We start from the raw sequence: 118158 nt of genomic DNA, 5'->3' as shown, positions 1-118158 counted from the left end.
TAGATTGCTCCAGTAAAAACCCAACTGTATAAATGGGTAATTGTAAGTAAAAAATAATGTGATATCTTGTAACAATTGTAAGTCGCCCTGGCTAAGGGCATCTGCTAAAAAACAAACAATAATAATAATGTTATGGATGAAACGGGAGCTGTGCATTGTTCTCATTCTTATATTATTGTATACTACCAATAATATTGCCTTGACAATAATCAAATGATTCATGAGTAATAACGTCACACTTTTAAGGGACAATTTCTGTTATCAACTAGCTTACTCTTTTTTTTTTGATAACGTTTTGTTTATCTATAGTAGCTTATTTATGAACCGCTAAAACAGTTCAAACAACATCAGCTAACTAATTAATGATTATTAACTCCAAGTCATATCAGTGAAAGTTGTTGAAAGACACTTAAAAATATCATAGTGGTAATGAGATCAGATTTTATGTTGTTATTCCATTTTTACTGGTTTATAAACAGGTTACAATACATTACACAGTTACAATATATTAAACTAACTAAACACAAAATTAACATTTGTAAATGTGTTAATAATCTACTTTTTTTCCAGCTGGCCCAATTTGTTCTGCTTTTTCCAGGGAAATACAGGAGAGGGTATGAGATGTTCTGTTAAAAACAGCAAAGTTAATTTTGGAAAGGATTTAGGCACTTTTCTGCATGGAAAGTGATTAATCTTTCAAGCTGCACAAATTAAGAGCTAGAGGAGCTCCCATGATGGTAATAATGTGCATTAGAAATCTGGAATCCACACATGTGCAGTAAGACCATAAACTGGAAAGGAATGCATTACTTTTCCAATGCCATCCAAGATCAACCCCAGCCAAAGATTAGGAGATAACTCCAGTGATCCTGAAAGGAAGCGAGTGTGAAGAATCCTGGTGGGCCGTCGGCCGAGTAGCGAGAAGGATGAATTTCAACCTTTGGAATGCAAACCTTCAAACCAAATCAATGCAGAGAAAAAGATCACAAGTTTTCCATAAAATGAAATACAATTGCAATAACTGGCACTCTCCTCACACCTGTAGACCCCTTAAACACTCCGAGAATAATGCCCAAGTCATCTGTCTATTATTACCCTAATGAGTTATATATTAACTAACAATGGTTTTGGTATCACAAGCACATCAGTACAGGGGGCCTATAAAGTGTAGGCACAGTTTTTCATTTATATGAATATGAACACTGTATAACCATATAGGAAAAATGACCCCACTATGCTTAATTGAAAATTAACATACCAAAATATTAACATCTATAGATCTATGATATGGTAATACCTCATACTGGACAGTATTCAGCATAGTATATACAATACGGTGGTAGGAAAAATGATACTCAAAAAATTAAAGCTTTGAAGGACAATCTAAGATCTTATGTTCTGTATTGCAGAATTACCAATCTGAAAAACATACATATCTGATATCTCATCATGATAATTGAAATAAAGTGAAACCTTGTACCGTCACTATGTTTAGTACACAAAATTTTACATTTCATATTCATGTTTAAAACATACTCCAAACTGAAAAAAAAAAATCAGAAAGTGGAATAATTTTGTTAGGATAGTGGAAGAGCTTTTAATAGTCTTTAGCATACCATCTTGCTCAGACTCCACTTTTAATCTGGTGAAACTCATTTATCCAATCAAAACACTCCTGTGCACCAGCTACAACATTAAAGTCACCTAAGCCTATTTTTTTTTTTCTTTTGCTGTACATACGACCTAATTTCTGCAGTACAGGAAGTGAACTTTGCCAGGACAAGACATAAAAGCCTAGGGCACTGTGACCTAGATTCAGATACCTGATTTAAAGAAAATATATATTTTTCAGTAGGCCAGTGTATACATTATAGAGTGCATTCCTGTTACCAAGGTGAAATTATTTTTTTATAAGGCGATATATTGAATGTTATTATGATTCATTCAGGAGCTTAAGTGCAGCTGAAATGTTCTGTTGCAAAATCCTCTTAATAGGACTTTTAAGGTTTAACGTTTCCGGGATTATCATGTAGGCAACCACATTGACTGTCAATGTGCTTTTTATGTATTTATTTATTTGGTTTTAAGGCACAATAAAATCAAAGGTTCCAAGTTAGATACTGGCAACTAAAACCAAGCAACCCTACCCTACCCCCCCCCCACCGCATTTATGAACATCCTCTGTTTTAATAAGAGCTCTTAAGCAAACATCAGACCTCACCACAGCTCAGACTGCATTTTCCATCCAAAACACATTTTTTTTTAATTCAGGGTTTCAGAAGCAAGCCGTCTGCAAGTTTGTGTTGGATAGGCCCATAACCCAGACAGCCAAGATCTATTAATCTAGCCATCGGAACAAATGGGTGAAAAGCATGCCTGCTTTCTTTAGATGTGATGGGATGGACAGGTAAATGTAGTAGTCACAGGGGATATAATAGTTGCAGACTGCCAGTCTAAACAAGAACAAATTGTTAATACAGCAGTGCCTTGTATTTTCGTTCTTACATAATAAAAGGAGGCTTTCTAAGGTTAATATGTAGAACTACGTTTGTTAGCTTTGACTTGGCCATCTGAAACTTGAAAGTTAGTGCTGGGATGAACATGGGTTTTGAATTTTTTAAATAAAAAAAACATTCAAATATTCTTTTAATTTTAATTAGCAAAAGTATAGGTTATATATATACACACACATATATATATATATATATATACAGCTCTGGAAAAAATTAAGAGACCACTGCAAAATTATCAGTTTCTCTGGTTTTACTATTTATAGGTATGTGTTTGGGTAAAATGAACATTTTTGTTTTATTCTATAAACTACTGACAACATTTCTCCCAAATTCCAAATAAAAATATTGTCATTTAGAGCATTTATTTGCAGAAAATGACAACTGGTCAAAATAACAATAAATGCAGTGTTGTCAGACCTCGAATAATGCAAAGAAAATAAGTTCATATTCATTTTTAAACAACACAATACTAATGTTTTAACTTAGGAAGAGTTCAGAAATCAATATTTGGTGGAATAACCCTGATTTTCAAGCACAGCTTTCATGCGTCTTGGCATGCTCTCCACCAGTCTTTCACATTGATGTTGGGTGACTTTATGCCACTCCTGGCGCAAAAATTCAAGCAGCTCGGCTTTGTTTGATGGCTTGTGACCATCCATCTTCCTCTTGATCACATTCCAGAGGTTTTCAATGGGGTTCAGGTCTGGAGATTTGGCTGGCCATGACAGGGTCTTGATCTGGTGGTCCTCCAGAAGGAAGCAAGTTTTCTTCCAGGACAAACCTGGAAGAAAACTTGCTTCCTTCTGCTCTGACAATGTTCCCCAACTCTGAGGATTGTTTTTTCCAGCAGGACAATGCTCCATGCCACACAGCCAGGTCAATCAAGGTGTGGATGGAGGACCACCAGATCAAGACCCTGTCATGGCCAGCCCAATCTCCAGACCTGAACCCCATTGAAAACCTCTGGAATGTGATCAAGAGGAAGATGGATGGTCACAAGCCATCAAACAAAGCCGAGCTGCTTGAATTTTTGTGAAATAACCCATTTTTGAAATCTCTTTTAAGCATCCTGTTGTATAAACCTCAATATATCAATCCACAGTAGCTGTGCATGGTAACTGAAGTTTTGGGGGTTTTTTTTATGTGTATAATCCATAAAGAAAGATCAGTACTTTACACACTCTAGGTACAAGCTTCCACTACTTCATTTGTTTCAAAATGCTCATACTAATCCAAAAGGTGGAGCTGTTTTCCAAGGTTTCACAAGAGTGCCACCTGGTGGCCCGAGTCAATGTTTACTTCTATTTTTGGCAGAATCATTCATGAATTAAGAACAGTAAAAACAGTTTACACTTCAGCATCCTTTTTTTATTTAATGTTTTTGTATTTCAGGTCTATCTTACATTAGAAGGCAGTTTTAAATTATAAAAAGTCATATAGATAGGAACCCACATATAAAGAAAAGTTGTTCACACAATTTGTAGGAGGTTAAGGATACAAAGTGTAGTTTTATTCAAGGAAGAGCTGACTCATAGTTCTATAGATCCGTCTATTGCTTGTTTTGGTAGACCTTTTTTCATTTAAATTAAATAAGATGCAAACAGAAACAAAAACAGTTAGGTGAGCCCTGATCAGTAAAACTGCACCATTTTGACTTTAAATCGTGTAATAAAAATACAACTTACAGTTTTCCCATTTGAGTGTCTGCTACAGGCAGGAAAAATTGTAGAAATGATTATTGTATTGGCCACTTAAATGCGTAAATTTACCTAGCAAGCAAATAATCACCATATCCCCTGCCAAGAACTGGTGATTTGCTGAATAAAAAAGCCCACTTCTACATTTTGAAACTGGTGTTAAAAGTTTACACTAAGTTCTTCCTTTTAGGATCAAAATAAGGTTATGGTTTTAGTATACTAGTAATGCCTGGGTCCACAATGCCCCCTTCCATACTGGGCTTCCAAAAGCAGATTGCTTGTAGATTATGGGGTGGGGCGTTCTTTTTTCTTTTCATTTTTAATTACATTTTTATTTGATGTTTTCCCTTTGAGAAAGAGCATCCCATTTGAGACAGCATAGAATGTTTTTCACAAAAGCAGGGCATTTTGGGGTAACTTGGCAGTAACAAACATGCTCCAATAATTCTGTTTTTCAGTGCAAATGCTGCATTTGTTAGAATGAAAGCTTTTCCTCAAAGAAACAAAATATGTTTCTTTTGTTCAAAAATTGTCATTGGAGATTACATTATTCCAAGGAGGGAGCACAAAACAGATTTCCAATACTTCCAGATTTCCAATGGTTATAAAACAGTATCTGTCCCGTCGAAGAGTCGAACAAAAGATCCTGCAGTATGTGCATGGATGGGCATCCCTTCAGGATGCTTGAAACTCCTTTGAAGATCTGTTATCAATGCATGTCCTTCTAACCTCCATCTACGGTGCACCAGCGCCATATTCCAACTGTCTACTAGTCCAGTATTCAATGACAATAAAAAAAAAAAAAAAAAACTAAATAGTTAGGGCAGCCACAGGCTGATGATCCTGGTAATAAGTGGTTCTCTTCACTTCAGAAGGCTGAAAGCTTTAAATTATTCTCCATACTCTTCATTGAAGGGAATGTTTTTTTTTTTTTTTGTAATCTGTTTCCAGACAGACATTGGTATTCTTATGCACCAGAGCACATTGGCTTTTTCTTATTATTTTCAGCCAATAGCAGAAATAACAGAAAGTCAGATAAGAAATGAAGCCGCCAAAAGGCTGGGCCACAGGGCAGTGTGACTAGCATGAGAGACAGAGAGGGAGAGCTTGAGGATTCCTAGCATTTTTAATGAAATTGCAACTGCCCCTTTTTTTAAGCTGCAGTGTTTCGCATGTAGAAGTTTAGAAGTTGAGCTTGGTAACTGGCCTCTCCCGGCTGTTCTCTGTTACTTGGCTGTTGATACGCTTGCGATTGCGTTTCATCTTGGAGAGGTCCTTGTCAAACACTTCGCCGGAGCGCAGGGCTGACACCAGGTCGTCAAACTCTCCGTCTTCCTCCCCATTCTCCTTGGCCTTGCGGGATTTCCGCTCCTTCTCTCGCTGCTCCTTCAGCTGCAAAACAAAGGCAGGTTTATTATCTTCCTACAAACCATAATTTGCTTCAAACAACAATTTGCTTCATTCAGTTGTTTTGTTGTTTCTGACCAGTTGAAGTGCAATCTTGGGGCAGAGACATCTAAGACGGTAAGGAGGCAAGCTGATATAACACCCACCTTGTTGGACTTTCACTTAATCACAAGGACATGTAAGAAGCCCCTCCAGGTCTGCTTTTGCAAAATTGTGCCAACAAGGAGGGACACAGAAGAAAATATAAATAATACTGTGTTACTGTGATACTGTAGTTCTGAACTTATTTAAGATAAATAAATAATTGAATAATTATATTTGAAAAAAGGGTTACATGTGATATATTTTCCATCCAACTGTCCTATTGTTTACTTGAAATTGTTCTGCCTGTTATCAAAATAAGGGCCTGATTTTCCAAAGCTGGTAAAGGATTTACTAATGAGTAAGGACAGAACATATGTTCAATAATTATATAGAAACTTAAGTCAATGTTTGCAAAATCAAATCAGTAAATTCGCTGGAAGCTATAATTACTCAAAAGACAAAATTTGATACATTTAATGAACATTTAATCAACACTGCTGGTCTTACTCATTAGTAAGTCTTTTACAAAGTTTTGAAAATCAGGCCCTAAGTGGCAAAACCTGACAACAGGTTTCAGAAAGTTTCAATGAAGAACCCAAGTCATTTAAAAAATACTTTACTCCAAAAGGCAATATGTTTTTTGTGCTCTCCTCAAAAATAAAACAAAGAACCCTAGTTTTAATACATGAGCAATTCTGAACCAAATAAAATGTTGCTCCACATTCGCTGTTAATTGAACTATAGTATCCTATTTTCCTCCCCAGTTAAAGTAAATGAGTTGCATATTGTATTCAAACTCTATATGCATATGAGGGCCATTGGTTTTAGAAATGATCGCATCATCCTGTTACCAATTTTGCCACCACTTAAAATTGATGGACATATTTAATACCCCCCCCCCCCCCCAAAAGCCCTCGCCTTTTTCTAACCGTGATAAAGTACAGTATTAATTCTTCATTTCCTAAATCCTCTGACCTGTGCCTCCATGCGCACTCTGCGCTCCTCCTCCTCTTTCCTGCGCCGCATGTTCTCGTTCTCCTGCTTGGCCTCGCTGAAGGACTGAAGGAACTGATCAAAGATTCCAAAGAACTCATCCGGCTGCATCTTGTTTGCATCCTCTCCAAAATGTTTCACAGCTCTATAGAACTGGAGCAACACAGAACAAGAGGGTTGAGAGTTTCATCGATCTACCTTCTCGCTTTGATAAAACCTTCAAGGTAAGGGCTTTTTGAAGCACGGTAAGAATTTCCATGAGATCCCAAGTAAGGAAATGAACCAGAGCTAAAGCTAAAGAATAAAGGCTCCCTGCTCATGAAACTGCATGAAAGAAAGAATGAATGGCTATTTACTCAGCGAAGTAAAGACAAATGTGCAGATACTGCACAGAATGCTGGTCCTAAGGAGAGGCAAAAACATATTTTCAAACTTTTCTTCTGTACATGTACTTACTCCACTTGTTATTGCTTTTTGGCACATGCTTTTTTTTGGTGAAATGTCAGTATTGCACTCAAACTAATGACATATAAATACTATTTAGAATGATCTTCAAAGCAATGTAGTAGTTGCAAGCAAGAAAATACAGAACTTCAAAGCAAGGTTAGGTGCACTTTTACTGGCATGTCAAAGTGCTGTTAACAATTAGACCCTTTCACGAAGACACGCAGTCAGCAGATGGCAGTTACAGGTTTAGTGTCATTCAGGCTGATATTAAAATGTTCAGCATCATCATCTATCACATAAATGAGACTTTAAAGAGGGTGAAAAACCCACTCGCACGCACACATGTTAGGCAATCCATGGGTAACCGCCCCATCTGGCTATTCTGACTGAATATCTAATGGCAGTAGATAAGATCACAGTAACATTGCCACCAGATTCTGCTCAGCATTCCCTAATAACAATATATTTTATTAGCCAAAGCAACAGTAAAACTTAAAAAAAAAAAAAAAAAAAAAAAGGAAGCAGTAAATGTGGTCTGGGGGCACCAAGAACGCAAAACCCATAGTAAACACTGCAGGGGATGAAGAACTCTTACTTTCAACATTGCTTTGATGTCATTTTAATTTATCATTGCCATGTGGGCCCGATATCAAAACCAAATGTGTTTTAGCAGGACCTTTTCACAGTTCTGTGCTTCGGAAATTTACTCAGTTTAGGTATTAAATGGTGCGTGATTAACAAGCACTGTGGTTTGTTGTCTTGGCTAGTTTCCACAATAAAACAGAACAGCTTACATGTTCATATGCACATGAGGTGAAGGTGGACACAGGTAGCCTAGCACAGTCTGACACATTACAAAATGCCAGTTTGGTTATTAAAAGGCATTATAGTCTCATGAACAGGAATGTCATAATTCCCCCCCCCCCCCCCCCCCCCCCAAAGTACAAATCAGGGCAGACAGGGCCTTTCTGTTCTAAACGAACTTTCGATTAGAGCTTAAGCAAGGCCATGTGTATTGCCTTGTAGATTACTTAACCACGTGTTTCCATTCATCTAAAGCACCAGATTTCTTCAAATCACAGTTGTAAGGGTTATCATAAATAGTGCTCAATAAACATGTTTTCAAACTTTACAGATTATTTCATTTTGAGATAAACTGATTTTTTTTTTTCACAGTTTTTTGTACTTTTTTAATTTAATCAAGTGGTGGGATTAGCTAGCCAGGAAAGGTATGTGGTGATTGAAGATTTGGGGCTGCCCTTATGGGTTAAAAAACTGTTGGGGGGAAAAAAAAATTGTTGACTACATCCATGGAAGAAACCTCCATTGTAGATTAAGGCAAAAGTCAGCGTAGCAATGTTCAGAAGCCTGGGTAATTAGAAACTGGCTTTTTACATGTAATGCAATGCAAGTAATGCTGATCTAGAGATTTTCTTCTACGGTGTTAGGACGTATTGTTGCATGGTGACGAATCAACACTTAAATATCTGCCTCTAGTTTAGTTTGTTATTTTGCCAACTTGTGGCATCACTACAAAACAAATGCATCAATGTGGTGCTTTTCCTTTTCCTTTTAAACAAAACCACTGCCACACACCAAGAGAGGAAACAGGAAAAATGACTTAATGTTCGAGGGAACCTCATGATGTTGTAGCACCTACACTAACACGGCTGCAGAACAATAATATATAATCCCATGGGTTCTTTGACAGGAGACATTGTACATGTAACAGAAACAGCTTCCTTTTTTTTGGCACTTTCCATTTAATCCTTACTTTAGAGTATTATATAATTAGCTATTCAAATTTAGCCTACACATTCTAACAACTGGGAAATCTATAACACTCACCAGCTCCTTCGCTTCTGTAAGTGAATCCTCCACATCGGAAAAGCTGAAACTAGCCACAGTGATGAACTGGCTAACCACAGAGACAAACTTGTCCCCGGACTGCGAAGACTTTGACTTTTGGAACTCCAGCTCCTGTTGGATGTAAACAGGGAGCACAAGATTACCAAGCAGGTAATGCTTTGTATTCCCTGACCTCACAGTTCTCAAACTAAGAGACTCCTCTTTACCTCGAGGAAGTCTCCCTTCTTCCACCGTAATACAAAAGAACCATTCTTTGGCTTAATTTTATCATCTTGCTCACAAAGTCTAGGACATAAACTTTTGTCATTGGAAGTAAATCTATAAGTAACTAGAAGAAAAGTCAAGTGGACAAAGTTTCAGTTCATGTATTAACAGTGAATAAGGCATTAGCTAAAACATCTTGTCACATTAACTTAGTTTCTTAAAGAATTTATTTAAGGAAGCTTGCTGACCCCAGGAACTGTTTAGATCAAATCCAGATTCCCCCAACTCAAAGATGTTAAATGTAACCACCAAGTCATCTTGGTTATAAAAATGTGACATGGCTCTTTCTGGTCTGCGATGGATAGCGACAGCAGACAGGAAGATAGCCACTCATGCAACTCAGGAAGGAAAGAGACCCGGGCCAGCTTGGATGAGGGGTCCCCCACCTTCACTTCCTTCGCACCACTCAGGAAAAGAAAAGCATGTTTGGAAATTAGAAACAGAGAAAGCACACTTACACTCTCCACATTTTTCAGGCCACTTCGCAGGTTGCTGATTTCTTTATCAAGCTCGGTCATGCTAAGAGAAGAAAGAATAACACAGAATTACTTCAGCTTCAGACAAACATCCACAGGTTCAAGTCACAGTTATATCAGCCCTATACTTCAATACAGGCAAAATCACTGTAAGTAAAAAATGTAAGTACTACAAGTCATTCATGCAGAGCCTAAGATCACACTATGTTATTTAATTTTATTTTAGTATGTACAAAAAGTCTACATGACTAACATAAAGAAGACTATAATGGGAAGTCACAGATTCATGAATTTAAACTGAAATCAGTAACATGTATAAAATATTAGCATACGCAAGTGAACTTCTCACATCTTAATACGTTGTGACATTAATTGCAATGTTATTCAAGGGAACAAAACAGAAGACAAATTAGGCAAATTACTGTTTTGCTGTTATTAGCGGGAACCATAGATCCAATGCTCTTGTTCTGCACAGAGAACCCTTTATGGTAAGACTCTAAATTAAGACACTGTACTATTGACCACCTGGGTCATCAAAAGTGTAGTTTGGCTTCATGACTGAAGTATAAAAAATTACTACTGGTAGAGATTAATGTTGCAAACCTGTAAATCCTCCCATCTACTCAGATCAGTTGGAAATAAAGCATATTGCCACCCATAAAGACTGTTAGTGGATATTTTACAATCAAACCCAAGCCAAATACAGTACAAATATAGTCCTATGTAACCTTTTTGGCAAAATAAAAAAGAATTCCCTCCAAGTCTAAGTTGGTGTTTCTTGTAATATTTCAGCTGTGAATCTCAGACAGCTGCCGAATGCCTAGTTCCTGTTCACTGACCCAGTTACTGAAGATTGATATTTATTATATTTCATGTTCTATGCCGGCGACACATCGTGTTCCAAGCAAATGACACACTTGCAGTTCTGGTTTTCCTTTTGGTTCCAAAGGGAAAATAAAATATTTCAAGTTTTCATGAAACAAAAATATTGGCTAAGCCTTGGAGATTGTTTAAAAAAAAGATTGTCTAGCCAACATCCAACTAGGAAAGCAAGCCCTTCAAAGTGATTAAACAGGTAGAGGAAATCTATTAATAATAAATAGAGAACATATTAAGCTTTCAGGTGAATTAAGCTCTCTATTGATCCACACACACATACATTTAATTTAATCCAGTTAGGGCATGTTGACAATTATATTATTATTTCACTATTACTACACTTATTTGTTTCTAAAGTTACTATATAACTACTTTACCAAAGGGCATATCAGGAACTGAACACTGTCCAGACTGTTCCATTGATCCTTCCCACTGCATACCTGACAACCTACAGGCTTGTAACCAGGAGGTCCCTGGTTCAAATCCCAGCTCACTCACTGACTCATTATGTGACCCTGAGCAAGTCACTTAACCTCCTTGTGCTGTTTTTCGGGTGAGACGTTGTTGTAAGTGACTCTGCAGCTGATGCATAGTGCACACACCCTAGTCTCTGTAAGGTCGCCTTGGATAAAGGCGTCTGCTAAATACACAAGTAATAATAATAATAATAAAAAATAAATAAATAAATCAAACCACTTGACTATGTCATTTGTGTGTTTTGACAGTGACACATTACACACTACTTAATGAAATCACTCTGGTACTGGCCAAGTCCTATTTGTAGGGCTCCTATCTCGGGTTACAAGTAGATGCCAAAAGCAAATTTGCCTTGGCTGAAATTCAGCACTTCTTTAATATTATCAGTCATGTTGCCCTGCCAATCTGCTTCAAAAGGTGGGTGGACAAGACTTTGGATTTAAGTAAAAAAAAAAAAAGTGACAGTTGTTTATCCAAGCTGGCTTTTTAAAGTTCATGAAGCACTATGGCTTTATCCCTTAAGCACTGCAAAATAAAGCATTCACATTTTGAAATACCAGAACTCATTCCAGGTGTACTGACAGTGGCAGTGTTTTAAACTGAACAGTACAAGTTGCCAAGTAAGTACTTACATGGACTATCCCTATCGTCAGCTCTCCAGATAAGAGTTTTGTGTCTGGGAGTAACTTACTCTCTAATTTGAACACTGAGAGAGTAAAATGTATTTTCAGGGGGTAAAATGCAACATTACCTTGAAGTCATTAAAAAAGAGCCTTCCATTTTAACTGCACTGTTACTTTGAACTACTGTACAGCCACGCGTGTGTTCTATGAGGTTCTTTATCGGGTCAGCGCATTTTCTTCAAGGTATCGCACTGACTGCAAATTAATTATGTTAATATTAAATACAATTCTTAAACTCAGTGAACATGTTACAACCTTAATATAAAGCCATACATTCGTTATAAAACAGTTTGTTTAATATTATAGGCACCTTTTTTTTTAGCGGTTGCCCCTGACGATGGTTTCAGTTGGATTTGTAGCTGGACTTGGGTGTTTACACTTCAACCAGTGTAGCTTCAAAATGTTCTTATTCTTACAGTGATTGGCTGCAAAGACAACAGGGCTAGCCAGAGATTGGATAATGTTTGTTGGTTGTTTTTTCTTGTGTACATTTTCTTAGTAACTGAAGACACTGTATTCTGGGAGATGTAGTTGTTAGTGGAATTTTTAGGGGAGGCAGACAAGCTGTACAGGAAAATTGCTATGCGTATTTTTACACATTCAATTTAAATTTAGTGTGTATTTTTAATGCATAAAAACGGCATGTACTGTTGTTTAATAGCAGATCATGGGGATTTCAACAGTCATATTTAACAGAGGAATGGGTGGAGCTGGTGTTATTATTGTATCACTATTTCGGACAACTTAGATTTTTTTTTGGTAAGCCCATTTTGACTAATGAAATGAAGTCTGCAGTTTCCGAAACCTTTTATTACCTGTTTCAGAGAGAGTGAACGCAAAACCAAGCTCATCAAGCACAATCCAAATGCAAATCAATACAAGCAGTGGACTGTGACATGGTCTGCGATTTTCTAAATAATGCAGGCAGATCCAGAAAGCACTGAGCTTGACCCAACCACCTTTCATTAAAGAACATCACTCATCAATACTCTTTCTACAGTACTCACTTCACTTTTGCAGCAATGGGTACATTTTGCAGATCCTCATGGAAAGCCACAACCTTGGGATACTTCTTCTCAAGAATGGTGATCAGATAGTGCAAGAGGGTAATATTCCTGAAAAATGTAAAATGTCAAATCTACAGTTTGTTTTCCTGCAGTATAGTCCATACACACAAATACCTATATACAATGGTACCTATAGTGGTCCTTTTAATAAGCATGCAAAGCTGCTTACTTGTCAATGCTTGACTTGGTGTCGGCAATCTTGTTTAGACTGGACACCTTAAACCCGTATGCATTGCCTCTCTGACCCTTGTTCATGTAGTTCCCAAAGGCCAGGACTACCTCCAGCAGCTGCTTAAAGTTCCTGCTCTGCAGCACCTCCTTAGAAGCAACACGGAGCGCTACAAATAGGTAAGAAAAACGTAGGAGGTCATTTGGAAACACAGTAGGAGATTAACATCTTGACAACAGCCCAGTTCTCAAGGTCTTTGCATTCAAGGATTAAGGGTCTCCCCGCTACCTCATTCCCCTTTTCAATTCTACACACAATAGAGTATTTAAAACCACATGGATGGGTGTGCACATGCAAGAATGTAAATCAGAAAATGCATACCTTCAACCTTGGGTTTCACTTCTCCTACTCTCTCTGCAAACTTCTTCTTGAAGTACAGCGACTGTAGCCTCTGTTGGTAGTGATTTATTCTGTAAAAAATAGGTCAGACAATGAATCTATCACAGGGAGTCTATAACTAATGTGCAAGATTATGTGCAGGCCTGTATAAATGCTTGCCACATGGTTGCACCACTTTATACTAATTGTGCACTGACCAAACTCTATATGTTACACCAATGTGACATTTAACAGATTTTACTTAAACACATAATTGAATCTTGTGGTAGGCCCACCCATCTACACATGTGACTTGATTTGCTGCAACATTTTCATCATATGTGCCAAAATCGGGGTGTTAGGGAAAATGTACCCTGCACAGACTGCAGCACCTAAAATGAGTTTTATTCAGTAATGAAGACAAGTAACCTACCACACTTACCAAATACTACATTGTCTCCCTTTAAAATGAAAGGCTGTGGGCTCAGTCCCCTTGCCAAAGTGGTCTCCCTGGGAGACCTATCTCCTTTAAAGCAGTAGCTGAAGGGTGGATTGCTGTGTATTTATAGATATCTTTGGATTAGACAGTGGTTGATCAGATGCCCAGTTGTTCTTGACTTAATTAAGCTACAAGTCTATATTAGGCTTGTCTGTCGGGAGGGAAAAATTAATCTAACGAATGGCAAGACCCCAATACGCAGTCAGGAAGTCGACCTATATAAAAATTCAACAGCACAATGAAGCTGTCATGTAGCATACCAATCTAAATACCGCCATCAGTAAACATTACTAAATACAATACAAATACAACATGTCTGTGTTTGGCTGGCTTAATGAATTTTTGGGTGGCACTCCTTAGAACCGTCATTGTTTATATTATTAAAACAAACTCTTGTCGGATGCCTCAAAAAAATATTTTTATATGGGACAAAAAACCTAGGGTCAAGCCAAGTATATATTATCCTTATCCACCATGTACAGAGAGTGATAACTTCTGGATTTCTGATTAGGCCAGGAAACAGCCTGGCTTTCCCACACAGGAGTGCATTTCCTTTAAGTCATACAAACATGTTCACTACACTTACAGGGTGTGTCATCCTGTATTGTTACAGCTGCCAACTTCTTCACCTGGGACTCATTCATAATAATAAAACTCCTGACTCAGCACTAAGACAATGGCATTTCAGAGCCGGGTCTTTCTCAGGGACATTGCTGGAGACTTATTAGGTTGCCCACTGCTGTAGTTAAAGACATTAGTCGGTGAACTGAAGAAAGTTTAATTGTCAGAATCAGTTTAGTTCGCTGCTCGCCTGCTTCAGTAACTACCTGCTCATTTCATAAAGGAATCGGTCAGCTTTGGCCATGCGATCAAGTTCATGTTTGTGTTCCTCCAGCAGGTCAATATCACTCTTCTCAGGAACAAACTTCAGGAGCTGAATGGAGACAAAATTATGCAAGGGGCTTTCAAAATTATTTGGTACATTAATTATCTTCGCCCCCTTCTAAATACATTTTATTTCTTTTGTTTTTTTCCAGTTAAAGTTTTTATTGTTTTTTGTCAATTAAAAAATATAAATGTATGTACTATTTAAAATTATATGCAGCAGATTAAGGTTCATATGAAAAAAAAAATAAATACATAAAAAACATTTTATAACGTCTGATATTAAATCACAAAGCTAATATTTTGTTGTCGCCAAAATCAAGTCTCATGTGTTTTCGGTTGACCTGCTTTGCATAGCGGGCAAGCATAGCTGAACACATTTTCCTCCCTTATGTTGTACAGATGATATACAGACAGGAAGGACTAGCAGCACCTCCTCCCAATAGTCATTGTGATTAATGGATATGGATTATAAAACAAATTGACTACAAAACAAGCCCTGTAAAACTGTGCAAGAACCTAATTAAAAGTACTTGACAAAGCATTCGAGGACACACCTTGACTTTTACAAAATAATTCTCAGCTACAACAAGTAGCAAGTAGTAAGGAGGACTGTTTCCTGTTTGCCTGAATTGAACCAAAAGCTACACTACCAAGGATAGACATCCAAATTGGAAAGCAAAACATGAAACAAAATAATGGATATTTTGTATATGAATAACCCATACTGAAGAAAGATTTCAATTCAGTTCTTACCGACAGTGGTAGCAACTCTATAAGCAGATTCAAAATGTATTTTTGCTTTATTTTTGGAATGCTCATAGCACAAACTTGAAAGATTGCCTGCTGGACTGGATTTCCAGCATAACTCGAACTCTGAAGTAGCTGTTATGTCACTAACAGTATTCAGATGTGCAACCCTACAATCAGAACAGGATCTCTGGATTTAATGGGTTTCAGTAACAAATAATAGTCCAGTGATTATGTCATCCCTAAGAAAAGCCTTGTCTTGCTTGTACTTAAATTTATGATAGCCCAGTATGATATAATAGGTATCAAGAGAACTATAAAAGTTACTAAGGCTTCTTCTTGTCTTGTCGAAACAAAACTAAAAGGAACCATTTTAAGTTGTCTTTCTTGAAGTGTGTAGAACCACCTTCTAGAATTCACTCGAGCACAGCATCACAACATACTGGCAGAAGGTGTTTGCACCAACTTATTTACTTTTTATTTTGATGTTTGGGTCTTTGAATACATTCAGGGGTATTACATGTGTGTGTTTCTGGAGTTTTCTTTTGTTGTTGTCCACAACAATAAAACCAAGCAAACTGCAAACATGAGGAACAAAAAAAGAATGTGCGTAGGAGTGCCGTGCTGAGTAACTTGGCTTCAATTAAGGCAGGGATTTTCTAGCCATATATGTAAAATATAACCTCCTTCTAAACTCTGAATGATTGACCATGTGTATCGGTATGCAATTATTGACTTGGGGACCAAATTTATTTAAAATTGCTAAACATCATAATGATAATAGTTAGGCTGATACTATAGTTGTAAATGTAACCTTTTTCCTGCTGAATGTACCTGATGGAGAGCTTCCCCAAATAAGGAAAAAGTTTGGATTTTTTTAGCCAACTGGTATTTTTCCCCTAGTGTCGACAGTACAGCTTGTTAAACATAACTAAAAAAAAAGAGATTTGCAGCACTTTGATCCAGTCCATTTAAAAAGTGAGACTAACTGATTGCTTGACTCTGTGATGTGGTTCTTGTTCCATCTTTTGATGACACCATAGCAAAATAGGTAATTTGCATTTATTTGTTAAAAAAAAAAAAGTCTGCTTCCTCTCTGACTGCTTTGAAATGGACACACCCCATGCTAAGAGTGCCTACACTCAAGTTAATGTTGAAGACTCAATGAGTACAATGCATGTGCATAATGAATGGTCACTTTTTTGTTTTTAATTCAAATTCCCTGTTGTCATAAAAGTAATTCATTATCTAAAACAGAATATTTTGCAAAAACTTGAACTTCCATTAGGTCATTTAATCCCATCACTTAGCCCCAACCTCCCACTGAAACTATATTAAGGCTGTTTAACTGAGCTATGTTTATAAAGGATGTGGTCACTGTAAGGGCAGATCTTGCACTTATTTTCAGCTTAATTGCCTCACCCATATAAACCCATGGCATGACAACCTTTCATCTTCCTGACCCCAGCTTTATCAACAATGCCACTCCCATCTGTAACTGCATAGCATGCTATTCCACTGGTATGCAATATCTAGATTGCTAGTGTGGCCTGGTAATTAAAGAACCCAGTCATGTCATCCAACATTTTCAAACTATCAGAAACATGTATACAAAGATTATATGTTAATGACAAGAGGCACCAACATGCAGGCTCTGTGTACTTAGAGCAACATCATTTGTTATGTTTATTTATTTATTTAAAAAAAAAATATTTATTTTTATTAAACTTGTTTTCCAGTGAAGCAGATTAGTATAATGCTGGATTGAAAGGATTTTGTCCCTCGTCTTCAGAAAATCCAATACAAATGCTGATCACATCACTTCTGTTTTCATCACATGTTGAACAGGCACACAGTTGGACACAAGGGCAGCGCGTCTATAATTTTTTCTTTTATCTGGAGAAGCAGGTCCACCAAAAATGCTTCAAAAAGGATTCCAATGATGAAAGTAATTTGCGATAACCGTCACCAAGACGACTGTCTAAAATGAGTGACTAAGGAGTGGAGGATAAAATATGCATCAGTATGGTTCAAATGAACAAATCCTGCGTTGGTAGTAAATGGATGCCACTGCACTTGTGTGACATTTTGTTTAATAAAATCTTTTCCCTGTTTTTGAAGAGAGGAGAACAATCTATCTGAATATATGTGAAGTGTGGAAGACATGGGTTTTGCAGTGGTTGTATACTGAACACAGATTCTGGTACTAATAACTTTATCAAATTTCTCAAGATATTTTACGGTAGACTCTGTACATATAAGAAAAGTGTAATACTTGTCTTACAATGACCATTGCAGTACATTTTATTTGTATTAGAAATAAAGGTTTGACAGCATAAAATGGAGTTTCATTCCAAATTAGAAAGGGTTAGAATCACTTAATGAATTTTGGAAACAAAAAAATCCACAACTTTCAGCTGGTATAAATCAAATTTAACATATAGCTGCAACAACACGATTTACTTTTAGGCCAGGAGTAATATTTGTAATGGAAGATGTTCATTGTCAGCCAACAAGCCAATGCTGTATGGTTAAACTGCTATGTGTGCATGACAGAAGCTGTGAAAGATAAATAAAGAGGACTGCTTATCAAAATTGGTGTTGTCCTGTAAATTGTTATTCTGCAAGTCTGTAAAGAGGTCTCAACACACCTGTTCAAGCATATCCTTTGGAAGATCTTCCTGCTCATCCATTGTTAAGATAGCACGCTTGATTTCTTCATTTGTCAGTTTCAGTCTGAAAGACAAAAAAACACCAGGAATCAAAAATTGGCACAAGAAAGATCCTCATTTTACTACAGTTCAAATCACTGTCTGTCTGTCTCAAACACTTTTTCTTAACTTGCTGGTAAAGGGATTGAAGTACTGTCGCTGTGGGTTTCGCCACTGCTATTTACACTAACAAGTATTGGTTTAGCAGTATCATCAGCAACACAACTTTTGTTACAGAGGCAGTTGTTTCTATGGTGTAGTACACAAAAGAGGATATTCACTCTGGAACACATTCACTGTGGATCAAATGCAGACGGAGCAATGGAGCCACACTGACTGCAGTCCAACACTGAGCTATCAACGCCATTGGGCTTAAAAGGGTTGTGCCAAAGTTGTGTAGCTACTTGACAGAACTTGCCTTATAAACAGACAGCATTATGAATTCAAATTCAAGGCAGTTTGGTTAAGAAGCACTCTAATCATAAATCATGGACATCTTTTTATTTTTCATATTAAATGTCACTTTCCACTCAGCCAGACATTCAAAATGTATTATATCATTAACAAACATTAGCACATTACTGGTTTGTTGCAAACCAGGTTTATAATGATTGCATTTGTATTTATTTATTTATTTTAAAAAATACAGCAACTCCACATTTTTATCCATCAATTATGTTTTTTTATTCCTCTAAATGCTACATCTATAGTAGATAAGGGACTCAGCTCCAGTTTTATTTAATTCTGTGAAATGCTTGTAGGCAACACATTACCTTACCTTAAAATGAAAACATAATATCTTTTATCAGCTAAAATCCACCTTAAATCAAGGTAAAGTACATTAATTGTCTTGGTATAATCATGTGACAGGAAAGTAGGCCACAACTTGGGTCAACTTAGCTTATGAATATTTGTTATACTGTACCTCCTTGACTGAAGACAGCAACACAAAACATACTATTGTCTCACTATACTGTAGAATATCAATAATCTTGACATACCAATGAACATAATATACAATTAATCTGAAAGGGGTAATCTCTTTACATTTCTCTCTTTTAGGTCAACCTTTCTATCTTATGCCTACACTATATTGTATTGCAATTCAGAACAGAGGATAGAAAATAGCCAGCTCTGGGATTTCTTTGGCAGCATCAGGATTCTGCCCAGGGAGAGACCAGCTCTGATCCACTACATTGTCTAACAATCACAAGTAGTTGCAAAACCTGACAGTTTTAAGAATGATCCCTGAATTATGTAGCAACATAGCCTCAAACATACCAATACAGACATGGAGACAGCCAAGTCTCTAATACACAGATTCACCCAGCTGTCTTTCAAATGCAAACCTTAAAACAGAGCTGCCCTAGACAAGCCTGGGTTTACACAATCCTAGTACACACCCTCCCCTGGTTCTGCATTGGGCAACCATGGTATTCCTATGAACAATTGTGTAATGTCTGGGTTTATGCAAGAAGTGGTTACAAAATTCCATAAGAACATAAATATTTATCCAATAAAACATATTTTGGGGGTTTTATTTCCCCCATATGTGTTAACTTACAGATAAAGGGTGATTCCAGATACATTGTCTATTATTATTATTATTATTATTATTATTATTATTATTATTATTATTAATACCAGGGTTCAGATTGTCATTTTGTACTTTTAAAATACTTTTTACCAGAAAGGACTTGAACCCACTCAAATGGCACTTGGTTACTTGGTTTGTAATAAATTATCCCAGCTTTGACAACAGGAAGCTCAAAAGTAGGAGTATGACAAAAAGCAACTTTTTATTGATCTATTTAAAATCAAGATGATGTTATTATAAAAAGCAACAATCAATTAAAAAAAAAAAAAAAATAGCTTCTACAGTACCATATATTTTAAACTTAAAAAATATTATGGAGTTACAACATATTGAACTGCTGCTCAGCTTCTGAAAGCCTTTAGAAGTACAGAACTGTATTTGCCTGTAGAGTGACGTGACTCAACCGTGTTGATCACAGCTGTCGAAGTTACCTGGTCCTGTCTAAACTAGCACATTTTTACTGGCCAAGGTAAATACCACAGGACTTAACCACAAAAAGAGTCATCGAGTCCTAACTTGCTCGCCAGTGCAGTAGTAATGAGCAGAATCTCTTTCACTTGATGAAGCCCACCTCTGTGTAAAATTCCTAAGGGGACTATAAATGAAAAGCAAGCAACTGATTGCCCTTCTGTGGATAGACTTTTGTACAGTGAAAGAAAAGGCAGTAACTGTCTTTCCTTTATTAGGTACTGCAGAAATGAACAGGAAGATTCAATAAGTTACTGGTTTATTTCTATGACTTTCAGGAATCTGTTTTATAATTTATTTTAAAATTCCTGTTTCTAAACTCAGGAAATTAAATAACGAAAATCCTAGTTTCAGACATGACAATATAAAATAATAGGTGCAGTAACTTAAGTTGGGAATCAGCAAATGGAATCCTGTTTGTGTATGCTGCTATGGAAACAACAGTGGGAACCATGCAAAGAAAAGAAGGGCCTGGGACTACTTAATCCCCATATGTAAAGATTAAATAAGATTCTTGGCCCAAACAGAAATGTAAACATGTTTTCAGATATGACAAATGGTTTCTGGTTATATAAAACTCAAAGGTTTACATAAATGCTACATTCTTTAATTGTGAAGTCAGGCTAGTGGACTGTTGTGCTTTGACAACGAGAAGGCAAGTAAACAGCTTAGAGCCCTGTGACAGCAGCTTTTGCAGGGAAGGAATGTGCTTAGATAAACAGCATTTAAATGGTAAATAACAATTGCAACCAGGCATTAGCTATAACAGTGGACACAGAAATACAATAAGGTAACCATCTGTCTGCAATACATTTTAACCATAAAAGGTATAGACCTGCTTTGTAGAGGTTGAAACCAGACTGAATACAGACCGGTAGCTAAACTACACAAAGCCTTCTTATACAGGGAGTCCCTTGCCAAAAAAGAACTATAGTATGCTATAGTAGTACTATAGTATATAGCAGTAGTACTATGGTATACTGTAGTAGTACTAAAGCAATTTTAGCAGGGTCATCAAAATACAGTGATGTCATGATGATGGAAATAACTTTGTTTAAAGTATGTTTTCTAAACCTTTTTCTAGCTTGATTTCAAACTCTGATTTATTCTGCTTCCCAGATGGGACTTGCATATAGCATCCACACCCACCTGCTGTTGCAGGCAGTGGTAAGAGAATGGCTGTTTATTTCACAGTGTAACAGAGTGGCCTACATGTCTGCCTATAGTTAACACTGTCTAGGGTAACGTAAACAGCTGTTAAGACAAATGGTATCGAATGAAGTGGAGTACAGACAGGCGCAAATGTGAAGCAATATAGTAAACGTTTGCCTAAGAATCATATTTGAGTGTACATTGAACATGACTGTGGGACACCGCAATGTTACTTTCAGCTGCAAACTCACCTGGACAGAAGAATATTACAGTTCTGAGCTCTCCTTCCATCTACCACAGACAGCTCCTTAACCTTCTTTGAGCCCAAGGTGTCATCGTTATCTGTTTCTTTCTGTGGAGAGAGATGTTGGAATAAACAAAGCTGATCCTACTGAACACACACAAAAACAAAAGAGACATATATATTGTGACAAAGCCGCAACTCACTCACGGTTCTTTGCCCCTTTAAAAACTGACCCGACACATAGATGGAGGGTTTGAAAAGCGCCAACGCGCTAATTATTAATAAACAAACAAAACACAAAATAAACACCTGGCTCTTATACGAGCACTAACTAAACAAACAGGAACCTACTGATCTGCAGGACGGCTAAGCCGTTTACCTGCCCGACAACAAAATGCACTCTTTGCACTTACTCTAACGGCTGCTTGGAAGCAGAGCACCTTTTCTGCCTCCCTCTCCTCAGCAGCCTTGAGCAGACTGACTGCTCCTCTTAAATACCCTGCACCTGGTCCCAATTTAACAATAGCAACCAGGTGCAGGGGATAATTAATAACAAAACAATTAATAAATGAAATGAAACAATTAACCAAACTAAGGCTTTTCCCCTCTGGGAGATGTAGTCCCATTCCCCCAGAACTACACTATTTCACTATATATATATATATATATATATATATATATATATATATATATATATATATATATATATATATATATATATATATATATATATTATTGATCAAGATTAAAATGGGCTTGACAATTCTAACTTAAAACGTGGTTACTAAAAATATTTCAACATTAAAGATTGCTTCTTCTTTATCATCTCTAATATGGCTACAATATTTTTTTTTTCTATACTCATTTTGAATCCCTGTTGGTTTTAAAAGAAAAGCCTAATATCTACTGTAGGGATGTTCATGTTCCTCAGAGGAAAACACCCAAGAAGCAGCAGCCTGTGTTGGGGTATACTGGGAGGATTTCTTGGATAAGGCCCAGATATACCTGGGGTGCAGGTGGAGGTTAGCACAGTGACAGCCTTTTATTATTATTATTATTTTATTTCTTAGCAGACGCCCTTATCCAGGGCGACGTACAATTGTTACAAGATATCACATTATTTTTACATACAATTACCCATTTATACAGTTGGGTTTTTACTGGAGCAATCTAGGTAAAGTACCTTGCTCAAGGGTACAGCAGCAGTGTCCTCCACCTGGGATTGAACCCACGACCCTCCGGTCAAGAGTCCAAAGCCCTAACCACTACTCCACACTAACTCCACACAGGATAGCCAATGATGTACAGCTGGTGTCTAATTGCTTTCATAACATTTTTTAAATGCCTGATGGTTAAACAGATGCAAAGTTACAAATCAGACAGAGACAGACAGCCAGTATTTTTGTTCTGCTTTTACGAAAGATAAAATGAGTGCTAATAATTGAGGTCACTGAACACAGATAAGATTAGACAGAGATACCAACACTGAGCTCTGCCCCCCCCCCCCCCCCCCGCCCCCCGCCCCCCGAAACTGTATTCTGATCAGTACATGATGAACTTGTCTTATCCAAATAGTTTCAATGACACTGACAAAGACGCCACTGTGTTAATATTTAGAAAACACTCACCTGTTTGTTGTTATTGGTCATAAAGAAGTCCTAAAATGCAGGCAAGGAGCAAGGAAGAAGCAGCATTTATTAAAAGAATGCAGTTTGGTGAATCAAAGCAAAATAAACCGCCAGCCTCAGCAAATCAAATCCAACTAGTCGAGTGATTGATGAGAAATGCACTGGGATCTTAGGAAATAAAAATGACCAAGTCTGTGAATGCAGCAGTGTAGCCATGCAAATTATTATTATTTTTTTAAATATGTTGCCGTTTTCTATGAAAAAAGGTAATAAAATTGAACCCCCTTAGTACCATTGTTTATAAATAAAACTGGCATATTTGGTGAAGATTTGCAAGCATCTTTGCCATTCAGCTTGTGGGATGTATTATGACTTCCACTTCATTTTTATACCTAAGACACTTAATTTTTTCACAATTCAGTTTGATTGTTGTCAGATGAAAGGGGTTTATATTCTAATACTGCTGTGCAGAAAAGTAGAATAAGCTTGTGTTATAGTAATAACATACCTTATTATGAAAGTACATCAAAGACAGTGCAATTGGATACGACTTCAAAAAAGCAATGGTACTGAAGAGGTTAAATAATCCAAGATGTACACCTGTCTAAATCAAGTAGTTTTGATTCTATATATAGCTAGTGTTCTTCCTAGGAAGAAACAAAAAGGGTGTCCAGTAACTGATTTGGTCATTTTAATTTTAAATGTTGCATATTACTTCTTGAAGGTGACTCTGTGAAATTAATTTGCTTGTTTCTGGGTCAAATTCCAGCAGTACTTTTTCCAGATCCTAAGAGAACACTAGCTTCTTAATTAATGTTAATCGTTAATCTAACCCTTACAAAAAAGGGACTTCACTGCTAACATGAGTATTCTGAATGCAGTATCTGCATATGGCAGCTTCAAAAAATACCCTTTATATCCATGCAGTACCACTACATTGAACTGGATAAAACAGTTACTGATTCCAAAACACTGTATTTGTACTGTTTTTGCAAGGGCATGATAATGAACTAAAAAGCATTGAAAAGGTTTGTGCTAAATTACTATCCGTCTATGTGTGATGTTTAGTCATGCAGATGCCTTATATTTAGCTTAAAGCCTTTTACATTTTAGTAGTTTTAAAAAAATGTCCAATTTAATTAAAATGACAGGTGCATTGTCAACATAAGGCAGTGACATATCATCACAAATACACAAAGGCTAAATATTCAGTGGTCATGATTTAATATAATCAAGTATGGCCAATGGATATCTTTGCATGAAGTGGTCATTCAAAGCCTTTACTAGAAACAGGATATCAAACTCCTATGCGTCAATCACTTCTTGTTCAATGCAATACCACTATACCTGTTGCCTCTGATAAGCAGAGAATGTCTTCTCGATGTCGTCAAGGTCAAGCACCTTGAAAACTTTAGCATCATCAACCTCAGTCCACAAAGTTCCCTCTAATTTATTCTGTGGGCAAAACAAAAAGAATCAGGAAACAAAAACATTTAATGGCATAGGTAACAGATAAACATTTGGAGTCCTGCATTTGTGTAAATACAAATCCTACCATAAAGCTGTTGACAGTGTTTCCACGGCCTTGACATGCATTGACTCAAAGCAGTGTCAAGGAAGTGTCCTTCTGTTAAGTGTATGGGTAATACATTCAGAGCCATCCAACCTTCGACATTCAACCATCTCCAAGCTCAGATTTACGTAGCAGAACTCACCTCAGGGAGTTTGGCCCAGTTGAAAGACTTGAGGGGGTTGGACGGCTGTGGGATGTTCTTCCTCTTCATTGCAGGTCCCAGGGGTGCTCCAGGTGGGGGGGGTGCCCCTCCAAGGGGTGGAGGTCCAGGAGGAGGAGGAGGGCCCCCTGGTGGTGGGGGTGGTGGAGGCATTCCCCCAAGAGGGGGTGGAGGAGGAATGCCGCATGGTAGAGGGGGTGGAGGAAGGGGGCCACCTGGGGCTCCTGGGGGAGGAGGGGGCCCACCAGGGATGGAGGAGAAACTAGCCCTCTGAATGAGAAAGACATCACATTTCAGTTATGACAGACACTGGTGCAAAACCTTTATTATTGAGAGTTGGCGAGTACACAAACACTAGAGCGTAACCTTTCTGTAAATAAATACATTTTAATAAAATGAAGGTCAGTCTAATGAGGATGGGTGTCAATCTAAATCATAAACTAATGATCACCCTGAAGTTTGTAGCTTTCATGGAAATTGTATGCACATCTCAAGCAGAGCTATGAATAAATACATTATTCAACATGTTTTTAACTTGGGAATGCACCATTTCGATCTAATCATCAACTTCTTGCGACGCATGTTAGCTTTTTTTCCCCTCCAATAGTGAGGCAGACAGAGGTATACCGCTGGAAAAAACCAAACAAACGAAAAAACAACCTACGGTGCTAAGATCATGCAGCCGTGTGGAGAGTTCAGACACTTGCTGTTTGGCTTGCTTGTGCTCACAAGCCTCTTTCTCCAGTTTCTCTTTCATCTTATTGAGGGTCTGCATCATCTCCTCCTTCTCCTGGGTTTTGGCATCACACTCTCTCTCTTTCTTTTCTAGCTTCTGCTGCAGTTCACTGTGTTCTGTTTAAGATGGAAGGAAATCACTATCCAGACCTAGCACAGAATACATGGTTTTTAAACCTATTTAAAACTGCTTTGTACGACTAACCTTTTCTCATTTTTTCTGCCTGCTCTTTCCACTGCTTGACTTCATTTTCATTAACCAGCCTGAGGCAACATGGAAAAAAGTTACATTTGACATAAAGTAAGAGCTTTAAATTCACACATGTGCTGTTTTTACTGGTTTTGCTTCCAAAAGACCACTGGTCCAGAATTAACATTTGGTTCAAGTGTTTTGGGACTTAAGTTGTGACTAAGAAATGGAGCATGTATGCAGATGAAGGTTTTGCTATTCTAGTTATGGAATGAGGAGCATGAGCGCCATTGCTTAGAAGAACTTAAATTAAACGTCAGTTCAGGTAGGCCAAGATTTCATTATTTTATTGGCGCTATTTGCACCAAATGTTTGTAACTTAAGTGATGATAATAACGGCATCAGTTGAGTATGGACAGTTCATGCAAGCAGGTCTTTGATGTCTACAGCAGGCATTTGTTCACCGGTAAGATTCATATGAAAGATTTTATTTGGGATTTGAATAATAGAAATGACCAGAACTCATAAAAATACATTTTCAAGATACAGACAAAGCCATGCAGGGCTAGTAATGTGTAAGTGTCATTATGGTACAACTAAAGAATACATCATGAGTACTTTATTGCGAAACAAAAGAGAAGACTTTACTTACATTCGAACTACATTCTTTACATTGAAGTTTTCTAACGGTGCAACATCTGGATCGTGACCTTTATCATTCTGAAGGACAATCTGTTGTACTATTCGATCAAGGAGTAACCAGTACTGCATTGTGTTGCCACTTCTCTTATCTGGGGGTAGGAATGTTATCAAATTTCATATAGAAAGCTCATCATTATTATAACCTTTTAAACCATAAGGAAGAAACACAAGATCCTGATAAGAAGGTATAAACAAATTCACATTTACTGTGAAGTGGTGAAGGGTTTAAGAAGAAAAAAACATGCATGTAGGGTTCTCCAGTAGTTGGGATTTGAGAATCTACGCAATTCACAATTGATAAGGTTGTCAGTACAATTATTAAAAAAGAAACGTGTATTGGAAAAGGTAGAATGGAAAAGGTATACTTACGAGGCATTTGGAGACAGTGGTGTAGAACAGATATAAAGTGCGGGTATGCTTCTGTGTGGTTCATCTTCTTTCTAATGAGGTCAAACATCTGGCTAGCACTTTTCGTGTCTATGTGGACCTAAACAGACAGACAGGATGGGGTGGTGGAGTGAAAACACTGATAAGTCTTAAATGCTATTTCACCGTGTAGTATAAAAAAAGAACAAATTGCTGATGAACTTACTGCATCAAATCGTTTCGACAATTCCAGTTCATCTTCATTTCTCAGCATTTCAAAGAAATCCAAATGCCTAAATTATAATCAAAAGCGTCAGAAAAAAAGGGAAATCACAAAGTTGGTGTGCAATGTTGAGTACATAAGATCAAGGGTCTGGGCCTTTGAAAGACTGAAAGAAAAGCAGGCGACTTACCGATCTAATGTTGCGTTGTCATGGGAACGCAATTTATCTATAACTGGCTGGATTCCCAGCATGAGAAATTCATACCGGAGATGGACGCGGAACTCAAGGCTTACCTGCAAAGAAAGACCAGCAGAGTTGCATTACAACTGAAAAGCCAACAGGGTAAACATGAACAAATTTCAGGAACACGTTGTGTAGAACACTTACCGCTCCAGCTCCTTGGCTAAGAACTGCGTTGATAAAGGACATGATGGCTGTTTTCAGATTTACTTCGTCCCTGTATCTCCCTGTGCTTCTGTCCAGGTCATTCAATAATGTCTAAAATACAGCAAATAGTGTTCTATAAATAAACTTAGTTATAGATGGACAAAATTTTGGTGGGTGCACAAAAAATAAAACAAAATGAGTCTAGAGTGATGATACAGAGCCTCTGACCTCTGATTAGTTGGTACTATTTCAGGCTGATGTGACTGGAGTTTCACAAATTCTCATCCAAATTCCTATTGAACATGTGTCCACATTATAAAACAAAAATATGGTAGTCATGGTGGATAAAACTAGCATCTCACCCTGTAGATACAGGTTATTTTGGAGCACATGTTATTTCATTTTTTTCGTAGAGTAAAAGGCTTGTTGAAAAGCTTAGGGCTAATGCACAAACATTTTATTGTTTTAGAAAAAAAACACTTACTTTTCTTAATTTTATGATTTGTAGCGAATAGACATGCTCATTCCTCTAGGTCAGTCATGTAGCATACCTGGAAGCGAGTCCTTTCGCAAGCAAACTTCTGGTAATGTAGCATGGCCTCGAGGATCTTCTTGTGGCCCCCTGGCACCAGACACACAGCTCCCATGATTTCCAACACCGCCACCTTGGTCTTGATGTTCTCTGTGCTGAGACTCTGAGCAATGATGTTGATGCTCTCTGTGTGAGATAGTACGTGAGCCCGGCCCTGAGAGTTATTCATGAGCGCCTTAATGCATCCTATCAGTGAGGTATGTATCTGAGACTCAGTGGTCTCATAGTCCATGCTTTTTAGAAAGTTGAGGATACATGTCAAGCCATCTAAGTCGATAAACCTGGTGACAAACCTGCAATTACAAAGGAATGAAATTCAGTTCAGCATGCCTCTCAACATTGTTCCTGGAGAGGGGAGAGGCTATTGTTCATGTATTATTTAATCTCTGAAACGTAACTTCAAGTCCCATTTAGTACAGCAGTACACAGCATATACACTCGAACACTATGTCAGAATAAATGGGATCCTAATGAAATGCCAGATATATTAATGGAGTGGTAGTTAGACAGCAGTGATGAGTAAGCATTTAATAATTAACTGTCCTCAGTGAAATCGAACTGCTCCCTAATACTCATCAAATCACCAATTTAAAAAAAACGCAGGCAGTACTAAAGTGACCAGCATGAGACAATAAAAATAAAGTTTACTAGCTGGAAACTTTAGATGTTGGTATTCGTCAGGGGCTGCAAACCCTTGCATTTTAAGCAGGTAAAAATAACAGAGCTCAGCTTTTACGCCTTACAGCTCTGTCGCTGTAATCTTCACATATATTCATATTACATCTTAAACGCTTGGTATTAAACAAGGAAGCCATTACTGGAAACTAGAATCAATGATAGCACTTCTTTTTCCAAGACTAACAGAAGACCACCAAGGACAGTATTCAAGACCATTCTTTCCTGTGGCATTTCCACTGTAATGTTATTTTTGTCACCACATTAATTAATGGCTAAGAACAGCCAAAATACCTCATAGGCTGTGTTCTGAGTGCCGTCTTCAGACTCTCAATCGTTTTATTTCTCTCCTCTTCATCTTCTTTCTCTAGGGCAAGAAGAGTCTTTCTCTGTCGAAAAGAAGTTAAACAAGTTAAACAACTACTACACATCAAAATGATATTCCTTTGATACTCTGGAAGAATGGACCGCTACATACGTATCCTAGACAGAGCTCTAGTTGTAGTCATTAAAAACATTAGGGCTGTGTTAGAAGGTTCGAAGGTCCATTCTCTAGCCAGGAATTCTAAGATTGTTTTAAACCTTCGAAGGTTCGTCAGGCACCATTCACGCACTGTGTTTTTTTTTTCCCCCTCTTAACAGAAACCGTTTGACAATGTGTGAATACTATAAATCACACATTAAATGTCACTCACATTTAAAATTTGATCTTTTGATTTGTATAATGCATATTACTTAAACAAAAGTTGTTGTATTAAAATCCACTAACAAATAGTTATACGTAGCAACTCTAAATGGCGCCGCTGCCGTGTATGGAGCAGGGTATAGTATCCAAAGCACTGAGGGGGTACCTACAGCGGTTGTAGTGCTTCAGTAAAATATGTACTGAATACCTAGTGTACAAGACAGTGTAAGAAAAGTGCTATGGTAGAATATGTTTGACATACACAATATATACGCTGCCTAACACTAATAATTTCAATTTAAAAAACTGAGCACCCTCCACCGCTCCCCTCTCCATCTCGTGTTATCCAGTGGCAAACCTTTAATTTCTTCATTTGCCATCTCGACAGCAAAGCATTGTATAGTGTAAGCTGTATTGAAAAAAAAGTCTTGAAACCCCTCTGCTTTTTGGGATTTTTTATTAAATGCCCATACGGCCAAAAAAAATATTGAATGCAAACGGTGCAAGCGACTGTTGATGTATCATGGAGGCACAACCAATCTCCGGTGGCACTTGACAGGCATAAGTTCATATTATTATTACAGTAGTACAATAATGATATTGTAAAAACTGACTGGGCACTCCTTACACAGTGACCCCTGCAGGCTAAAGTTAGAAGTGTAACATCTAGAAGATCCTCAAACTTCAGACTGATGCAGGCCAATAAAATACTACAACACAGCTTCCCTTTGAACATCTGCTATGCCCCATAAAACTTGGATTGTAAACTCTGCTTGGTAATTAATTTCCTCCATTTCCGTAACATAATCCAATCTTGAAATGTATTATAGTCGTTTCCCTGAAGCAAAATTCTCATTGTTAAGAATAGGAAGCCCCCCTACCCCACCTCCAACATTTTTGTCCTTGTGGGATTTTCAGGGAGGATGAAGTCAACAATCAGAGAGTGCACTGTACTGGAAAATCCAGCCGCCTGCACACCCTGCAAAAGCATGTTATCTCCTGCTGTACGAACTCTGCATTTAAAACAGCAGTGATATGAATATTTATTACAACCTTACCCCACTTGAATTGCAATCAGTGTTGTTATACACCTGGAGACTATAAACAGAGAGAAAAGCTACAGATAGAAGACCGTCTTCATTTTTTTTTTTTTTTTAATATACTAATAAAACAGCCTGAAACCGAAAATTGTTTTTGCCTTACTGAGAAGCTAGAATCAAATTCACTCCTCATCTGTGCTAAAGAATCAAATTCACTCTGTGTCTGGGCTAATCTCAGACTCCTGGCATTTGAGCAATGTGTGTTACTCATGTCCAATGATCCAGCTACGTTTTTACACCACCAAGTGTGATGATTTAAAACCCAAATAAGAATTAATTTAGCTGCTGGAATATTTTGACAAACCATGTTTGATTGGTAGAGATTCTGTAAAACGCTACTGTTTTTGCAGCAGTGTCAAAGCTGAAGAGCATTCAAAGTCCAAGGGTAAATAAATTCATTATACCTCTGTTATATATAATATGACCCAGATTTTTATATATATATATATATATATATATATATATATATATATATATATATATATATATATATATATATATATATATATATATATATATATATATATATATATATATATATATAAAAATCTGGGTCAGTGGGTTTTATGTGCAGGAGAAGCAGTGAAAGAAAGCCCAGTAGATCAGCCAATGTGTCTATATTAGTAAGCCTCTGCCAGCTCCATCAAAAGCCCTGATGTGTATTGACAGTAAAACAAAAGGAACCTTGAGTCTATGTGGTAGATCACTTATTCTTATATCAAGACACTTGGCTAATCTGTTAGAAGTTCACTTTTAAAATGTTCCGATCAATGGCCTGGCTCAGCTGGTGACTGGCCTGGGCACAGCTGACTCCATGTCCACGAAAATGATGTTGCTAATTGACTTCATACTTTAATTCACCGGTAATTACAGAGCCTATAAAGGAAAACATTACTTTTTTTATTTTTGTAGCTGGAGTGCCAAGTAGTAAGTTTTGAAAATCACACATATGTGTTCTGAATATGGCAGGAAATCTTTCAGCTTCCTAGTGGCTTCCCACTGGAATGCTCTCCACTCAGCTAGAACCCATTTACAGCTTACATTTGCTTCAGCAGAAACTTAAAAAGAGCAACGATTTGATAAATACAGATGCTGATACTAATGAATCCCACCCTTCCACCCACCACAAAAAAACAAGTATACAGCATTTTGTTCCCTCATTAGCATACCATTGTTTCAGTTGTTATTCTACTGTAATGTCTGGTTAGTTATCTGAAAGTAATAGTTTGGTTGTAATGAATACTAACCCCCTGCGCACACACAATCATAATGTACGTGTAGATAAAATAACTGAATTCCAATGGTTAATGTAAAATTAAAACTACTGGAAGAAAGGGGCTTTTGTACAATATTCCTTGAAAGTGATACTTAATATGCTATGTCAACCAGGCCAAAAGGAATACTACATCATCAATCACATTGAAATCAAACAGAAATGTAATTTAAAAAAAAACCCTAAGGCTTTGCTCATAAACAGCTGCATTCAATCTTCCTGATATACCCATTATGATGTACTGCATCATGTTTTCTTAATTTACTTTAAGTTATAAAAAAAAAAGATTACTCTTGAAAGCCTAACTTCTGTATAATGGGACTATTAATAGTACTACCTGTACCAATGGACAGTGGACTACCACTGTAAAAAGGGACATAGACATTAAGAACTGGGATCCTAATTCATAGCACTCTACACTATGGTCTTATTGTTCTAATCACTATGTTATCCACACTTTAATAAACTACTATAAAATCATCAAGGCGAACATTAAGGTATTCAGATAACCACAAAGACGTGACCTTAACAGCTGACCTTGTCAGTTGACCTTGTCAACGGTAGCTAACAGGGCCTGTCAGCAGCTTCCCAAGTGATTTCTATCAGACTAGTTTGGGTGCCATGAAAAAAAATGACAGCTTTGATAACAGGCAGAATGGAGCTCTCTGTTGAGAATCTCATCTTACAAAATTAAAACAAAGCACAATGGAATTTAAGCAGTGAATATGGTCATAAACGGTACATTTCTCTGCCATCTGTAAAATGTTGATTTGTAATGGTTTACTACAGTACATTTAATAAAAAAAAAAATGTCTGTCAGAGAGCATTATCCTTAATCCACCTTTCCATAGCAGAACTAATCAATGACTCCCATTAGCTCAACTATGGAAAACCCAAGCTCCATTAGATCATCTGCAACAAAATGAGCTTTTCACTTAATTTTAAGGGGGGGGGGGGGGGGGGTTTACAACCTTTTCTGGCTGTTTGTTTAATTGTTGGTGGATTTCTGGGGTTGGTATTTTACAGCATGTGCGTTGTAGGGGATGAAGAGAATTGGTTAAATCGAGTTGAGTAATCTTTTGTTATTCAGAAATAGCAGCAGTTATCCTCACAATTAACAGCTGTATATTGTTACACAAAAGAAAGAAATGTCCTGAAATGGGTTTTTGTACTGTAGGCTGGTCTGTACAATGTTTTTATGAGCCATGTTCATCATTATGGGTTGCTATCCAGGTATACCAAAAATCAAAACAAAGTCAAGAAAAGTAGATATTCTGCTTGTGGTTACATAAAGACACCGATAACATTCTATATATTGTGATATATTTGTTCTCATGTATAGTCTTTATCCCCATACAGAATACCCACAAGCCATGCTAAGTGTTCATATGAAAATACATGAAACTATTTGCTTAGTATGGTTGCATTTACGACGGTTTCCTAATATAGTAAATAGGGGTTACACACAACATATTTGTCTAATGACACCACTTCATCAGCCTTCGTGGTGATGCATTGGTTCCACTGGCCCTTCAGTTCTACAACACCATTAGATAAAGTATAAAAATACTCACAGCAGCCATGGAGTTCAACTGGTCGATGTAAAACTCAGGCCAGCTGGTTGCGCCTTTGTTTTCCTCTTGCTCCTGAAATAGTAAACAGATTGGAAGAATTAGAGACCCATAAAATCTCAGACTCTGAGTCAGTGTACTCTGCCCAAAACACTTTTAAATTATGTGAAAAGATGTGGGCAAAATCTGCAGATCTCTAGATCCTGAGGTTCACATGAACAATCCTGTACATACTAACCGTAAGTGATGTCATTCACATTGATCATATTTAATATGCCAGCTCCAACCTCAATCCTGGTGGTTGAACTTTAGTTTAAGAACTATATGTACTGTTGGGCTACATCTTACCCCATACTCAGTTAGTTATTGTTTAATTCAGACATGTGCATTAGTGAGAACATATTTTAAAGAAGATATTTTAAGAAGATATTTTCTCTCTGCTCAGAAGTACTGTACGTTGATAACAAGTCTTGTTGCATGCAGTAACTCTTCAGTTAATACCAGAGACTGAGTGTCGGGTACCGCATTTTCTATGACAACCGCACAGAACAGTGTAGTACTGTATGTTATATATTTATACTAAAGGGATGGTATATCTTTTAGGAGGGTTCTTGATTGAGAATTCTTTATACAAACAATTGAATTTACCCTAACAGAGAGCATGTGATGTGTGTTTTGAAAATGACACATACAGGTATTAAGTTGAGAATAGGGGTTCAGTAATGTCTTTCTTTCAAACCTCCTCTTTACTAGCAATGCTTGTCTGCATCCCAATGAAAACACAGCATGAAAACAAACAAGTGACAAAATAAATACAAATATTATATGTTAAAAGGTCAGTCCGACAATATTTTTTTTTCTTCTTACTGTTGAGATATTTAAATACTTAAAAAAAAAAACATTTTCTTAGAACAGTAGCATCAGAAGTAACTGTGGTATCAAGAATTTATTAAAAAAAAAAAAAAAAAAAAAAAAATCTGTAGATTATCCAACAGGGAGCTACCCTACTTTATAATTATAGAGGAAATGCTGTAGGACACATTGCTATTTATGTATTAATATTTCCTGACAGAGGAATCCCAAATGGAAAATGATGATGTTCTTCTCCTCAGACCCTACTTACTGTACCTACAATCTTCCTCTCATTGTTTTACAGAAAACCACAAACTGAAGGAACATTTTAGTGATTCCTAATCATCTTGAAACCTTATCTGGGACAGCACTTGAAATTTATTTAAGCTGCTTTGCTGTTTTTTACAAAATCTACTGAGCGGGGATTAACAACTTTAGGCCATGGTACAGCCTTGCTGCAGATAAAGAACGTTCCAATTCAACTCAATGCTTTTAGTAACGTAAGCCTTTTCTATTTCATCAATCCACAGCCCTAGTTCCATGCCAAGCCTACACTGACACCACCTGCATTTTTTGTTTTCTGAAAAACAAATGAAGTGACATTTAATTGCATGCATAATCACTTTGTAGACAGCCGAATGCTTTAACCGGCTCACACATCTGAAGCCGGTGTTAATAAGGAAAGTCTGGCGTGTTTAATCTTGCTTGTTTTGCACACAGTGACTCCCCATGGGCCATGGTTTCGGTGGCAGCCATCCAACTAGCCTCGAGCAGCTTGCTGCTAGGAAATTAGGTTGGAAGCAGCTCATAAAATGTAATTAATTAATAAATAAATAAATAAATAAATAAATAAATAAAACTAAAATAAAATAAAATAGTGTCCTGGCTAATTTAATTCAACATAGAAACAATTTAAAACTATATTTCACATTGTTCTTGTGCTGTCTTAAACATACACAGGTAAAAGAGCGTACTGTAAATGGACAAGTCAGACATATACATATGCATTTGAAAAGCTTTTCTGTTTGAAATGTAATTTTTTCACTGGATTAATAAAAAAGACTGAGGTCCATTTCTTAAAAAACAAAAAATACAGAACCAGTGGGGCCAAATACTATGTGGATTGGCTAAAAAAGGAGGACATGTCCCAATTTACCAGCTGCCAGCTGAAACAGCATGACACCACTCTCTCTGCACTCCTTACCCTTGTACAAGTAACCATTTACACTTTAACATTGCCACAAACTAAACAAGCTGATAACATTGGCAGCACTGAAATCATGCTCAACCTTGAAATACAGGCCGGACAGACTTTGTTGCCGTAAAGTGTTGGATCAAGCAATTAGAGATTGTGGTTCTGGAGATAAAAAGAAAACATTTGGCATAAAAAAGCCAGTTCTTACATTAAGGTTTTTAAAACTATATTGTCTCCACACATTTTACATTCATAGAAATATGTTATTTATCTCAACATCATTTGTACCTTTCTCTGATTAACAAAAACACTGTACATAATTTACAATTCTTTCTAGCTCTGAATACGACAGTACTGCGCCATATGTTGCTACTTGACCATTAGTAGTGCTCTAGAACAGACCTTCTGGCACCAATTTAAGTGAGTGTTCATACTTTAGTCCCTCAAGCACTGTACTGTTTTAGCACATTGAATGGTCTTTGCTTAATAGAAGTCCTCTTCTTACCCATCAAAAGTGAATTAACCTCTCAAGCCATTAATGGTCCAGCTGTATAGCTGCCTGAGCTGTCACTGTTTTATGAAGCCTGGGGGCTGATGGTGTGCTTCATTACAAAGACCACTAAAGATTCACGACCATCCATCGCTTATATGAAATAGGAACTTCATACCATTGCTTAATGCTTAATACCAACTGCTTAAAAACTAAAAAGAAAAAAAAACAAATCAATAAAAAAGATCAAAGGGAGATACTACAGAACCGTATTTGAAGGAGTACAAGTTTTATATTTAAAAAATAAACAAAACAAAAAAAAACCTTCAGTATGCACAGGGAAAAAAATGTAGGATTAAATGCCGAGAACTGGATTCAAGTAGCCTATGACAGAAATATTAGTTTTGGATCAGAGACCTCACTTGTTATTGTGAAGTGTAGCCAAGCTTTGATTATGAAACTTGCGTAAGCTAAACTGTGAAGAACTTCAAATGTTATCTTTAAAAATATGCTCTATCGCTATCTCTAATAACACAATATGGCAAAACCCCAGTGCATACTTAGACAGAATTAGAAGGTCTGACATAAAAAGAACTCTGCGTGGGCCAACTTAGTTTGGTATTCCCTAACCCGGGTTGGAACCAACAACTAAAAAAGAAGCCTTTATCTTTTGAGAACAAAAGGAATGCTATGCTTGTCCCTGCCAATGAAGCACAAAGAACTTGCTTTTCTGTTGTTCAGAATGGGGAATATGACATAGGCAATCCACAGCCCACACAATTAGTTTAAGTACAATATTATCACTTTGGGAGCACTGCTCCAAGAACCACAGATGCAGTTATGTGCTCCTGCCCACGCAACAAAAATATATACTGTCCTCTAAAACTAGAGGACTGCAGCCTAGAGGGAGAGAGGAAATGACCAGAGACAAGGAGAAAAGGGATGACTTGATTTGTTTGGTCAACCAACAATGCTTTCTTTCTACCGGCTTGCTCTACAGTAACAACAATAAATATTACTAAATGGATTAAATAGGCTGCAGCTTTCTGTCAGTTAATGGCCTAACCCTTCGTAGCTGTGTTTATGTCTATACACACCGGACACGATGCAATAAGCGATGTGTAGTACGACACATGCACCACACAAAAAAAAAAAAAAAAAAAAAAAAAACATGCAGTTTTGATACAAACTTCTCACACTATTTTTTATAAAAGCTGCAATAAAAGTTGAAGCAGAATACACACATTTTACCATTTACAGGTATTCATCAGTCAAGTTTTCCAGCATGCAATTATTTTTAATTGGAACAATAATAAGAAAATTTTGAAATAATTAATTACTGTTGGTCGCAAAACAAACTATATAAAAGTTCCTGTTATGCTCTACAATTAAAATCAAGGCTAATGAGTTATGGTCTAGTATATATGTTCTACAGACCTCCTCATAACTGTTCAGGCTGCCAAGCAACAATAATTTTGCCCAGACAATTAGTCTTTCTTTGTTCAATATGTTGAGAAGTCTGACCAGGTCTCACAACAGAGAGATTGTGGTCTGGATAAGGCCCACAGACAGCAGAACACTGCAACCATGGAGGTGTGCTTGACAACTAGCTGCATCGCACAACTATGCAAACGTTTACCGAGACAGCCAATTTGTTTTAACTCTAGAACAAAGGTAGTTACTGTTCTCCTTATAGCCTTACTGCAACAGAGATTATGGCCATTTGGCTGCTTGATTTTGAACAAGACTGACCTATTTTGAGCCATTAAATCACTGGAATCATCTAGTAATTCAGATTAGCTTTTGTTTGTCATTCATAAAAGCATTGTTTTCGAAAATGGTTACAGGAAAGGTATTTAAAGCATTTTTTTTATGGGACCATTTGCTATTTTAATTTCAAATCTGACAGAATCTGGAAGGAAGCCCCTCTGAGCCTGGCTTGTGCTGCTGTTTACTCTCTCTGAATGCTGTGGCTGGAAATCGATGGAGGAATTCCCCTGAAAACCAGATAAACGGCCTCGCCCATTTCCCCTCTCTGAAAAACAAGCAGCACCAGGTTTGGAGAATGCTGTCACCTGTCAAGAATGATGGGTAGGGGATCACGAATTCACACAATCAAGCAAACTAGAGAATCTGAATCATGCTAAGACAGGCCTTACTTGAGCAGCTTTTTCCAATAAAAAAAAATACAATTATTCCATTGCAAGAACACTTACATGAGAATAAGAGAGTGAGGGCACATGGCCATTTAATATGAAACCAGTACACACATCTCACTATTATAAAGAAGAGATAATGTTTTGATACTAAAAAACAGTATTATCAGATTATTCAAGGTAGTTCACCATGTAGAATGTGACACTACACAATTTGTGCATAAGGGTCCACATTTTGAACAAGGGTCAATGGAAACAACTAATACAGATTGTAAAATGATATGCACAGCTATCATTTATTTTTTTTAAGCTTGTAAACATAATGCTTTGTACACAATGCAATGTATCACTTTTTCAAAGCACAGTTGTTTTTTTTATAACATCATCTCTTTTTTAGGATCTCTTGAAACAAAACTCCCTCTCTACAGCAGTTCCCCATAGTGTAATATTTTCTAATGATTGTCATTTAAGGTTTAACTTAAGTGTTATATTACAATACATGACTGAATCATACAACGGATACAGAGGATACAAACACTTTCAGTATTTTCAGCTTCCTTGTCTATGGTGAATTGGTTATAATTGATCAGTAATTTTTTAAGGCTTATTTTGTATTCATCAATGTATTCGTTGGCACTCAAATTGTCTCCATTTTTTAAATGTTTACACCCGGCTGTGCATACGAGAACCTGCTTGTTTGTTGAGAATTTCACCCCTGCCTACAGATATCACTCCACATAGTTCTGAGGTCTTGGGGAACTCAGCCAAGCCTGGGTGTGTTTTGGCTTGGCTCACTGCTGAGCATGCAATATTCCTAAATCTGTCAAGAGCCTGCTTAAGCACAGCGAGGAGATGAGACTGAACGCCCCCTCAGGAGTTTAGAAACTAAGTAAAGAAATTCAGTTTGTTAAATTTGAGATTTGGCACTATCAATAATAACAATAAACGCTGACAGCCTATTAAATCAGCAAAGGTTTTTACGTCACTTCAAAATGTATGAAAGAATCTGTGCTGTTTTAAATTAAAGTTTAAAAGTAAAACGTATCTGGGGGGTATTGCACTGAAATGGTTACTACCCCTGTTGCTAGATAACTACTACAATAATTGGGTCACAGCAGGTATGGCAAGGTGAGCATTTTTAGCTTGCTGTGCCAACAAAGTTATCCTTTTATGTATTAGATACTTTCCAAATCAGGATCCCACAACTGGTTTCTGTTCAACACAGAATACATGACACAGATCATATATTTTATTACTCCTCTTCAGCGCAATGCAAGATTAATGCTTTTGATGACCCGATAAGAGCTAGCCAGATATTTATAAAATGTAAAATGAATGTACTTATACCATTAAAGGAAAATTATTGTAAAGGGGGAAAAGTAACCTTTTTTGAAGAGATTCTCTAAATAAATCTCTAGAGATGAAATATTTTCATTAGCTGAGATTAAAGGATTACATGAGATGTGTATGAGGGTGTTACATTTGGAGTCAGTGCAGTTGGATACTCTTGAGTGAATGCCTTTTTGGTTCTCCAGAATTCTGTTACGATGCTGACATAAAGCATTTAGCCTGTTGAGCTTATTTGGAACTGCTTGTATTTTTTGGGAAGAACCCATCTGCTCTCAGAGAAGATCTATGGATGTGATGCCAACTATGAAATGGAAGCCAGCTTTCACCACAGTAGTTTAAACGTATCTAGGCTGTCAAAACTGGCTGGGGATCAAAGTCTTAACCAATTCAAAGGTCTCCATGAACAACTACATCATTTGGTTGTTTTCTATAGAAGGCAGCAGTGGTGAAATGCCAATTGTCAATTTAGTTCAAAAGAAACTGTATATGGGCACCAGATTTGAGAAGATTTGAACGCTGCAAACAGTAAGTTTGATCAGATTGGAAAAATGTAGAATCAAGGGAGACAAAAAGTGAAAGTTAAGCTAAATCCCTTTTTTTTTTTTTTAAATCAAAACATGGATAACATTCATGAACAAACTTGGCTCATTTGTTATTGGATTAAAAGCCAGTAGACGTTCCATGGTTGGCATTATCCACAGCAGTGAGTCTGGCACCCCGACATCTAGTTTCCAGAGCTCTCTCGGAAGGTTACCACAGCTGGACAATGACCTTCACATATCAGTTATCTGAAACTTATTAAGACTAGCGTTTGAGATGTGGCAGGCAGCGATGTTCTGCTTGGCTCACTCTAAAGTTTTAGACTTGCTAACACGTATTCTTAAGAGAAATTGGTCCCGACAGAGTGGATTTTAAAACTTGTGATGCACACGTGGCACGTGTTCGGATCTGTAAGAGTGATCCATCTTCAGGATCGGAAAGCTGTTTCTTCCCCTCCCCTCCCCAGGAGCTTGAGAGCTTTCCCCATACATGCCCACATAAACAATTAATTCTTAAACTGAACGCAGTAGGGATCCAAGGAAATCCATGCACATGGATTAGGGAGTGGTTAACATGTAGAAAACAGAAAGTACTGATAAGAGGAGAAACCTCAAAATGGAGCGAGATAACCAGTGGAGTACCACAGGGATCAGTATTAGGTCCTCCGCTATTCCTAATCTACATTAATGACTTAGATTCTGGTATAGTAAGCAAACTCAAAATGATCTAGACAGCATTCATAACTGGGCAGACACAAGGCAAATGATATTTAATAATGAAAAAGTGTAAAGTACTGCATGCAGGCAATAAAAATGTGCATTATAAATACCATATGCGTACTGCTTAACCAGATACAGGAGAAAGATCCCTGAACTGTCTTTCCAACTAAAGAACAGGGAAAGGAACTTGTAAATTCTTAAAAAACAAGTCTGAGTTTTGTTGCACAGTGATATACGATTGGCTTACCTAAAGTCAGTCTTTTATTTATACATCTATATAAAAAAACGGTCAACTTCAAAACCCTAAAGCTAAGGCAGATCACTGGGCCTTTTAGCATAAAAAAGTGATCTGTATAATTAAGCCTAGAATTTCAACACAGAGAAGGACTCGAGTTACACAAATGATGTCAGTAGTCATTTTTGTGTGTGAAATGTGGCACCTCACTGTCATCTCCTGATGTTTTCTCTTTGAAAGCAGCACATACAGCACATCCATTTTACTCTTCCTCTAGGCTCTGCTGTACTTGTCCATTTCTAGATGACTCAAGCATAAAGAAAGAGAAAACAGGGGCGGAGACAGGGATCTTATAGACTTGCATTTTCACAATTTCCAATTTAAATACATAGATTTTAACCTTATTTGTATTAAATAATACAACATTCAATATTATGCATATTAGGATGTGTGAAAGCCAACGTATAAATATTGTGAATATGCCATAAGAAAGTTTACAAACGAAAGGAGGCCATTCAGCCCATCTTGCTCGTTTGGTTGTTAGTAGCTTATTGATCCCAGAATCTCATCAAGCAGCTTCTTGAAGGATCCCAGGGTTTAAGCTTCAACAACATTACTGGGGAGTTGGTTCTAGACCCTCACAATTCTCTGTGTAAAAAAGTGCCTCCTATTTTCTGTTCTGAATGCCCCTTTATCTAATCTCCATTTGTGACCCCTGGTCCTTGTTTCTTTTTTCAGGTCAAAGTCGTCCCCTGGGTCGACATTGTCTATACCTTTTAGGGTTTTGAATGTTTGAATCAGATCGCCACGTAGTCTTCTTTGTTCAAGACTGAATAGATTCAATTCTTTTAGCCTGTCTGAATACGACATGCCTTTTAAACCCGGGATAATTTTGGTTGCTCTTCTTTGCACTCTTTCTAGAGCAGCAATATCCTTTTTGTAACGAGGTGACCAGAACTGAACACAATATTCTAGGTGAGGTCTTACTAAAGCATTGTAGAGTTTTAACATTACTTCCCTTGATTTAAATTCAACACTTCTCACAATATATCCAAGCATCTTGTTGGCCTTTTTTATAGCTTCCCCACATTGTCTAGATGAAGACATTTCTGAGTCAACATAAACTCCTAGGTCTTTTTCATAGTTCCCTTCTTCAATTTCAGTATCTCCCATATGATATTTATAATGCACATTTTTATTGCCTGCATGCTATACTTTACACTTCTCTCTATTAAATTTCATTTGCCATGTGTCTGCCCAGTTCTGAATGCTGTCTAGATCATTTTGAATTACCTTTGCTGCTGCAACAGTGTTTGCCACTCCTCCTATTTTTGTGTCGTCTGCAAATTTAACGAGTTTGCTTACTATACCAGAATCTAAATAATTAAAGTAGATTAGGATTAGCAGAGGACCTAATACTGAGCCCTGTGGTACACCACTGGTTACCTCGCTCCATTTTGAGGTTTCTCCTCTAATCAGTACTTTCTGTTTTCTAGATGTTAACCACTCCCTAATCCATGTGCATGTATTTCCTTGAATCACTACTGCATTCAGTTTGAGAATTAATCTTTTATGCGGGACTTTGTCAAAAGCTTTCTGGAAATCTAAATAAACCATGTTGTATGCTTTGCAATTATCCATTTTCAATGTTGCATCCTCATAAAAAGTCAAGTAGGTTAGTTAGACACGATCTCCCTTTCCTAAAACCATGCTGATTGTCTCCCAGGATATTGTTACCATATAGGTAATTTTCCATTTTGGATCTTATTATAGTTTCCATAAGTTTACATGTAATGGAATCTAAAACAATTCATTTTACAGTTTTCCTAAAGTGCAGAAGTTTATGGGTCATCTGCCCCTAAACACAGCAAATAGCATTGCCTGGTCAGGATCCAAGTCCTCTTCCAGCTGGTCTATGATGTCAACTGACTGTCCTTTACCACCAGTCAGTTCCTTACTCTATAAACTGCTGATCCTGCAGCTGTCTTCAATTACGTATTATAGGAGGGTTGGCACAAGTCCATTGCTTGTCCATTCACAATATTGAGATTGCATTTCTGAAAAGGTGTCACTGCAAAACTAAATGATTTGTTTCTTTTGTTGCCTGGCTACAAATCAATGGTTGAATACTTGTCTTGCTGCCAGATATACATTAACTCAGTGTGACCTCACCAAATACATGACACAGGAAACAATATAGGGAGATTTTGTATACGAGACACACAGTTCTTAATATATTTACTCAAAAAGAATTATAGGACAGTGGCTTTGCTCTTTACACAATGCTTCTGTCTTTTTACATGGTAAACTATTTGATGAGAGTCCTTATCCAGGCTCCTTCGGTGAAGAAGAAACCAAGTTGCAAGAAGAATGTAAATCAGAAGAATCTTTATTCTACTGATATGCTAACACAGTATGCTATGCTGTGCTGTACTGTACTACCTAATAGGGGAGCTATGGTTATGACTTTCTTAAACCGAAACCAACCAGCTATGTGTATTTTCTTTAAAAAACAAAATTGTTAATAAATCCAAAACCAAACTAATACTAACATTTGAATACATGCGTTGCAAACAGAAGCACATCTCCAGGAACCTTACATCCATTCTAATTCCCGTCATACGGGACATACGCAAACCAAATGTGGTTATTGTTCACTGGACATCAACTCTAACGGAACTTTATTGAGAGAATCATAGAATACAACTGTGTGCCAAACTATAAAAGACCCTTTCAAAGCAAAGTATGAATTAGTGATGTGACCAGAGTTTAAAAGCAATGCAGCAGTGAACAGGTTGTAAAAAGGACAACACTGGTTAATATTCATATTTGAAACATATTAAATGAGGTAATCATCTGAAAAAATGCCAGTGTTAACATTCCTTTAACACTGCATATGTAAACGTCTCACACTATCAAGAGATTCAAAAGTATGACTACATTCAGATTCCTTCAGAGTTGATAACAACTCTGTACACGCGTTACAAAGAACAAATCATCATTCCGTCCATTTCCCAGGCTCTGAAAAACTGCAATACAAAAAAAAAAAAAAAAGCAAATGCCTTTCATGGTCCAACGGTTCATTGTTTCAAGAAAATCCGTCAGTTCCAAATCCAAAAAGATTGCTAACAGATGCTGGTTTTTGGCTGGGACCCGGGAGGGACCTCGCTTTAAAACTAAGGAATGTGTTGTGTTTGGAACAAGAATAGGGAATTACCTTTCTTGATAAAAACTGCAAGCATTTCCTATTGAAAACACCTTTGACAGCATCCTATGTGGTTTGCTCAATTCAAACAAGGACTACATGGGTTGTTAAAGGGTGCAGAACAGAACACTTGAATACCTATTCTTGGAAAAGGTGGAAAGGTTAAGGAGGTGGAAAATACCCCACCAACACTGACTGGCACAAACACCTGCCTTGGGCCAAGCAGATTTGGCTCAAGTGACTTTTTAAAAACTTTGGCTCTGTTTTATAGAAATTTCCCCTTAGATGCAAAATGCTAATGGTGGGATATTTTTATAACCAGTGTTAGGTGGATACAGTGAAACCTAAAGTGGTGCCCCTTGCAGCATGAAAACTCAGGATATCCTGCACCTGCCTGAGGCCTGCTCATGGCACTCAACCAAACCCTGACTGGCCATTGCTGTTTGTTCACTCACAGCTGCTCCATCACTCTCTCAACAGGTATTGTAAGTAACTAGGCAGATATGTTGTGAAATTCTCCAGAGGAGGTGATACAATGGGAATTGCATGCAATTCAGACTAACTCAGATAAACAGCTGTAAAAGCTCCTTTTTTAAACATTTGAAGCATAACTTCTTACCTTCTTCTTGCTGCAGTATATTTGCCATTTCTTCTCTGCGGGGAGTGCAAACATAGCCTCCCTGTGTTTGTCCGAGAGGTCGAGTTCATCCTATCAAAAGAGAAAATTGAAAGATTTATTTGTGTCAGAATACAGAAAAAAATTCTGCTTACATCTAGTGCATTATTGTATTGAAGTAATTCAAGCACCTACATACAAACCAGCAACACATGAAGAGGTTCAAGAGATTATGTACAGCAAAACTTGAATTTGTAGTAGTTTGAGACAGGTGGTTGCTTAATCAAGTTGTCTCTAAGTCTCTTGTATTGAAAAATAACAAAAGATCTTCTGAGATTTCCTGGCTGGTAATAGCAGATGACTGTTAATGACTACTGACTGTTAATACAGGTGTTACTGTATCTGTAGAATAGCACACCAATTAGGGGTCAATAGCAAGAAGTAATTGAGAATTTTTAAAAACTCATGTATTCTGAAACAGCTGGAAAAACACACAAGTAGAAACTTGGTCTCAAGAATGAAATTGGCCTTTTTATCGAACAAACCACAGTCCCTATGCTATTTTTAGATTTAACACAAAGGTATTACAGAAACAGGAAACAGGCACCGTTCTGCACTAAGTGAATATGACAGGATATTGAACTACTGTGCTGTGTGCCCCATACATCACAGATCACTGCTTTCCCCAGATGTGTATCATTGCCTTTCCTTTCTTACAATGTCTGGCACCTGAAAAGTCTCTAATCAGGCTTTTATATATAAAGCGCAAGCATGCCGGACTCAAATAATACTTTTGAATCCAGACTAAACCAAAAAATAAGATTATAAACTGAGAAAAAGATCATACAAAATACAGACTGTAAGGGCATCATTTACTAAGCGGCGGTAATTTGGGCAGAACAGTGGGGCTGTGTGCGGCAGGCTTAACACGTTCTGGCTATACAGGACCTTAAACATCTGCCATTTCAAATCGGTACACAGCTTCTGCCGCCTATACTCTCCGCTTTGCGGCAGCATTCAGTCGGCAGATTTATTAATTCAATGCAAATGGGGCGGCGGCGCTATTCTGCCCCTTTCATTTTGCATCCGCTAAATCCTGGTTTTCCGCACGGAAATGGAATAGTAAATAGGACAGTACTTATGGTAAACGTTTTGTAAATGAGGCCCTAAATGGCTTAAATACTGTGAATAGCAATTAATTAGAATATATTATATATTTTTAGATTCACAGCTCGAAAGTTATTAATATTAAACATACACAGACTCAAGAAGACAGATAAAGAGGCTGATACAGAGACAGACATACACAGTCATGGACAAGCTAAATTAATGCAACTGATCCTCCTTCTCTACATATGTAAAATGAGAGAGAGAGAGAGAGAGAGAGAGAGAGAGAGAGAGAGAGAGAGAGAGAGAGAGAGAGAGAGAGAGAGAGAGAGTGTTATAGGCTTTAAATAACATGAAACCTTGTTTAGCACTGAAAAAAACACTGAAAGGGTAATACCACATTTCTGAAGTTCTCTGTATACAATAGATGTGTAAAGGAGATTACTGCAGATTAAGTCTTGAGAAATTATATAGCCTACAAATTTGGTAAGCATTCCATCCAGCACTACTGAACACAAGAACACACTTTCAGATGCACAAATCACATCCATGTCATCCAAACAATGTAGAATATTGTCAATGGATGAGGACAATCCATTTTTTTTCCCTGTGCCTTACCTACACCCAGTTTGACTGGCATCTTAGATTGTTAAATTATTACCTGCATTGTTACATAACCGACACCACATTCCTTGGCAGCCTGTCTAGTGAAATCCAGACCAGATGGTTGGGTGCAAATGTATTACTTTCATGTGTAAAGTAACTACAACTACCTTCTTTATTCCTCTACCAGCACCACTACCAAATTAAAACCAACAAAACACCTTTGTACTACTTGACTAATAGGTAGAAAAAAAACTTCAAACATCGGGCTAATAAAGACAAGCACTTTGAAGGCACCTTGCTCATGCAGCAAATTTGCATGCCAGTATAATGGAATCTGTGCACAGGCCAAACACTTTCTTGCTTTACTGCCTTTAGACTGATGCTATCCAGACATGTCCCTTTCTGGGCCTCCCATAGGGGCTGCTTTTCATTTATACAGGAGATAGGCGAACACTGGAAACTGCAGGTTTGCATTCAACCTTGTTTCGCTGCTCTGTTCCTGTTACTGGTAAGTATTTGCTTAGCTCCTTGTCAGTAATTGCATCAAGTCACCAGCAGCATATAAAATTAATTGAACAAAGAATAAATGCTCCAAAACACTGTCCCTGTTTCCTCCTCCTACAGTAATAACCATTCTGCATTTAAAACTGAAAAGAAAAATGTATCCAAGAATCAAAGAATGGACAGGTTTCTCAGGTAAATGTTTCTAATGACAAACTAATAAAAAAAAAAAAAACAGTACAGTAGTAAATGTTTGAAGTTCTTTAAGCAAACAAAAGTACTGGTTTCCCATTTGGATTGTGCAGACAGATCTATCACCACTGTGCATACACAGCGCTGAAAAAGGAAGCTCTATAAATCAGACCACATCCATGCAAGTTTCTGATCAGATGATCTCCTTCCTCTCTGTCACAGGGACTATCTTGGGCTAACCTGTTCTGTCAGGGACTCTGCATCCTCTCCACACTACATCCCCAAGGTTTGCTGTTGATGTTGCTGCAAGAACACCATTGATATCTGCATGACATCTTTACCAACCTGCATGGGGGGGGGGGGGGGGGGGGGTCAGTATTAATGTATTCTTTTATCTACTAATTCTACTTTCATTTATCATTTCTGCATTGTCAGTGTAGTCTCCATTTTTAAACAGCTTTTTGCTCTTTTTTATGTTAATTTTCTGAACAAATATGATAGTCCTCAAAAACCACAATGTACGGTAAGTGTAGGAGTTCCAAGTATACGAGGACAGTACAGAGTTTGGTGTGAAGGTAAACCATATCTGGCAATCTTAAATGTAAAACAAAACAGCAGCCAGAAAATGCCTTCCAGTGTTATAAATACGTACTGCATTACGATGGATGTTTGCTTATATAACAGCATCATGAGGAACTTAATTGGTTTTCTTTACACTTGGCTTCCTGTGGACCTCCCGATTCTTTCTAACTGGCTACTTGGAAAGATAACACCACAGAAGCACACACAAAAAATCAAAAGTTGACTCCTTCAGCGATTGACTGCAAACAGTCATTTAACCTGTTTCTGCTCATCCAAAAACAACATTCCAAACTACAGTGCATTCCCAGTCACTTCACCCAAAAACTACTAGGATTTTGACAGCATACATTAGGCAGCACCCATTACTTGAGTACACCGACAGTCAATAACGCAAGTCACTCTAAACACAAGCAGACAGAAAAGATGAGGTGGTCTTGACAGAAAACTCAAGCAGTGTAAGGTTCAACAGAGGGTTGTGATGTTATAGCCTATAGGATGAGCCACATTTTCACACACACATTGAGACCCAGCCTCCCAGGCTGGTCATCACTCAAGACTCCACCCCTTTTGACTGAGCTGGAGCTTGTAGGGTAGGTCAAACCAGTGGTCTTCTGTCCATTTGTGGACAAGGTTGTGAATGAGTACTTGGTATAACATAAGACAATTCAAGTTATCCCTATCCAACGCTGGTTCTAATCCACCAGTGGGTGAGAAAGACATCAAACTTCTTGTAAAAGCGAAATCCCCAACTGCTTGCTGGGACATATTAGGCACTAGATTATTATTTGAACATGTTTTTAATAATTGTGTGTATACTGCCTAAGAAACCAAGGCACCAAAGGGTTATAATAACAAAGCCCACTGTTTCTAATAAAACAAGAAGGGAGAAACTCAATTGCTTTGATTTGGTGACCTCATCAGAAAGGCTTTTCAACACAAGCTCCTGCACTGTGAATTGTTAGACTGTTACGAAATAATAACCCTGGTGATAATGAGAAGTTGTCACTTAGCCCAAAAGCCACCATCCTTATTTAACCAACAGGCCCTAGTCAAATATTAGCTTTAACCACTTCTTAGTTTAGTAATAACAGTGTGCAAAGGTTCTCAAAGCTTATGTGTTTTATATCATTCTAACTTTTCTATCATTGTTCTGCACAAAATGTAAGCATTTCATCATTTTCTTTAAATAAACAATGGCTCAGATAAAATGCCACATCCTTTCTGGAGGGGTACAGGCTCCACGTGATCTTTTTTGGCACACTTGTTATTTTTAATTGCCACAAAGGTTGAATGTTTAACAAACAAACTTTTATTTATTTTTTTTAAACAAAAGCTTTGGCAAACAGAAGACAGAAAGCTACCAAATCTGCTATTTTAATATTAATGCTTAATATTAAAGCACACCATTACACAAAAACATGGTCATTGACCAGAGAATGAATAATGGAGAAATTCAAATTTAATACTGTAAAAAATGAAGGAATGGTTCCAGGACATTGAATAGGAGATGTTTTTAGTACATTGTTACTCAGAGCCTCTCCTCCTCTGTGGGAGGGTTTCTTCCCATTTCCTAAGATTTAATTTCCTACAGGAGCCATAGACATCCTTTCTCCTGTTTATGAAGTAGAATATAAATGCCTTGGTTACAACAGAAATTGCTAAAATAACTGTGCTCCAATGTATTCCTTTTTACAGTACCAGGATATTGAAAACAGGAACACGATAAATTATTAATTTTTTAATTCTATTTTAATGATCTAAACAATTTCCTCCGTATGGTGATTTACTGGACTCTGTACTAACATTAAAACATATAATACAAACATAGTGACATCAGGTCTTGAACAAAAATCAGTCTTATACATTTTAGTGCTTCAGTATTAGGCTCTCTCACCGTTTAGAACATTAAAACAGAGCCATTAAATGTGAAATTGCTTTTTTTCAGAAAGAGTTGATGGCCACTGGTACAGCCACTTAATACTGGATGGTCTATATCTGGTTATAAAAAGCTTGGAGATAACTGGGACTATTTAATATACACTTAGACTGAGATAGGCTATTCATCTGCATGTCCTTGTGGATCCTGAGGCAGCAATAATTAGATTTAATTATTTTAATTCCATGCCGACTGCTTTACTGGCTATCGGTTTGCTCTGCTTTCTACTGCAGGGGAATACCATCTGTGGTCGACTCATGGCTCAAGTCTTTCTTGGCAATAAAACTCAAAGATTCACAAAGTCAGAGGGTGTGACTGTATAACTAGCCAGTTTATGCAAGCATGTGGAATATCAGCGAACTGAACCAAAAAAAGGGCTTAGGTCGGCCAGGGTGTCCTCGGCTCACCGCGCACCAGCGCCCCCTGTAGACTGTCCAGTCCCTGCGGGCTTGCCTGTAAGCTTACGGCACATGCTTAGGAGGACAGCGTGTGTTCGTCTTTGCCGCTCCCAAATCAGCCCCTTCAACACCTGTGAAGTGCCTATCGTGCATTTTAATTGGACAGTTTTAATTGATTCAAGGTGTTCAAATGAAGTTAACAGCAATGCCGCAAATGGGATTGTTGCAATTACTGTGCAAGGGTTTGGAAAAGGACTTAATTACAGCTGCCTCTTGCAACAACGTAGATTTTTAATTATCTTATTGGCAATATTATATTGACATATTTCAAATATATGCCAGCTGCACAGTTTAAAAAAACAAACATCTAATAATTATCAAATGTATCACTAGTATTTATATGAAGGCTTCATTGGTATTCCTGTATATACATACATATGTCAAATACTAAATTAGCCGTCTGCTGGGACCCAATTTAGTAATCTTTGCAGAATTGATATAACAACAACAAGCAGCATATAGGAACAACCACCAGATCAAACAAACTAATACTGTACAGTAGCTGTTGCTGTAACATCCAGAGTGGATGGTGAGCCATTCTATGGAATAAGTAATATCTGTTCTGAATCAGAACTTATTTTTTACAGTTTAGTGTGAGTAGCTGTAAAATAAATTTAAAGCTGCATAAGTTATTAAATATTAATGATCATCAGTCAAGTTATCCAAAGCCTTTGAGTGATAATACATTAACAATCTATATATCCAAAATGTATAACTAGGGAGACATCCACTCTCCTTGGGATACCATTAACATAATTTTCCTGTGCCAGATTTTCAGCAAACAGTTTCCCTGCTGCAGTGGCCAAGTGACTTTATTATCATTTTTTTTTTTTTTTTTTTTTACACTGGTCATATGGAGTTTAAAGGTTATAATGCATCCATTAAAACACACACTGCCTTGGATACAAAAAAAAATAAAAAAGGTTGAAGGTTGCATTGTTGGCTGTACCTACCACAAGCTCGGAGAACATGGCATCCAGCTCCTCCGAGTGAGGCATGGGAAGTGCCGGCTCCATGGTCTGCAGGGCGAAGTTGCTGTCATTGCGGAGGCGGTAGGTGATCTCAGGATGGTCGCTTCCTCTGAAGCAGCAGAAGATGAAGGAGATCCCCCGTCCGCTTCTCTTCCGCGGGGCCATGGCACGAATCCTTCAGGTACAAGCTTCAACTACTGATTCCTGGAGGAATATAAAAATACAAACATTTTCAAATATCACACTCATTTCTCTAGTCTGTACCACTAGTCATCCATCCTTTCATAAATCTAGGGTAAAGGTGTAGTATTTCCTAAGATTTTCATCTCCTGTTCACTTACAAAAAGAATGTTACACTGTAATATGGAATTCTTGTTTAAAATATTCTCTAAAAAAAAAAAGAAAAAAAAAAGAAAATCTGCTACTAAAAAGAATTTTGCAAGGCCACAAAATCTTTACAAAATAAGAGAAATGGCAACATTGAAGGCACAAGGAACTATTTTGGATCAGATGCACGAGACCAGAGCTGTTTAGGGTTATGTTGCCCTGGTCGCCACCTTGCTGGCCATTCAAGCCACAGTGAACAGACCCATCTTGTGCCACATGATCAGGGTGCCTGGGACAAATCATTTGAATGGGTTTTTGTTTCTTTTTGTTTTCTTTTGCACATTTTTCTGAATCAGTTTTGTTGTTGTTGTTGATCCCTTTTGTATATGTGCCATAATTCCTTTATTTATTATCCAATTTGTTCATATTTTTCCATGTTCCCTACATGTTGAACTTTCATCGTACACCATCAGATTTGAGCTTGCCATGCTAAAATATTTTTTACAAACAATAAATAATGTTTTTTTTCTAAAAGGCATCTCTTTTTTTTATAAAAGCCTAGTGTGTGCACATTCATTTCATGTATGATATGTACCTGTAACTGTTACAGTTAAATAGTCAAAGCCACATATCTAACAACAGTAAAAAAAAAAAAAAAACAGGCAAAAATAGTTCAGAACCTAAAGGGTTAACAACCTTAACGCACTTTGTTTTGTTCAGCTCAGTGTTTGCACTTTTTGTATTACTGCAACTGTACAGCTTTTCCAGGGAAGTAGACAAAAAGCTTTTACAAAGGGTGCATGACGGATAGGACCACTCATTTGTTTTTGTTTTAAGCATGTATTCTCTGTCTGTTTAAGTAGTGATTTTAATATTTAATGAAAGGCATCTGCTAAGGTTGCTCCTCATAACACAGACCTGCCGGTAATATACAGCAGCAGCAAAATAAATTACTATCTGATGATACCAGTGACACAGTGTTATCACACATTCATAAATAGATTTCAACTTGCAGGTACGTATTTGAACAACCTTTGAGAAAAATGGTTTGAGTGCAATTCATTCACATTATATGGTACTCTAGTTTAAGCTGTCATATGAGAGCGGTTGTATTTTGGCCCCAAGTCCATTAAACCTTTCATAAGCTCACCTACACAGCAAGTCTTTCATGTTCATGCATTAAACAATGATCTCCGAGGACACTATTTTAACTCGTCTTCTCAAAAAGTACCATGGGAGAACGAAACCAGCTTAAGATTGCTAGGAAAATGAAAATACCTCTCAATTAATAATAATAAAAAAGCCACCCTGGTAAAATATTATTGTCAATGAAACGTTGTCAAAAGCCATTTAATATTGTTACCTGGGAACACCGAACCCAATAACTGTATTAAATGATATCTTATACTAATTACATTATGTAGAATGATATCAAAGTAGTCAACACAAAAGGATATTGTAAAACATCAAGTACTCTTACAATTGTGTAGCATTATGTACAACAATAAAACACACCAGTGCAAAGGGACTAGATGTCCAGATCAACCCACACAAATTACACAAATAACCCACAGACGTCCTTCTCTTGACTCATGCTTTGAATAACTGTGCCTTACGGCTATAATACGAGGACAAGACTGCTGTCCGCCAATCAGCTTCTGTCACGCACAAATACTGTGCTGATGCACCATCCAGTCTGAACATATTAGCCCAGTTTTCAATATAACTGGTGAAATGCAGCACAGTACACTCACTGCCGCAAAAGGAAAATGTGGCCATTCAAATATCCTAATTTCTTTTCTTCTTTTGTCCAAAGGCCTATATTACTCTGTGGATGCTCCATTTTGATCCCAGCTTCTTCTCATTGCAGTCTTTGAAAATAAAATTGCTGTGGATTTCCTCACAGATATAATGCTAAGAAATTAGTAAACAGTTTAAATGTAGCAAAGGCTGCAATTGATTTGCTCTGCCGGCATTGATCCCGTATCTGCATCCTGCACTTGATTTGCAAGGCTGAGCTTTGCCTCTCCGAGTCTGTGGATCGAAGGCGAGTTGTCAGTTTGACGTCAAAATTATGTAAAACTTTAGGGTTGTTTATACATTTTCCTCCAGCAACCAATGCAGCCATAGTACAGTACTGTACATAAATCCAAAGTAAAGTCCTGTCGTATTTTATGGTAAAAAGAAGAAACTATTCTTTATCCTTATTATAATGCCAACAAATGATTGGTTGAAACAAAAAAGACACCATCTGCAAAAGTGGCATTTTGGAATCTTGGAGTGTCTGCCGAATCATAAAAGTGACACCTCAAGTAGCCCCAAACCTCTGACTGACAAAAAGATGTTATCTCCTGGTTGAATCATTCTGAAATGAGGACACCTTAAAAAGCTAGATCCAGTTAATACTAACACAAATAAATCGGTATCTTTACGTGACTCTCAAAAGCTCTAAAATACATGTTGATAGTAAATTGGGAAATGTCAATGATCAGGGATGGGTTGCAAAAAGTGCCAACAAAGCTTCAGCTTGTACTTTTAGGAAATAATTCTCAAATTTTGCATTCCCTGTAAAAACAGCACTAACTGACTGCTGTCTGACCTGATAAACAAAATATCAGACAAAATTCAGGCTGAACCCGGCTTATGACAAGATATGTGTGGACACAAAACAGGGAGGTTGCAAGTCATAACATGAATTCTTACGAACCTCACTCCAAAACATACTGTATCATATTTCTAATGAGGACAGGTGATTTCCCTTACAACAGGGGTAAACATATTTTTATCAACTACACAGCAGGTACATGGTTACCCACACAGCCCTGCCCTGCCCTGCAGAACTAAAGTCAAAGTAGTGCAGTACAGCCTGGCAGCACATTCCACATCCTCAGAGCCTCGACTCGCTGTAGTAATACATTGCCCCGGACTGGGTGGTAGCTTCCTTCAGACCTGCAGATGTTATCCCTTTGACATGAACTCTTGCATTCACTTACTACAAGTAGAATCACAATGACAAATGTCAAATTCAAAAAGCTACTACATGAAAACCCTAATCCATTCCTGTTTTTGTGGCTTTTTCTTGCATAACTAATGAATATATCTATATCTATATCTATATCTATATCTATATCTATATCTATCTATCTATTATTCATTACTTATGCAAGATGTTAACCTTAATGATTATTTTCTTTGTTTTTGTCAGAAAATCTGTTTTTCCTGAAATAAAGTGGTAAGCATTTCAGAGACAAAAAGTCTAGCAACTTAGGAGTTAAATGGAGATGGAAGCCATCTGGTGTCCCCCCTGTTGTCTGTCTCATGTTTCAGGCAGGATGGAGATAAGCTAGGAGACCAGATGCTTCCAGAGGCTTTTACAGAGTCAAAACTCATCCGTCCTTTCTATATTCTGCCAAGCGGAATTAGTAACACAAGTCATTAACACAAATCTAATATTTACAACATACCCCACCAAAAGCACATCACTGCAGGGAAGTACAAAAAATGCTAAAATGCCTGGAGTAAATTAAGGCATTCCTGCTTTTGGAAGAGTAGATGTTCTGGATGTATACAAAAAGCTTTAACTTATGACAGATATATCAGCAGAAATGCATTCTAAAGGTTTGACCTACCAAAGAAATGTGTATCATTGACTGAAACTCTCTAATTGTAATGTACTGTACATGTCTCTGCTGTTCTGCATTCCTGTGGAATTACTGTTTTTTTTCTTTAGTGAATGACCTGAAAACAACTTCCTAGCATTTCTGATGGGTCTGTCACAACCCTCTGGTTCTCCTAACTGATTTACTGTCATGGCTACGCCCTGCATGAGTCACAGGCATATCTTGGTTTAGCTTGAAACATCTAGATACCCTCAGCTCCACCACGTTCTGTACGCTTTCTGCTCATACAAGCTACAGTACAGTGCAGTGTACTTCTCTTCAGATCTTGTGAGGGCTGCTGATTACAATCGCCATTCTGTCAGAGCGTCTGCTTTTCCTTTATCGTTGTGTTCCAGAGCTCTTAAGATACCAGTTCATTTGAGATTCTGGAGGTACTCTTCTAAAAACCAATGTCTACAATAAGGCTGATCCAGAAAATAATGTACATTTAAGGAATTGCATTCAAATAAATGACAACTTAAATACAGGTATTTGCAGTGCAAGCATTTTGTTTATGTATGTTTAAGGTGAGAGATGCACCATCTCTGCATCCCATGCAGATTATTCAAATAACAATCACTCGAGTCATAATACACTGACTGATGAGATAAGACCTGCTATAACTAAAGTATCTGCCAATGCATATTACTTGGGATTTCCAGACAACTGAACACTACTGATCTCACCTTCAGATACCATATAAATATGTCAAACAATACAGTCAATCTGCACCGGTTTGTATTTTACATCACTGCTGTAATAATGAGGGGCATTTCCTTAAAAAGCAGCCTGCACTTTCCATTCAGAATATTCAATAGACATAATTAAGCAGAACAAACACAAGCAAGTCCCATGCTGAATATACTGTAATCATCTATTCCAGTTATCAGCAGCAGTATTTTACATACAGTCTCCGCTTTAGGCTAACTGTGGTCCTCGTTTGCCTCTTTTCTAATATTATCCCCAGTATCAGTACAGCACTTGCATGCATTGGTGAGTCTCCATTTCCTGATTACGTTCACAATGTCATTTTGGTCAGATGACGGCACACAGTAACAGACCTTTACTAATTTCCGTTAATTTAATATAAACAGCTGTAGATGACTGAAGGAGTCATCAGCTCATGGCATGGAACTAGGATTATTCCTTTATGTTGATCCTTCCTATGCAAAAGCAAACATCTTGTGTCTGCTTTGTTATTCTGGAAATGCAGTTTCGATAATGTACACAATAATTCCAAAAGCTGCTTTACTTTTCTCCTTATTTTCTGCCCGTGTCTCTTCTCAGTTTCTTTCACATTCGTGTAGCTTCAAACAACATTCCTACAGCTGAATTTTTATTGTCAGTCTGAAATGAGTTGGCAAGTAGCCCATATCAATGGTACAGTACCTTGTTCTTTATTTGTACCATGTGCAGGACTGGATAAAAGTGCAGGCAGCTGTTTCCTTCTGAACAAATCCCAAAGAACAATAGAATCAATTGGACTACAAAGTGCCTGCTCTTTCCTGACCGCAAATGAAAGGCCACGTTGACCACAAATTCCCCATTGGCTCCTCAGCAGAGAATAAAATCATGATCGGTTAGCTTTTACCAGGCAGTATTTTGCTTCACTTTGGGAAACAGTCAGATCTGTAGGTAGCATACTCACTTCAGTGCAGCCACAAGGTTAAATCTTGCCTGGGGAGATCTTGGACATACTCCACCCACCAACACAACAGCAGGATGGAGGGAGGGTGACTGTAGGTACCACCGAAGACAGTATATAGGGAGTTTGTGAGGACAGTACACTAAGCTTGCTTGTGTTCAAACTTCTTGAGAGGGCTGTATGAGGAAGTCAGGGTCAAATCAAAGTAGTTGTTCTTAGGATCCTGGTTTTACAATTCAAACAGAGAGCAGCAGCTCCAACAGCTGCTGTATGTAGATGTACAGTAGTGTGTCAATGTCATCCCCAAACAGGACTGCCTACTGAGCCTGCCTCAATATCAGCATGCCGCACTCTGGAAACGCCCCAATGTGTATCCATGCACGTTGCTCTCTCGTCATAATCTCTGCCATCTAAAATGTATGGTTTGTTAATATGATAATGATGACAGCTGGGGCTTGCCAGCCAGTCTAAAGAATGAAATGCATCTGGATAGACATGAAAGTCTGGTACAATTGAACATGCTGTCACCTGCTTAAAGAATCAATAAAATGTGAACTATTACTGGTGTACAATAGGGTACTGGCTAACAATAGGGTACCTTACAAAATGAAATGAAAAAATAAGTCCGAGTTTTTTGAAAGAGGACATCCGAAATCTATGACTATTTATTACAGTCTATCAGTTATTAAAACTAGTGGGCTAACATTGTTACTTTTTCAGGTCTCCAATTCACTTAGTGATGATCACATTCTCACATACGTCAATCACATCATTCAAATGAAAGAAGACATGCTGATTTGTTTCCAAGACCTTTGCATGCTCAATATTCCTGAATAGTGTAGCCATTTTCCATAACAGGCAAGAAATGTGATCCTGATTTGCAGGAAAATACAGTGGACCTTCAAAATAATGTCAAAGCCAGAGCCACATTCAATTGGTACCGCTTCAATGTTATGTGGCCTGAATATGGTCATCGATATCAGGCATTATGGAAGATGAAGCTCCTGGTGATTTCCTTTCCTACCTCATACTTAGTGGAACAAGGTTTCAGTCAAGTGATGCACAATTTTGTCAAAGCAAAGAAATCGTATCAGCATTATCAGGTGTGGTGATCTTCGGCTGAAACTCACCAACATCACTCCTGATACTGAACATGTAACCAGTCAAACTAAGTAAAGTGGGACTCTGGGGTCTCTGGGAGGGCACTGATCTGTAAAAAAGTCAGAGATCCCAGTCATCTGCAAACACATTTCTAGCACTGGCCCCCAAAACAGCCATACCTCTTATCTGGTTTTAAAAAGAAATCTATATCCTTCAGTTCCTATCCTGGGCATTTACATGCTATGCGTTCAATAAATAATTAAGTTTCAGAACATAAAATATTAAAACTGTTTTTGTTAAACCTGTAAGTAGTTTCATGGTACAGTTCTTTGGTCAGAAGAACTATGGTACTGACACCTTCTGCGCCTAATCATAATTTTTAAACTGTACTGTTATTTACCTGTGGCTCCATTGTCCATTGTGTGCACACTCCAGTGTTCAAGGTTAAAACAGCTGTTATTTCTAACAAAGCTTTCCATTATAAAATGGGATTGATCTCCAATGCACCCAGAAATGTAAAAGCAAGGGCACACAAAGTGGTAGTTAAGTCTACTGAATCAGAATATTTCTTCTTAGTTTTTTAACTATAAACTATAAACACAATCCGTCAAACTGCCTCTTTACCTTTTGGTGGCATGTCTCTGTTTCACTTGATCTTGCTCGGTTTCATCTTACAATAAGTTGGGAGGGTTAAAGGCACCAATAAGTCAGTCATATTGCTGCGTTGCCGAGTGTATTACGTTGCATTGTGGAGCACCAAACTCAGCAGGGCGTGGACCTACGAGTGATAAATGTTTCAGGTTTCCATAGACCTGCCATGACTGGAGAAATTCCAGATTGGAGAATGTGCTCAGTTGAAGGAGCCATGTAAAACATGCTTTTTTCATGCCTGTACATTTTACAGCATACTTTTATATAGGAGGAGGGGGCAGGGGTGCATGATGAGAGTGGAAATAGCAGAATGTCATCTTGCAGAAAAATCAAGCAAAGAGAATAAAGGAAGACTTTCACATTAACATTCCTTTCTGGTCCCCTCTTAAAAGAAAGCTTTGAATCCTTTCCGCAAAGATGCCTTGAGGTTATACTATATAGAATGTCAGAAAAGCATAGGTCAGTACAGATTGTATTGTCAAATGTTGAGTTTAAAACGGTCATCTAGATAGAGTAAGGGAGAACATCTTGTACACCCACCATCACACACTCTCTGAACTCTGGGCCTCCCATAGGATACTTTAAATGATGTGAAGCCCTTCACTACTTTCCCCATCAAGATTCAATTTATGTGAGAATCACCTATGCAGTCCACTATCAAAAATAATACCCTAATATTTCAGTAGAGTGCCTTACACAGTCGAAGAAGATTAATCATTCCTTTACCAAAATCAAAGACAATCTAAATACTTGACATTCTAACAGTAGGGTTGTCATGTTTGTCTTGTATTTGAAGATGGCGTAATACAAGAATAAACATGTCAATACAAGGGATACACGATACTGGATTAATGCAATTGTAATAGTTGAAAAATAAAACCCCTTATCTAATACAGTTATGAGTAATTTGAGACAGACGAAGCTGCATCAGTGTTAACAAACCCAGCATATCAGTAATTCTTTTATATCCCCTGGGGCAATACTTCAATCTATTAGATGCCAAAAGAAAAATCAGTACAGTACATTATTGTACAACAGCTGTATTAGCCTTTTGGTTTCTATTTATTGCTTAGATTAAGCAAATGGTAATGAATGCTGTATGTGAGATTTTGTGAGATTATATGTATTATTTTCCTCTGTTGGCAACATAACTCTACTATTCCAATAAGACTTTAATATTACAGGAGTTATCAAGACACAACTGAGTTTGTAGGTGATCCAAGTTACCATGGAGGAAAACCTGTTTACACTAGCAGTTGCATTAGCAGTCAAACCTCAAACAAAGTAGAGTTTATAAAACTATTATTTATAAAAATATTATCCAGCTCTGCTGCATAGATAGATTCCTTCTATTCGGAATATAAATGGACTGCATAGAATCACTGGCTGCAAACTTAAAGTAGTTTAATTTGCTGGAGTCACAAGCACTGACAAGTATTCAATTGTAGAAACACACTTAGCCTTGCAGTGGCATCAGAGGTACATAAAAATAAATTCCACTGAACAGAATCTGTCTCTACTCCTTAATTCTTGAGCAATGCACTCGGCTCAGCCCACAGACCAGGTGCACTCAAATCCTGTACAGTACATAACTGAGGTTGCTGTGAAATTCCTTACCAGTCACCAGACCTAATTCAGCATTTTCCACTCCATGCTATTTCTGCAACATACCATATTTGTTCATGTATAAGTCTAGAAATTTAACCCCAAAACACAATCCTGAAGTTGGGGGGGGTCGACTAATACAGTAAAAAAAAAAAAAAAAAAAAACCTTGTCAGCAAACCTTTAATGTCTGCAAAAGCCACGGCCGTTGTGTGGTTACGACAATCCCTGTCTGTACCTAGCCACGCACCTACACATCTGCTGGGAGGGACTTGTTTTTTGCAAGCTTGATTTCATGTCCTTATTGGATGGAGTGCAAATAGTTTTTCTTGTGTTAAGCAAATAGTTCAAGTTACGTGTTTTTTTCTCTGTCAATCAATCCTTCTGTACTTCAATATTTTAGATATTCTTATATTTGGCACAGTAACTACTTCTAATTTCTGGGAACTTATATAGCTGGCTATAGGCTAAGGGCTGATTTTTACTGTGTGACCCTGCAGCAAGTGCTGCTGTGGAAATAGCGCACGTCCATTGACATTGTTGTGGGCAAATCCTTGTTGCCCTCGTTGCCAGAGCAAATGCTTCTAATTTATCTCAAATCAAAACGCAAACATCCCAAGATTTGGCGAAAATTATTCCTTAACATTGTCTATATATATATATATATATATATATATATATATATATATATATATATATATATATATATATATATATATATATATATAAAATTAATTCCAGGTTTGTTTACATCCAGGAGCTGTCATGTAAAACACAAATGCAGTTTCACTGAATTACAGCCAGACCACATCACCTCCCACATTCCACTGAAATACATACTACTGTGTGGGCTAGGTAGGAAGCTGGGGTGGCGATTGTATACTAAAATAATACTCTTGTAGACTATACAAAAAAAACTCAAACTAAAAAAATGTATTGTATTGTAATACGCGTCAAAATGATGTGTCTGGCGGTTCTAGGTAGAAGTGCTTAGATAATTGTTATTTTTGCAAATCTGCCGCTCAAACGCCGTCGGGATATCTAAATACATATATTTAGGAAAACAAACGCCTGAAGTGCACTCTAACAACAGTTTCGATTTCAGTTATTTTTTTTTCTGTTTCACTAAACTTACCATCTGTTTCAATAACAAATGATTTTTTTTTTTTTTTTTAATTTATACCCAAATTTCGCCCTCACAATGGGGGGCTCAACTTTTACACGAGGTCGATTTTTACTCGAGCGAATACGTTACTTGCTTAAAGCACCACACAATGTCTAACCAGTTAGCAGAACCCAAATTACAGATCTGCTAATCTGCTTTAAATTTCCTCAGACAAAGCTGTAGACAAATGATAAGCTTGGTAGTAAATACAAATGGCAAATGTAGAATTAAAATCAGAACCACTGAGCCCTAGAGCACAGTATTGCATTGTACCCTATTATGCTGTGAACTTAGTCAAAACTATTTTAAATGGTTTGCTTTCAGTTGCTGATATGCATACTTACATGTAATGGGTTTAGTCTGTTCTGACAGAAGCCTTATCCTCTATTGTGAGCAGATTTGGCTCATCCATTATAGAAAGGCAGATGTTTCAAGGTGAGTTAATACTAAACACTAGAAAAATCTAGCTTTCAGACTTACATTTATAGCAATGGATAAAGTGTATCGCTTCTTGGCCTCTTGGCTGAGATCAGTGGAGTTTGGCTTGTCATAGCCACTGATCAGAGAAGGCGAGGTAAATGTAATAAGAACAGACTGCTACTAACAACAATTAAATTATAAAATACACTGGAATCGTTAAATAAGTCTGTAAATAATCACTGTAGAAAATGCTGAGGACTGGGACTTCAGACAACATCAGGTACAGACAGCTAAACCAGCACTATTCTTGGGAATGGTGGTTAATATTTATTTTAATGATGTTTTGTTTTTTTTAAAAGCACATAAAAGAATGCATTTCTTATGCGCAGCCAAGCCATGTGTTTGGATTAGAATAATTTAGTAAAACAGCTGTGTGGATGAAAGGGTTAATGCCTACAATCATTTCACAGACTTTCATGGCACACCTGAGTCACGCATGCTTGTCATACATCTTACAAGACAATACTGTACCTCAATGTATCTTCAGAGTTCCTTTCAATTAGTCCTCGGTATGAGGAACAGAAACCAGAGTGATGACACAACCACAACAGGGGTGTAATTGTGCACCTCCACATTCATGGTGAAATGCTCACGCGTTTATTTACCTGACTGGATGAAACTGTTTCTGCCAGGTTGAGATAACATCCTCGGACCAAATGCCAGAAGCTAAGCATGAACCATATTTTGAAGACTTCAGACTCAGAGTACAAAGCACTGTAACTCTGGGTTATGTAGTATGACTCCTCTACTGTGTTTCATATTGCTCTTTTGTTCATCATATTCCCAGCATCTAGATCTTCAGCTTGGATATTGTTCTGAAGAAACTCATCATGAGCCATGTGCATGGACAGGAGGCCAAAACAATATAAAAACTCAGAGGGTGAAATGGAGTGAGTGGTGAAGGACATGTTATCCAAACCAGGTGAGGTAAGGAATTGTTTTTGTGGACTTAGTACAAAAAAAATGATCACCTAAGACCCACCTCCATGAATATCAGGTAACCATTAACAGCATTAAGCATAGCAGACTAGATAGCAGAGGGGCTGCATTGCCGGTCATAGCTTCAGTTCAAACACCCACCAAATCTGTCAATAGAAACTGGTGGCAGGAAATTAAATCTGTCACACAGCTGCATCAACATTTATCATATCTCTAGCTTACAGCAATGAGAAGACATTTCAAAATACTGTTATATATAATAATAATACAATCTCCAGTCTAAAATCAGGTCTCCCATTAGGGATATCGCACCTTTTGACTAATTAGTCTGCTAACTGCATTATGTTAAATATTGAAACTAGCAAGAAGCAGTCATTTTAAGGACCTTATTAACAGATTTCTGCCTATTTACAGTACGAGTCAGTCCCTTCGCTGGATCAAGCATGGGGGATATCATTTTAAGCCATTGAATGGAACACATTCAGCCCAGCTAGGCTACAGGAAACATCCAATTCCATAGGCTAAGCTGGGAGGCATTTTCCTCACTTTAAATCTGCAGCAGAAACAAAGCAGCCAAAACAAATTGATTTTTGCATTGAACATTAACCTCTTTTTACTGTTACGAAGGGATATAGGTGACCTTCAGCTACTTCCATACTTATTTTATGTTAGTAAATGTCACTGTGGATGATATTAAAGTTATGTAACCCAGTCAGGTTTCTGTAAACAAAGGCTGACAAAATGAATGTTGGCTTTACTATGTGGACAAGGACAAACCTCCACTTGATAGGAAGTTGAGGTCTACATCCTCTTTGCACATGTGATCCATGTGTCATGGGCACTAGTGTCGCCCAGCCAAATCCATTACTTATAAATCAAGTCCATTTCTATTTTAAATCTGACATTGTGATGGCAAATAATACTGCCTTGCAATGCAATATATTTTCCTAGCCAGGGAAGTGTATTTTCATCCTGCTCCTTTATTTCTTTGCCCCAACATACTGTCTCTGTCCAGTAGTTAATGGGAATCCCAGATAATGGGAGCAGACAGGGACAAACAATAACAGCTTTATACATGGGAGTCATGCAAGTTACTTTGTGGACCAGGTATTTTTGTCCAAAATACATTTAACAGTTTAACCAGGAGTAAATACACAGTCCTGCCAAACACCATTCAATTGCATCAATTGCATATCATTGCATCTGATAAAATGACTTTTTGGAAATGCTGGCCTGAATTATGATGCCTTCTGTTTATCTACAGATCAGGTATAGTGTTGCCAGCTAAGTGTTTCATCACCATACTCTTCCACTGATGTGATTCAATGCCAACCCGCCTAAGTGGCAGACCTTGTGCGAAGAAATGACCCAAATTGAAAAAACTAAAATTTTCTGTATGCAGTGGGAGCAAAAAGCAAGACACAAAACCCCAAATAAACAGACTTGCCAACTTCCAAATCTTATCAGTTTTTGTTCCCCTAAAAAACAGGCACCATAAAACATGAACTCAAACACCATATCCTTCATTTTGGAATCTCATCATCTTCCTATTGCATGGTTGGTGTCCCTCATTAACCAGGAAGAAAAGTTAGCCAATGCAGCAAATGATGAGTGATCATTAAGGCACCAAATTAAAATTCCTTCAGTATTTATTTTTTATTTTTTCGCTTTCCTCCTCTCTGTGAATCCTGTTCATTTTTCATACAGATCCATTCTGTGACCTTGATTTATTGACTACACAGGCCCTCCTCGGTTGCTATGTTTTTTTCCATTTCAGTGCTTCCCATTTCATCACTAATCCCTGAGGACAAGCTGTTAAGATTGTGAGAGACCGGTGTGAGTAATGAGTTTTTCCAGCTAAGCCTCTAATGAATTTGCTTAGCCAATGGGAGAGAGTTTTACTGAATATTTATGTACTGTACATCAACACAAAAAGGCCCTCTACTACAGTTGCCATGGTGATTGCTGCTTGATGTACATGTTCAGCAGCTTAAAGCACATATGCCACTGCTCTAAATATTTGCTGAAGAGTGATTAAAAAATAGGATTTTCTTTAAGTGAATGGACTTGATTGTCCTTAATATAACAACTGCATAGGTCTGCAAAACACTTACTGCATTAAATAATCAGTGGCAAATATATACAGCATGTGTCAATAAGTCACTTTCCAATTTATACCTCTGTTCTCCTTGAACACATATGGAGCTTGGTGGTTTGAGTTCCGAACTATAGGTATGAAAGCATTATTATTATTATTATTATTATTATTATTATTATTATTATTTATTTCTTAGCTGAGGCCCTTATCCAGGGCGACTTACAATTGTTACAAGATACCACATTATTTGTACATACAATTACCCATTTATACAGTTGGGTTTTTACTGGAGCAATCTAGGTAAAGTACCTTGCTCAAGGGTACAACAGCAGTGTCCCCACCAGGGATTGAACCCACGACCCTCTGGTCAAGAGTCCAGAGCCCTAACCACTACTCCACACTGCATTAGCTTAGGTTCTAGAAGATGATATTAGATATTTACCAATTATAAAAGAAACATACATTTAATTTAAATAGAATGACCCCCCCCCAAAAAAAAACAAACAATAAAAGCTCTCAGTTAATTTAATTATCTAACCAAAATTGCCTGAGGAACCATCAATTAATCAATACATAGAACAACAGCACTCAACAGTACCAAAATGATTAGGCTGTTGACCGGATAAGACAACAGCTGCAAAGCATGCAGTATTTCTATGAGCTGCCAGCACCTATCTCCTCTTCAGCAAGAGCTATGAGACACAGCAGAGAACACAGAGTGATGAGGTTTGTTTGTTTGTTTACACCTAAAACAGAGGTGGTCAACCAGTTCCACAGACAATGATGTTGAGAAAGATCCAACCCACCACCAGCATTTCACCCAAGTCAAGCATATACTGAATATCTTTTTAGAATGATCATTTATTAAACTACAAACATTGCAGTTCCTGCTCTTTGTTTTGTCCTAAATTGTGTCTACTTGGAAATGTAAATCCAAAATATCTTCTAACAAAAAAAATAATACTCTTCAAAACACAATGAAGATACGTTGACAATCATTGACAAGGACTCCATATCTATGTTACCAAAATTGCAACCTCAAGCCTCCACTTCTGCCACACCTCATAAGAAAAAATGTATGTAGGTTTTTATTCCATTCAGTTAAAATTAATCTCTGGCATGAATCAATTTTTCCATATTAAACATGGGAGTACAGCAAGTCATTGACAGTTTTCCCCCCCTTTTTAAAACAAGTGTCAAACCTATTTATAATACCCCACTCAATACATTCTTCACTGAGTCAATCTCCTGAACCACAAGTTTGCACAAAGAGCAATTGAGTTCAACACTTCAAATCAGCAAGTATCACACTCCCTATTATTATTATTATTATTTATTTCTTAGCAGACACCCTTATCCAGGGCGACTTACAATCGCAAGCAAATACAAATACATTCAAGTGTTACAATATAAGTCATACAATAAGAACAAGAAATACAATAATTCTCAAGTGTGACAAACCACAATTCAATAATATGTCACAGAGGGTCTGCTCTCTATGTATAAAGAGAATGCATCTTAACAGTCTTGTCTATTTTGAGCACAATATCGCCCTTGATTAAAAACATCACAGCTGCTTATGGCATTCAGCATGAATGTGCTTATCAAAACAGAACAACAATCATCCAGTTACAGTACTACCATGCAGAACAGTGCATTACACAAAACATGACTTCATGCAGGTCTATGTTAAACTGATTCTTTTTCCACAAAGAACATTCACAAGAGAAGAAAGACTAATTAATTTCATGCCAGAAGGTTGAACACATTCTGGCTCTGCACAACGGATTAGTGGAAAGATGAAAAAGACCAATCCAAGAGAAGTCAAGATTTCTGGTCAAAGTATCATATCTCAGACATGAGAATTTCTTCCAAATACGATGGTTCTTAGCTACATTAGTTGACAATAGGATGATATTAGCCTGGCTATGACTGAAAGTGCATGCAAATTAACATTTCGTAGTACTCTACCTACCTGAACAAAACAAAAAATCAGCAACATCATGTGACTGTTGATCAATATTATTTTGTAATTTCTCCCCACCCCCCAAATACATTTTATTTTATTTCAATATACTAGGCACAATGGCCAATGACAGTGTTGCATACTGATTAAAATCCCCTGTATATTTACCTGAAAGCAAGATGGCCTTAGGCTTACATCTCCCAATGTCTGTTCACAAAACAGGTAAAAGCAAATTGAGTTCCAGCACGTTTCCCTGAACAAGATCTTCCAGGTTTAGCATATCCTTAAAACAGGTGTATGGGTACAGCATACAGCACAAACAAGTTCTGCTTTCTCGGTGAACTCAGCTAATTCATAGCCATTTCCTATTTTACACTAAAACAAAAGGCTTCACTCAGTCTTACATCTCCTTTCCCAGCTGTGAAGCCAAAAGGAATGGCACAGATGTTGCTGCTGTGAGCCAGTCCCTCCTTCTTGGGAACACCCCTTTTCAACACCCTACTTCTAATAGGATGCAGTTAAAGCCTAGCCACGCCTTCTTCCATGCCTGTTGGTAGTGTGCACTTAAAGAGACTTGGCTTTGTCACACAAGAAAAACTGTCAAATGGAATGCCTGGAGGTGCATGAGCGTGTCTGTGTTTATATGTTCGTGTGTCTGAATCCCAAACATAATACATCAAGTCTATTAAACCCGTCAACTGCGCCAAATGAGGGCAGCAGTCTCAGTTCCATTGCACAAGATGAGATTTGAGTGTGACGTCCTTCATAGATAAACTCAGCAAAAGAACAAAATAGGGTCATTTTTGCATTTGTTTGCCAGCGATGTAAGAAATCGGACCTCAGTAAGAAAACTTTAATTTTCGCTTTGAGTAAAGCGTAAATAAATTCCTTCAAATAAAGCCCTAGTAAAGCTTAGGAGATTTAAGCAGTTAATTAGTATTAGTTTAAACTAGGGCTGTCAATTAATCGCAGTTAACGTCTGCGATTGACGCGTACATTTTTTGGAGAGATTTTTTTTTTTTTAACGCATGTTAAGTCGCACTCCTGTCCACCCATCTTCACATACCGTAATTCATTTCCTGTGGCACCATTTTAGTGCGTGTCAGGATTGAATGCGTGTAGTAAGAGAGCACTACTTCATATACAAATAGACATAATATGCAGAATCAAATTAATTGACTGTATTTTCAAAGAATCAGCCTAGAAGTGAATGGAGAGTAGAAAAGTAGTCTCTGATCAAGAGGCACCGACAGGTCAGCATACCAGAAAGCCCACCCTGCAGCTAACTGTACTGTATCTGATCAGCAGATAAACAGAGCCATATATATATATATATATATATGTATATATATATATATATATATATATATATATATATATATATATATATATATATATATATATATACATACATACATTAGATATGCAGATCAGGTATAGTGCCAGCCAGCAATCCAGATAAGGTTTTGGGTCTGGGAGTAACAGAGAGTAAAATGTATTTTCAGGGGGCAAAATGTAACATTACCTTGAAGTCATGAGTAATCTTGATAAATACTATACAATCTTTAATGGTAATGGGGTAGGAATTAAAAAAAGAGACTTCCATTTGTTCACATTGAACTACAGTACAACCACGCGTGTGTTCTGGAAGGTTCTTTATCGGCTCAGCGCATTTTTTTCGAGGTATCACACCAACTCTGCAAATGAATTACGTTACTTACATTTTAACATTACATTCTTAAACTCAGTGAACATGTTACAACTCCAATATAAAGCCATACATATAAATAAAATAAGGAAATACATTAATAAGTTATAAAACAGTTTAATATTATAGGCACCTTTTTTTAGCGGTTGCCTCTGACGATACTTGCATGCCTTTGGTATGTCATAGAATAAAGCAAAGAAGCTGTGAAAAGAGATGAATTATTGCTTATTCTACAAAGATATTCTAAAATGGCCTGGACACATTTGTTGGTACCCCTTAGAAAAGGTAATAAATAATTGGATTATAGTGATATTTCAAACTAATTAGTTTCTTTAATTAGTATCACACATGTCTCCAATCTTGTAATCAGTCATTCAGCCTATTTAAATGGAGAAAAGTAGTCACTGTGCTGTTTGGTATCATTGTGTGCACCACACTGAACATGGACCAGAGAAAGCAAAGGAGAGAGTTGTCTGAGGAGATCAGAAAGAAAATAATAGACAAGCATGGTAAAGGTAAAGGCTACAAGACCATCTCCAAGCAGCTTGATGTTCCTGTGACAACAGTTGCAAATATTATTAAGAAGTTTAAGGTCCATGGAACTGTAGCCAACCTCCCTGGGTGCAGCCGCAAGAGGAAAATTGACCCCAGATTGAACAGAAGGATAGTGCAAATGGTAGAAAAAGAACCAAGGATAACTGCCAAAGAGATACAAGCTGAACTCCAAGGTGAAGGTACGTCAGTTTGTGATCGCACCATCCGTCGCTTTTTGAGCGAAAGTGGGCTCCATGGAAGAAGACCCAGGAGGACTCCACTTTTGAAAGAAAAACATAAAAAAGCCAGACTGAAATTTGCTAAAATGCATATTGACAAGCCACAATCCTTCTGGGAGAATGTCCTTTGGACAGATGAGTCAAAACTGGAGCTTTTTGGCAAGTCACATCAGCTCTATGTTCACAGACGAAAAAATGAAGCTTTCAAAGAAAAGAACACCATACCTACAGTGAAACATGGAGGAGGCTCGGTTATGTTTTGGGGCTGCTTTGCTGCGCCTGGCACAGGGTGCCTTGAATCTGCGCAGGGCACAATGAAATCTCAAGACTATCAAGGCATTCTGGAGCGAAACGTACTGCCCAGTGTCAGAAAGGTCATGGGTCCTCCAACAGGATAATGACCTAAAACACACAGCTAAAAGCACCCAAGAATGGACAAGAACAAAACATTGGACTATTCTGAAGTGGCCTTCTATGAGTCCTGATCTGAATCCTATCGAACATCTATGGAAAGAGCTGAAACTTGCAGTCTGGAGAAGGCACCCATCAAACCTGAGACAGCTGGAGCAGTTTGCTCAGGAAGAGTGGGCCAAACTACCTGTTAACAGGTGCAGAAGTCTCATTGAGAGTTACAGAAAATGTTTGATTGCAGTGATTGCCTCTAAAGGTTGTGCAACAAAATATTAGGTTAGCGGTCCCATCATTTTTGTCCATGCCATTTTCATTTGTTTTATTATTTACAATATTATGTTGAATAAAAAATCAAAAGCAAAGTCTGATTTCTATTAAATATGGAATAAACAATGGTGGATGCCAATTACTTTTGTCAGTTTCAAGTTATTTCAGAGAAAATTGTGCATTCTTTGTTTTTTGTGGAGGGGTACCAACAAGTTTGAGCACGTCTGTATGTAGCTTATCTGCACCGATTTTGTAATTGGGTTATTGAGCTTTCATGAACTTGCCCAAAGCAGGTTGTTGTGTGTTTGCCAAATGTGAAGCGTGAGAGATAGCCTGACATGCTTCCCTGCACATACCAAAACAACATCTAAAACTCAAAATGGTACAGCACTGAACAGCATTTTGGTCCAGTTAAAGGAGAAACATCATGACAAGCCCATCTTACTGTACCATCTAAGAAGTTTTGAAGCTTTCCCTTTAACTATTCAAATGTACATTTTTTGGAAACAGATTACAATTTACATAAACCCATAACATGTGTCACTCCTACTTCATTTAACACAAAATGGAAGGATGACATATAGGTTTAAAACATGATGTGAGGGAACTTCAAAAAGCCTCCAGCTCCTCTGGCAGGTAATTAGATGGAATGGTTTAGTAATTGAACTTTGATTGAACCCAGCACATGGTACAGTATATTGCAGACATGAACTGAAGAATCACATCTTCAGCACTATACAAAGCAAAATGGCACTGCCTTATATGGTCCCAAACCCACAACACCAGGAATATAAAAATATACAGTACAGTATTGCATGCCAAGCCCTGATGTAACCCCCTAAATGTGGATAATACATTAGTCAGGTTAAATATACAGTGTCTGTACAGAAGAGATCAAATAAAATATGGGGTGAAAAAACAGTTAATGTATTATGCTGACCGCTCACTAGAATAAAATGATTCTGTTCTCACAAAAAACAAGTAGATGAAATAATTTGTAATATCCTCATCAAGCTATCTAAATTACATTAGATATTGTGTTTTATATAGAAGGAAACACAATATGAAAGACACCATTCAGTCACATTTGATCAGATCATCTCCAAAATTTAACTCTTCCGAATGTCAAGGCAGTAGCACAAATAGACCATGAGACACAATGACAAAACAGTAAAACATCAAGTATTAAATCAGACAGATTGTTATTTGAACAGCTCCTCATGGAATCTTTCTTTTATCTAAACTTTTGGTTTTTGGTGGGTTGTTAAATTCCTATTTCTCCCAATGCTCCCTTTACACCTTACCTGCAGCAACTGGCAATTTACTGCATTGCTGTAGATCATCATTTTTTTACCCTAGGCTTTTTACAGTACTATACATGTGCTCAGACTAGTAAGCCTCTGTGGTAAAGTGTACTTGAAACCAAGGGAGGTATTTGGACATTCCTTGTTAGAATTATTAAATACTGATTGCAAAAAATAAATTTACAACTGGCATGTCCAAATTATGTAATGGAATTTGAAAAAGCTAAGATGCTGTACTGACTTTAAATCTACCATGTGGAATACAGAATGAGTAAAAAATATGGAGCTGGTCAAACCTCTATACATACAAGTACAAACTGTAGAGAAGAAATCAAACCAACCCAAAGCTAGATATAACCCTTTAAATTCTAAATTTCAACAGTGAAATCAATGACCTTTTAGATGTGTTCTTCTGTATATTATGAGAAGAAATGCAAAAAGGTGCCCTCAAGCTAGTTATAACAATGAACCCACTGTTCAAGGCCTTCTATAGACACTCTTCCCAATGAGCATAATGGTTCATCCTTGGAATCTGTAACAAATGATATAAAACTACTTGGATGAAGTAGGTAAAGGGGAAAAAAACGGGAATTTGTGATATCGACAAATACACAAAGTTGCTGTGTGCCAGTGGTTTACCTAAACATGTTTGTATCTTGAAACTGTACGTTCAGGTTGTAAATAACTAGTACAGTCCTGAAGTAGCAAGGATGTAGTTTTGTTTTTCCAAGGAGGTGGTCACAGAAGTTCCTATTCCAATGTAAATATTGTATTTTCTTCACAGTGACCAGGGCTCTGACATGCAAGATCTAGCTTTCAAGTTTTCTAAACCCAACTTAGCGGCTTGTCTTACCTATAAAAAATACGCCTGCTGTTAATTCACAAAGCAAAATGGAACACACTCTGCAGGAATCAATAAGGAACCCCTAGCACAAGCCCTGCCAGCACAAAGTTCATAACATGCAAGAACACATTAATGACATCATTGTGTAATGAATGGGTGTATCTGAGCAGACAAAAACAAACAAATTACAATACAACGATATGCACTGTGCTGTCAAACTAAAGCCATAAATCAGCTTAAAAAAGCACATGCTTCAGCTGACTCAACATGCACTGCAGCACTGTTCATGTGTTCTAAAACTATTAATGAATATTGTAATTTGACACGGACAAATTAAAATTAAAAAAAAAACACAACACTGACCTGAATATTAAAGCAATAGTGATGTCTGAAAGCACTGAACTGAATTTGTGATTTTTAATTGATCCTTATCATCCAGATATTTAAAGCCACAAAACCAAAACTAACATAATGAATGACACGTCATTTTATATGAACTTTACACACGATTTCCTAACACCCTTGCTGCTTATTTTATACACTAGTCAGTGCCATGGAGCCCAGTTTGTTGCCTACTGCTCTCTGGGGTATCTAATCTGATTTATCACCCTCCTACGGTTGCAGAATTACTACTGTAAACATTAATCCCCTTGCTCTCTTGCTGAAAATGTATGGCTCCCATTGATGGGTCGTGCGAGAGGCTTGAAATCTGATCCTGCTGTTTTGACAAGGGTGTCTCTCCTGTTTTACAGCCTGGCTAACAATATGCAAATGCAGGAGGGTTTGCACGGATACCAAGAACTTGTATATAAAGGTACTGTAAATTACTATACTGAAACCTGTTAAAACATAACCGCCCTTTAATGTAAATGTGTCTAGTATCCAATACAAATTAATATATTAGCCTTCACCAATAACATAAGCATTAAGATACTTTAATACATCAGTGTAAATTACTTTAGCATATAAACAACACTATGCAGTACTACTAACCTCTTCAACCAAAAATTCAATTTAAACTAACACAATACCAGTCAAGGTTACTGTGGGATAAAGGCCTCACAGTTTTTTTTACCTCTCATTTTGAAATCAGGAAGGGAGTTAACTTTAATAACACGCTCAACTAAACTCCACTTACCGGTACATCCCGTTGTGAGCTACTAAGCACTCGCCCCTGTTTGTGTTGTTGCTATCAGCTCAGATCCCTGAGGGCTCGGAGGGTAAAACGCCTGCAATACAGGGAAGGAAGGCGCAGAAACAACCCGGCCTTCTTTTGCTTTAATAGGACTGTGCCCTGCAGGCAAGGATGGGCAAGAGACAAACACAGGCTATCTAGTAGTAGGAGCAAGCCTGATTTGAAAGCCGTGTGTGACAGACTCAGTACAGAAGGAAGTGGGAGGATAGGGCAAAGGTTTGTGGCTAGATAATTTACATGCTTTTATCAAAAGCTATGCAAGGATTTTTTTTATTATTATTATTTCAAGGAATATCACAGAAGCACTCCTCACAACATAAAAAAATGTATGTTTCATTTGTGTATGTACTGTATATGTATTAAAGTATGTATGTGTTTAAGAAAGTAATAATAATAATAATAATAATAATAATAATAATAATAATAATAATAATAATAATAGGGAGGCAATGCAGGGTGACAACACTAAAAGCACATTTTGATGAAAATGATGTTGACTCTTTTTTAGTGCAGTAACTCTGTACTTTACTAAACAGCCTACCTTGCTGGATTCTTGTTCCCCTCCTGTTCAAAAACTGAAACATAAAATTCTCAAAAAGCATGCCATGGTTACAATTTAGACACTAGGCGCTGACCAAAGTCAGTATAACACCCTGTGATTTTCCATACGAAAACAGGCTGTACAGTGTTGTGTGGTTTGGGTTGTTGCAGTCAGCTTTACAGGACTATACACACCCCTGGACAGAAGTGTGTTCAGTACATGTAATGCCATCCCTTCCAACCTCTTTCAGATTAAAGCTCTGTAACTGGGACACTGCCAAATCAGACAGCATACCACAGTAGCAGTACTGATGAGAACCAAAAGGGGCATAACCCCATCAATTAAACTAGTCAGTGGGAATTAAGAGACAAGCATTGTATTTTATTGGAAGAAAAAAAAAATCTTGAATGCATCAGTCATCAAAGCTATTTTAATTTAATTATAAGTTGTGTTTTAGTCATTTCATTGAAGTCTACACAAAAATCAGGCACACAAATGCAGCTTTTTTGTCGCTCCGTATCAAAGATAAATAATGCAGGGTTAGAGATATATTACTATTACTAAATTATTAGTAAAGAGCAAAGACAAACACTTATGATCAAAAACACAATGCAACTGTGCTACAGTAACAGAATATCCAGAATTCTTACTTTGCTATGGTGATATAGAATTTGTCAACAGTAAGGTCTTCTGTGCTCATGTATTGGGGGGGGGGGGGGGGGAATGAAAACAAAAAGAAGAAATCTGAAATAAGGTTCAGTGTTAAATGCTCTAAGCAATCCCAAAGGATCCCTTTCCAGGTGATTAATGGTTATATTTAAACGTGATTACAGTCTGGGAGGAGACACAGTAGTGTGGGCTCCCAAGGGGTGCCCCCTTTCAGGATGTCAGGTTGCTAAACTTTGTTTCTATAGACTTTTACTGCTGTAGATGCCTCTCTCCTACACAAAATGAGGGGCCGAGTGGTAAGTTAAGACAAATATCCCGAATAAGCCGCTGTTGAGGCAACCTTAGGTTTCTTAATGAAAAGAAAAAGAATGAAATCACATCACATCACATTATGATTAAATGTTAAATGCATCACTTAAAAATACGAGTCAATTGTTTGTTTTTTTTTAATTCCGAAACAAAATTAAATGAAATGAAAAATAAATTAAATCACAAGGCGAGGCACCTGCGATGTTGACACGGCAACTTTCTTTGCAACAGCAGCCTGAAAAACCACAGGAGACTCCTCCTTCTTCAAGAGTTCAACATGGTTTACACAATTCACGCAAGTCACAGCGTAATCACGTACTCACTGCACTGCGCTATGCGACCTGTCTTGCTCTGAAAAGCATCTCCATTCATCATTTGAGAATACCGTATCCCAATTAAACAAAGTGACGTGCCAATTAAACAAATCCCGATTACCAGTATCCCAATTAGGCGGTGCTGACTGTACGGCTAATAATTTCAGATTGTATGAAGTAAAGTTTAGCTTGTGGGTGTTCCAAATAGACACATTTTACCTGAAATGAATGGCCAGTTCAAGGTAGAAAATTCTGTCACAAAACATTTAACCAGTGAAGCAGTATTATCTTTTTTTTAATAAATAGGCATTATGGAGAGAGATACCAAAACAAAGAGATCAGGACTAATTTATACCATACACACCAAAAACAATAATGTATGCAGCCAGATGCATTTGAAGCTAAATCCTGTTGGCATTATCAGATGCAGCCTTGTTAGTAAAATGTTTTTTTTTTTAATACAACTTTTTATTTAATACAAATAGCATATAAAAAAAAAAAAACCAAAATAAATACAAACAAAATAAGGTTTCAGATGCCAACAACTTTTCCACCCTAGTCATTTAGAGCACACTATAGTTCTGAAGTAAGGGGTACACAAAAACCACTTCACATCATTCAGGAGTTCTTAAACACACAAAGAATCCCAAAAGACAGGGTCCCAGCCAAGACTTAATTGGAATCGCAGGACCCCACTGCTTTTGTTTCTGCCAAAGTGCAGTTTGTGTAAAGCAGACTGTTCTCTTTCTTCCCAATCAGCACGACACTTTAGTCTGTTAATTTGTGCACTCTGCTCTCATTATCACGCTATTCAAGAGGTCTGAAGCCTCTATTCGTCTTCCAGTAACATGCCTAGTAGAGACGCAGGCTGTAGCTTAGCAGGCCATTAATAATAATAAAAAAAAGGCCATGGCAAAGCATTGTGCCTGTGGTCAAGGGTGGCTACTCACTGACCTTGCCCTAGATCCTCACACAGATAACGGATTCCAAAAGCGTTTGTTTGTTCTTGTGCTGCTCGACAGGGTCAGCAGTATTTCCAGTATTAGGGTAATACAGCTGCCCATACCCAACTATTTATTTATTGTCTCCCATACATGGTTCTTTAAAGACTACAGCGTGGTAGCAGGTAACACCTGCTGGGAGAAGTATCACCTCCCTGCAATAACTGTAGGGTAAGACAGGTCTGTAGGATAATCCTGGGCAAATGATACTGAATAGGGTTTGAAACAGTCTCCCCTTCCTCACAAAATTAGGAAATAAAACTGATCCCTATCCAACCTTTAGGGAAGATATACTTTGACTGTCAACTTGGATACAAAAAGCCATTTAAGCGGTGGTATTATAAAAGTTTCAATACAGTGTACTCTGTACAGCAAATATTATTTAACACTGAAGGAGGTATTGGACCTACTGCGTTAGCCCTTTAATACCTGCTATTTTGCTTCCACGGGGAATAATAAAGTTACTGACCTGGAATTTAAAGTTAGTCCTTTCTTATATAGTCTGCACTGGGACTTACTGCCTTAAAACATCCATCTTACTCTGCCTGGGGTTTAATTTTAAATGATGCTGTTGCTTTTTCTTTATAGCAACTGTAAAAAGAGCCAAGGCCTGGATTAAATTTCCCTTTTGGTGTCGCTATAAAATTTGTGCATTTATAGCCTACTAAGAAATAAAACAGAATAAAATGACAAATTGCAATAATATTCTGCTAAATCTCCTAAAAAATTAAAAATAAATATTTTGAACTTTTAAATGATTTATGCAACATTGTCATATGATGTGCCTTAATTTTTATAGTATCTTGAAAGTAACCAAAACAATTAAACCTACTTGTTAAGTATACAATTCCACTGTTACTATTGGTAAAAGGAAAGGTTTTCCATAATCCCATCATTTTCCATTCTCACACTTTCTTATCAATGTTTCGTCTATCCTGTATTTTAGCGGATTTTAAACACCCAGCATTTCTGTATCTCAGCATAACAATTCTTAAAATAGGCCTATTTCTAGCACAAAGGTTAAAAAATATACCTTGTTTGAAAACCACTGCTTAGAGAAGTTCCTGTAGAAAATGATGTCACAAACTACAGCTTTAGAAGGATGAACAGCTTTAGAAATGGGTCGTCCATGGGCCTAATTTCAGCCCAAAATGACAAACCAAGAAACTGTGGTTTGTAACCCATTTTACTGCAGGTATTGACTTGTTTTGTGATGCAAAGGTAAAAATTACACAGCTTCCCTTTGGAGACTTTTTCAAGTGCATTAAAACCAATATGTGACAAAGCAACAAACTGGTGTATTTTGCTAATCATTACCTGAAATACGAGAAAAATGAGTCTTATAATCTACAGGACTGTCCTATAAACCCATGCTAAACATGTTAGAAGCATGCCTATACATACTGTACTGCACATGTTCAGGTTTGACAGATCCCAAATAATTGATAAGCTTACAGATAATTCCCAATAGCCCAGAAATGGCAAACATTGTTACAGATTCCAATATCTTAATTTAAATCTGTTTGAGCAAGGAAATATGCTCTGCATTGGATTATATACAAATCCCATTTTGAGATAAAGGACTTAATTGGTTCTTATCCGCGTCTACACAAAGAAGTGTTGTTCTTAATGTATGGAAAGGCTAATCCACTTAATGGGAACCACATCTGAGCTCCACAGGTTTGAAAATATGAACAGATTTGGGGGATTACGTCATAGTTTCAAATTTATGAATCAATTAAATGGAAGTTTCTTTGACATTCTCTTTAGGTTAATATTACAAACAATGAAGGATTATTACCTACCCCACATATATGAGCATTTTCACAAAGAGTATGTTGAAGCAATTTAAAAACAGTTATATTATATGACAAACTCTTTGTAATACCCAAAACATTTCACTGTTAGTGCAACATTTCTCTTGTAGCTGTATTTCAGCTTCTAACTCCTTACACAACCTTCAATATTTATTTTTTTACAGATTAAGATTCATAAATATCTTAGGAGTAGGAGTATTTAATTTAAAAAAGCTACAGTAGCGGTTATGTTTCTAAAGCACTGGCGCTGTGTTGTTGTCCGTCGGTCCCCATCCCCCACACCCAATAACTCAGCTTTGCAACAGAGGAAGAAACTGCTGAAAGAGACTGACACATAGGCATAGTGGAAATTAGCTGTTGACAAATAAATGTAGTATGTATAACAATAATAAAATAATACAGAAACATGCAGGTGCTGGCATTTCAGAAGCAGTGAACAAGGTCAGCTCCAGATGGGAAAAAGCTCATTTTTCTGGGTTTGGCTTATTGAAGATCAAAGACCTGCTTTTTCTTTCTCCAAGCAGGTGATTTCAACATCATTCTGGCCATTCCATCTTCTGCTTCTGTCATGGCAGGATGCTGGATCAGTTTTTCTTGGCCATACCCTTTTATTTATTTGATTAACACAACTGGCTGGAAGTTCAGTTGGTAGCTCCAGCTAGCTCAGCTTTCAGCTCCGTGTTGCAGCCAAGCCACCAGCTGCTGATAAGTCATTTTCATTCGTCCTGCAAGGGCTCTTGGACTACACTTTAAGCACAGAACAAGGAAAACAGATGTACAGATATAGGGCAGCGGAAGACGCTTGTACTGTTTATGAAGAGCACTCAAGTCAAATGCTGAATAGTGTGGTGGTTGAAGATTAATATCTGTGTCACAACTAGCTACCACATACCTACATGTGACACTTCCTGTTTTCAAATTGCACCTTCTAAGCTAGGAGTAAAATGCAGCTTTAAATACAGAAATATATCAATTCAATACAGGCCCATGACTGTATGGTCTAGTACACTGCACCTGTGCACCTAATTTTAAACCCTTTAGAAGGTCTCTTTAGAATCCCTTTTTAGAACACTGAGGCAGTTAAGAACCTTTTATTTAGGACCACTGATTTTTAGAGTTGGAAAAGCACTAATAATATTTATTTACATAGAGTGGTGTCAGATAAAGGATGATGGTTTGTGTGGTGATGTAACAGTAAGGAGTACTTTTATGAATATGAATATGAATATATATATATATATATATATATATATATATATATATATATATATATACATATAAGGCATAAAACCTTAATAAAATGCCAAGGAATCAGCCTTTGAAACCAAATTCTGAGCAGAAAGAATGAAAATGCTGCAAATGTCCTTTGACTGCTGAGGAGCCAAATGCATGCAGATCCCTGAGAAAACACTGCCACTGTGCCACCTGGAGCTTGAACAATGTCGACCAAGGCCCCCAGCTTCACCAGGAGGCAGCAAATTATTTTAGCAGCTTCAGTTACCAATATGGGCTTCACAGAATGTCTTGAGTTAAAGTGAAGGAGACTGAGTGATAATGGTAAGCCCACTTATTTGTGCTTTCAAAACGGAAATATTAATGTCAAGGTTTTTAGACATTTAAGAACTGGAAAGGTGGACAGCACAGTGTTATGCATACAAAAAATAACACTGTCAATAATGTAAAGCAAAATAGGTAAACAGGGTGTCTATAGATTAGTTTGAAAAGAAAAGCCCACTCCCACACAGAAAAAAAAAATGTGAAAACACACAATTTGAGAAGTACAAGTAGAAATGCTTCACGGTGTCCAAGGAGCCGTCTCCAAAAACAAATTATAGACTAAAAACATTTTTTTTTAGCTTCCTGGATTCATTATCTTGCGACACTCATTACAGTACCTAGTGATAGCATGGAATCTTAGGCACAGTAAAAAGACTGAATCGGAAAAGAATCGGAATATGAATAAAATGGATCATTCTTAGTATGGAAAGGGGTAATCATTTGAGCAGAAATATTCTTGGTTTAAGTACAAGGATCGTCAGCTCTCAGCTCACCTGTTATAATTGCAAAGCGTTTTCTCAGCATTAATGGCCTCTTGACTGTTAAATATGAAAAGGCCTCCTTGTTCACAGAGGTGACAGTCTATTCCCTGTGTGTAAAATAACATTAAATCAAGCTATTGTTTGGTTTTACTAAACCACCCTACACAGTGAATGGCAAATTCAAGCAACCACATTGGCTCATTGTTGCTCACCATTCTAGGCTAATCTCACAGGTTACAGCTGTTCTGCAATGCCTGTGGCACCAGTATTTGTTTTTTTTTTCTTTTTGCTATAAACTCCTTTGGAATAAACGATGTTCATCTAAATTCACCACTAAATCTTCCTAATAGTTCCTCATCTGCTGGCCCACTAATAATGTTTCTTCCTTGTTATCAGTTTACAGACCAGCCCTTGTTTTCCATTGCACATATTGTGTTGTTTGTATATGCAAACTCTCTACAGTTTATATTAAAATTATCCAGGCAACCAGCAAAGACAACAGCACAGCACTCTTTACTCTAATGTGTTATTATGCCTTGTGTGTTAACAAATCCAAATACATTTTGCCTTGTCATTAAAGCAGACAAGCTGACCCACCGATATAATGAGGTTTAACTCAGCATATACTGTATCTGAATTTTCTGCAGTTACGATCAAAGGAAAAGGGGAAACCGGCAAACAAAATATGTATGGTTAGTAAAGAGAATATTTCAGAGGTTATATTTGGACACGTGTTTAAGCTCTGTCACAATTGTGTGAAGGGCTGAAATTTGGATTTTGACAGTTTTGTCTAAATATATAAAAATAAAATGATAGCCTACTTCCTGAGGACCAGTTCACTTTTTTTTTTTTTAAATACATGTTTGTTACTAAAATGTAAACAGCTGTTTGTTTGTTCTTTTCAGTAATGTGGAAATACAAGTCTGTTTAACAGTTACACAGCTGTGCAGTAAAAGTTATTTTAGGTCACACAGCATAACTTTCAATAAATGCAGAACCTACATTTTGTATGTTGAAATTCAGCGGGCAAAATCAGCTCCAGTCCCTCTTTAAGACTGTTTTACAGCTGTGTGGGTCTCAGGTAACTGGCAAAACAAATGTCTTGACTTGTAAACAGTACAAAGGCACTCTGAAATATTATTTCATATCTATATACCTAAAAAAGCATGCTTGAAACTATGCAAATATAACAAGTATCTACTATACAATACGGCTTTGTATTGATGGCAGTCTTCAAATATGTGTTGATGAGTTGTATACAAGCTCATCCTCAGATTTGTCATGTGAGAAAATGCAATAGAAGTACTTATGGTTTCTATGGGGACTCTTCCCTTTCCTTCCTCTCTTGCTGAGTACAAACTGGTCTCCATAGCTACACAATTAGAGTTTGGATAACAAAGAAAACAAATATGAAGTATTATTTTGTACAGGTAGGCTATATAAAACCTGTAAACTTGTATTTACACCTAAAATATGGATATATGTCCCTAGGCTGTGCTACATACAAGATGAAGCACAGTGTAAACAATGGATACACTATCAAGCTCACCTAGTGTTTGATATATTTTCCTTTAATACACACACAAAACAAACATTTCTCTAAAAAGTAAAAATGAATACTTCCAGTGGAACAAAATGCCAGCATAAAATAAAAGTGATTCCTATCAGTTCTGGCCCGCCTTGCAACGCTGACATAAATAGGAATCAAAACCGTAGATACCCACATCCTTCACAGACCAATTTATCTGAATAGTGCCAGTTGGAAATGCATCCCAGTCTCTGAGACACTTAGCATTTCTGAAATAGTGGTCTTGAGGGAGAAGAATTATTTTAAATTTGTTTGAAGCTTAAAGTGGTGTACCTAATGATCTTGATAAGGTTTGGCACCCCAGTCTCCAGAAAACGACGCAGTGTCCTATTATCATTTAGGAGTAAGCATTGCTGGGAAATTCCTGAAACAGTTATTAGAAATTGCTGAATGATTTCATCAAATTGGCATAGTTTAATTCCAAGGTTACTGGACTGAAACAGACAATCACATTTTTATTAAATCGAAATCCAAATGCTTATATCACCACAGGCCCTGCTTGAACTCTGCTTACACAGCTGCTCTTCGTAGTGCACCCGCAATATCAACAGTAGCTGCTGAAGGAAGGGAGAATATGCTTTGGGTGGATCACATTTTATAAATTGGGCAAAAGACTATTGAACAAAATACATTTACATTTATGCTGATAACAGAGCTTGAATTAAACCTTTAGAGACGGTTCTGTGTCTGTGCGGAAACATTTAAGATCCCTGTGTCGTCTTTACTGTAATACTCAGACATTTCTCATGGCGTGCTTTACCACATGTCTTTACTAAACTACTCTGATATAATCCCAGAAGAAACTGAACCATTAGTAAAATAGTGATCAACTGTATCTGTTCAGGCAGCAATTTCTGCACTTTACAGTACTATGGATTCCCTGTTTAGCCTGTGTTACATTTTCCCAGAAACGGTACTTTCCCACAGTCAATGTACATTTAATTAACACAAATTTAATAAACTACAACACTAAGTTCACATTGTACTGGCTAATTAGCACCTATGTATGAACACAATGCATTCAGATATTGTTACAGTCCTAATAATTGCAATTGACAGTGCTTTTTTCAAGTAATCCACAGTGCATTTCTGCATAATTTCCTGGCTTGGTTTAAAAGCCTGTAGTGTTTTTTTGGTCATGCCTAAAGGAGATGCTCCTTTTGTTGCCCTTAAATTCCCAGAGAAAGAAGACTGCAGTAATAATTGCTCCCAATACACGGAGCCTGAGGAAATTAACTCGAAAATTCGGAAAAAACAGGACAGCATATGGCAGATACTGTAAATAATTGTGTTTCTTTAAAACAAAAAACAAAAAACACAACCTAGGTGATATCTTTATGGTATTGTAGCACTGGATGGAAGCAGTGATTGCAGTGCTATATTTTTTACACTTATACAGTAAAACGTGATTGGTCTCAAGACCTCTTAGGAAAGTACATAGAAACATAGGAGGCTGTCTGGTCCAGTGGTTAAAGAAAAGGGCTTGTAACCAGGAGGTCCCCGGTTCAAATCCCACCTCAGCCACTGACTCATTGTGTGACTCTGAGCAAGTCACTTAACCTCCTTGTGCTCTGTCTTTCAGGTGAGACATAGTTGTAAGTGACTCTGCAGCTGATGCATAGTTTACACACCCTAGTCTCTGTAAGTCGCCTTGGATAAAGGCGTCTGCTAAATAAACAAATAATAATAATTTACAGTCAGTACATGCCACACATATTTTGAATAACTTGGCCACCTACTTTTGTACAAAGTGAGATCATTACACAATATCTTTAATTGGAGATTTACGGTTCAATCTCTGTCAGGATTTCTAATTCTGCCACAGCAAACCTCTTTAATTGCACAAAACAGTTTACTTACACAACGTAAATGGCTGCATCTCAACACCAAATGAGTGCCTGGTGTGAATGTAGCAATTTTTTAAAGTTAACTAAACAACAACTGTTTCATCATTACAAAAACAGCAAGATTGTAGTTGTCAACTGCACAGAATTGAGACATTTTTTAAGTAAACAGATTTAAGAAATGTGGTAACTACATTTTAAAAAGCACAGTGAAGTACTTCATGTTTTTGCAGAGATTGAAATACATTCTAAATTGCGGCCCCACTTTAAAATTTGGCTTTACTTTCTCATATTCCACAATTTATGACCTTGATGACGCTGTGGGCACAGACTCCCAGCCCAGGAGCCAGTTCACTTTACACCCTTGTGAGTGATGGACTCCTGCCCTCAAGTTGGTGGGCTGCGTCCACCAGAACTCATTCCACAGAGTCCCTTGAGTCCACCATCAAGCAGAACCTGATTTCAAATCACTATGTTTCTGGGCTGGATTCCAACTGATATCCAGGGAGGCAAAATGAACAATGTCATAAAACCAGACACTTATATCTAACTGTATTGGCCTGCTGTAAATTAACAACGTTTTAAGCATATTATGCATTCGCCTCAATAACTACGTTTATGTTTGTACACTACCAAGAATACCAAAAACAAACACTTTTCAAAAGTGGGGGTTGAACAAAAGCAAACTCTGCAGAAACTGAGTGAGACACAAATTGAGTATTGATCAAAACATATTCCGACGTTCAAGAGAAGTCAATACATTCCACGTAGCCTACTTGTTTTCTCGGTCTAAGTAAGCACTGCAATAACCAAAAAGATCCTGGTAAAAATGCTGCTTGTGAAAAATATTTGTATCAGCAACGACATTCTACATTTTTGGATTAACACCAAAATTCCTCTTACAGAAGCCCATTTGCTTCAGGGTAGTAACTAGGTTACATCCATTTTGTCTGCATGCTGCTTGTCTAATCAGTTTCTTGTAAAGCATTTAGTCATATATATGTGTGTGTGTGTGTGTGTGTGTGTTCGCGTGCAAGCTTTTCCTTGTCTGCAACCCAAGCAAACAACAGCTGGTAGAAACAGTTAAGCCTCATCATGCAAAATAACACACCTTGAAAAATAGCACATCGTTCAAACGCATTGGAGTAGCCCATGTCTTATAGTATGATATGCTTGTCATTATTAATGCATTTTATTAACACCACCTTAACATAAAAAAATTAAGTTGTTACTAACCTTCTTCACCAACTCCAACCTGACAAATGCACATTGTCTGTCACACGTTTTCTCCTTGGCAGGTGAAATAAACGAATGCCGAGCGGGTTAACACGAATCTCGTAAATGTTTGGAATGTAACGAACACGCAGGATGGATGCTATTTCAATGACGAGCTGTGTTGATTCAGCAACTACAGTAATATTCTTTTGCAATATTTATTATAGAAATGTGGCCATCACCTCGCGACCGACTGCGAATTCGCAGGTTTGAATTCCAAATTATCTCTGTGTATGAACTATAATGTTAACAGAACGGGAACGAGCTATAATGTTTGCAAAAATATCCAGAGCTGATTTTCTAAATCGCAACGCCGCTGGAATGAACAATCCAGGTTGACACAACCTTTGCTTTGCATGTGGCTAGTCTTTTGTAGTCCCACCCATTTTTAACCTGCGCCTCCTGTATAATTTCTTTAACCTTTTCTTGAGAATCGTTGAACAACAATAGAATCCTTCTAATACATCGTTCTCAGACACTTTCTTTCTCACAGTAATGGTACATTTATCCCACCCACATAATAACCAATGTCGCAAATCCGTACCTTGAGGATGCACCTTTCATCATTCAAGCAAGCTCCACAAATTATTGTTACAATAGAGATCCAGTTTAACACAATACTGTATCCTTCTGCTATTGCAGGTGACATCATCCTTTTTTGGTCAGATAATAGTGCGCATGGACAGGCGATAACACGCAAGTTGTTCTGGGAGTTGTAGTCCTACACTGTCAGCGTTCCATTCTTTGTTCCAAAGAAACAAAAGGTTCGGAGAGACTGCATTTCCCAAAACTGAATGCGCCTCTGGCACTCCCACTTAAATAATAGGCAGCCAAAGCAGTAATGATATCAGTTTACTTGTCAGTAGAAACAATGTAATTCAAAGAGGTAGCGTGTTCGTGTGTGCTGTACGATTATAATGGTCAATGTACGTTATTATTGTATTGTTCTGCATTGTACTTTTTTAAAACATTCATGCTTGACTGAAATCAGTAATTGACAATAGTTGGCAAAAGGTCTAATATGATCTTTTGATCACAAACGGAATGAAAACATACAGCTTGTGAAAAGATACACTTCGCCTGCAGCACTTCAAATTCCAACTCGATTATATCACACATAAATCACGTCTAAAATTAAAATATATACATTAAGACATCCCCAGTTAGTTGAGAATGGACACGTTTTTACAGTACCGATTTTATCATATTGACAGCAATTTAAAGTCACCTTCTTTAAGGTAGACCTGTATTCAATAGTAAAGCAACCTCATGCAGCCCAACTGTATATACTGTAACCACTTTTAAATGACCTCTCTAATGAGAAAAACAAGAGGTAAACGAACAAATTTGTATATCAAAATCCTATGATATTAATTTGTTACAAGAAATTCAATGTACCTTCAATAGTAAGACCACCTTCCTATTTTGACTGGCCTTAATAACAAGGTTTCACTGCACTATGAATAAGGACACATGGCATGTCCAATGTTAAATTTGACTTTTTCAATGTTTAAAAATAGTATTTTGAATCACTAATTTATGAAACACAAATCACCTAATGTATATATCTGAGCCTTCACTTTCTTCCTATTAAATGCTGGATTCACCTGTGACAAAGTTCACAAGTGTAGTTTATCCATGAAATGAAAAAGCTTAATTCAATATTGCTAATAGTTGGCTATTTATCATTTTCTCAAAACAGTATCTGGTTGAGTACATCTCTTGTTTTATGATGTTGTTTTCTTGTACAGTAAATGTGATCATCAAGCATTTTAGCGTCAAGTCTCCTACAATTTCTATTTGAAAGATTCACAAACTCTTCAGTTCAAAACTAGGCTGTGCTTTAACACTTTCCTGCTTTGACAAAAAGGTATTTGTACTTTTTTTTTTTTTTGCTTGACTAACAGGTAGGTGTGGTATTATGTCACAGCTGCTGACAGCATTATATACACAGTATCACATCACTCAGGAATCAGGATCAGATTAACTACAAGACAGAGCTTGTAATGTTGAGAGCATTTTAAAAATAAGACAAGAAATGCATGACGTTGCCTGTAAGCCCTTTCAGTGTTGCTAGTGCTTTCTGAGTGCTGAACTGAGGTGGAACTGAAGGTCCAATTTCTCTTAGAAACAAATGAAAAAGAATCAGTGTGGAATGCACTTTGGGGGAACTAAGTCAACAAACAACATCTCAGGCACTTCCTTTTCTGCTGGATTCTCAGGTTCAAAGATAAATATTGCTGGTGGGTCTATTTAGCCAAATAAAGCCCATAAAAACATAATACAATCTAGGTTTAATGGGTGGGGTTGTTTAAATAAAATACATACTATATGTACCTTAAACATGTTAATATCTGAAATAATAAAAAGTAAAAATAGTTATTAAACACTGAAATCGTCAGGTGTCAAGCTGCATGTACTATTCAGGCAAACAGTTTATGTCCTATGTAAAAATGATATGAAACAGTTCATCCTCTCTGTCAAAGTCTATTATTTCTATCCGCATCTTGATAGACATATTTCTTTGTTGTTCTTTTTTTTAAGTGCAACATTTTCCCACATCAGCACATATGGGTGTAAAAAACTAAATGGAAGGGCTTACGTGCCAAAGCAATTAGATTTCAGATTTAACACTGAGACTTCAACAAGAAACTCAATATTTGTTTTAAACATGCATATTATTATTATTTGTTTATTTAGCAGACGCCTTTATCCAAGGTGACTTACAGAGACTAGGGTGTCTGAACTATGCATCAGCTGCAGAGTCACTTACAACTATGTCTCACCTGAAAGACGGAGCACAAGGAGGCAAAGTAACTTGCTCAGGGTCACACAATGAGTCAGTGGCTGAGGTGTGATTTGAACCGGGTATCTCCTAGTTACAAGCCCATTTCTTTAACCACTGGACCACACAGCCTCCTATAGTAAGGAACCTACAAACAGCCTCTCAAATGCTGATTGAATAGTTTCATGTTTACTATCCAAACAAAAATAAGATCTTTATTTTGTCCACATGCACACTGTCTACATCAACAGTTCATTACCTAAATAAATACAACAGTTTTCAAAGAGAAACACAGGCATAAAAATCGGCAATGGTGCTGGCTTCTCAGAAAAGCAGCGATTGGTGTCCATACAGTTTCAATATGTCCAAAGAAGCCATTTTTTGGATCACCATAGACATCTTCCAATAGTAATTACATTGAAAATAGCAGAACTCATTACTATCCTAGTGACTAAGAGGTAAAAGCAATCATCTTATTAGCAATCAATCCACCCAGCCCTTGACTGAAAAAAGGTTTGCAAACAAAGAAAATAAAAGCACCTCTTCATACAGGTGCTCTTGATCAATTATTTACCCAGGGTAGCCCAGCTGAGACATAACATCTCCTGTCCAGTAAACCCTGTTAGACTTTACAGATGGGTGAGAGAAGAAACGATGAGTCGAGTAGTCAAGTCAGTAGTAAAGTTAAGACGTCAGAACATTTTCCTTGTGACTGCAATGAACTTGAAGAGAAACGCTCCATCAAACAAGCGTTCCACAAGAGTGTTTATCTTGTGTGTGCAAAACTTTTGTTTAGTGAAACTTAATGCTGTTGAGTGAGAAATGGTTATAAATCAGCTGACTTTGTTCAGCTTTCAGGTTTATTAATTAAATCATTGTAAGGAAGCAGGTCTTGTGTTGCTTATAAAGCCTCCTGCATAGCCAGCCAAGAGGATACGGTTCAATCTCCTTGTGTTTTTCAGAACAGTTTCTTTCAGTGAAATGTATTTTAAAAAACAACCCCATGGTTTAAGTTCATGATCTGACTTCAGAACTATCATTTACACTTTTATTTTCTATTTGGAACAGCAGGGTGTTAAAATACATGCAAAAAGTTGTACTTGTCTTTCGATTGTTTTAAACAGTGATTTTTATTTAAATAAACAGTGACTTAACCCAAATCATGAAGAACATGTGTCGTAGTGTTGTGGATGGTATCTCTGATTCGATGTTCACACACTATATGGGAAATCTCAAAGTGGCATCCTAGTATATCTCTCTGCTTCATCCCTGCAGCAAATAAGACTCCATCGCCAACTGAGGAATTGTATACGTCAATTCAGTTCATAAAGAAAATATATAAAATACAGAAAAGGTGTAAGCAGAACACTCCACGAGTGTTCATTGAGTATCATAGTTATTTAGGTATACATCTAGGTATGTGTATTCTGCAGAGGGACTGCAGTCTAAATTTCATTCCCAACTGAAAGTGTTTAGTTTGGGCACACAAACAAGAGAAGTAGCAACAACACTAAAGTGAAAAACCATTGTGAACTCTGAATTGTTTACAGTGTGGCTGAAACAATCAAACAGGCTTCTATAGTGGAAAAAAAAACAAAAAACAAAACAGAGGCACTGCTGAGTGCAATTCTCTGATGGTATAATTGATTCATTGTGTCACTGGTCCCAAAGAGATCTCTTTATACTGTATTGTCACATTACATTTTGGCCAACCTTTGCTTTGGTTGTTCAGTGAATAGGAATCATTGATGAAGTTTTAATGGCTGCACAGAAAAAAATTATGACAGAATTACTCATAGAGCATTTAAAGAGGTACTTATCTTATTAATTGTGTAACTCTTTTACACTCATTTGTAGCATATCTTGTATGCAGTAGCTAGAGCTAGTATATGTAATACATATGGCCAAAACAATTCTTATGTACAAAAACAGTCAATATTCAAGAGTCAGCCCTATAAAGATGTGAAATAAATACTGAAGCTAAGGAATGTTTTCGAATCTAGTATGTGAGCGCTATTTCAGTGCCACTGCAATGTCACTGAAGAAAACGTAGTCCATGGGACATTATTATTATTATTTATTTTTTGTGTGGTTTTATTACCTATTTGTCTGTAAGATCAATATTACCATGATAATATTATACAGGATTAGTGACTTGTATTAAAATTATTGAAAACATATGCACTCTCATTTACTCTCCCAGGTGCTTATTAGATGTATAGGCCCAGGAAGTAACACTCTAAAAAAGGTCAGCATGGAACCAAAAAAAAAAAAAAAAGATTTCTATGACCAGAAAGAATTGTGTTTCTGTATTAAACTTATTTTCTGTTTAATTACATATTATATATTGCATCCATATGGTGTTTAAGTCCAGATGTTATTCATCACAATGCAATAAAGACAGGCACACAACAAACTGTTTGTTTATCTTTAAATAAAAAATAATAATAATACACACATCTTGTACAAGGGTCCTTTGCAGTTGGCAAAAAACAGACATACTCCTGTCTAAAGTTAAAACATTTCCTGGTGTAACAGTTAGCAAATCTGACTTAATCAAAGGCTGATATAATATTTCCTAAAGCAGGATACCGGAATAAGTGATGCTGATTTTTGTTTAAGGAGATATTGGGAAAGATCTATTTTAATGATCTATTATTATCAACGGTAGATCGAAATACACTGCCAGTAAATTAAAAATACAGTTTAACTGTTCTTATTTGGGCTGGCAAGGAAATAATACCAAATTTAACACCGAAAGTTTCTGTTTAATGGGTAAGAAGTTCAATGGTAAAGCACAGGGTTCTACTTCATCGAGAATGTAATGAGTATAAATACAACAGGGAAAAATAAACAAATAACAGCTGGACAACATTTGCATTGTATTTTTTATATTATTGTTGTATTCAAAATAAATATCCTGCTGCCATCTCTTGAATGTTTGGGGAGGACACAGCAGTTGCTTGACTTGGAGAAGGAGGAAATACAAGCTGTGAGCTTTGGTCATAAATCAGTTTATAAGGGCAGTGTGGCTGTAACACTAACGAGGATCATTATTTTGGATGTGCCTGGGTGAAAAGATAGGATGACTGCATCCCTTGTAGTAGTATACTCCAATGATAGCAATCAACCAATGCCATCATAAACCCCAATGTATGTGCCAGTGACTTCAGAGCAGCAATACCAACGAGAATATCAATACTAATTAGAAATGGGAATAAAAAAGAAAAAGTTAAAGCCAGCGGAGAAAATAACTCTGGATTGAAGAAAAACACAGCTCTAGTAGTTTACTGTTACCATTTCACTTTATATTTTTTCAAACCACAAGTTTGTTGGCCACCAGGTAATCTAGTTGTAAGCAGCAATCCGTTTTTCAAAACCTAATTAGATACTTGACACACTGTATCTAATTTGGGCCAAAGAAAATAACAAACTTAAAATAAATTAAAAACAAAAAGATTCACACATGAAAAAGCAACCTGCAACAATCTGAATGATAGTAAGGTATTAGGCAATCCTGACGTGATAAGAGATATTTTAATGAAGGGAATCACTCACAGCTTTTTGAATGTGACCAATAGTGAATGTGCTTAGAGGCTCAAAGATTACAGTGTAAGTGACGACAGGTCTGGCGTTACTTTAATCATAGAAATGTGGAACACCTTATGATTCAATTTTACAGTTACCATGGACACCGTATGCGCATGGCAATAACAGTTGTCGAGGCATGTCCAGCGGTTTCATTTCAAATGTCTCTGAGCCATTAAAAACGTCTGATCTAAAAGGCCCAGTTGCATCATAGGCGACAGGAATGGGCCTTATATAATAGTATTAAGTAATGCGATTTAGTTTGATTCGATTGAAAACAGCACATGGTTTAGTCATATCAAACCTAATAAGTATAACATTAAATCAGGTGGGTTTAAAAGCAGAATTGAACTGGGCTGCTTAGCCATCCAGATGAACGAGTGGTTTAATTTAGACAACGTTAAATAAAAAACAAATAAACACAGTAACTGTAATAACATTCTGAAATGTAAAGTCTGGTGTATATTATTAAAGGGGTATTTGCTAGTTAGAGATATAACATTTCCATAGCTTGATCTCATTAAAATGCTCAGTGCATGGCACAATGGCTGTAAAATGTTTCTGCTTCATAAACTACCTGTCTCACCAGCAGAATATTATATAAATGTGGTATTTATGTCCAAACTGGAAACCAGGGCTAAGGGTGTCTGTTATTTGCCTTTTATAGTATCTTTTTTGTTTTGTTTTCTATCCTTAAAAAAGTCCAGCTAACATCTTTATCCCCATTGATGGTATTACAAAACACTTATTAAATACAATACAGACTGTCAGTCTATTAACTGGATTGTCAATTAACCAGACCAATACTCCTTTAAATATAAATACTGTATTATACTACTGGCGTTATTGTTCTCAGGTATAATGGGTATTGGATTTTTGCTATGGTATTTTTCAAATGGATATCAGGGCAGCAGCGTGGAGTAGTGGTTAGGGCTCAGGGCTCTGGACTCTTGACCGGAGAGTCGTGGGTTCAATCCCAGGTGGGGGACATTGCTGCTGTACCCTTGAGCAAAGTAATTTACCTAGATTGCTTCAGTAAAAACCCAACTGTATTAATGGGTAATTGTATGTAAAAATAATGTGATGTCTTGTAACAATTGTAAGTTGCCCTGCTAAGAAAAAAAAATAGTATCAACAGACTGAGTTGTATAGCCTGTTGGGCTGGGCCTACTACAACTCCGCTAGGCACATTCTTTTCCATACTGCTGTAGTTCACAGATACACACAAAGCTTTCTTTTGCAACCTTATTTCAGTACTATCTCTAGCAATGCTCCTAATAAAACAAAGAACTGTGTTCCATTTCGGAGTCTGTGACCTTCATCATCCAGGGAAAGAGAGTGCTCTGATAATGTCAAGTTATACATCACCTAAGGAGCATTCATCTTTCACTCTCTTGGATTCAGAACACGCAGGTCTCTGCATTCAGCTCAAAACAGCGAATTCTTCTGGGCATTCTCAATGCCTGTTCCATTTAGATAAAACTGGGTTCTCACATGAGCGTACCAAGCAGCTGCTGCTTTGCCTGAGGGAAAAGTGGTAAAATTGTGGTCGAGCTGATCATTCTTTATAGCCCATAGAAAGCCCCTGCAGTCTTTAAGCTTTAAGAAAATGTGGATCAATATTCTTAGCGGTACAAACCAAGGATGTGCCCACATAGCAGTTACCAATGTAAAGCTGTATAAGGTGCTTGGGTCAATATACCTTTCACCTGCTGTCTTATTAAAAGCAAGTTCTGAGCTTAAATCTGTTCTTTCTCCAATGTATCTCTGTGGAGCAATGTCACACACAGTACTCTTTGAACCAAAACATTTGAGACAACAATGACTGGTGTCGACATACAGATCCTTAACCCGATGTTTACATAAGGTAGCACTGAACCGCGTGGAATGCTGCTGAGCGCCATTCTGTTAAGCAATATGGATATAATATACATACTGTACAGCACGTTTATAAACAGTGTAGTGCTTTTTTGGTTCAATGAGAGAGATTTTAGTCTCACCATACCCATGTAACTGTCACAGAGTGGGCAATACTTTGAACCATAACCAGGACTCAAGCAGGCATCGTGTTTGTCTAAAATTATCAGCTTGACATAAAAAGAATTATTTGGTGTAAGTTTTCTATGCCCTTCCATATATTTCTGTCTATACAGCATGCAGTTTGTTAGGTAGTTTTACTGGACACAAGCTTTCTCCACTCTTGAAATGCACTTACTGTACCCCTACTCACCCTGTAAGCTAAATAGACATGCTCCTTCTACTAGAGGAGTGTCTAGAGACTAGAGATTACAACTTCACATGGTTTCAAATGTTTCTTGGTATACTGATCATTTTTTTAAAACACAAACGTGCTGTGAAGTGTTCACTTCATGTGAAGCTACATTTTAAAAACCAACAACTTAAAATGATGGCTTTATTCTCATCCCTTTTACTTTTTTTCTATTGGGCTTTAAAAACATCTATATTGTACCTTTATAGGCATACCCACGCTTTAACTGGCACACAACTCCCATCTGTGAGACAGTTGCCATTGCTCAGCACCAATACATTTCCATTTTAATTAAATAGGGGAAAAAACACAGGGTAATTTGAAGAGCATGGGTTGCTTTTGAATGAACAATAGAAGGCATGTTTTCATATTTCAGCCTATTAACAGGTCTGTCCCCCTGAGACTGACAGCACTTAATAGAGGTTCCCTTCTTTGCACTGGAGGTTCATCAAAACCCCATCAATCAATAAAGCTAGGAGGAACAGCTGCTCTGCACATCCTCAGTGTGACATTTAGTCTCCTTTGGGGCTGATCATTGTCTGTCTGATTGCGAATCCACATTCATTTTTTTACCCTGCATTATTGAGTTAGCAAGGGTGCATTTCATCCAAATCAAATCTGGCTTCCGGTAACCTTCTTCCTAATTTAGTTGTCTTAATGCATATATGTTCAATTTTCAGCATTGAAGTTTGCAGCAGTGAAGCAAGAAAGATTAATCACAGCATCATCACTAGAGACCCCTGTGCAAAGAAAGGGTGCTGAATCAGCTTCTGTCTGTAGAAAGCAAATTAGGGCAGTCAAAAATAAATGCTATATTCTTCTTGTTCTTTAACAGAATGTTCTGGCCTAAATATCTAGAACACATTTCCCAGCATGTATTTTTAACTTTACCCTGTTTTATTTTCAAGTACTTTTATGTTCTCCTTGATCTATTTTGTAAAACAAGTATACATATCTTTTGTAAGATACACATATCTATTTTTTGTTTACTTATTATTTAAATAGCAATATGTATATAGTAATATACTACAGGCAGCCAAAGACAAATGGGTCACTCAACAGCAAAGGGTTACACTAAAAGACAATATCTGCAGATGTAGGAAATGAAAGCATACACCAAAGCAAATATTTGTCAGATATCTGTGGCTAAAATCTATTCACCTTTAACAATTTAACACACTAACACAGAGTGCATCCAATGATGGCATCCATAGGTTTGCAACAGAAACTCTTGCCAGACAAAATAAAACTGGTTAAGACTGGATTCTAAAATGTAACTTTGCACATAGTGACTAAGTACGGTAATTGTCCTTTTGCCAAAAACTTTGATTTATAGTTATTTTTTTTAGATTACAAATCTGTGTCTAGACAAATAGATTTTACAAACACTCCCTCGTCCCAATTAGTTCAAGAACAGGGGATATACTGTTCTGTAATCCTTGATAATACCATGTGACCTAAGTCACATGCACCTTTTGTTTGACATGTCCTTAATGCAAGGGGTAATATGCTGGCTAACACTTTGTATGAGACATTCACAAGCAAGCAGGTCACAATGGGCATAGAGAACAGTGACTAAAATGTTTTTTAAATTTTTTTGTCAGTTTCTGATTACTTTATTAAAGCAAGCTCAGCATAACCAACTCCTATGTATCTGAAGCAAAGAAAAACACTGATTTGGAAGTCTATGCCCCAGATCTGGTTAATGTTAAAAGGGCATCACTATATAAGTGGTATAAAAATATTTAAATGGTCTGTGCCTGCTTAGTGTTAAGAAAGCACAGACTAATGCAGTCTGCTCCTATGTATACACCATGACTGCTGCTCAAAAAGCTCTTTCAGGAGTAGCCTCCTTTGTAGATGCATGCTTCACAACACGTTATTTTTCATTTGCAATGTCCATGCCGAGATTGCAAGTAGATGTATGGTAGAGTGTTAGCAAGGTCCCTCATTCCTAGTAAGTGCTCTCCAACCTTCATCTGTCAATAAGCAGAGATATCATTGTACAAGAATATAATAAAAGATCATTGGAATGTATGATTGTCACCAGCTATTAAAGCTTGAAGCGATGATGTATTGTATTAAAAAAGAGGACCACGCCTTGAACACAATTATCCACTTCCTATAAAGGATTAGGGTTGTTTTGTCTGTTGGTAAATTAGGCTGTCCACACCACAGAGAGCATCATTCTATAAAGTGGTAAATGTCAAAACTAGCAATGCAGGTTAACAATTGTCATTTTTAAAAAAAATTATTATTGCATTTTTTCAAAGAGTTGATCTAATGAAGGTGGACTGTACGTGGGTAAGTGAGTAACAGCTGATTCTTGATACTGTTGAAACATGATAAATCACATTGTCAAGCTGAAATCCACCACAGCCAAATGATTGGTTATGTGTCTGCTATTGTTTAAAATTTTAGATAAATAAGGTTGAGCTCATAAAAGTCTGAGTTCATTCTTAGAAACTGACAATGTATAGACAATAATACTGACACCATGTTACTTACCTAAATAAAACTATAAAAAAAAAGACTTTTAGGGTTGCTAAATAAAATCAGACTAAGTGCTAAGGCCAATGAAAAGATTGACGCAAAGATTATTTAATTTAAGGAAATTGTAAATTACAATTAGTTTTCCCTATAAAACCAAGTAATCAAAGTTGCATGTAAGGGTGAATCCACATTCACTCCCCCACCCCTCCTCTTCGACTGAAATTCCACTCCTTCTCATGAAATGTCCTTGGCATCTCCAGTCTGTGCAACCAGACTGAAGAGCCGTATCATGGGCTGGCTCAGATCCAAAAACATAACATTTACAACACAATGACAAACTGTAAGCTCTCCACAAGATCCCTCTTCATACTGCTTTATGTCCATCCGATCAGCATTGATCATATTGGTCACATTATAAGACAACCCATTGCATTAATGCGGTGGTGCACTGCATCCAGTTCATATGATTTAATCTCCATGCTAAGATCTGCTCTGAGGTTATGGTTGGAATTTTCCATATACTACATGCCTTTGATATCTGTTTCTCATTGGTATGAAGCTCTGTAGACAGCTCAAACCCTTGAACCTTTTATAAAGCAAGAATACAAATGCAAGAGCATAAATAGCATTCAGCCATCTGTCAAATATTTTAACATTATACTGACCTAGTGCTTACTAACTACTCTGGTGACTTATTTGGGTCTCCTCCTTTGTGAGCCATCTCCTTACTCCTATTCTTTTTCTCTTACTATAGATTTTCTTGGCGTGATGGATCTATTATACCAGGTGTGATAGCCACAGGGGAAAAGTCAGTCGTAATCAGTCAGTAGGAATGAGTCGTAGTCAATATTATAGATGTGCTGTAACTGTGGGGATTTCAGCTGTTTAGGGAAAAATGATGCTCAAAAGACTTAGCTTTCAATGTGCCCTATCTGCATAGTTCTTAAGGTACTGCTGTAAAACTGCCAAGTTACCCCAGTAGGTCTCATAAACTGATATTAGTGGTGCAATGTGGTATTGTTTTCAATTAGGCTTTCCCTGTGGATTAGCCCCTATATGTCATTTATATTACCTGTTTTTAAGCACAAATAGTTTATTATTTTTACTAATCTAGTTACACAGCATAGGGCACAACATACTAGGAAACTAGGCAGTTAAATGCCTTAAGTAAAAGCCAGCATGCTGGGGTGCGCTGTTCCATTTTATAACAAATTCACTAACGTTACTAGAAGTTCGATAGCAAATTAGTGAAGCAATGCTGCCACCTTAAGCCTATCAAATTAGTGAAGCAATGCTGCCACCTTAAGCCTATCACAAGAACATTACACTACAAACTTGGTAAAAAAAAACACACAGCCAGGACTTTTGCACCCTCTAGAGGTGACATTATTAATATTATTATTTATTTCTTAGCAGACGCCCTTATCCAGAGAGACTTACAATTGTTACAAGATATCACATTATTTTGACATGCAATCACCCATTTACACAGTTGGGTTTTTACTGGAGCAATGTAGGTAAAGTACCTTGCTCAAGGGTACAACAGCAGTGTCCCCCACCTGGGATTGAACCCACGACCCTGCGGTCAACAGTCCAGAGCCCTAACCACTACTCCACGCTGCTGCAGCAAATGGTATGACTTTCAGCTGTGCTCCTGAGTCACAATTTTTTTTTTTTTTTTTTTGCATTTATTATGTATTCCTTCTTTTTCAATCAGTTGCGTGTGTTTGCTTACAATGGTTGTTTTTTTGTCTTTGACGTGTTCCTAATAATTTTACCTTTTTTCTGCCTAGTTTCTTTGATGCAGCAAGTCCACACAACAGTTCAGTTAAACTAAAAATAATAAAAACACATCTCACCAACCACACTAATTTATATGTGTGCGCGTGTGCGTGCGCCCGCGCGCGTTTATTACAGTTCAGGTAAATATATATTACATATTCTGTACATTTCACGCAAATATGAAATTTTAAACCAAACGAAGACCTTAAAAGAAATCTAATTAAATATATATATTTTTTTTTTGTCAAATGAGCGCTTGAGTAGTAGAACAAGTAGGATGGCCAACTTGTTTTTCAACAACACCCCCTCCCTCCCTTCCTTCCTTCCTTCCTTCCTTCCTTCCTACCTACCTAAGGTTTGGGTACAAAGTTGGGTACAAATTTAAAAATACCACATTAGCAATTTCATGGACTACTATGTCATAACCCCTTTCTTCTTTTACAACGTATACACATCTTGACGTTCAGCTCCTTTGCAGAACAAAATTTAAATGTAAAATCTAGGGTAAATTGCAAGTGTTCTCTAACTTAGTCAATAAGCAATGGACTTTAGCCGACTATATTCCAAACTCCTCCTCATGTTCTCTGTAATTGGTTGAGTTTATTCAAGGAGAGCACTTACATTGTTTCGTTTACATAACACCTGCCTATTTTACAGAATGTGAGTCATCTAACCAAGAGCCTTGCTTACAGGGGCGGTCACAAGAAGTTGCTGTTTTGCAACTTTAAAACGGAAACTCGATAGTTTGGTGTCGAGACCGTTTCATTTTTTATACTTCGCACTTGTACTTCAAATTGTTAAGATTGAAAGATTGTACGCTGTGCACTATTGCTGAATTACACAGAATCGTCCTAAAAATTTGCAACATCATCATTATTATAATTATCATATGTAAGTCTTCACAGATATACTAGTTGTGATCTTGTCATCATTTCCTGGACCTGTGTGCAGAATCACGATTTGAAGAGATGTCTCAGGTGGTCAGTACAAGCTTGATGCTAACAGGATACTTGTCTTTTTTATTGGTGGGAGCTGCTGTGTTTCAAGCTCTGGAACAGAATTATGAGAAGGAACTGAAGACGAACACCTTCCGTCAGAAGTTAATGTTTCTGGAAAACTATACATGTTTGACGAAAGAAGCCGTTGAAAAGTTTGTAGAGGTAAGAATGTACTGTATTAAATCACCTAAATACTTACAGAAGCAAGAGATGAAAACGGAATTGTGTGTGCATATTTGTAAAATGTACATTTGTATTCTACTTTGTATTCTACTTTCTGCATAGTTAAGTTTGTAATCATATTTGTTTTTTTCGACTCACACTCTTTACTGCACTTTGGAATCAAAAACAATGCACCAATCATAGTGTTAATATTTACAGTGTTTATAAGAGTCATTGCCATTTATCTTTGTCATATAAGTCTCATTAAGTTCAGATATTACATATTGGATGTTAATACTGTATACAAGTGATTACAGATGTTTTCGTGAATTTCTCAAAATAGCCAACATACACATAACGATACAATACGTCAAAAAAAGTCTTAAATAGTTTCATATTAATTTATATATATATAAATATATATAAGTAATAAATAATATTAGATTGTATTATCCTTATCCTCCACAACCCTAGACTGACATTATGTATAGCTGTTACCGGCAAAAAAAGAGAGAATTGCATACTAATTTAGAGAGGTTTAAAATGCTTTCATTTGGACTGCATTGGTGTAAATAGATGTTTCCCTTTTCTTATATGCTTTATGTTTTGCACATAGGCTTTACTATTTTTTTCAGCACTTGTATTTTCTCCTGCTGGTGAGCAGTTAATGGACTGGGTTTTGGAACATTTTCATTCATATTGAAACATTGATATACGGGACTCCAAAAGCTAGACAAAATTACCCAACCTGAATGTAAAGGGATAAGCGTCCAAAGAACCCTTAAAGATATCGATTTTACTGTAAAAGTTTGACTCATGAGTAACAAAACTTTTATTGTTCACTGTGTGTGAATCATAAAAAAACAGTAGGTCACAGACAAATACCTCATTAAAGTTGTTCAGTTAACATTATGCATGGTGTATCCTGTCTTTCTGTTATTGTCACACAATATCAAACTTACATTTTGTCATATGCTTACAGTGGATGCAGGCCCAGTTTTTCATATTACTGACAGTTCCTATTTTGAATATACAACTGTGTCGTGGGGATGTACATGCATCTCACTAGCATACTTTCCCTTGGATGAGCAACAAGTACAGGCTTAACAAAGTGAAGAATATTTTAGGTTAAAAACAACTCATAGAGAAAAAAAAATAACTCCCCATCGTCAAGGACAGCAGCAGAACAGGAAACACTGGGGATGAACTGGAAATAATATCCCAGGTGACTACAATGAGGACTAATTAACTAAATATGCTATTACTTTCCTTTGCATCTTGCAGGTAATGACTGAAGCCTTCAAAAATGGTGTGAATCCAATTGAAAATAAGATGTCCAATTACAGTAACTGGGACTTCAGTAGTTCTTTCTTCTTCGTTGAAACAGTAGTGACAACCATAGGTGAGGTTCTGTGTTTCAGTTCACCCAAAGGGGTGTTTCCTTAAGACTGCACTATGGGAAGAGATATTCTAGGGGCTTAAAATGAGGTCTGCTTGTGTCTCCTCTCTACAGGATATGGGTACTTGGCACCACGTACTGCAGGAGGCCAGATATTCTGCGTGTTTTTTGCCATGTTTGGAATCCCCTTGAATCTGATTGTTCTGAACCATGTGGGGAAGACTCTCTCTTCCTGTACTGACCGGCTGGGGAAAAGGTTGTACAGCAGAGGAATGCAAAAGGTAAAATGCAGACAGGTACAGAGACAGATGAGTTAATATGTTGTGTAGGGTGAAATGTTGTCTTGTGCAGTTTGAGGTTGGCTCCTCAAACTGTGCAAACCGATGTTACCAACAAGAAGTTGCTTCGTAAGTTGCGAGAAAAAGGTTTCCCGAAAGTTGCCTTGTGTTATATCTGATGAACAATAAGACAGTCTAGAAAGACTCTCATTATAATGTGTTCAAGAAAAGTTTAAGAGTATAATAACAAGGTCAGACAATACAGATATCTAGAACTGACAACCTGATTGTTTTGTTGCAGAAAACGGTGAAGATTCTGACCATCATTTTCTTCGTGGTGATTGGTGTTGTCTTGTTTCTGGCTTTACCCCCACTCATGTTCTGTTTGATGGAGGACTGGAGCTACAGGGAAGGAGTGTACTATGCATTTATCACTCTGAGCACCATCGGATTTGGTGACTATGTAGTTGGTGAGATGTGCTTTTATACTTTTTAAAGTGGTATTTTATTGTTTAAAAATAATATACCGTATATACCAGTTTGTAATCTATTATGGACCGCTAGCAGTCCCTCTCTTAATCAACCTTATAGTGGTATTGCTGAGTTCTTTACATTTCCATTGTCTTGGAATCTTATTCTTCCTCCTGGTTTCCTTCATTTGTTGAGTGTTGGTGCATTACCAGATTTGCTTGAGAAACACTAGACCATAAAACCCAGTTCTAAATCTTAAGAAATCTATTCATGAAATAGCCAGAAAAAAGAAAGAAAATTAACAATGCATTGTATCATTAGGAGTTTAATTTTAAAATAAAATAATTTAAAAGTCACATAGCCAAGACAGAAACAGATTTTACTAAGGATATCCTTTGCTTCTTGGGGAACGGCCAGCAAACCTGTAGAAGGCATTTACGAATGTAATCTTACATTGTGGCAAAATGGTTTGGGGGTGATGTCAGACCAGGAAATGCAGGACACAGTATTGTGAGTGAAGGCGCTGCTGCACAGATTTATTAAATAAAACAGTTTAAACAAAACAAAATATAGAACAAACCAAACAGCACGTTGGCCAAATTAAATAGACACACAAAATAGTGGACAAACCCCAAACAAGTATCGAGCTGGTCCTTCAAGCATGAGTAGCAATTGTTATTATTATTTGAAATTTTCCTCTCCTTCTCTCTCTCCTGTTCTCCACTGCGAACAACCCCGAGTGCGAGAACCGTGACTCGTAACACTAGAACCGCTGTGGTTATACTCATACCTAGAAACTGTCGTTATGACAGTTACATTTTAAACAACCTCAATATTAAAATGAAAGACAAACTATTGGAAACAACTCAAAAGTTTTATTCAAGCACATCAAATCAAACATCTGCACAGCAGAAACACCGTATTTAAATGAACAATTAAACGTAAAAGGGTTTATTTTCTAACTTACCACATATAAAGCACTACTTCAAAAACTGAAACACTATAATAAAATAAACATTTCAAAAGAAACTAGGGCTGGGACCAAATCAAAACTTTGACAACCCGCTAATCGCACTTAACAAAAACTGTATTTAATAGTGTTTTCTTTTGATGAGTAGAAGAAATAAGATACTTACAAAAAAAAGAAAATGCTATTAAATACAGTTTTGTTAAGTGTCTGCATGTGAAGAGATTGTGACTTCCCTGTGCCCACATACCAACATACATTTTAACTCACCTGTGCTACATAACCCACACTATACAAAATAAACCAAATACACCCAGGGGCAGGGGGTACCCTGTCACACATCTCCCCCCTTGTGTGCGGCACACATGTCCTCTGCCACCTCCCCCCTTCAAGTCCCAATAGTCTTGGGCATTTTCATGGGCTAGAAATGGAGGCATCCCATACTACATAACCCAAACTATACAAAATAGACCAAATACACCAAGCAACGGGTGGTACCCCGTCACATACATTCTCAAAAAATATGTTTATCCGTTAATATTCTTTTTTAAGCAAACAGTAAAAAAAAATCAGTTCTGAAGCTGGAACCCTGAGCAACTAATGAGCTGTAAACTGGCCGTGTGGACACCTTTTCTGTATCGAAAGTAAACAAATTAAGTGAACTGTATAAAAATCCATGTCGGGGAAAGTAAATGGAGTTGCACAGATGTTACAGCCCACTGTTTGCATTACAAGCTCCATCTAATTCATTTAAAAGGGGGTGTTGGCTCCATATATGGGAACTTACTTTGATAATGCCTCTAAAGAGGTATTGCTTTTCATGACACCTACTTGTGTTATTTAAATGTTTGTCCAATGTTCCAACTGGTATAGAAAGAATGAGTGCTGTGTTATTATGCTATAGTGCAGTGTCCTTATACTGTTGCTCTTCAGTGTGTGTGTGTGTGTCTATATATATATATATATATATATATATATATATATATATATATATATATATATATATATATATATATATATATATATACTGTATGCATTTGTGTATTCTATTTAAAACAGTTTTCAAAGCCTCCCTTTGTATGTCCAGGTGTCAATCACAAGCCATACTACCGGGCAGTAGTAGCTTTCTGGATCCTTTTTGGAATGGCATGGCTGGCTCTCCTGTTTAATTTACTGACTACTTTTTATGAAGACACTGAAAAGAAAATCTCCAAAGTGCACCAAAAGAGAAAGGCTGCCAAGGCCAAAAAGAACACGGCTAATGGCTCCCAGCCGACCACTCCCATTTCCGAAGAAGAAGTTGCCATGGAGACTGAGGGCACTGCATAGCAAGCAACTGTCTCGTTTTTGGAACTCGACAACTCAAGACCAAACAGTCAGCTTGCATAAGAGGCAAATACTACCCTCATGACCGAAAACAAACCAGTAGCCAGCTGTCACCCACAAGTCTAATCAGACATAAGTTCTGTCAAGTATATTTAACATTCAGGGCTGACTACTCATAATACATTCGACAAGCAGCTGGTGAGCTGTGTGATTCAGTCAGGACAGTACCTACTGCTAGTACCTACTACAAGGTCAAAGATTGCTTGCTATCTGTGCTGTGGGTTTTGGATGAACATCACAGTGAGTTGTACTGAATATAACATTCAAGCCACTGTTTATACCCAGCTCTTTGCTTTCTTCATTTATATCTCTTGATGAAGATGAAAGCCCAACAGATAAACATCACATCACAAGTTTATATATTATTGTACTGCTTCTCTTTTAAGATAAAATAATGATGCATGCTTTCACCAAAGAAAGTACAAAAAGGAACTTCAAAAGGGCCCAATTATAAACTGACACTGTTTGAAATCTTTATAGTTCCTCTTAATGCCTTGTTGGTTTGGGGGATGTGGATAGTTTTTTAGTCTGTCAAGAAAGGAAAGTAAAATGTGTGCTCTGAGGTGGTCTAGCTAAGCTACTGTTCCTGGTGGAGCAAGAAAGTATGTTACTTAGAATGGGCATTGGACTTTGCCTATGCAAATACATGTTCAAATAGACAGAGGGCAGATTCATTTGTGTAGTTTAGCAGCTTACTTTTTAGCAACTGCTGAACTTACTTATAGAATATCTTTTCATATCTATAAGTGAGAGTAGGTAGGGAGCATTGACTCCAAGGTACAGCAGTGGTAGTGGATTTCAAATCTGGGGCTAAACATCAGTCCTATGATAGATTAACAAATGTTTTGGCCTACTGTGTAGATTATCAAAATATGTATCTAAATGGTGCAGGATCATTGTTGTTAAAAAGCTTCACTTATAAACTGTTTATCAATGCTGTTACTTATAGAACTTTAATTTGTGTTGCCAAAACAATTCCCCAAGTGTTTCAATATAAATCAGTGTGTTTGAAGAGATCAACCAAACTACAATATTAGGATCCTCTAATAGGTAAAATGTTTCATATTTTGATACAGCAATAGTTTTGCTGTGATACTTCTTTTAACTAAGACTAAAATGTGATCCATCAATAGTTATAAAGTACTACTTACAACATCTGTTTGCTTGTGGTATTAAAGTCAGTATCTATTTTTAACGAAAAAGGTTTCAGTTCTTTTAAGTAACAATAATTGCAGAAGTTAGTTTGCAACAAAAGTGCTTACTTGAATCTGTTTTTGTTCTGGTGTCATGGCATCTAAACCCAGCTGTAGCTGATACAGATTACTTTGATGTGCTTCTGAAAACTTTATAACCTTTGATGTCTCAAGTTAAATTAGTTTCTTGGTTTCAACTTAGCCCCCAGTCTTTCCCATCACAATTTGTCACCCATGGAGAATACTGCTCTCTCACAACCAAAGAGGATGGCCTCCTCAGTGTAGGCTTGAGACAGTCTTGAGGTCAATGTGGACAGCTCACATGCTTGTGCTATTCCTGCTCTGTGATCAATTCATTACTGAGTACCCATTCTTATTCAAGTATCAATTAATTTGTACTTAACATATCTCATATGAACGAATTTAGATGCTGCTTGTTAGTGTACTGCAAAACACAATGGCACCATCCTGTGCCTAAAATAAATAATGCCAGAGATTCTCAATTTCTGTTTTATTTGAATTATGATCCTTTTATTTAGCATTAACAAATTAGCCTATGCTTTATCTCAAAATTGTTATTATTCATCATTTAAAAGTATGAGAAAACAATGTAACAATAGGAATATTCCGTTTCCAGCTTGGTTCCGTTACTGTTATTTTAAGATTTTGGGGCTGATGTAAGGATTGGCACAGTACAGAGAGCAGTAGGCTCTGTATGAGATTTGTGGAGCCGAGAGTCTTATGGCTGAGGTTACTCAGCATGAAATTGAGGTATTTGGAAAAGCCTCAGCCAACATCAGTTATGCTACCAAAGAGGCCATATGGTCCTCTATAGTTAATGCTGTTGGTGTTACGAGGAGACCAGTTAACCATGTGATGAAAATGTGAAATTCAGCTAATAGGTCTAGGATGACCTGTGGTGTGAGACGATAACACCTTACTACGCATCCTCCGGCATCCCAAACAAAGTGACCCTGGGTTTGAATATGTAGGGTCTTCTCCGTCTTGCCCTTCTCCTGCCAAGGCTTTCCTGCCTGTCCTCAACAAGAGCCAAGTGTTGCTGCATCAGGAAGTGTACCACGGCAGCCATCCTGAGGCCAATGACAGGTCTCTGAAGGCGTGTGGTTTTATACAGCTCTTAATTACTCGCTTGTACAATGGTTTGCACCTTGTAAGAGGAGGTGCAAAGTTTTTGGAGGGTCAGCAATTGCCCAAGTGCAAGGCAAAATCCTTATATCTCATTATAATGCTTGTGCCTGCTTAGTATTCCAGATCCCTGCCCAATTCCATGCTCTGCTCTTCATTTGAATACATTTCAATATCATTTAAATGGATTAATGATGGCACAGTGCAGAACACCAGGTGCAAACCATTCTTTACACATGTCGCATTTTTAGTGACTGTTAAAGTCCTACTTTACGCCAGCTAAACACGTTTTTTTGTCAGCAATATGGGTGTTTGGGAGCTGCAAATCACTTTGCACGTATCCTTACATTGGCCCCTATGTGTTGGCAATACCTGAGGGAAATGTTTTGTAAAAACTTGAATAATGACATTTTCTTAAGCCTCAAACTTTCCAACAGCTTTCCAAAAAATTATTACAAAGAATGAACCTGTTACTTTGCCAGTAGAATGCGCTTCATGGTCAAGGATGTCTCATTATTAAGTTCTGAAGAAATTAATACTTTTCTGTACTGGTAAGAATTTGAACCCTTTTAAAAATTACAATGTAAAGTTTACCCTGTTAACATAGACTTTCATGTTACAATGTACTACATTTTTAGTATAACATTACATTGGCACTGATATACACTAAAGTACACTTTAAAATGCACTATTAATATTAATAACTATTAATATTGTGTTTTAGGCCAACATATGTAAGCCAGTACTAGTAGGTCTAATTATGTATCGGTAAGCAAATAAAATGTGTACCGTTTACATCAAATCCATTTTGTGCACGTCATTCCTGTGATGTTACTGCAGATGTTAGCCAGAAGGTGTCACTACTACCACAGTTCAACAATTTGAAGTACTAAGAGCTAAACTGCACATTACCCATGCCAATTAATGAGTTTCAGATATTATTGTGTAGCTCTTCCTCCTGCTATACAGCATTAGATGATGTTGGTATATTAGAATAGGATTATAAAAGCTAAAAGCTTGCAACTACTTAAAAATGTAGTTATTTTTTTTTAAAAAAAATAAGAATCACATACATTATTATGATATTGCAGTATTACAACTGAATAACTTCACAATGTAAATTAATCTGGAACATACATTTTACATTTGACAAAACACATCTGAACATGTTAGCTTCCAATCTGTTATCATATACAAAAAAAAAAAATGTTTTCAATCCAAATGATTGGCAAATGCTGTGTTGTATTTCACGTTTGTAGTAATTGTCTCATATATAATACAGTTGTCCCATCTAATCTGTTTTAGGCTGTGTTAAATGGGATGCTATAAACATTGGGCCCCTTTTCATGACATTTTAACTTACAATTTATGTAAGAGTGTTTGTAAACTTTCTTAAGCATGAGAATAAAACCAACACCTTATTTAAAACCAACAAATACATACTGTAGCAGTCTAAAAAGTGATACAAATTTTTTTATAAATATAACCTATTATAGTAGAAAGATTCATAATATGGATTTCTGAATTGGTTATTGTGAAAATGTTGATGGTCCAATACTCTCTTTAAGGCAATGCATACTTTATGTTTATGTTTACAACTCCATAGCATAGCTGATGGAGCCCTAATAGAGACACAACAGAGGGGGGTCTGTAAATCCTCCGTGGAGAGAGGAGCTAATCGGTGGGCTCTCCAGATATCACATCATAGAGACTCCTCAAAGGAATGGGGGGAAAGGAAATCCCTATCTTCGTTATGGTGCAAACAGAAGTATCCTGAGAATTGCGTCTTGTAGAGAGTCCTGTGAAATGCAATACTGCTCCTAATGCAGTTTGTGTGTGGAAGGATGAGAAAGTATCCTGCCGACTGGAGTGAAAACAGCAGGACCCTTCTCAAAAAGGCAAGCAATCAAGGACTTTTCAAATTACAAAGTAACTGGAGCCTTTTGTTTTCTAATTAGGACTAAGAGACTCTTGACTGGAATTGGCCACTTTGTCTCTCAGTTTCCCTCCTGACCAGCTAGCCTCTATGTAATTTCAGCTGCTCTCATTAATATATCTGTGAACTAAAACCATTGGTAATAACCAATTGTATTATTGGTCATTTCTTAATAAGAGGGCAGAAAAACAATGGCACATGAAAGTGTAGAGCATTGTATCTTGTGTCATACTGTTTGGAGACTGCACTACAGGTATACATAGCAAATCTATTTATATGTGCACAAAACACAAGGATTGAGCTGGAAATTGGCTAGGCCTATCAAATGTATTGTTATAGGGATACCTTCTATATAAAGCTCTCATTAAAGCTAGTGTACTTAAAGGCTCTCAATAAACTTTGCACTAAACATAAACACTTGCTCTCCTGACAAAAGAGCAGTCTACAAAAAGTTCAAGAGAATTAGTAATTATTAAGCTGCATTTAAAACCTGAGATCGAGGTTTTCTTGGTAAAAAAAAAAAACCCAAAATATAAATAAATAAGGTAATGAGTGCCCCCTGCTGTTCTTACAAATGCTGTTTAGCTTACAGGAAAAGAGGCTTTAGGAGGTAAAACAGAACATCTTTGTCTCACTGATGCAGGACTTGTACTGTGCCTGGCACTCTGCCAGTTCAGGTGGCCTGAAACTTTGACAGCTTTTTCTCAGTAAATTTACGAACAGACAAGGTACTGTTTTTTGGAACACCATGTTTTTATTATAAAAAAATGTGAACCATACAAAAACGTTTTTTTATTGGTCTTGTAGTCCCAAAGAGCCTTTGCAGTGTTTCCTGTGCTGACTGCCATGATTTGTAACACCTCTTTTACAGTCCTGTATAGTCTTCTTCTGTATACAGGCACAGACCAGAAATATAAAGCAGAAATCAGACACTTACTGAACCACTAATGAGGCTTACAACATACAATCTGTTTGTTTGGAGCATGGAAAGTAGTGTTTCTTGAAAAAAAGAAATACATATGCTGGCAAAAATCTCTATCTATTTTTATTTAAATATTAAAAAAAACAAACAAAACATAATTAACAATTTCTAAATAATAAGGTAAATAATCTTTATTTAAAAAAAATCCTTACAGTCTTTCTACTTTGCCATTCTCTATTTGTTCCCTGCCTGTCTGAGAGTTCTACACTAGCAATACATAGCAGTTGTCTGGTACTATACAAGCATCAGCCTAGGAGTTCATCTCTAATCAATGTTAATTACGGTAACAGGATTGGTAATGGTTCAACTGGTTTCATACGATTTCACCAATAGAAGAGCCATACATAATATACTCAAAAATTCTGGTATTGAACATTTTTAATTTAAACATATATTTTTTTTTCTGGTTAACATTCCGTGTTATACTATTTCCTATTGAAATATTATATTCATTATATTATATTATATTATATATTTTTTATTCATTCATTAGTATTAGCTAAAGTAAAAACACAAGGGATTAAAATAGACAGTATTGACTCATACTATTGTAGCTGCCCTTCAGCTACATTGCATTGCTGTTGTAGTACCACTGCATTTTCACTGAACTGCAGAGTAAATGCAGAACATGTTGCTGTTGGGGACTCTCCTATTTTGTTAGTCTATAAATAAAGTTTTAGTGACCAACAAATGAAGAAACTAACACAAATCAATGGTGATATTGCGTTTACTGCTGTAAAATATGCAACAGTACTTCTTTTAAAATGTCTCAAATACAGTTGGTGTTTTAAGCACTACCTTCTGCTTCTGAAACCTGAAAAAAAGACAAAGCTCCTGTATTGTATATGAATTTCAATGTTTAGTTATAGATTTTCCCTTTTTTTCTCATTTTAAAACCTTTAATTGGTCTGTTTCCATTTCTATAAATGCTAAACGCGGCTTGGCACCTGCAAAAGGAGAGACATTATATACTGTCTTCAAGCAGAATGTCTTCGCTTGTGATTTGAATGCATTACAACATTTCAGTGTATTGTACTGGGGGTCTGGCTGTGCTTAATAAACCATAGGAAAATGCACTGATGTTGTGATGTTGCCAGTGGTTGGCACACAAATATAACTCTGTTGCTGATATATGGCTCACTAGACCAAGCAAGCAGAAAAAAAAATAATTGTAGCTTAAGGCTTTATAGATAATAATATAGTGCAGAGTTTCGTGCAAAAACTAAATTGGCAACCTTGCTGATGATACTGCAGAATGTAAAAACGGACTGAAGAAATTCAGGTGCTGGCTTTCAGTGAAGATTTCTGCTTCAAGCAAAATATAGCTAGGCCTGAAATTGTCAAAATTAGGAAATGCACACATATCATTTATTCAACACTAAATACTCTTGTGGCTGTTTTCGCAGACCCTGATTATCTCTAATCTTGGACTGCCTAATGTTACCTTACATAGGGTATTCCGATATTAGTGATAAACGGGGTCTGTGCAACCAGCTGTTGAGGTATATGTGCCATTGTCAATCCAACAGATGTCTGCAATCCTTTGTGTGCAGATTTTGTTTTTTAAAAAACGGTCTGGTAGAGTACATCATAGATTCTCCTTCACTGCAGAGATACTCTTCTAAGAATTTGCTTCAGTGTGTAAAAAGTGCCCCAATTTTAAAGAAAATGTCATGGAAATGCATTTTGTAACAGATTTGGAGGGAAGAATAATTACCAAAGTTGAAGCGACCAGTAAATGAATCTCAGAGATGAGAATCTCTATACTTAACCAATAGAACTAGACATAATCATTTACTTTTACTGTTTTTTTCCACGTTCATCCATTTAATTTTGACCAAGCAATAGTATGCTGTTCAGTTTTCTACACTTAATAGAAACTCTTTCAATAATACGTAACCCTGTGCAAATGCTGTACTGCAGTCTAGTAATATTGTCATTATTGCTGTATCACAAAAGAATCATACTGTAAATGTACATTTAATCCTTTTGGCAGCGTAGATTTGAAATAACACAGCATTTGAGACATTAGACAAATAAAAAAGTAAAGAAGCAGGTAACAATCTAGACTGGTTTCTCCTGAGCGCCTCAAAATGCATGTTTGGGGATACAGCTTCATTGTATTTTTTTCCTCAGACAGAGCATAAAAAAATTGTACAATAAAAATAATAAACATCTCCAAATATGAAGCATATGCTGCTAAATTGTGTCTGTGCCAGAAAAAACAAAAACAAAAACAAAAACCTTGCACAAGTGTATTGGGGTATAGGGTCAGAACTGATCTGTCTACTCTTCTTTAGAAGTAACAGCTGTTTAGAATGGCACAGTGGAGAACAGACTGCAGAAACCATCTTGGCAGGCCACTTTTCAAAGCTCTCTAAAGTTATAATTGCTGGTGTGAAGGCCATCAAAAATTGTCATTATTGGTCTCTGGCGACTGAAAAAGACTTCAATGAGGAATGGGTTAAGAAGAGCAGCAGACGATACAAATCCCTTGATGTCTAGACATGTGTCCAAATCCCATGCTGGCCTCTTGTGGCCAAATACAAATCCTTCAAGGTTAAAGCATTATCAGATATGGAAGGTGTCAGCTCAGGGATTTGGATACATACTGGCAATAGGCTTGTACAGCTAAAACTGTAATAAGATGATGTTACCACTTGGAACCAAGAACCTAAGTAGTTTTTAAGAGATGGACTACTTGAGATAATCCCATTCTATTCAGAAAACCTTTAACAAATTCAACCATAGAAATTTTAGCACAACTAGTACTGTGACTTACATTTACACAGCTGATTTTTTTTATTCACTAATGGATAATGGGTTATAAACATGTACATTCTGCCAAGATACTTCTTCCGTAGATAAATTGCATTTTAATGAGATCCATACTAAAGAGCTCTATCACGAGCAGCTGCGTATCGGTAAGCCATATGCAGCACTACATTGAGATAGGTTGTGCTTTAAACAGCTACAGTTCAAAGTTTTGCTATAAGATAATTTAGGGAGTACAACTCCAAAGGAAGTAGTTAGGACTGTTTCCGCCAGTCTCCAGCTGTGCTAGAAACTGCAGTTGTCAGAAAAGTAAAAGAAAGCAAGGCTACAGTTTTAAATATGTTACAGTATGTTGGTGCAAATATGACTCACAAGATTAATAAAATATATGGTAGATGTTTTAATAAATGCCAAAACAGGAGACCCAGCATACTTTATCTATGTCACCTACTGCTGTTTGAGAAAATAATTCAAGCAATCAACATCCATCAAAACAGATACTATTAGTCATGCATGCGAAGCTCTGTAAATTATAAAGAATGATGACAAATGACGCATAACGTGATTCATGTGCTGAATATATTTAATTGAAGCAGAACTGATAGATATATACACTTGGAAAATAAATCAACATCACTGGTTCAAAAACTCTGTATTTCTATAAAATCAAAAACACTACAATGATACAATGATATAATATAACTAGATACTGATATCTGAAGACAGACTGTGTTCAGAAACACTCTAATCGTATTGCTACTGTTTGCTGTCTCAAGGTCTCTCTTGCACTGACCTTCGAAATGATGGCAAAATGAGTTTTGAGAGAAAAGCAACAGACTGAGAAAAAACTGCCAGTGGTGTAACACTTTAAAACTGATAGGAAACATCGTATCAGCCACTGACAGGATCATATAAAGATTAGAAATGAATAAGACTTGAAAAGCTTAAGAACATGTTTAGACTACTTTTAGAATGATTCCACCACATGGCTGCCATGAATTTGATTTTGCCAGTGTAAGAATCAATATTTAAAACCCAACATAAGCAATACAATAATTTTTAGGAACCATTTTAAAGCAAATCATTCCTACTGTAGATTTACAAAATGGAGGGAAACGTTAACATTGTATGGGTTATGTATTAACACAATTATTCATTTTAGTAGCTGGAAAACATGTTTCTCAAAGTAGAAATTAGACCTATTCTATGTATTCTAGGTTTAACACTACTTCTTTTTTTATATTACATGGAAAAATGGAAATAAGTCACCCGGAATGCTTTTTTTTTTGACATTATGTGAAAAATACATTGAATTATCCAGCAAGTTTGTAGGATTCTATACTGCCATGGGAATCATTGTACCCTCAAGGTTCTTGCAGCTGCCATTACTTCACAATGTGATTTAAATTCACATGCTTTTTCATTTGCTTCCTTGATGGAAAAATACAAATCAATGTGTTCTAAGAATAGATATTAGAGCTAACACATCCTATAAAATAGCCCTACCATTGTTCTCAGGACTAGGAGACCAAATTATTCAAATATATCTACATCCAATGTCTTTATCGGAAGGATCTGTATTAACCATTTAAATGATCAGTATGCTGTGAAAAATAACACCTCTCTACCCAGCCTTATTTCATTGCTGCTACCTGAAGAATGGATATTTGTTTTCCCTTTCAACATTCACTTTTTAGTTTCCCCAGACAAGTTTAGCACAATTCAAATTGTAGCTCATTAGATTCAGACCATGTTAGAAAGATATGCTTAGTTGAACCAAAAGGATTAGTGAATGACAGTTTTCAATGTTTATAGCAATGAAGACACAAAGGAATGACGGTAAAGCCCAAAATGAGATTGTTTTAACCATTAACGTCTTACGAGACATGTGTCATGCAGACATATTATTAAAAAAAATAAAAAATTCAAATGAAGATGGCTTTGTTAAAATAGCAAATAAAAACAGACGAAAAAATGTCATTAATGGACAACAGTCTTTATTATTTGGTAAAAATTAGCCTTACGACCTAAATCTCAATAATCTTAGGGAAAATGCTGAGAAATATAAATAGCAAGTGAAAGGTTATTTATCTTTATCCTCCAACTCTGATCACATCAATGGGCTAAGAGCAGTATACATATTACTGGCGGTGAGGTTCCTACGTTACCCCATAATTCACACTCACGGACATGGTCATTAATTTAGGAGTAATTTGAAGGGAGTATGGGGGGCTGATATAAGTAGACCCCTCTTAAAATAGATAGATTTAAGGGTAGCAAAAACACTCTTACATTTCCTCCATAAATGTTTTAAAGTCTCACAGGGGATCAGAAAGTTTTTTAGTTGAAGACTTTGCTTTTCTTAACTGGAGCCAAAATAATGCATCAGCTAGTCCTTGGGGGGGATCTCTTATTGTACACAAAAAACAGATCGTGAATGAAAGTACACTGGTCTGCACATCACTTCTGGGTTACTGATAAGGGATCTCTAGAAGCACTCTGCAGACACAGCCAAACATAGCACGACTCTAAAATGAAATAGACAAGAGAATGTAGGCATCCTCTGTGATAGTCTGCTAAAAAGTGAACACAATGCTTTACTTCTCTCTTTCTTTTAAAATTCAACAACCATGAAATGGCATTTGATTTATTTTGACAGACTGAACTTAAATGCTTCTCAAACAAGAAACAGAATAGCTAATCTTATTTTAGTATCATTCAAAGATTGCTTCCAGTGGCTCTGTGTTATTGATTTACACTCTGTTTCTATGGCAAACATCCTGTTTAGCTAATAGCAACTCGTATAAGCACAGAGGGCTTTACAGGAACAAAATGAGAAGTATGCTGGATAGTGGTGTAATACACAATGAGTTCAGTGCTACTATTTATTTGAAAATAAAAACTGTGCTTCTGCACTTTGATGTCATTTTTTATTTTTCTCTCCACTGCTTACAACATGCGTATTAGAATCCACACAGCAAGTAATCAGTCTAAACATGACGGTGGTTCAGGGTTCCTTTGGGTCTCAAAGCAGTGATGGTTGGTGGGCTGGATGTTGGATATTGAATAAGATCCCTTGGTAGATCATCAATGCCAGTGACCTGTCATGCCTCAGGCACACATAATGTATGGGGAGTTTGGAGTGTGTAAGACGTACCAAGAAACTATTGGTAATGATACTGCAAAGTCAAAGCTATTTGGGTACGTGCCAGAGGATGTCTGGATGGTTTATGTCTATTTAAAAAAAATAAACACAAATTGTTTAGATTCAAAACCCGAACCAAGATTCTACCAGGCTTTGATTACTGACTGCTGCCTCTATGCTTATGGCTAATCGGGTGGTTAGTGAAAGTGTGTTAAGAACTCTGTAGGGAGAAATCATAGCTGAGATCAATTTTTGGTACAAACATGTAGCAGTAATTGATCTCAATAGAAAATTCTTTTGATTTTCAATTGGTTTGATTCAGCTGAAGCAAGCAGCACATTACAGTAAACATGTAAATTAATGTTATTTGTTTTACTTAACAATTAGTAAAGAAAAAAAATACTGTATATATTCCAATGATGAACTTCTGTGTACCTGCATTGCTATCCAGGAGGCCACATGGTAAAATTTCAATTATTTCAGCTTGCTTATGATTGACTCCAGTTGTACAATGTTGTATTTATTGGATTAGTTCCAGGCAAAGTATATACTCCAAGGCTAGTCTAATCAAAGGCTGGGGCATTATAAAAGGATTGGAACATAAATCCCTAGCTGTTATGGGTTTTACCACAGGTTTGGTCAATGTGATGAGTCCAAAATAAATTGTCAGACACCCAAAACACGAAGAGTTTATAGTGGGGAAACTCCTTCAACTGGCACGCCACCGACACTTTATATTTAGTAATATTTTCCTTTCAGTTCTTGAAGTATTTGCATGTACTTTATCTAGTTTTTATGAATTATTATTTAACATTAACTGATAATGAACTAATTTAAAGAAGTTTATTTTTTGTCTGATATTCTTGATTTTGAAAGGTCCACAAAGCATTATAAAAGTGAATTTAATTTATAATGTAACAATTCGTATGTTATGAGCTAGCCCCATGATGTTCCATAGCTCCCTGGTTGCTATGAATGGGGACCAGGAGACCGACTGTTCCTCATGAGATCTAAAGGAAGTTACTGTAGGATAATGCTCCAATAATGCATTAAAATCAGGAAATAAAAGGACATCAATAATTTGAGACAAGTTACTAAATGTATTTATTTATATCCTTTAATATCCTGCTGAAGTCTGCTGGATTAGTCACTGTCTCCATTGCTATTATCTGAAATTACAAAGCAGAGAACAAAACAGCCAAGAATCTTAGTCTTTGGGGACTCTGCTTTCCCTCGATTTGCACAAACGTATTACTGGATAGGGAACATTGTCATCACAGAGTGCTATCTTATTTATTTATTTAATGTATTCAAACTTATTTTATTTAAGTTATTTTAAATATTCCTTTAATTTGTTTTACTTTTAACTTTTTCAGTTCCTGCACCTCAGTGGAAGGTTACCTTCAGAATTTCATTTCTGTCAGAACAGCTGCATTATAACATCTGGACTGAGTTAATAAATTACTTTTACCTGCATTATTAACTCTAATGTGGGCTCATATTCCAGGATTTTGGAATCCAGGACACCATTAGTATACTTACAGAGTATTACTTTCAGTCATCTTTTAGGTCATTTCTGAACTTATTAAATTGCATACTCAAGGGAATATATAGCAGTCGGATGCAACTTTAAAAGGGATACTTTACACCATCCACATTTCAGAATATTTTATTTCTTACTTGTTAAATAGCCTATTTTGTGTCTCATGCTCTATTGTTATTTCTGATTAGATCATAGTTTACCATGTTTACGAACTATTCAAGCAAAAATATTTTTACCAATTCTAAAAGCTGAATTTCTGAATTTAGCAAGTTTTTAGAAATAAGAACTAGGGGGAATGCCCTGTCTGCAACTGTGGCAGCTGTTCAAAATCACAGGTTTCACACCTATAGCTGAATCCATTCATGAAATAAACATTAATTTATATATGAACCTCAAAGACAAACCCCATCGCTATGATGAACAGACATAAGGTTGCTTATATAAATATAATATGGAATATACTGTAACATGCACAGATATTTTCTTCATTTAAATTCGATATACTGTAGGGTATTCTCTAGTTAAATGTACAGGGCACTTTGGCTGCAGCTGATCCTAAACTTAGGTTCCCTGATTGGTTAGCTGTCTGGCTTGTTATTCATAAATAGAGATGGGCTTTCTAAATTAGACTATGGGGTATGTCAATAGGGAGAATATTTGAGAGCTAGTGATTTGCAGCCAGTCGACTCCCTGTTGTCTGGGTCTTTGTTTCATTCAAATATGCTCTTTTCTGGTTCTGTAATTCAAGGTAAGGTTCTGTAAGGTTTTAATGAGGTCTGGTGAAGCTGTTTCTGCAGAAACGACTAGATAGACCTGCATGCAAAGCTGCTTGTAGTATTTATAAACATTTCCATCTTCACTACATGATTTTGCAAGTTGGGAAATATATCGGGGGTGAGCCCTCTTTCAGTTGCTGGGATGAGATATATCTATAAATGCATACTGACACATTATTTCATCACCTGTCTTTAAGGATTAGCTTTCTTCAACACTTCCATTAGTATGTTTTGTTGAAAATTACAAGGCTATTTTAGAAGCAAGTCTATAAATAACATAGTTGAAGCCTTCGTTACTTCACAACAAAAGTCCAACCTTTACCATTATCACCCCCACCTCATCTTTGTCCACCAGCACATTTTTAGGGGTTTAGATAATCGAGTTGTACTGTGTCCTGGGAAAATCACTCAAAATCCTGTTTCTGCACTTCCTCAGGGTCACCTTGTTAGGCTGCAGCTGGAAAAGAGATTGAGTTACTGAGAGGGTATTAGTCGGGTCTAGCTGTCTGGGGTGTGTATTGAAAATCATGGGAGCATGCCCTGATCCTGTGGCAAAGCACAATATTCCAAATGAAGATATTGCCAAGAGTGATGAGGCTGCCCTTGACCCATGTCGTGATTTATAGATCTGAGTCAATTTATATTTCTGCATGATCAGCATTAAGAGAAAGCACCATGAAGTGATATCAAACGGTTGTTAATGAATCATAAGCAGTATAATTCATTCTGAAAAGATCAAGCTGATTACTTAGACACAGTAATCTGGCATGTATCTGCCCCTCACATATCCGCCCTAACCATTCATCCAATATGATCAAGCTCTTCAGCAATGTCCCCCGGTGTACAGCGCTAATGCAAAATGGCTACAGGAAAGTAAAAGCGAGTTGTACTTACAATTGAAAAAAAAGTTGGAAATACTTTCACTTCTGGAAAAGGGAGTTACCAGGGATAAAATAGCAAATGATTTTGGAATTAGAAAGAGCACTGTGACTGATACAACAACCTGAAGCTGATCTGACTCAACATTTGCTTGTCTGGTCTTTGATAGCAATGGCAGCTAAAAAGCGAACCTTCAAACAAACCCGCATTTCAATAATTTTTTGCTCCATTACAGTAATGTAAGTAATGCACAGGTATATTCTCTTAAAGGGGAATCCGGTTATATAAACAGTATATCTTTTCTATTTAAACCTTGGGCATCATATACAGTATATATATATATATATATATATATATATATATATATATATATATATATATATATATATAT

At 37.0% G+C, this 118158-nt stretch overlaps 2 protein-coding genes across 6 annotated transcripts; one reads left to right on the top strand and one right to left on the bottom strand.

The window, feature by feature from the left end:
• Window positions 1-5125: 5125 nt before the first annotated feature.
• Window positions 5126-85560, bottom strand: LOC131697603 (disheveled-associated activator of morphogenesis 1-like). Of its 5 annotated transcripts, none has more exons than XM_058987701.1 (26): window positions 85359-85560; window positions 51264-51485; window positions 44932-45021; window positions 33574-33645; window positions 29236-29330; window positions 28226-28559; window positions 27675-27785; window positions 27477-27580; window positions 27290-27356; window positions 27067-27184; window positions 26648-26786; window positions 26011-26069; window positions 25735-25922; window positions 25053-25340; window positions 24685-24792; window positions 23338-23367; window positions 21717-21817; window positions 18189-18273; window positions 14730-14836; window positions 13407-13495; window positions 13026-13194; window positions 12797-12904; window positions 9733-9793; window positions 8990-9121; window positions 6677-6847; window positions 5126-5602 (listed from the first exon to the last, which is right to left on the bottom strand). In XM_058987701.1, the coding sequence occupies exons 2-26, from the start codon at window positions 51444-51446 to the stop codon at window positions 5393-5395; spliced, it is 3219 nt and encodes a 1072-aa protein (XP_058843684.1). In that variant the 5' UTR covers window positions 51447-51485; window positions 85359-85560; the 3' UTR covers window positions 5126-5392. The 5 variants fall into 5 exon arrangements, with proteins under 5 accessions (XP_058843684.1, XP_058843686.1, XP_058843687.1 ...); XM_058987703.1 differs by lacking the exon at window positions 85359-85560 and adding an exon at window positions 84776-85183; XM_058987704.1 differs by lacking the exon at window positions 85359-85560 and adding an exon at window positions 73361-73510.
• Window positions 85561-98129: 12569 nt separating this feature from the next.
• On the top strand, window positions 98130-104594 carry LOC117422032 (potassium channel subfamily K member 16-like). The gene is made up of 5 exons (XM_058987700.1): window positions 98130-98891; window positions 100176-100293; window positions 100405-100571; window positions 100870-101038; window positions 103094-104594. The coding sequence occupies exons 1-5, from the start codon at window positions 98700-98702 to the stop codon at window positions 103333-103335; spliced, it is 888 nt and encodes a 295-aa protein (XP_058843683.1). The 5' UTR covers window positions 98130-98699; the 3' UTR covers window positions 103336-104594.
• Window positions 104595-118158: the final 13564 nt, after the last annotated feature.

The sequence above is a fragment of the Acipenser ruthenus genome, chromosome 15, assembly GCF_902713425.1.
Source record: "Acipenser ruthenus chromosome 15, fAciRut3.2 maternal haplotype, whole genome shotgun sequence".
In the NCBI taxonomy this organism is placed as follows: Eukaryota; Metazoa; Chordata; class Actinopteri; order Acipenseriformes; family Acipenseridae; genus Acipenser; species Acipenser ruthenus.
The sequence above is the reverse complement of the archived record's forward strand: the minus strand, read 5'-3'. Positions and strand labels throughout refer to the sequence as shown.

Excerpts from the sequence above, each read along its gene's own strand:
- LOC131697603 (XM_058987701.1), bottom strand. The coding sequence starts at position 51,446 with ATGGCCCCGCGGAAGAGAAGCGGACGGGGGATCTCCTTCATCTTCTGC. Across the intron at positions 27,357-27,476 it reads GACAACGCAACATTAGATCG|GCATTTGGATTTCTTTGAAA; the intron begins GTAAGTCGCCTG and ends ATTATAATTTAG. Across the intron at positions 21,818-23,337 it reads TGACCAATAACAACAAACAG|AAAGAAACAGATAACGATGA; the intron begins GTGAGTGTTTTC and ends CTCTCTCCACAG.
- LOC117422032 (XM_058987700.1), top strand. The coding sequence starts at position 98,700 with ATGTCTCAGGTGGTCAGTACAAGCTTGATGCTAACAGGATACTTGTCT. Across the intron at positions 100,572-100,869 it reads ACAGCAGAGGAATGCAAAAG|AAAACGGTGAAGATTCTGAC; the intron begins GTAAAATGCAGA and ends GTTTTGTTGCAG. Across the intron at positions 101,039-103,093 it reads ATTTGGTGACTATGTAGTTG|GTGTCAATCACAAGCCATAC; the intron begins GTGAGATGTGCT and ends TTGTATGTCCAG.